Genomic DNA, 144,179 nt, shown 5'->3' on the forward strand with positions numbered 1-144,179 from the left:
GAAATTTTTCCCGATATCCAATCTAAACCTCCCCTGGTGCAACTTGAGGCCATTTCTTCTTGTCCTATCACTTGGTACTTTGGAGAAGAGACCAACCCCCTCCATGCTACAACCTCCTTTCAGGCAGTTGTAGACAGTGATAAGGTCTCCCCTCAGCCTCCTTTTCTCCAGGTTGAACAGCCCCAGTTCCCTCAGCTGCTCCCCATAAGACTTGTGCTCCAGACCCATCACCAGCTTCGTTGCCCTTCTCTGAACTTGCTCCAGCACCTCAAGGTCTTTATTGTAGCGAGGGTTCCAAAAATGTACGCAGTATTTGAGGTGAGGCCTGACCAGTGCCCAGTACAATGGAACGATCACTGCCCTGATCCTGCTGGCCACACTATTCCTGACACTAGCCAGGATGCTGGTGGCCTTTTTGGCCACCTGAGCACACACTGGCTCATGTTCAGCTGCTGTTGATCAACACACCCAGGTGCTTTTCTGCCAGGCAGGTTTCCAGCCACTCATTCCCAAGTTTGTAGTATTGCATTGTGTATTTCATTAACAAAATTTCACTGTTAACAGTAAATGAAACAAACAAAAAATAACAGCCAAATTAAATGTGGCTCCAAGGAGTGGTGGGAAACAGAGGTCTCTTTAAATACGTTCCAGCAAATTCAGGTGCAAAGCAGTTACTTTCTCTGTGCTGCAAACTGCACAATGTGGTCTCCTTCCTTCGGCGGTGACAGCGGTGCCTGTACAAAGGTTTGTGGCTGCAGAGGATACATGCTGAACAGTGACCAGCACCTTCATCCGACTCCAAACATCTTGTGTCAGCCTCTGAACTATTCTTTAAAATACAGTAGCTGATTCAAAAATCAGGTGTACAATACCACCACAATGAAATAAAACCGTCATGCATGAGAGGCAAGTAGCTCTGATACCACATTAAAAAAGTCCATGCAGGGACTTGCAGGAGATGCTAATGATGCTGAATAGGTTTAACAGAGACCATTCCAAGATACATGTAACTTATATTAAGGGGCAGAAAGGGATGGAAAGAAAAAACCCTCTAAGCACTTCAAGGAGAGAAAGAAGCTAAAGCACAGAAGATGCTGCTTGACACTAAGAAGCAGACCTTGGGGTAATGGTCTTTTTAAATTTATGTTACAGCAGAACACAAGCCCAATATTATCTTTACTTGATCAAAGCTCTCCAATGTGCAAATGCATTGTATGAAAGAAGCAGGGAAAGTCTCTTGTAACAAGACTACAGCCTATGAGAAAAGAAGACAAGAGAGGAAAACGTAAGGAAACAGCAGAGTCCTGGGGACGAGAACTGTCTGATGGCCCAGGGCAGAGCTGTACCCTCCGGAGCCCCAGCTTCTCCCCCTGAAACATCTGGTTGTGGGTTTTTCCACAGTACGTATCACATGCCCCACATCCTGCAGTTCATCTGCCAGGGCATTTTCATCCACCTCCAATAAAGAGGTGTCGATGACATTAAATAGTATTATTTTAATAAAACCTTATAAATTTTCATAGAACAGTAGAATCCTAAAATGGTTTATGTTGGAAGGTACCTTAAAGATCATCTATTTCCAACCCCATCCAACCTGGCCTTGAACATCTCCAATGATGGGGCATCCACAACTCCTCTGGGCAGCGTGTTCCAGTGTCTCAGCACCCTCATGGTGAAGAAATGTATGTGAAGCCACAATGCAATGAGCAATTTCTGACTACAGTAATTCCAGCTAATTTTAAAGGACATTTATCTACTCCTTTTGGTAGAGGGAGATAATGACCATTTATTAGAAACAATGATAAAATTTCAACTTTATTTCCATTTGAAAGCATCGATTTGTCCTGACAAGAGACAATAACATTTTTATCAAAGCTTTCATTAGAAAGGGCTTCTCAGACCAAGGACTGTTTTTCTAATGAACCCAGATACACCATCTCACACGGATGACCTGCTTCCTAGGTTAGCATGTTGCGTGAGACACAGATCTCCATCCTCCTGATTCAAGTCTGAAGCATATGCAAAGCTTGCCTTCCCATATCAGAAGAGGGAAGCTAATTATTTGCAGAGTGTTTCTTCTTCTTTATCTCTGTCATCATCTTGCAGAACTGGAAAAAGAATGAAAATCCTGTCCAGACAGACCAAACAAGGGCTTTGTACAGTTCTTCTGACAGACAAGAACTGAGGTGGAGTGAACAAGTGTTGAGATGAAGATGAAAGGAAGAAATGGAGTTACATTCTCCATCTGTCTGGGAGGACAGGTGAAAAGTATTAATACAGTGCCACCTGACAGAATTGCTTTTGAACAAGGATAGTCCAAACCAGCTAGATAATGCTCAACATTTGTATATCACATTAAAAATTAAATCATTTTAGAACAGCCTCACATGCTGTACTGTTCATTATTGCACTGACATGAGAAAGGAAAAAAAAGAAAAAAAAAAAAGAAGAAAAAAGAAAAAAAAAAGAAACTGAAGTGCTGAAATGGCAAACAAGGACAAACTGTCCTCACAGTAGTTTTCACAAGGTAAGAAACAACTTTCACATATCAGCACGCTTCCTCCAAGAGCTGCAGTAACACTGATGGTTTCCTGATCCCGACAGCAGGTTCAGGGTCTTTTCTCTTCTGGTTTTCACGACGCTTCCCATGGTAACGTTCTAAGACATTGCTGTCCATGCTCTGAGCTGCTCACCCACTTCAGCTTGTCTCAAACCAGGATTTCTGCGCAAGAAGTGCTCCTTTTCCTCTCACTGGTCAGATCCACTGAAGACAACTGTCCACTGCTAGGACTAGGAGAAAATAAATCAGCAGGTCAGATTACATACATCACCAATGTAGGTGGAGGTTCTATTTCAAACGGGAGGTGACTCAGTGTTCTTCTGCAAGAAACACTACCAGACAGTCATCTTAAAATCTGAGCCAGAAGAAGGGCTCTTATGTGTCTGGAGAAACTAGGAGACCTGAAGTAAGGGTCTGCAAAACCCTTCTAGATGTTTTATGTACTCACCATTAAACCCCCAGATACAAAGTCCCACTATGAAGCTTTCTAAAATAAGACTTTTAATTTTTTTTTTAAACAGTTGTTTCAGGTGTGACAAATTTTTCCAGCTCCCATGAGTTGAGTTCCACGTGTACACCCAAATTTACAAAAGTGGATGACTAATCTTTTCCCCCTCTCTGTTATGCAATGGTAAACTTCTACATGTGGTTTCTTCCACCCAGGTGACAACATTGACCCAAGTCCTTAGGCACAGGCAGCCATGGTTTCCACATCAAGTCGTGCCCAATGAGATCACTTAATACTCTTAGTAAATGTTGCTGACTTATGGCATTAGTGATATTTCCACCTGTTGTCTCCAGAATATTATGTTGGTTGTGACTTGAGAGCATTTTAACTTTAAAACATTCAATCCTGACCTATAGCCTGATCTTTTGTACCTTTACGTTATTTAGATCTCAGATCTGTAAAAGTGGGAACTATAATCCCCATTTATTAAATATGGAACAATCTCAAATCCTTCCCTTCTCTTTTTCCTCTATTATGTAGGAAATAGTTAATTTCAGCACAAGTTTTGAGGCTGGTCTTGTTACTAATGATTTATTTGTATGTTTTGTTTTGGGTTGTTTCGTTGTGGGAGGGGATTCGTTTGGTTTTAAGAGAGGACCTTCTGCACTGCATTTAAACTTAGCACATAACAGCAGTGCTGGATGCAACTGAAGACCGAATTGGAGAGGAAAGATGCTGAGGAACCCAAAGTTGCACAAACCCACAGCTTCTCTTGAATCAAGTGACTCAAAGCGCACCAGGCAATGCTAACAGCAGAAAGGAGGTATAGTTTCCATAACCCCTTTATTCTATCCCCATAAACCAAGTGCATTTGGACACACTATCGCTAAAAGACATTATGCAGCTCTCAATACTTGAGGCAGAACTGATTAACAAATAGGCTGTAGAAAAGCAAGGAAATAGCTTTATTTTTCCAAAGTCCAAACTGAACTGACGGTTTCTTTTGGTGGATAGCAGGAGCGCTGCAGGTGACTCCTGTGAGACAGATGAAGGGAACTCCTTTCCATAAACACATTGTGAAACCATTAAAGCCTTGGTACCAAAAGAAATCTAACAGCAGATGAAGTTTTTCCAGCAGAGATAGGAAACACTAACTCATTGTCAACACATCAATTCTGCCAGCATTTTCTTAGGAAGCAACTCAAACACAGTTGTTTCCTTAAGGTTTAAACATTTCCGTTTAATGATTTGCCCTGATATTCAAAAACACTCAAGTTCTTATGAGTATACAATATTATCACCAAACATACTGACTGGGATCTGAGTGATTTCCATCGTGAGCTGACATTCAGCTGGAATTGGAACAATCCTCTGATATCCTAGAGCAGCCCTGCTGTCATACAGATCCATGTGTTTGTGAGAGTGACAAACAGCTCATTACATTGGGATTTTGGACTCCTAATTCTGCTCCTTACTTAGGCAGTAACCTTTAAGTAGATCTAGTATGCAGATGGGAAAAAAAAGTCATGGGCATTCTCACCTACAGGTGAAGAGAGTAGGTTAAAATACCATTTTTCTTTTTGTAACTGCAGCAGGAGGTTATGTAGAGTTCATAAAAATCTATGGATTGTTACTTCTAATACTTAGAAGCTTGATAACCTCAACATATTTTGAAATACCTGTATTCCCTTCAGCAAGTACTTGCCTTAGAAAAATGTTAAACTAGGTATGTTTTAGTGCATAGTTCCACTCTCTCCATGTACAAATAAGAAGGTGCATAAGTTGGTATAAATTTTAAATTAAGCCATTAAAGAGGAAAAAAAGAATCCTCACCTTTGCTAGACTACACTTTCGCTTTGATGAAAGGCAGTTCCCTCGTAAGGCTTCTCTTGTCTGTAGATAAAAAAATATATGAAAAATAAGGGGAATAACTTATCCAAGTGTAGAAGATGTTCATATAATCCAGAATAAGTGCTGAAGTGATCCCAGTACCTTTCTGTCAAGAAGTGTCCCAAACAACAGGATGAAGAATCCCTAAAAAATTGCAAAAAATAGTTAACAAAACCAGAATAACCACATGATGTTTCTTAAATCTAGGTGCTATTTCCTTAAGGACAGATGAAATAATGTTTTTATGATTGTAATAGATCTCAGCACCTATAACTCAGGAAACAACAATGTGCAAAATTAGTCTATCCACCCAGGTAACGTGGGCTCCCTGGGCATGTCAGGAATGGGTCTATAACAGATGCTAATCCTCATTACTAACTGGACTGATGGGTTACATACCAGGACTTTCTCATCCCACTCAGTAACTGTATTAGCCAAGAAGAGCTTAGGCAGCCTGGGCATACAACGGGATGTCAGGCAACATTGGATGTTTATGCTGATGAGTTAAGCTAGAATTTTCTGTGTATAATTCAATCATAGAATAGTTTGTGTTGGAAGGGACCTTTAAAGCTCACCCAGTCCAACCCCTGCCATGAGCAGGGACATCTTCACCCAGATCAGGTTGCTCAGAGCCCCGTCCAGCCCGGCCTGGGATGTCTCCAGGGATGGGGCATCCACCACCTCTCTGGGAAACCTGGGCCAGGGTTTCACCACCCACATTGTCAAAAATTTCTTCCTCATGTTTGGCCTGAATCTCCCCTCCCTTATTTTAAAACCATCACCCCTTGTCCTATCTAACAGGCCCTGCTAAAAAGTCACACTTTACACTGACCAGTTTGTTCCAGTACCCATCTGCAATGTCAATGCAGGATGCCTAGTGCATGTACCATGTGAAGTAGTTGAGCTGAAAGGAAAGCTTATGTCCTGTTCGTCATCACAACACATGCTGCCAGCCCCTCTTTGATCTGCTGCCTTTGCCAGGGCTTGAAGTTCGAGCACGTGCTATTCCCAGTCTCTTTATTTTTACCTGGAAGGCGTTCAGTAGCGCGAACGTAATGTGGAATGGCAGAGAGTGACTGTCGACAATAGTTGCTAATCCAAACCCCCAGGTGAGACCGAGAAGAGGTGTCAGAAGGGCAACGTTTTTGCTAATTCGGATCATGTTGCTCAAATCTTGTGACTTGCAGCCTTCTCCAACAGAAGATCTCCCAGTCTTTGCCACAACCACCCCCACCACCACTACATTCACAACAATGATGCTCAGAGCAGGTACAATAAAGGCCAAAAGGGCTTTTGTCTCGTACCAATTGAGCCAGCAGGCTCCGCTCCTTAAATACCCATTTTTTGGTTCAGTAATAGCAACAGTGAGGATAGATATGACCAAGGGACATCCATATCCAATAGAGAATGCTGTAGCTATGAATACAGGTCTTGTTATCTTAAAAAAAACTAATAATAATCCATAGAGAATCAAAAGGCCCAGGGTAAACATCCAGAAAAACAAGGCAAGATAGAAAAAGTGCAGGAAAAAAGTGGCTGCTACACATAACGGGTAGTTTAGGGCTGTATTGTGCACGATAGCTGCCAAGATGAACAAAACATCAGCAATGAGAAGTGATGTTGCAATGTTGACCAAACAAAAATGACGCATGTAGGTTATTTCAGTTTTTGTGACATGCTGCCAGACGACGGCCTCGATGGTGAGGCAGAGAGCCAAGCTGAGGATGGAAAGACCCAACCCTATGCGTGTAATGTAATCCAGCACCGCGTTTCGCAGCACGGTGGGGGACATCAAAATGGAGAAGGATTTGTACGTCCGGTGGTGATGCTTGCAGACGCAAACAACAGTGCTGGTGTTGTCCAGCTTCATTGTGCACGCCCTGGTATCCCATCTCCTTTTGGTAGAGTGCCACCCAACACACTGAGCCTCGACATTCTCCAGTTTGTTCACCTTTTCAAAGGTGAGTAAAATATGCCGGAGCTCTTCTGGCAGAGACACCGATAACACCATTCCATTCACAAGACCAGGGTCCAACTGGCTGGTTTCTATAATGGCTCCAAGCGTTGGAAATGCAATGCTGATGGCTTTGGAAGTCTTGGGTAACTTCAAAAGCTCTTCTTCTGGAATGACCAGGTGCCCAGTGATGTTGGCTGTGCTATTGAACTCCATAGAAAAATCAAAGCTCTTCCCTGAGGTATTTTTATGGATGCTGTAGCCTTTGGTAGAGATGAAGTGTTCCTGTATACTTTCTGATCCATTCCTTAGAAGAAGTTTCCCAGCAAATGCATTCACCGAATCCAGTAATATTGAACCAGCATTTCTGTCCCTTACAAAAGCCCAGTTGGAAACAATGGAGCTGTTCAGAATATGGTTTGCTATCCTGCTGTAACTCTGAAACAAGAAAAAAACACATTATTTTTCATGTTAAAAGAAATCAACTATTATTCTACTGGCAGAGCCTTCAGAAAGGCTCATTTAATTTAAAAGTTAATTTTATGAAGGGAGTATTCTTTGACAATGAACAGGTTCTCATGATCCATGCTGGTCAAACCCGAATACCTCATTGACATGGTTACTACCAGAATTGTCGTGCCCTCTTCATATCATAGTTCAAAAGGCGCTTGGAGAAGCAAATAAAAGGCAAAAATCAGGACATTGAAGTTCTGTTCCAGATGCTGACCCACTAAGCAGGTCTGCCTACATCACCCTCCCTACATTTCTTTCCCCACATCTCTGATTTCTGAGTTCATCAGGGAAAGATTTCAGTTTCTATTGTGCAACACATACCAACGCAGCTGTGGGTCAGCTTCTCCAAGGCTGCCTTCCCTACGGTGTCACACTTTGAAGATTAATCCTTCCTTCTACTGCTCTCCCATGTCTATAATAGCAGTTCCTGAAAACTTTTGCTTTTAAAGAAAGTAAATTCACAGAGTATTTTCACCACATATGAGTAGGTCAAACAGTGTCTCTGACAAAACCTGGCCCTCTCTGGACACTCCTTCCAGGTGATCTCCATGTGACTTGCCGTCACCACTTCATTGGATAGTGGCTATAAGGACAAAACACTGTATGGATCCTCTGGCAAGCTCAGAAACACCTCTTGAAACCCATGAAAGTACATACCTGCATTTTTCCCCTATTGACATTCTCTGATAAGAGCTGGGAAATCTTCTTCAGCAATTCCACTATATCTGCAATGTTTCCTGGAATGGCTGGTGACGACAGGATATCTGGGATGATGCATGAAAAATCAGCTTGGCAGTTACTGTTCTCACGGTCATCAGCACCAAAATATTTTGCTCCATCTCCAGGCTTCCCAAGCACTGGCTTTCCACCCCCAACAAAAGGAAGGTGTCCTCCAGCAATACTAACATGTCCTCCAGAGCTTGGAACCAGTTTATGTTCAAAAATCCTCTGGAGAAGGGAAAATAAATTTGAGAAAATTAATTGAAGTGAAGCTACAGTTACAACCAGGCAAGAGGTACAGCGCTGGGATGTGCAATGAATGTGCCGAACGGTCTGAAGTCCAGGACCAAAGCTCACCTGAGAAGAACATCTTGCTTGTAAAACATGCATGAATGAAGAGGCCACAACTACATACAGTGCTTTATTCTTGAAATGACTTGAATAAGTTTCTTTATTTTGTAGCTGGGGGAGAATTTACCATGAATCATCTGATTGTTACAGGTATTTGTGTTGGTTCCTTCTCAGGTTCATAATAATGTATCTGTCTTTGTTTAGATCCACGTGAAGGACACTAACAAAGTGAACAAGGCAACTTAATTTCTAAATTGTATTTCCATACAGGAATTTCCCAAATTCATTTCCCATTACTTGATTTAAGATGAAGTCAAAGCCTCTTACCAAATTAATCTGTATTTTAGGATCCCACCTTCTTCCCTTTGCTCAGGATTTAAAAGGTATGGAGGAATGGGTTATCTTTGCAAGAAATTACAAGTGTAGGTCAAAGTAGATGCATAACAGTCACCTCACCTGAAAAAGGGACTGAACATCCAGGCTTGCACAGGCATCTGTGAACATTTTCCACTTTCTGTCTTTGCAGACAAAACTTGTCTCCCCATGGAAGGAGGGAGAACAAGGCTGAATACATATAGCTCCGTTATCTTTGCAGGGAATTAGATTTATACACTCATCTGGAAAACAAATCAAGCAGATACTATTACAAGATGTAAGACAGCATACTGTGGTCCATGAGGTGAGTATCAGAGGAGTAAAGTATTGATAACTGATAACATTTCATTAAATTAAAAAGACACATCATAGATATTCTCTGTACCTTGCTGATTACCACTCTTTGATTCCTTACTGAGAACCTGAAAAATAAGGAAAAGTGGAATGTAGATTGAATGTTAAAATAAACAAGTAAAAGATGACTTCTTGGCACAAAATAGAAAAGTGATTTCAAGGGCAAAATAGTCCCTTTGAAGTCCAGAAGTCTTCTCAAGGTCCAGAATGCAGAGCTGATGGCCCCTTGCTTGTACAGATCAATTAGAGAACTCTACTCGCGGTTTGTGTCTCTATATCAAGCCTTTGGTTGCATCCTTCGACTGAAGTGACAGGATCACACATGCCTCCAGCAGTTATTCCTCAGTCAAAAGGCCTGTATTAGGCTTAAGCTCTCCAGTATTTCTCATACTGATGAGAATATGTGACTTGTTGGTGAGGCTATATGATCTGCATGACTTCTGCCATAAGATAGAGCTGTAGCTACACAGAATTACAGTGTACAGAATTAGCCACTTTGTTCCTTCCCGACTGGGAAGCAACCCCCAGTCAGGCATACCAGCCTTCTGCAGGTAGGACCACTTGCTGGGACTGCATGTCCTACAGCAAGATGCAATTAGAACAGGTGGTCAGACCTGGTTGTCAATGCTTGGTTAACATTCTATCATCTACAACCACCCAAAGCTTTCAGTCTGGAAGCAAAGCTTGGCTACACAATGCCTTGGAAATCAGAGTTATTGCTGGAGAGAACAGGCCGAACAGGAGATGTCTAACACTCCAAGAGTTGTGCTGGAGGTTGCTTGGCATATTCAGCTTCTTGAATACTTCAAAGTATCCTCTCTTGTAGTAATAGGACAAGGGGCAATGGTTTTCAAACTGAAAAAGGGTAGGCTTAGATTGGACATAATGAAGAAATGTTTTATCATGAGGGTGGGGGGGCACTGGAAGAGGTTGCCTAGAGAAGCTGTGGATGTCCCATCCCCAGAAGTGTTCAAGGCCAGGTTGGATGGGACTTCAAGCAACCTGGTCTAGTGAAACTTACCCTGAGAGCTGTGTGTGGCACGGCTGGGAAGAAGTGCAGAGCCCAAAGGACGAGGCAGTGTGCTACCCTCACCTTCATCACTTCACATTTGCTGCTTTCCTCCTGGAAGAACAAGATGTTAATGAAGTTTAGACATATCTGTTTTCACCTGTGAACTTAGTCCAGATCCTAGTAAGAGGGCAGCTAAGCCTATCCCAAAGACTGTCTTTACTGGGTTTGCAAGGTGATTTTCAGATATTATCATTTATTAACTTTATTAATGAGAATTATTTGTGACCATTTTCTTAAAAATAATAATGAAAAACATCTGTTTAGCACCGTTACTGCATTAATAATTTATTGTAAACTGCAAGGTGGAGAGTTTATGAAAGCAGTTCAGCCTGTGGGTTCCTTTTGGAGCGATCTAAGGCAGCCTCATCTCCACTGGGTTCAGTGTTGATATCCTCTCTCCTCGGGCAGTTCCTGATGAGATCTGCCATGTGAGGTAGGAAACTTGGGCCCCTGGGGCTCGGTTATCCAAATCTGAGAAAAAAGGACCAGACTGAAGTGTTATTCGTTTGGCAGGAGGATTTGGGTCTCTGCTGCCTCCATGAAGTTTCCCATGGTCCTTGATAAAAGCTGAATATCCTGGGGTGCAACTTGTTACAGGTATATTTGCTGAACGAAAATAATGCAGTAAAGGGAATGAGAAGAAAATAATCTGTTGCCTCAAATCTGGTTATTAGATGCCAAGATTATTAGATATCCAAGGTAAAAGCAACAGCTGCTGGGGATTCAAAAGAATTGAGACACTGATCTTCCACCACTGGATGTATAAGGAGATTAACCCATGTACTAAAAATAAAATCCATAAAATGGATGCAAGGTGACAGGGAGGATGGTCAGTTTTCATAAGCTGCACACAGAAGGTTTGTCAAATCACCACACTCTGAGAAAAAACACTGAGATTTCTCCCTGATACATACTGATTAGGACAGAGGATGCTGAAACAGAAAGGGTCCTGCACTGATGGAGCGGAGAGGTGTTTTCCTACCCAGGACACCCCAAGTTCTGATGGCATCAAAGGGCCAGGCACACAACTGGCTCCTCCTTCCATCTGTGGCATTTGTTCGCCTCACTGTATTTGGAGATCCACAGGTTTATTACTTAGTTATGAAAAGATCACGAAGACCTAAACTGACGCACTGAATTTTTTAAGTTAGGTCTAAAAGAGAACCTTGTGCCAGCCTCTGGAACTCAGCTGATATTAGTAGAAGTATTTTCTGGCTTTAAAGATAGTTATCATTAACTCTTCTAAGGAACTAAAATAGATAAAAAGAAGTGAATCAGAAGACCTGGATCAATATTGCTGAAGAGCAGGAGGCAGCTGGGAAACACCTACAGGTTTGAGACAAAGGATTGTATTGAATTCTTTTCTGATTCCTGCAGTCGTTAAATGTTTGTTGTAGGCTCATAGCCCTAATTCCACTTCACAGCTGGGAATCATTGAACTCATCATGTTTCATCATTAATGAATTCATATTCATTTGGTATTTAATCACTGATGTAACTCCACCCAGGGGTGTTGTTGCCTTCAAGGGAGGTAGGAATCTGGGACAGCTCCAGGTATCTAAGGCTCATCGAGATACTGGCCCAAGTTGCCAGCTGAGCACTGATCTCGCTCAGTTGCTTTGCTTGACTCATCATGGAAACCACCCTGTCTCACCACTGCAAGGACTTGTCAAGGCAGCTACAGTGCAGCAATAGAAACTGAGCTAAACAAGTAATACGGCAGCAAGTCACTGTCACTTTAGGGAAAAAACATGGATATACTGACATAAGGCCATGTGGAAGCATATATATTCTTGTCCCACCCAGGCATCCAGTTATGGTACTTTAGATAGACACAATATGTATCTAATCAGAAACTGTCTATTGCCATTAATAGGAACATACAGTGTGAACTCAGGCAAAGCACTTTTTTTTTTGGAGAAAGGTTGAAAAAAGAGCAACTGAGCTGTTAATACAAGACAACACAATTAGAAACTGAGCACTTTTTGAAAATCATCCCCTGGATGAAGAACACCTTGCCCCTCCACGCACCCATCCTTGCTGGGATCCATTCACTTTGGAAAGGCAATGGCGGGAGCACTAGGCTATTGAGTCATTTTTAAGAAACTGTAAACATGTTACTTGTCTTTTCCAGATGTTTCTGCTCCATCAGGGCACACATATATGAGCAGCCAAGTTGTCAAAACCCTCTCACCCGGAAGGGACTTTACTAGAAAGAGGAGAATTCTGTACCCTCAGGTATCTCCCACCCAATGCAGGAGATTGCCACCAGCTGCTGAGCCTCCTTCTCCAGCTCATTTCATTTGGTCTCAGCACCTCAAGGGGAAAAAGCCCTCTACAAGAGGGAAAGAGTGAGAAGTGAGTGGCTAGATGGTAGTTACGAGAGAGAAAAGAACCTCTTAAAAAAGTAACCTGTGACAGAACCTTATCTATTATTTTTAGGGCTTGAATAGCCACATGGCTAGTTTAAAACCCAATAAACCACCAGAATGCACTTGCCATTGCTACCTAGCAAGTTGAAAAGTGTACAGTAGGAGACTTAAGTCTTTAACATGGTCATCCAAGGATAAAAGTTAAAACTCTTAATTATATAGAATGGTATTAGTTGTATTTTTTTAAAGGGATCACACTTGGAAAATGCAAATATAAGTAAAGCAAGTTCTGAAACTGATCTTTACAGTAACTTTAGTTCTAAGAAAATATCATATTTCCTTACAAGTGACAACACTGTGAGCAGAGACCAATTACAAAACTATGCACAAAAAGATCAGGGGATAAGTAAGGTAACTAATGATTACCACAGATGTAAGGAGAATATAGAACTGAGGAAATACGTGCCAAATAAATACAGTTAAGTGTATTTGAGTTTGCAAAAGAACCAAGTTCACAGACCACTGATAATTTTCAGGCAGTTCTGGAAAAAATGCTGTGTGTTAGTACTTACTGTTTTCAGAAGCCTGGGATGTGCTGTGAGCAAAATTAACACAGGCAGAGATGCTCGATACCACAGGCGAGTGTCCAACCATCCCTCTGCTGCCAGCGTGCTCCAGTCTCACGGTCTCACCCCGTGTTGCTTGGGCGCTCCGATGCATTCAGTTTTTCCATGAAGAAATAACCTTGGTCATCAGGATGTTTCTTTTCTTGCCCGACTGGATTAATGCTGGGGAACCTGCAGATGACGGTGAAGGTGTTGCACTGCAAAATGACAAAACAGGTTACGAACACACCCACAAAACTGCTGGGTTGCCGCCTTTGCCGGGAGTCCACAGGGATGAATCACACCTGCGTGGTTTGTACCCTTCCCCCTGGTGGATGAGGCATCTTCTGCTCTGTTCTTAACAGATCTTTTGGAGAAAAAAAGAAAAAGATAAAAAATACCTAAATCTGGCCAAGTTAATGCATTAGCCTTCATAAATCAAAGATGACACTACTGACAGTATCTGCACAGCTCAAGAGCTCAATGTGCAAGTAACAATCTCTTCTTTATGGGCTGCACCCATCGAAAGGGGTGAGATGTCTGCTGAACCTTGTGCCATGCTCAGTGTTTGCTCTCCTAATATCACCTCCAATAGCCAGATTTCCAACAGCCAGTAATTTGCAATGAGTAGCTATTCATAACAGAAGAGCAATTCTTAACATTCTTTCTACTCAGAGCTGCTTGGGAAGAGCTTGTCACTATTCTTTTCCCATAGTCCTGCAGTGTGTTCGCTATCAGCTTACAGGGTTTCCTGAAGTAACGTCTTTTTGTTTGCTACCACAACTTCAGTCAGTCCCCAGCCACAAGGTGGGTATGATCTACTGGTCTGTTTTGATACAGCCCACCTTGCATCTCACGTTGGTATCAAGTAGGAATTAAGCCAAGCACAATCACACTCAGTCAACACAACCTACTTTCTCAACCTACTTTCTCTTGATACAGTATCGAGATGAATTAAAAGGTGGCACCTTGGCAACCCTACATCAAAAGAAAAGGGAGAAAGACCAGATCACGTCAAGGTACGGATACACAAAGACTTTTTTCCCCAAGGCACCAGGAGCTGTGCTTCTACACATGCATACACACCCCAAACCTCTGCTGTGATAGCAAGACCAAACACCCCGTGATTCTCAAACACCTCCTCAACCTGAACATGAGCTAGTGATTTACTCAAGTGGTCAAAATGTCAACAGCATCCTGGTGTGCATCAGAAATAGCACGGCCAGCAGGAGCAGGGCAGTGACCATCCCCTTGTACTGGGCACTGGTGAGGCCCACCTTGAATCCTGTGTTCAGTTTTGGGACACTCCATGACAAGAAAGACCTTGGGGTGCTGGAGCGAGTTCAGAGAAAGGAAATTAAGCTCGTGAGGGGTCTGGAGCACAAGTGTGATGAGGAGCGGCTGAGGGAACTGGGGCTGTTCAACCTGGAGAACAGGAGGCTGAGATCTTATCACTGTCTACAACTGCCTGAAAGGAGGTTGTAGCGTGGAGGGCGTTGGTCCCTTCTCCCAAGTAGCAAGTGACAGGATGAGAGGAAATGGCCTCAAGTTGCACCAGGTAAGGCTCAGATCGGATATTAGGAAACATTTCTTCACAAAAAGGGTTGTGAAGCAGTACAACAGGCTGCCCAGGGAAGTGGTTGAGTCACCATCCCTGAAGGGTTTAAAAGATGCATAGATGAGGTTCTTAGGGACATGGTTTAGTGCCAGAGTTGGGTTATGGGTGGACTCAATGATCATGAAGGTCTCCTCCAAACAAAATGAGTCTGTGATTCTAACCTATGCAATGGTGTTCTGAAGGACACAAGGGCTTCAACACTCAGACGCAAGCACATGCTTCTCCCAGCAGGAAGAGGTGTGATCTCACCTCCTGGGGCCTAGGGAGATACTCAAACCATGACTTCCATCAAGCAAGGAGAATACTCTGAACCCAGGAGCATCATTCTCACACTTTACAAGTTGGTGGAAGCTGTTTGCATTGGGAGGGATGTGCCTGGGCAACCCGAAGGGAGTGGTTTGTCTTTTTAGCTCTTTCTCAATCCGGTTACCCAAGATGAGCAGCAGCTTCGACACTGCTCTGAGAAGGCAAACACTCCGTAATTACAAACATCTCAGACAACAGCAGCCAGAAGTAAGGCAGCTCTAAGAACCTGTTACTATCATTTCCTTTGGGAAGAGTTAACACTTCTGATTTATTACTTTGATGCATATAAAGTATTTATTTAAAAGTTCAACGGATACTTTGCTACGCAACTCAAAGTCAAACCTTGCAATATATTACAAATTTTCATCAGAAACTTAATTCCCCTGAAGCAACATTAATGAAAAATGTTGTCTTCATGGTGATTGTTTAAATTAAAAAGTAGACTTTTCATTATTATTTTGTTTAAAAAACTGTAGCTTGTATGCCAAGAAAAGCTATATAGAGGATGTTATGAAGACTGAATAAAAATGCTGCTATTTCAAAATCTGCTTCTGTTAGTTTCTGCCTTTTGTTTGATTTTCCCCTCATCCACACCCCTTTTAAACATGTCATACTCTCACTCATTAGTTCTTCACTATATATTTTAAAAGTGATTCAAACACGCATTTATCCACAAGGGCAACGGGGACCTGAAAAACGGCTCTGAAGATGCACAGCAAGGCCAGTTGGGTATGGACCAAGAGAGATACTGAGAAGTTAAAACTCCCTGCCGCACTTGCAAAGAACAACATTGAGTTTTCCAACTGTTTGGATCCTAAGTCATCCTGACAGTCGGGAACCAGAGCATCCCAGTGAGTAAATTAAAATCTGAAAGCCTCAAGGGGGGTTATGTAAATAGTAGTGCACTTTCCTCCCACCCTGCCCCCCCCGAACTCTGGCTGCAAAGAATTTAATGGCATACAAAACGCTCCTAAACAGAACCGAGAAGACATTCCAACGGGTTTTTAAACTTATTTTATTTGCAGTTTGGATAGCATGCATCATCTTACAGCACCGGTAAACAAGTCAGTCAAGCATACTGCTTTTAGGAACTTGAACTGTGGAATGTCTTCAAAACCATCACCCTCCTCCCTCCGCTCCAGCCCATAATACTCACTGAAGACAAGACAGACATCAGGGCAATTTCCTTATGGCTAAAACACTCATAGCAGCAACTTTTATAGGAGGGTTTTATTAAATCAAGTCATTGCACTTGGATAATTTATTGCTATAGCGAAACAAAGGACATTAAATAACGAACACTTTTTATTTGTGGCTTTAACTGATTGTCTCGTTCTGTTTGTCTGCTACAACCTGACGCACAGACACAATTTCTGTAGAGCGATCCACTCTGAGGATTGTTTCATGCTCTAATCACAGTGACAAGCCTGTGTAACAAAACTGGCTATTCCATTAGGCTCAATTCTTGCTTTTTGCCATCTGACCTAGAGGTACAAATTCTAAGTAAGAGTTTAGTGTCCGTCAAGAACTGTTACCGCCGCACGTTATTCCTCAGTATAAAGATCTGGCTCAAGTCTTCATTTGTGATGCATCTAGTCATTCAAAGTCAAAAGAATCTATCTTTAATCATCTTATAAGCAATGTGACTGGCAAATACTATACCTGCATAGTATATCAATCAAGTTTTATGAACAATTTAAATCAGTAACTGCGAACATCCTCCAATTGACTTTCTGATGTTTGTATTTTATGATGCATCAACTGTGAAATAAGTAGTATACTCTCAAGAAGTAACACTGCCACGTCACTTGCTCAAGTGACATACTAAATGATTTCTATATTTATGACTATTCCCACGAATGGAAACTTAATGACTTCTCTTACTGGTGAAGCTGACGAACTATGTGATATGTATTTGCAATTTCAATTCTAGTAAACCGAAAGGTGATAAGGCGGTTACTAACAGAAGTAACGCATTTGACTGGCTTTCTGAAGTTGTATGTTTTTTCATTCTTTAATCAAATTAATATTACTTTGCACATTATTGGTGTATTATTTTGGTGCACTGTGTTGAGCTTAGGGGTTAAAGATAATGGTAAACCGCAAGATTTTGACTGTATTCCATAAAATGGGAGAGATGCCGTCTTGGACAACAGCACAATGCTGTCAGAGCAATTGTTCCAATCACACAAGTGTTATTAAATTTGGAGGTACACAATATACGGAGAAAGTTTACGGCATAAACAGATAAATATTGAGACCTTTTGAGAGTATCAAAGTTCCAAAGGTATTTATTTGGAGACATATTATAAACAAAACCTGACTACTGTAAAAACAGATCAAAATGCATTCTTAACCACCCAAAAGACCGATGACTTCAGTTTAGATACACAGAAGCACAGACGGTGTGATTTAAGGTTTATTTCTTCACGCTGTACGCTGTAATATTTTAGGCACAACAGATTAAGACCGGATTCTAGCCTGGTTTTCGTATTTCTTGCATTTTATAGTTTTAAAAGTTAATTTCATCATCACTTCATGATTCAGTCCTAAATCCCTTTTTAATCCAATAGTGCAAGTGACAAAACGTTCTGCTACTCAGACTAGGACGTTCCTTCTTACTACAATGCACAGGAGTTTCACTTGCTTCATTGCATTAACAAATTCCTATCTCATGACTCAACTTATAAACAGCTTATTATTAACATTCTCACTGTAGACAGGCACGACAGCATAACCCTGGGTAAAATGGCCAAAATTAGACAAATATCATATATTCCCTTTTGCGTGTAGAGGAAAAGTAGTGATTACAATTACAATACCGGTAATTCCATCCCCCCAATAGACTATTTTACAGATTAGTTGTAAAGATAGATCACCCTATTTATAGTATAGATCTCTTTAAAAATTAAGCTACAGGTTTTCCATAAAAATCTATTCAGAATTCCCTCATCTTTCTATACAGATTCAGTAGTATTTTCAAGCAAACCAAAAAATAAGGTCTGCAATTCCAGCACAGTAAGAAATAAGGCCTCTTTTATATTGGCAAAAAAATTACACCATTATTCTTTTTTTGTTTTATCTCTCTGAATAAAAGACTATATTCCTTTTCTTTATTATAATTTTTTTCTTTAAGACTATAGAACACCAGCATCCGTTATTATGAAATAAGAGTCAGTTCTCCTTGTGTTCAGCTTTGAATTCCTGGCGAGTTAAAAACATTAAGTCCATAGTTGTCTCATGCAGACATCACTGTTTTCTTCAATTTTTCTATTTCAAGCTGGAAAATAGACATTTTGAAAAGAAAGTCAGTATTAAAGTAGCAATTATCTGAAGTCTTCAGAGCTTTCAACAAAATTATAACCTTAATATTTCAAAGATAGTTTAGTAAATAAAAATCATAACACAGAAGCATTTAACAGCTCAGCATTTACACCTGGTTTTAAACTATTATGTTGTTAAACAAACAAGAATTTAAAATAATCAAAAATGTGCCTATAGTTCTAGTACATCAAATCGGATAAACCACTCTGAATAAAGCAGTCAAAGTCAGGTTGTGGAATCACTTGACATGTCCCCTCCTAATGCTGCACCTTCACACCAGCCTCATTTCCTAAAGCAGACTTCACGCAAAATATCGTGTCATAATTAATCTGTATTTCTTGAAATGGACTCAGAGGATACACGGAAGTTACCTCCTCTTCATCCCCACTGCATATTTCAGGCAGCTTCACTGATTGCTTTAGAGATCCATTAAATAAAAGGACTTGAGAAGTTCTTCTCAAGTTTCAAAAGTAGCTTTGTAGTCAATAAGAAATACTATTTCACAAATAAAACACCCTTTTGTACCAGTCTACAATGATCTCATCCTATTAACTACTCAATGGAACCATAATGAATTTTTTCAGATGCTTTCTGTTCTCTCTGTAAATTATCCACTCAGTATTTAAACAGTATTAAAATTTTAGGAAAGTTTATGTAATCAAAAGAAAACACAAGGCAAAAGTAAAGTAACTTTGTTCTTCAAGTCTTACAAAAGCAAAGTATTAATCTCTTCTCCCTTGGAACGTGTCCAGTTGGACGCATCTCCAGAAAAGAACAGAATCTAGTAACGCTAAACTGAACTCACAACCCAACACCCAAACATATTGTTAAAAATAATTTTCCAGATAAAGAAAGCCGAACTAAAATGAACTGTGAATCTTCTACACACATCCAACTGCCTCGTGAGGCATTCACTCAACCACATAGTAACGCAGCGATAAATCAGAGTTTGAGTGGGTTTGTTAAGACCTTCCTGTGGCAACAAATTCAGAATACATGTTTCTAAACTTCTCTCTCCATTAATTGCTATTATTACCTCCAGATTACTTCTCAACAGCTTCTCTTCTTCCAAATCCTTCTTTAGTTGTTCCAGTTCTCTCCTAGTAGTAGTTAAGATAAGGGAAATACAAAAAAAATCACATTACCAAGAACCAGAAGCACAGACCTGGTCTGAATTTTACAAGAGGAATTCACATAATAACTGTCTGATGTTACATCTTATAAATAAAACTTACACAATAAGTACATGCCAAGTGGTGAACAGGTACTCAAATCTGGGGGAGCACAAGCTTCTACCCACTCTCAACACTTCTTGCTTATTACAGTGAAACTACCTCTAACTTATAATCACAATTTTAAGTAGGCTACTTAAAAATTTGTTCTCTTAATTTACTTGGAGAGTTGAATTTTAACCAAAATAACCTTGCAATTTCTATATACAGAAGAGAAACTCTTTATGATAGAAAGTTCCTAAGACATGTTTGGGTTTTTTTTCAGGCAAGAAAGTGCTAAGAATGATCATCAAGTTGCTGAAAAACTAGTTCATTAATCTCCAGAACTCATAATTTATTAGTTTGCTTGGGAGACCAACTGATCTTGACCCTTTATAACCTCTCAAGAGGGCGCTCTAAAAACCATTTTGGTTGGCAGTAGTCATCATTTAAATAGTACCAAAATGAATTTCTCCGCTGTAAAACTAAATACATAGAAAAGATAAATTTCCCACAGATCGGTCTTTACTAAAGGTACAAATTCAAAAAATAATCTGACATCAAATTTGTACATATTTAAGACATCTAGTTGGATCAACTTCTAAAGAAACAAGTCCTGATAAATATTAATATACTAATATGGGGGAAGATGTCTATTTATCCCTTTGAAGTTTGAGACAGAAAATATTTACCCGTGTTCTTTCTTTAGTGCATCTACTAAACTCATCAAATCATTAATCTGAGTCCTGAGCTCTTCCACGGAAATTTTTTCATCATCCGTGTCTCCTTTAAGCTGGTTGTCTCCAGGAAAAAAGTTGAGGATAACAGAACTTGGTCTCTGAGATGAAGATGGAATTGGTGGACTGAATGCAGATGGCTGAAAAAACACAGCAGTAGAAAGCTAAGAAATCAAAATCTTGATGAACTGACCACTTTCAGCATATGTGTTGTGCTGGTATGGGTGCTACATGTACACAGATTTCCTTCATTTTCTCCCCAAAAGGTAAAAAACAATATTCAGTTCAAATGGAGTATTGTAGTATATGAGATAGTTGTTCTATACAGCTCTTTATTAAGCATTTTGCTGAGGTTCCTGTAGTCACTAAAAAAAGCGCTCATGGCGCAGTTCTCTACAGTTAAAAAAAGAAGTGATTTATTGGAGCCCATTTGTTCATAACAAACAATATCTTGTGCATCTTTCTGATCTGCTCAGTTGTTCTGTCTGTCAGGAGGACTAAAGGCCGAGCAGACATGAAGTTTATTTGTCAAATGACACCAAAGTTTCACACTACCTGACACAACCGTTCTCATCAGAACGGATGAACTTTATACTAACATTTCTAATATGAACTCTACACCGAATGACATGGCACATTTGCATTTAAACACAATAATTTGTATTTAGGTGGTTGCATCAATCTAAAGAGGAAACATGAGCAAGAGGAACAAATGACCAAGACAAACAGAACACCCAGCTGCCTGCTACTTCTCTAGCTCCTTGGTATCCTACCTTTTTTGTTTCAACTTGCTTTGGTTTGGCACTTTCTTCTTCTTTCTGCACCTTCAAATTTTTTTCTGGACTCACATTTTGACTTGCCTGGTAAACCATTCATAAAACATGAAAAAGTATTCAGAATTTAAAAAAAAAAAAAAAGTAAATAAAAAAGAACGGTCATTTTTCTAAAGATGCGATAGATAAAAAAAGAAAAAAAAAAAGAAAAAACACAAACAACTCAAACTTAAATTGCTAGACCAACATGGTTTTCTTTTCCTGCCAGTCAGAACTTTCCTTCCCCACAATACTCTGAATTAATCTGAATTTAAATAATCTGAATCTAAACCAAACATAGGAACCTTGGGAAGGATTTTCAAGCATCTCTGCAGTACTTAACAAGTTCCTGATACTTTTGGGAGCCCATAGGTGCTTCTGTAGAACAACACTATTAACAGGTGGCAATTGCAGATGGTAACGGGTATGACTGAACTATACACCATCCAATGACAGAAATAGATTTCAAGGTCTCTGCACCACCTGGTTTTCCTGGTCTGAGAATCTCACATCTTAGCACATGAGATAAGAAGCCCTGCACAAATTTGTTGTGGCCACAGACTGTATATTGTTAGGCTCATAAGGCACTAAAGACACTTTCAGAGTTGTGTGTGTGCACACATATGTCTGTGTCCCCATAGACAAGGGGATCAAGTGCACCCTCAACAAGCTTGTGGATGACACCAAGCTGAGCAGTGTAGTTGACACACGTGAGGGACAGGATGCAATCCAGAGAGACCCAGGCAAGCTCGAGAAGTGGGCCCATGTGAACCTCAGGAGGTTCAACAAGGGCAAGTTGCTGGGTCAGGGCAACCCCTGGTATCAATCCAGCCTTGGGGGATGAAGGGATGGAGAGCAGCCATGACGAGAAGGACGTGGGGGTGCTGGGGGATGAAAGACTGGACATGAGTTGGCAATGTGCACTTGCAGCCCAGAAGGGCAATTGTATCCTGGGCTGCATCACCAGCAGCGTGTCCAGCAGGTGGAGGGAGGTGATTCTGCCCCTCTGCTCCGCTCTGGTGAGACCCCACCTGCAGTTCTGTGTCCAGCTCTGGAGCCCTCAGCACAGGACACACATGGACCTGTTGGAGAGGGGCCAGAGGAGCCACAGAAATGATCTGAGGCTGGAACAGCTCTGCTGGGAGGACAGGCTGAGAGAGTTGGGGTGTTCAGCCTGGAGAAGAGAAGGCTCTAGGGAGACATTATTGCAGCCTTTCAGTACTTAATAGGAGATCCAGGCCTGATGTGAGGAAGAAATTTTTTACACTGAGGGTGGTGAAACCCTGTCCCCAGGTTGCCCAGAGAGGTGGTGGATGCCCCATACCTGGAGACATCCCAGGCCAGGCTGGACGGGGCTCTGAGCAACTTGATCTGGGTGAAGATGTCCCTGCTCATGGCAGGGGTTGGACTGGATGAGCTTTGGAGGTCCCTTCCAACCCAAACTGTTCTATGATTCTGTGACAACACCTATTTCACCATCAGTGATGCTAGAAGAGGTGAATACTTACTGCAGTAATACCCCAGAGTACAGAAATAATCTTTCAGCTACAATGCAGTCACATTGTCTCTCTTATGTACACTTCCCTCCTGGGAACGGATATTCCTCTAGACAAGGTCTATAGGAACTGAACCTCTGCAGCATTTTGCATTTCCTTCTCATGTAAATAGTTACTTAGACTTTCCCAGTTCAAATGCGTTTCCTGGGAAGTTAGTGTTTAGTTCACTACAAGGAAAACACACCCAATGTACTCACAGGACTACTGCTATTGAAACGTGAAGGCAGCCTCCTACCAGGCATCTTGGGTCGGTTTGCAGTAGGGTGCGATAGGTTATCTGAGGTAGCTATTACGTCATCAAAGCTTAACAGATCTAGAAGAAGACGAAAACAAAGACCACCATCAAGACCAGTAAGTTTTGCTGCTTTCTCTTTTTTATCACTTCTTTACGCCATATGAAACAATGACATGACCCTGGCATATCTGGGAAACCACATTTTACTCCTTAAAAAAGAGGTGGCTCAACTAGCAATTTTATTCAAGTTCTCGACAGAAAATGTGCTGCAAAATATGGATCTGTCTCTGGAGAAAAATGTATTTCTGACTGTTTTTTGAGAGGTGTCATATCCAAATATTTAGGAGAGCACATTTTCTTGTTGCTAAACTTGCAGGAAAGGCATGAAAATCCAAGCTTAGTGACCGAGAGAAAAATAAAAGCAGTGTGGTAATGTCCACATGATCACTAATGTAAGTTAACAAGACATTAATTGCAAATATTTCTGTGTAGGGTATTTTTTTGATATGCAGTTATTTGCCTAAAGAAAATATATGACTTCATAAAGTCCGTAAAAAACATTCAAAAACGCTTTTCTCATACTTCACTAAATCATACAGATATCTCTGCTGATTAGTCCCTTTATGCTCACAGCTCTAGGTAAACTCTCTTAGATCAGTAGAAACTCTTTACACCCTACAGGATAAGGCAATTTTAGGAAATAAAAAAACCCCATAACTAATAGAAAGAACAGAACATATCTAATCTAATAATATAAGCAGTTCATCATGTTCACAACTGGACTTCATAACAATTTCTCCACAAAAATGACTACAATACTTACCTGCAAACAGATGTGCAATGAGGTAAGTTTTTTGATTTAAGCACTGACGTAAGATTTTGGATATTATGTACAATTTTACAACACAAATTCATTAGATTCATTTTAGAGACTCAGAATGTTTAAGTAAAATACCACACAACATTTCCTGTGGGCATCAAAAGTAACATTCAAGGTTTGGGTTTTATTGTTCTTTTTGGGGGACTTATTTTGTTGTGGTTTTGTTTGTTTCTTTTGCAGGGGGTGGGGGGAAGGAGGAGGATGGCACTGGGTTGGTTTTTTTGCAATCCCTGATTTTTACATGATTTACATTATGATTTATCAAGCAGAAGCTATGACACTTTCCTTATTTTTTCATTAATTTTGAAGCTACAGCAAGAAGTCAGATAAAAATAAACCAAACACCCTAAGGACACTGAGCCAAGACCATTCACGACACTTCGTGTTTGGATGACTTAGTCTGATAACTGCAAGTTCTAGTGAAGCCTAATCAAAACTAATAGATACCTATAGGAATTAATTTTTGCACCAACTGTTTTAAGTGATTTTTATGTCTTCTACTCTGCAAAACTATCCCTGAAGTCCTTAAAATATTAACATCCTTTGGACATCCCTGAACTTGTCTACTTCTTCACCTGCTTCGCCTGTTGCCTTGTTGAAATGCAAGCTCTTCTAACACCATCTGTTACAAATCAGGTTTGCTGCTTTTTAATGCTATTAAAGAGAATGTAAAGGCAGTGTTTTGTAAACATGTGATCATATTTGCAATGTAAAAAAGCAGGGAAGAAAAACAAAGTAGGAAGAAGCAGAACAGTGATGAATGGCAAGTAGCTGATGGAAAGGAGGATGAAAGATAAATAACTAACTGTGAAGGTATTCCTGTTGTAGTCTATGTCAATAAAATATTTAACTTACTAGAAGTCAAGCAACAGTGACCAAGGGGTGTATCTTCATGTTCTTCACTCAATTGTCAGTAATCCCAGAGCACTAACCCATGCCAAAATGTAAGTCAGGATTTATGTTAGCTAGGTATTATCGAAAAAGTAACAAGAAGACAGGAAAAAGTATATATACTTTTTTCCCCCATCTCAGAATTTTTGCCTTTAAATGATCCTTCTTTTGTCCTTCTGCAGAAATGAAAAACTCACTTGGCACTAAATTGAAATAAAAATTGTAAATTGCATTCCTATTAAGAATGCAATGCCAGCTCTGCTTCCATGAATAAAACAAACATCAGTGTGCTGGTTCTTCTGGTTAGTTTTCTTCATAGTAGTTAGAATCTTCTCTTTTTAGTAGCTAGCACGGTCTTCTGTTTTGGATTCAGTACATGAATAATGCGATAACACTGAACTTCCTATGCTCTTCTTTCCAGTCTCTAAGCTGTGTTTTGGAGTTGGTATGAAAAGAAAGTGAGAAGCCACGGATGCTTTGGTTGTTGCCAAGGAGACCGAGGCCTTTTTCAACTGTCCAGCTGCAGGGAGCAGCTGGGAGGGGGAACAGTGGGACAGCACCTAGATTGGCATCCAGGCTGGTCAATGAAATATTCCTTACCATTAGTGTCACGCTCTGTATAAATCTCACGCTGGCTTTTCCAGTTGGTTGGTTCATTACTTAGTTTTTGGCCTTTTGCTGTTCTGGCCTTTTTAGTGTTTTGCATTTTTTTGCTCTCTTGCTGGGATCGGCTGCTCAGGACCGGGGTGCTCTCTTTGTCAGGACTGGTGGTTCGGCATTAGCGTGTTTGAGCACAAACTGCTCTCCAAGTCTCCACTCCTCTGGGATCAGCTGCACGGGACTGGACTTTGTAAGCAACTGCTTTGTACATCAATTACTTTATATCTATCTATCTAGTTAGTAGCAATAATAGTATATTATTATTTTTCCCTTTTTGCTGTCTTATTAAACTGTTATCCCAACCCATGAGTTTCTCCCTTTTTGACTCTCCTCCCCATCCCACTACGGGAGCAGGGACGGTGAGTGAGCGGTTGCTGTGCTCCTAGTTTCTGGCTGGGGCTAAACTGCAACAATAAGGCATACTAAGAATATTAAACACATATTAAGAAAAATGTGGACTTCCAAAAAAAACAAAACAAAACAAACAACAACACAGTATTTGACAAAGCTTGAAGATGAAGACTGCTATAGTCTTGAACTGGATGCGATTTTAATATAGATGGTGGGATAACACTAAAGCCTGGGATTTTTTTTCCTCTTTGTAAGAGCTTCTAAAGAAAACTGCTCCGAGAGAACTGCTGAGCATTAAATTATTACAAGCACATTATGGTCAGAGGGAATTCTGACCGTACTTGCAGTGTCCTTTTTACCTTTCCATTTTCTTGCTTTGGTATAGGAAAGAAATGGAAACACAGGCTGGTAGGAATTAGGGTTTGTGGTTTTGGTGGTGGTGGTTTTGGTGTGGGTTTGGGGGGTTGTTTGTTTTTCTTTTCAAACAGCATTCTTGGTTATTTGAGGAGAAAGTTTGGCCCCACTGAAACCAATAAAGGTACTGATGAAACCCACTGAAGGTTCACAATTTACACCCATTTCAATCAATAAAGTAATTTATCAATTAACTTTTTTACAGACAGCTTAGGAGTTAAAGGAAATTCTATCATAGTGCCAAAAGAGCAATACTATACATCTAGGGATAAGTTAAGTAAAAAAATATTTTAAGGCAGAGAGAGAGCACCTTTTACTCTAAGAAGATGGGCTAAGATTAAACAGTTTCTTAGGACAGACTATCAGAAATGTCTCTTCTGCAAGCTTAACATGGATCCATACATCACAGAACTGTTAGGAGCTTTAATAGACACAATCAGGTGAGACCTTTTGTTACAATCTGTGAATGCTTCAAGAATATTCACAGCTCTTTGTCTTAAAAAGCCTTCACAAAAAGAAGCAAAGCTGAAAGGATGGCTAAAGAAATTACGGTTCCGACATCTCATGTGGCTGGGGTTTAGAAATCCATGACAGATGTGAAATGTATCCAATACTTTAGAAGAGTTCACGTTAATCTGCAGAGTAAGAGCAGATGGCAGTACTTTTTCCTGTTACTCATCTTCCTGAGATCACACCCCAAAAATTTGCAGGACAGATATAAGCTTTAGAATATTTAAATTTGCAGTGGAGCAATAGTTCGCTATTTGCTACAATTAAGCATGTGCCTAATACGTGACTTTCACAAATACTGTTTTACAAGACTCATAATACTAAACAAGCAACTATGTAACCTCTGGCTAATTTGTGCTACAGAAAGATAAGGCCATTTGACCTAAATACACCAGAAGTCCTACAGATATTGAACACATTTCACTACAAACACTATGTTGGGCTAATCAATACCTGGACTGTGAAGTTTTTCCTTTCATTTTTTAACCTCTACAAGTCCCTAATTTAAAAGTATACTTAAAATAATTCCTTGTTTAACAGCTAAGGAAAACAGGCATTCAAACAAACAAAAAAAGCATTTTAAATCGAAACCCAAAAGTTTTAGTATCAATAACTGCAACTGAAAATTATGCTTATGACGTTAAGAAAAGGCTATGTGTACGGCATAAAGCATTTGGATTTCCTTATAGATTGTTATCTTACCAAAATGGAGAAGGGTAGGGTAATTTCCTGACACGTAAGAAGGGAAACATGGCAAACAGGATAGGAAACAAAATCTGGAAAGAAAAGTCAAGGAGAGGAATGTCTAGAAAAAGATTCTGAACAAAAAAATTATTTTACAAAGCAGGAAAAAGAAACATTTGTAGAAGAAACAGAATCGCTTTACATGTTCAGCATGCTAGAATTACAGCTTTAGTCTTTTACAACACTTTCATTCTAATTGAACAGAGAAACATTTATGCAATTTTTCAAATAAATCTTCAAGAGGAGGTACTTCCACATGATCAATGTTTCTGAATGTTCTTGAGTACTTGTCCTTATCTGATGGCTGAGGGTCTGATTTTGTTATGGGGCAGGTTGGTTTTACCTACTGAAACAGAATATTTACAGCTTCTCCTTGGGATAAATCAGTGGCTCAACCTGCACCGCACATCACGGCCAAACTAAGTTGCAAAATAATATAAGGCCTGTACTTAAAGAAATTTGTTTTCTAAAAATTCATTCACTTCAGGATCTCAGTCTAAAGGGGGAAGGGTGGGAAGGGGAAAAAAAGACCAAAAAAAACCAAAAAAGACACTCTGGCAATGCAGTTGTCAACCCCAGCCATACATTTTCCCCAATGTTTAGTATCTATTCTAGTTCTCATAAGATTAAACACTCTTAAACTTCATATAAGGACCTAAAACCTTTGTGGTTTTATATAGTCTTAGCTGCTGCACAGAGTAGTATGTCTTTAGCAGCACAATTTATACAGAGACATAAACATGAGATTCGTTAATTTTAATGGCAGGAGTTTGGATTAGTCCCTTTTCACAAGAGTAGCAAAACTATTTGAACTATTTGTGACTAATGTGGTTAATTTTAAATAAGGGTAATTTCATGTAACAAAGGATTTTTTTTAAGCTTTCCTTCAAGAGCTGCATCCCCATGCAGATTTAAGGAGCCTCCACCACTTGCTCTGCACCAAACTGGGAACACTGAACACACCTCCCCACTTCCTTGTTATGCACCCCTGCCCCTGCCCCATCTAGGGATTAAAATCCCCAGTTTCCCCATGAGCCTGTAAAATCTCATGCTAGCAAATCAGAATACGTTTTTTCCAAAAAAAATCTCTATAAAATTAGGTTTTGTATATATATGAATACCGAATATCACAGCTACAACCCTGTTTCCCCAAAAATACAACCTACCCCAAAAATAAGGCCTAGCATGATTTTTGAGGATGCTCAAAATATAAGCCCTATCCAAAAAATAAGCCCTACTTACGGTTCATTTAAAAAAAAAAAAAGGCAATTTAAATAGTGTCCAGGCAGCTATACATGTGAAAAAGTAATAAGTTTTGGCACAAAAATTCATATAAGACCCCATCTTATTTTTGGGGAAACGGGGTATGTCGCCATTCTGGTTATCAAAGATGCCAAGATGATTGCAATGAAATTGCAATTGGGGCTAAAGGACATTACACTACACTATAACACATCTAGCATAATCCTAGAGATAAACACGTGAGTAGTAGGACAAGGCTCACATTTTTAACACTAGGTTGTGCATTGCTCTTTCGACTATCAGCTTACTTTGGTCTGAAAGTGTTTCTCCCGTACTCTCATTCAAACTCAACTTTAAATAGAGACAAGAGTTAAACTGTCAATTCAAAACCTCTAAAACAAGGCATATCACAGCACATGTATAGATTTTACTGGGGAATTAACATAAAAATAACTTATAAATACTTTAGAGTAACACTGAAAGTATTCATAATATTTCCAGGGTATTTTAATACCTGCTGAAGTCCAGCTTTCTGTAGCTCATAGAAACATAATTTCTGTATTAAAACATACATGAACCAACCCGTCCTCATACAGAGCATTTAAGCTTAGAAGCACTTCTAAAATGCTTAACAGAAAAGTCGGGAGTACTCTTTTCTACCCATAAACTGCTTCAGTTTTTAATGCATTATTTTTATCTCCCAGGTGATCTTATTACACTTTAGGACCAATTAGTCTACAACCTGAATATCCTAATCAGCCTAAAAAAAAATTAAGTTATACTATTTTAAAATGTATTATTACTAAAACCTTTTCTGAGATGGAAGTTTGCATTTGAAATATGCAAGACAAACACTGCAGGTACAATTCACTGAAGATTTTTCTGCAGTGTTCAGTCATATGATAAAAATAAAGGAGAGTTGAGGACCGGAATCAGTTGCACTGTCAGTATAGGACAAAAGTTACCTATATAATAGCTCAGAGAGCCTGATCAGTGTGGTTGCTTTAATCAATATCAAGGTTTTTACTGGACCACTTGAGATTTAAAGAGGTGCCAGGTTTGGCTCAAGACACATTGAGCAAAGCCATAAGCATGAAATTCAAGTGATATACCATGCTGGCCCAAATTTAAGGTAAAAGCACTACTAAAAATACACAAGTTAGCTAGAAGAGCAAAAGTTATCTGAAATGCAAGAGCAGAACAAACAGAACTGGTCAGTAAAAAAAACTATTTAAAAAAAATGCAAGATAAAAGTCACAGCAAAAAACCATGTTTTTGAGTTAGAAGAACAAACCATTACCTACATTCCTCCCTTCCCATCATCTGTTACAACACGGAGCTCATCAGCTGCCTCCAAACAGCCTCCTGACACCTGCTCATGGCGTGCTGACTCTTACCTCCAGCTTCCTACAGCAGTTCTACAGAAATGGAGATTTTCCTCCTGAACCAGAATAATTGCATTGCAGCATTTTGAGTAAATAACTTTAAAAGCTTATTTTAACCCTGTAAAACCCTTCAATCCAAACAGAAACATGTTTTATTCTTTTCTTACCTGATTCTTTAGAGCTCTTTACCACAAGCGAATCTACCTCTACTGATTTTGGTCTAAGTGGTAATGGTTCGAAGTCTAACTTTGGTTTTGCTACTGGCTCAAATTCAGATTTCGGTCGAAGAGAAACAACCTCCCCATTAGATCTGTATTAAGAAAAAAAAGAGACGACAAGACATACTTAAAATCAAGTATTTCGGAGAGCAATTCCAGTCCTAGAAAAGCCAATTCTTCTGTTCCAGTTCTTGCAGAGATGTCAAACATGTACAATCCCCTTGGAAAAAATATCCAAAACTTCTACTTCAAGGCACATTTTGGCACTTAAATCTAAAATATTACATTTCAGTACAACAGAGAACATGAGAGCTGAATAGCACCTGAGTAATATCTCTTGAAATATTCAGAAATAGACTTCCTGGCATCAAAATCTTATACAGAAAAAAAGCTGCCAAGAACAAGATATTTCTTTCTGAGTACAGAAGTACATTGTATATATGGTCTTTATTCAACCATGCATTCTTTGCATGTCTGGTCACAACATCCAGGGACAAAAAAAAACCACCTCCCAACCAAACCAATAAAAATAGAACGGATGACACTGTCATTTACCATTCTTGCCATCATTTATGTAAAGTACATAAATGGACGAGCTGCTGGCTTCATTGTGTCCCTGTCATTAACTCATCTCCCAAATCCTTTATTGGAAAGTTTTCTTGCAGTAGAGGAAAAGAGAGTAGCCTTATCTTTCTAGAGCAATGTTAAACTTTCAGATATTTAAACATACTTAAATGCCCCTAAGATCTAAAGTTTTCAATTATTAAAGGACCACAGTTTACTACAGACCTCTATTTACTGCACATGTGTAACCCTTTATAGACATAATTATTTTCTAAACTGAGGAAGGGGTAATTCTGCTCCTGGATTTGTACAAGGTAAAGTCCATCACGAGCTTACTTTCTCATGGTTCTTTCAAATCAAGTAAACATCCCAAAGGGACAGTTACCCATCAGTAGTTTATTTACAGTTTTGGGTAAGGATCTAGCTAATATTTTGATGGAGGCAGAAAAGGAAACTGCATGTGGGGCATTGTATCAACGCAAATTCATCTTAGTGAAACACTATAAATAATTGCTTCAAACTCACGTGAAAAGAAAAAAGAGTGAATCTAAAAGAAAAAATGAGCAATTATTTGCTATTATCTTCCCTATTCATCCCGTTACTCAACTGAGATTACTCGAGACAGATTATAGAGACTGGATGTGGTTCTGTAATAAGTGTTTTCACCCCCACAAGAGCACGTGAACTACAATGAGAACCTTTGGTACAGGTACTAACTGTGCTCAGCTCTTCCTTCCCATCTGTCTTACTCCATAGAAAGTGTTGGAACCCTGAATGTTGATGCAGCTCAAATCTTCGGCATTTTTTCCAATACAATAATAATTCTCAAGTGCCATATATATATATATATATATATATATATACACACACACACTTTTTTACATCATACTGCTACTGTAGCTATATTTTTTTCATTATGGAGCAGGCTTAAAGCAAATCAGCCCACAGATTTGTACCTTCATCTGCTGCATGGTTAGTTATGTTATTTGAGAACCAAGACACTGGTAGGTGTAGGATAAAACTGATCCTTTTCACTCTTAAAACACACGTTTCTTCCCACCTCATCCATAAAGGAAAACAGAACAACAAACCAAATAAGATATACGTGGTGTATATGAGCTAGGTTATACTAACTTGGATGTGGATGATGGCAAAACAGGTTTCTCTGGACGTTTAGGGTGCAGAATCCCTGCTCTCAATAAGCTGTTGGTCTTGCTTGGAGGAATAGGCTTCTTGGGTGGTACTTGAGGAGCCTGTGGCTTCAAAGGCTTCTGATCCAAAGCTCCTTTTTCATCTGACAAAATAATTCACAGTAACATTTTACAAACTCATGTTGTGTAGAGTTCTCACAGTGCTAATCCATTAGAAAGCAACTGCTGTCAGAAATACTTCCTTTGAAGATCAGATAAAAGAGAAAAATAGATATGCAAGTGCATAAGTGATAACTTATCAAAACACACAAACTACTTACCAAACTTAAAAACACATTATGTTGGAGTAAGCAAAAATGTCTTTCTACTGACATGAAACAGTAGTAAGAAATCATGGATTCACATTACTGCACTGTGTATAACAGCTCAGAACCAAGAATCTCTTTGTGCTGCTGCTACTGCTTTCCCTTTTCTATGAAATCCCCTTATTTCCTCTTAAGAAAGCTGTTGGGTTTTTTTTTATTTTGTCATAACTATACTTCTTCCACATACACAAAACACCATAATTTATCTAGGGGAAAAATGAATAGTTATCTGAATAACTGAATTTATTTTAGATGGAGTCTATCTTCCTACAAACTCAAGATACAAATGAAATGTGGGTAATCAAAAAAAAAAGAGTTATATTTATTGTTCTATGACTGCACAACCTAATTGAATATTGTCCAGAGAAGCTGAAAAGTTACTGCAAAAGTCCAGCTGCTTCACAAATGCTAGCTGAATAGTCTTCAATCTATGTTCCCTAATCAGTGGGATATCCAGTGCACATCTACTTTTCCTTGTACAACTATGATACAGCTCAGTCAGGCATGTATAAAGCACTGAGGATTTAAAGATCACTGTTAGGTTACAGTAGGAGTTACAGTCTTCTACAGTTAGGGCAGTAAATCAATTAACTGGGATGGAGAGAATGATCTTTACCTTTAGTTCTCCCCCATTCTCTCTTCCTACAACTTTGCTTTTAACCAAGCATAAAATGTGTACAGATGCTATCGGTTTGGAGGTAGGGTTCAAAAATTGGTTCGGCTCCATCTCAGCCAAGTGCTTTAATTGCCAGGTCTACAACTACAAATTAAGAGTTGGGGTTGTTCAGCCTGGAGAAGGGAAGGCTCCAGGGAGACCTTATTGCAGCATTTCAGTACTTAAAAGGGGCCCATAAGAAAAGATGGGGACAGACTTTTTAGCAGGGCCTGTTGTGAAAGGACAAGGGGTGATGGTTTTAAACTAAAGGAAGGGAGATTCAGGCCAGACATGAGGAAGGAATTTTTTTTTACACTGAGGGTGGTGAGACCCTGGCCCAGGTTGCCCAGAGAGGTGGTGGATGCCCCATCCCTGGAGACATCCCAGGCCAGGCTGGACGGGGCTCTGAGCAACCTGAGCTGGGTGAAGATGTCCCTGCTCATGGCAGGGGTTGGACTGGGTGAGCTTTGGAGGTCCTTTCCGATCCAAACTATTCTACAATTCTACGACTGACTCCCTTTGGACAAGTCCTGCAGCCATTGAGTGTCAGCTCTCCAGCCCTAAAATGGGAAAACACAAATTTTTTTTCCATAGGAATACTTGGAACTAAACAGATCATAGAGATTCCTCAGCAAAAAAGCATTGTCCAGGGCAGAACTGTCTTCCTGCTTTGGGATGTCTGAACCTTAGGAGGAAATATGAACACCAAAAAAACCCAACTTTAAGTGGTTTGTATCTCCTTCCAGTCAGTATTGAGTTAAAAAAACAAAACACTGAAAGTAGAGGAAGGTTTTTGCCACACGGTGGTGCTGACTGCCCTGTGTAAAAACAGCCCGTCAACAGGGCTAAGTCACTTTGGCCCACTGATATATATGCAAGATTTAAGTTTTAAATGCCCAACAGCAGTCGGTATTACTGAAGATCAGCTTGTTTTATTTTATCTATGCTGAGCACAAGTGGAAAATTATGCCTTTTGTTTCCAGAATAAGTGAGTTCCTAAACAGGGCAGAGAAAATGCTGTCGTCAAGTCGCATTCCTGAATCATCATGTGTCCGTCGTCCCTTCAATTACTCCCACTTAAAATCTGAATATAAAACCCAACCGCAACAAAGTAGAATAAGTTAATACCAAAAGTCAAGATTCACCATGAGCACAGAAATTGGACGATTCTCTTGGACAAAATGGCAAGCTGCTTTTTCAGCTTTTGCTCGGCAATGAAAAAGATCAGGGTTGGCTAAAAATGAGCAGTTTAGTAACAAAAATACAAATACTAATCTGAATACATCGACACAGGACAAAAACTCCTACATGATACCACTAAGTGTCCTTGACTATAAATACAGAAATACTTATAGGAGTACTGCTTTGAAGTTTTGATTGCAATTAAAGTCACACTTATTATCTCTCCCAAAAGGCATAAAATACTTACATGGTTTGGTGCTGTGTGATTAGAGCTGCTCAATTATATATTTTAACTAATTACAGTACAATTTCATACTTCATGGATTTAATCACTATATCAACATGGTTATTTTTCCACAAGTAAAACTGCACTGATAAATGGGCATTTCTTCTAGCAACACACTACTGCTATCTGAGTAATTAACTTTGAAGACTCGACCTTCAAGTGGATACAAGACAAAATTTTCCTCCATCATTTCCTGTACCACAGTAAAGGACAGTTCTCTACCTTACTTAATTTTTCAGAAGCTTTCATGTTCCTAAGCATTTTGGATATTGTCATTCAATATTCTTCTTCCTATATTTCTCCACAAATAGCTGAACTCAACTACGCAAAGGTTAACACCTTAGTACAAACAGAACCAGTCTAAAATTAAACTTACTTGAGTTTAATTAAACTTCTAAAGAGCTCAGTGATCAAAATTTCTAAAAAACATACAGTGGAAGATACTGTTCCAACAGATAAAAATAACTTGTTTGCTTGCATGTAGAGGTGACACAGCTGATTTTAACACATATTCTTCATATGGAACACCTGAAAACATGCTCTGTTTAATACATGGATTATAAAAACCACCCAGGGAAGACAAGGAACCCATCGATCAGGCTCACTGGTTGAAACGTTGCTTAGCCATGGTCAGCTGCAGTTCAGTATTCATAGAATAGAGTTTGGCTTTGTAATATGCTTTTGTCAGTAATACCAGAATTTCTTCTTTAAGACCCAACCAGTATGTTTGTTTAAGCTTCTGATGTTCAACACAGTCAAAACAGTTAAACAGTTCGACCTGGCAAGTTTTTCAAATATGGAAAACAAGTGTTTTAGAAATGTGTTTGGGTGATAACAGGAGCTTTTACTTCAGAGAAACAGGTGTCCTTTAAATTTGAGGAAAAAAGTGGTAAATATCTGCAAAGTCTGCAGAACTGGAAAACATTGCATATAGCAAGAGTTAACAGGACAAGAAATCTCAATTTCTGAGCATCGTGACAGTTAACATCTGTATAAGGACTGTTGTAACTGTTCTGTGTATTTCTTTCTTCTCTTTTTTTTTTCCCAACAGAGAATGATTTTGGCCAAAACATTAAGAAGCAGCAACAAATGTTTTCATTTCTAACAACTCACTATTCAGAACTGCAGTTACTATCATAAAATTATGGTTAAATGAATTAAGAAGTAACTATGTTATTATGCAGTGAGATAAACATGTTTCACAATTTAATGTAATAAGAAATACACATTTTGTAAAAGTGTAGTTGTTGTCCTAATCACTCCAAACACATTTCCATAACATCACAGACACAAGAATTGAGTAGACGGTATCAAGAGAATCTGTAATGATGTTTGTCAAACACACATCTATTGCACAGAACTCAAGCTCAAAACAACTCATTTACAAAAGCATAGTGTGAAATTCACTGTGAAGAAAACTGGTCTCACCTTTTTCTTCAGGCCTCAAAGAAGGGAATTTCTTCTCTCCAGTTGGCAATTCAGGCTTTGGAGCTGAAGAGCAAAACACAAACCATAGACATTTCTCAAAGAGCTTTCATTATCTTGGTCTAAAAATACGGCATACACCAATTTGTGTTTATACTTTCTCCTTTGCAAGGGGCACAATACCATTTTTAAACACCTGAGTCCAGTAAATTGTAGGCCTGGATTATAACATTCCCAAAGTGGGCTCCAGCATAATTTGGGGAAATATATAGCAGCAGCAAAATAAATAAAGCATAAATGTAACCTCAAATGGTGACTACAAGTAGCTGCATTGCTAGGAAATGCAAAGCTACTTCTGAATTTTCTTTTGAAGTCATGCACTGCTTCTGAAATTCAGTATTTCCTCATACAAGTACCAGCATACATGTACTACATACCTGGAGCTTTAACAGGAGGTGGAGGTTTCTTTGGCTTCTGCGAAATAAAAAATAAAGTCTAATAAATAAAGAGATATTCTCTATCGAAGACAGACTTATTTGTGTTTTGTTTTATATATATTTTGCAATGTCTAGCCTGTTTACTAGCTGATGACAAAGCATTTCACAAAGGATGCAATCAACTTACAGACAAGACACACAGAGAACTCCAGTAATTCCTCTGCTATCTCCCAGACAACCAGGTGCAAAACCAGAAACAAAATGTAGGTTTCTTCAAATCTCAGATCAGTGCTTCAGCAACGTGCATAAGCAGAGGTACAAAGAGCTGAAAATTAAGAACTTTATCTTTTCTAGTCCAAATAATTGTTCCAATTGCACCTATTTTAATTGTAAGCTAAATATCAGAACTTTTTTGATTGACTTTTAAATTACAATATTGTCAGACAAAAAGAAGAGTTATCAGTGTTTGCAACAAACACTGCAGTTGCATGAAAAACATTATTCTGAGCTTCTTTATTACCGTGTATTTAAGTGGGGAAAGGTGCACAAACTGCTCTAAGCTATTAAAAAAATTAAAATGTTACGGTGTCACAGTTTGTAGACTGAAAATAATTCTATTTTAAAAAGCAGTCACTTATCACTTATAACTGATAAAACTGATTTTAAATCTCCGTCCTGTTGAAGCAGTACTGGCAGCTCTCAGGACAGACACCTCAAGCCACTTCATCCTCAGAATCTGATTCATTAAAACACTCTAGAAGAGGCACCTTTGCAGTTGTACTCAGGAAAAACACACTGATAAACTGATCACAAAAGCCTACAAAAACCTCTATTCTTTATGAAAGCGCTGCTGAAGTTGTACAGCCCCTCCACAAATCCGTTGTAATGGGTATTTTGGAAACAGTTGCTATGGATGGATTTCACTTCTGTGCCCCTATTGCTATTCCGTAAGTTCTTAATGCAGGAAGATTGTGTTCTGGCAAATGAAATGTAATTAAGCAAGCATGAAAACCCATATTAAATTTCTTAGTCTAGGTTCAGAGAAGGAAGAAGCTTTGGAACTTAAGTAACAAGACCGTATTTTCTTTCATTTCTGAAGAAGTAAATACATTATCCAGCTGTGCAGCACTGCTGCCTGCATCAAAAACCGTACCACTAAGGGTTCAGCATCACTTACAGTTACATGATACTGATTTGTGTTTTTGTTAAGTTGATATCAAATAGCTGATTACAATTATCCGCCACTCAATGCCTTGAACTTCAAAGCTGCTCAGTACAAGGTGAATCCCTGTACTGAGACACACTACACAAAGCAGAAGAAAAGATCAAAGCAAGGTCTGACTATAGGAAACACTGTTTATGGTAAAAGAATATTTTATTTCCCTCTCAAGGGAGCAATTCTGTGTTGTGAAACAGCGGTACTTCCCACCCATCCCTCAAACCAAGTAAGATATTTGTTACAGCGTCTACACCATTCTTGCAAAGCTGAGAATAAAAATGAAAAGAAAATTATGACTTGGAGTAATTAAACTTGCTGGGTATGTAAAGCAACTGTGGTTAAATGCTAAATGAATAAGAATCTCTGTCAGCTCATATCTAGCAATCCCCATTTCCAGACCAAATGGCACTAAATCACTACAAAACTCTGAGATGCTGTTCTGCTGAGACACAGGTGTCTACACTCAGATGTTCTGATCTGGAGATGAATCCATCCCATCTGTGGGTGACATATGTTTGTGAATTAACACAACCACCTTTGCTACACAAACTTGTCAGAACCAAAATATCACACTAACCTCAACCAAAAACACCAAAGAACAAAAGTGACAACACCAAGGAGTATCACATGAAAACGTGGATTCTATAAGTTCACACATGAGATGGTGGAAAAAATATATATATATATTTCTAGACCTCCTGCAAAGATTATCCTCCACACACTGCAACCTACTGGCAAGTCTTAACATGGAAAAATCCCAGGTGCTCCCACAGGGTCATTCAACATCTTGCAATTATTGTTACTTAAAGAACTACGGATGGAAGAGACTGATTGCTTATCCCTTTCAAAGCAGTAACGGTCTAATTTAGTATTGAGTTACACACAACCCGTGTTATCAGAAGCATATCCTTTTCTATATGTATGGAGTGGAGCATCTCCCTTATGAGGAAAGGCTGAGGGTGCTGGGTCTCCTTAGTTTGGAGAAGAGGAGACTGAGGGGTGACCTCATTAATGTTTACAGATATATAAAGGGTAAGTGTCAGGAGGATGGAGCCAGGCTCTTCTCGGTGACAACCAATGGTAGGACAAGGGGTAATGGGTACAAACTGGAACACAAGAGGTTCCACTTAAATTTGAGAAGAAACTTCTTCTCAGTGAGGGTGACAGACACTGGCCCAGGCTGCCCAGGGGGGTTGTGGAGTCTCCTTCTCTGCAGACATTCAAACCCGCCTGGACACCTTCCTGTGTAACCTCATCTGGGCGTTCCTGCTCCGGCAGGGGGATTGGACTGGATGAGCTTTTGAGGTCCCTTCCAATCCCTGACATTCTGTGATTCTGTGATTCTATATGATCTAGTCACCCTCATTAATTACAGTTAATCTAGAAAAGCATGTCTCAGTTTAATTTTTAAGTAGTTTAATACAAGCATTAACCTTTAAATCATTCTTCTTAATCACTGCTAATTCTAGATAAAGTAATAAAATGCCATGATTGTATTAATATTTTAAGCGGCATAATATGCTGTGGAGTCTCCTATTCATTGCATTTCCATCAATACTTTTTTTGTGATACTACATAATACGCTTAAGAACTTACAGGGAAGTCTTTATCAGACTCTTGTATTTGAACAGCAAAATTATCTGGGAAGACTCCTTCTTTACCATTGAGTTCTCCTTTCCACCAGCCTGGCTCTCCAGTGTCCTAAAACAAATAACAGGACATTTCAATCAATATTGACTTCTTCCCCAGAACGGATACAGTTACAGGAATAAGATTTTTGCTTTTACCCATAATATAAAGTAATTGTTTGTCTGAAACACCACATTTATAAGAGAAACACTTTAGCCACCTTAGCAAGGGAAAACAGCTACAGGTTTGGTCACTTTATTTGTTTTCTAAAAAGCAGGATATGAAATTGTATTACATCATACGTAAGATAAGAGTATAAGGATAAGATCTGCAAGGGGAAGGAAAGTACACAAAACCAGCTATAACCCAGTGCACAGTATCCAACATTCTAAACTTCCTCAACCAGCAACTTTTTCAGTAAATACGTCAAGTGTCACTGCAGTTACACACAATTCTACTTAATAAAAGTGATTCTGATGTGATTGATCAGGTTCACTGGTCTGCAAAGGGTGAGGCAGCAAGAGGATACACCCTACTGAGGAAACAACAACCGCATTAAGACATAAGGAAAAAAGAATTACAGAGAATTAATTCAGTGGCACAGAAATCCATTAACAGGATCTTACTGGATCAAGGGCTCAGATTGTCTGTAACAGAAAGTATGAAGTTTTTAGAGTATTTTAGCAACATAAATACAGTTTTCCCCTGGGCCTTAGGTCCCAAACACTGTACATGTCACTCCTCCACACAAGTCCAAGTGGATTCCTGTCGATATGTGCCACTGTCTGCAGCACAAACTGTTCATCCCAAAGTTCTGTATACAACAAAACTCAACACTCAGTTCAGCTGACACAGTGAACAGGTAAAGGAGGCGGGGGGGGGAATAAAATATAAAATAACTTTAAAAAAATCCCACCTCATATTGAACTAAAGGAGGAACAAGAAGGAAAAAACGACCTGAAAAGTGATTAGCACTGAAAGTAAAAGTTTGCTGAAGTTTTCTTTCATTTCCGCCTCTGTCACCCTTTCAATTCAGTACCGCAGAGTCCAATTTCTGAACAGTGTGCACTGAAGAATGGAATAAGGCATCTATTGCTAAATTTCCTTTAGACATAAAGTCAGAGACAACTCCATGGAAAATGATCACATGGAGAACAAACAGAAAATAAATGGCCAATGGACAAGATTTACACAAAGAAAAATATCTTAACACTTGGCGAGATCAAAACCATGGCCTGAGTCACCACCTGACAGTTACATCAATAGACTCAGACTTTAAAAGATGGTTTTTTGGAAGTAGAGCTCTGCTCTGGATAACTCTTCCTTGCTCCAGTTTGGACCAGCATATGGCTTGGGTAAATTGGTTTAAAAAGGGCAAGAGATTCAGTGAAGATAATCCCCTGTGGCAAGGGTTGTGGCATTTTAAAAAGCACCTTCCATAACTGCTCTTTTCCACCGTGATCACAATCAATAATACTGACAATATCATTTTTCTTGTTAAGAAAATGGCCATCTTTTCCACAAACTTCTAATCCTCCTAAAGAAAAGCGTTGCTTTTCTTCTGCAACTATGTGAAAGCTGAAAACAAAAAGAAAGAGATCTTCCATTTTTTTTAGGGAAGTCATCATTCTTTAATATAGCAGCACCTAAATGAACAAAGGTTGCAGAGTACTGCAGGAAGCTTAAATATGGGTAGGTTCATTTCTTGTTTAAAACCCTTTCTGCAACAAGATGACCTTCCAAAAAAGTGTTTTCAATATTCAACACAAATAGGAACATTCAATTAAATAATCATGTTTCTCTGAATAGCCAGACAGGATCATTAACTTCTGTGTGGTTATTCTGAAACACCAAGTGTCTCTAACACCTGGACTTCATTTTCCTACTGAAACATTTTCCCAGTTTTCTCCACAATACCTACATCAAAATCAGTAAGTACAGGTCTTAATTTCTCACCTTTTGACGGAATAATACTTTCCAACCATCACCCGTAGGTCAGCCTGATATATCATCACAGCTTCCTCACTGTAAAGACATTTGGCACTGGGTACATACTGATCTGATGGCCTCTGAGGAATCTAAGGTAATTCCCCACTCTGGAATGATGTTTAAGGACATCTGTATCTCCATCAAGTGCAGGTCAAAGAGTTGACCCTCACATGAAAAAAAGCAGTCTATGGGAATATCTACTCCAACAGAGTCTCCTGCTTTCACATTTTACATATCACCTACCTGTACAAAACCCACAAAAGCTGATTACATGGTTAAAGCAGAGCGAACATCTTACCTTACTGATTATTTGAATGATTTCACCTTCTTTAAAGCTGAGTTCATCATTCGAGCCTTCATAGGAAAATATTGTCCTGCAATATTCCTTTGCTGAAACAAAGCAGCACAATTACCACACACTTGCATACTATGGGCAGTAACATACATAATTCCATGACAGGAGAGCTCAGAAATTGTCACTATAATCTTACTTTCCTTCTAGACCAGCCATCTGAGACTGCTTTACAAATGTTCACTGTGTCATGCATACCACAAGAAAAATAAGATTAGATATATTTACAGAGCGATAGCAATAAATCTTTGTGAAGTCAATAGTTTAAGCTCTAAAACATTTTTTTCCACAACAGCAACTTAATTCAGGTACTGTGACTTCAGAAGGAGAAGGGAGACGCCTACTCAATTAAAATCATAGCAGCCTATCTCTCCCCATAGCATTATATATTCAATGTTGAGCTGCTTTAGACGAAAATCGTTTCAAATTTTTATTGAGAGTTTATATATTTTCTCAAAATTGACCTAAATTTCAAATACGCAATCCTAATCAAATACATGCAACTGTTTCAGGGGGACACCCTATATTAACACATATCATTACAGAAACTTCAAATACCAAAGCAGCACATGTGCTGAAATTTTGCGGCGAAATCAAGTAACCCAAGCAAAGGAATTCCAATAGCACCTGAAAGCAGAGCCCATCTGAGTGACCAACTCAGACAGTCACAGCCTCTCCTTCCAAAAGCAGAAAGAATAATTTCTTTCTTTCCATTTGGTACAGTTCAATAACTAATCCATTTCAAATTGCACTAAAGATATCAGGTGAAAAAGCAGGAGGACTCGTTTTCCTTCCTTTCCCACATTAGAATAAAAACAACATCAGAAAGGCCAAAATATATCAATACACAATCTTAGCTGCAAAACAATTTTTGCATCTTTTTTTTTTAACCCCAGCACAATTTAAATTAATTAGCAGGTAAAAAGGCTGGATTTCTGTATCTAGCAGAATAAGGAGGAGGAAGCAAACGAAAAAGACTCTAATTCGCTGCCACAACCTATTGGGCATTTGGTACTGACAACACACACAAGTGAGCAGCTGGATCAGCCCCAGCGAGAGCAGCACAACATCAAATCAGAACTCATAAATGAGTTGCAGTTGAATCTTTTTGTTCTTATTGTATTTTTTTTCATAAGATAGAAATCTTTAGTTAAAAACTGCACCAATTGTATTCTTAAATAAAAACCTACCTTGGTCAGTGACAATGATTATGTTAAAATGCAAAAGTATACCAAGCTTAAGAGATACATAGAGAGATACCTGTATAGATATATATGTAGATATGTAACCACATGAGTAATCATAAGTACAAGAACATGTGTTATTCTACTGCCTTATCCAGTGATCAAAAACGTTCAACTCTAGACTGAGTATTTCTACACATCCTGTGTAAAAATACATGCATTTCCTTACTACCTGGGGATTTGGCCAGTACAGATGAACTGCCCAATCCCTTCCTTTCCCCTCCTCACATACACCAAGTCCCATAACAAATAGAAAACTGGGCCAGAGATGAAACGTTTCACCCTCCTCCAGGAGGCTGGAGATGAGAAGCCTTCCAGACCACTGAGTTTCCCAAATGTGTGACCCCAGCACTCAGCATCACCCCAGAAATCCAGCCACAAACGTTAAGAATATGTACAATTTTCCACTGCAGCATCTTATTTTCCTGCACTTAAATTTACGACAGTATTTACAAAACAGTAAATCGGAACTTCAGTAAATATTTTTAATAAAAGGTAGTTTAAAATTCAATCCTTTCCAAAGACTTGAGACTCGTAATACAGTAGCAGAAATCACAGATGTTGTAGTCTAACATAGTGGGGGTAAAGAGAGATCAAATTGTGATTATTTTATTCTTTAAACAAAATATTTTTACATACTTGCACCTGAGGCCAAAACAAGCTTTCCAGAAATAGCAGAGCCACAGCAAAATAAGCCACACTAGTCTAAACATTTTAGAGATCTCTGTTTATTTCACAGAATCACAGAATGTTAGGGATTGGAAGGGACCTCAAAAGCTCATCCAGTGCAATCCCCCCACCGGAGCAGGAACACCCAGATGAGGTTACACAGGAAGGTGTCCAGGCGGGTTTGAATGTCTGCAGAGAAGGGCAGCCTGGGCCAGTGTCTGTCACCCTCACCATAAGTTTCTTCTCAAATTTGAAGGGAACCTCTTGTTTTCCAATTTGAACCCATTACCCCTTGTCCTACCATTGGATGTCACTGAGAAGAGCCTGGCTCTGTCCTCCTGACACTCACCCTTTAGATATTTGTAAACATGAATGAGGTCACCCCTCAGTCTCCTCTTCTCCAAGCTAAAGAGCCCCAGCTCCCTCAGCCTTTCCTCACACAGGAGATGCTCCACTCCCTTCATCATCTTTGTTGCCCTGCGCTGGACTCTCTCCAGCAGTTCCCTGTCCTTCTGGAACTGAGGGGCCCAGAACTGGACACAATATTCCAGGTGTGGTCTCACCAGGGTGGAGTAGAGGGGAAGGAGAACCTCTCTCGAGGTTTTGCTATCATATTGAACACAATTTATTTTAAACTCACTCTCTCAAAACTGAGGATGGTATACATGAACTGTAACATGGTCTACACCAAAATTAAAACACTAAGAAAACCAAGCTTTCTTCCAAAGGCTGCAAGATGTTTTTAAATGGTGTCTGTAGGTATTATCTACTGTTGTGCTCCTATAGCATCTGTAACTACTTTACCTAAGTTCCTCTCTGATGTATTTGTTTCCCTGGGGAGCAGAGACTCAGCATGACTACTGGATTAGCCCAATTTCTATGCCATTACATCAAACACTTCTTGACACTAATCAGCTGTTTGTAAACATGGTTTTAAAAGCTATTTATAGCTATCCAGCTCCATAAAGTCAAAATATGGCTAAAAGTGTATGGATCTATATAGGATTTCCTATATAGTTCTATAGATACAAATAAACTAGGGCTCTAACAAATCTGCAATTTTAAGTATCCTGTTGAGTCAAATTATGCAACTCCTAAATACAGGCAAGAAGTCAATTGTTTGTTGCAGTTTTCTTATTACTGCAAATTATTCACTCCATGTAAAACAACCCACCGACACCAAAATAACGTATTTCCGTACAAAACAAAAATATACTTGAAACTACAATACAGAAGTCGGAAAAACGTCCGTTCTGGAACCAGGCAAAATGAGCTGTCTACATATGACATAATTGAAGTTAATTTTTATACGCGGTTGGCACTCCCACAAGATTATTTTGGGTTGGCTTAAAAATATCTCTCTAGAGAAAACTATGCAACTTGGTAATTAAATGAAGTCATAAATTCTCAGAGATAATAAAATAAAAGAAAAATAAAAAAGAAGTTCTTATAAACAGAACCACAATGGAACTGGATTATCTAGTGAACAGACTTCAATAGAACACAAACATCAACTTTCTGATGCAAGAAATTTAATATAGAGTTACGACAGCACATTGGCATCTCCACGGTAAATCCTGAGCCTTAACAGTCATTTCTATATCTTGGGGACAGCGACTGGGTCAGGGGAGTGCTCCCTAGCCATGGATTTCCAGCACCCCAGCTGAACACAAAAAACTGGGTAGAAATAAATCAGTTTGAGCATGTCATCAACAGCATATTAATAGAAAGGGGCTGCTGCAATAAAACTTCATACCTTAACCATATTTTGTTCTGGGAGACAACCCTACAAATGTTTTTGATTCACTTTTCACAGAAATGCAAGCAAAAACTCCTTCAGACTCTTTTGCATTTGCACAGCTCCTCAAAGGTACAGAACATTATACAAAAACCCAGTGTGAAGAAAAGTTTAAGATTTTAACACAAAAAAATTGACAACTAAATACTTCTCTGCAGAGGACTACCAAGGAATAGATGTGTATTTCCATTCAGCCTTACCTTTTGGTTTACTTTCAGCTTCTGATTTTACTGCTTCTGATGAGTTTTCAGGTTTTGTTGTGGCGGGAAGATGAATTAGCTTTGTTCCAGGGGGATGGTTAGGTGATGGCTGTATGAACAAAAGCAAACTTCGTTAAGAAAACAAAACAAACCTCATTACAAGTTTTATTTTTTATTGGGCTACAGAACATTCTCAGGTTTTCATTAGCTGAGATGATGTGAATGACCATCTCCAAGAGACTCAATGAGCCTTCCCATTAAGTACTTACAGTAGTTACTTCATTATGGCCACTGCAATTAGAATTTTGTCTATCAATTAAAGACACAGCACAGCTTTCAAACTCAAAGTCAGTCTCAGGATACTTCCAGATATACTTTCACTATTGTATCTGAGCGGTTCCAAGCATTACTGCTCCATTATCCTGAAAATTGCCTCCATGTAACAGCTCTGCAGAAAGTAACTTGCTGACCATGCACGCCTTGCACTGGAATAAGTCAGGAATATACAGTAGCCATACATCACCTCAGCTGAAGAGACAATCAGTTCTTAACTACTCAGACAACTATAAGAGCACATGAAAGCTCATTGCAGCTTCCATTCACGCTTAGCGATTTACAGAGAACAGAACCAGAACAAATGAGTTTTTTCCTGAACCAAAAAACCACAGAGGCATTGCATCTGGTAACAAGTTTCAGGATTAACAGCTAACCAAAATAATTATTCATATATACATATAAAATTTATTTTTTTCTCTCCAGGATACTTACTGAGCTGTCAGGAATATTTAGACAGCTTCAGTTCCATACACTTCTTCACAGTCCTATGAGCTACAAATATAGAATACGATCTTAGAGCCAGTACTTACCTGAACAGCCCTAATAGCGTTACTGATGCGAAAAATCCTATTGCCTTTAGTTACTCTGTTCATTTTCATTTACAGTTAAACTTTGCAGACTTCCTACTGTCAAAGAAACTAGATTTATTCTCCTTAAAACCAGATGATGCCCGTGGGCTGGGCTTTGGTACCTCTGACATACCATAGAGGAAGTCACCGTCACTCGGGATGTTCTTGGAGTACATATGCAATTTAACTCACTCCAGAACGCTGTATGAAGGAAGCACTAAAATAACCCACCTATGAGATTAAGCAAGTCCAACATGGAAACAGTTCTCTACATTTCACCCTTCCAAAATGAGACGCAATTAGAAGCGCCAGAGGAAGTTTAGGTAGACAGGGTATAAATAGCCTGAGCACAGGCTGGATGCTGGGACCAGCTGAAACCTCTCTCACCATCTCCTGTAGGAGCACCTAAACCCCTGAGAATTTCATATATAATACATCAGTGCTCAGCCTTCCTATGCTGAACATTCTCTGAATTCCCCAAGGAAAAAAAAGCACTCTCTGCTCCACAGTTTCCTGATGACAGCTTTTTCCTTCACTGGCTTAAAGACTGAGAATGCCCTTCCAGCATCCCTGCATCTAATTCCAAACCAAACTGAGCACAAATCCAAAGAATCCATTTTTGCAAGACCTTCATGAGAATTATCTCCCTAGGGCTCTCCGTGCTGTTCTGTAAGTCTGTCCACCTTCAGCATGAGTTTGGCAACCAGGTCAATGGAAAATTAAGCACTAAACTCAGCTGATTATTTCATTGTCTTTAAGCTATGCAAGAACATTTTCTCACTTCATCTCCCCTCTTGCTGAGAAACAGCCTACGACAACTTGCCAGACAAGCCAACAAAACAGAGTGCCAACGTATTTTACTGTTTATACACAGTCAAATAACACAATTCAACACTGAGCAGACTTCATACTTATTGAACTTATTTTAGATAGTGTCTTTATATGCCCAAGTTATAAGGTGGAAAATAGGGAAACACGCTTTTGAATGATTAATTTCAAGACAAGAAAGGAAACTGAAAGGTAGGTTCTGAAACTCCAGTCTAACAGCATTCACACAAAGATATAGCAAACGCGCAGACTCCTAATTTGAGGGACAATGCCTGGACAAAGCCTTCAGACTCCACACCTTTTAAATTATTTTTACAGGAAACCCAAAAATAACAATAGGAACTGCTACAAACCTTATCTGGCTTTTTATCTTCTGATTCAGTACTGGATGATCTTGTCTTAAGTTTCACTGAGCCTTCTTTAAAGATATCTCCAAAGCCAATCCCTCGGATTTTCTTTGGCTGTGCTGGTCCAGATGCAGGTTCACCCCCATTTCCTGGAGAGGTCACAGGTGAGGTAGGACCACTGAAAACAGACTCTGAAAGCAAATTTAAAAAATAATAGTAAAAAAAGGTTAATACCTGAAACTATTTATTTGGTCTTCTGAGAAAACAAGTGGAAGTAACATTGCTGTGTGCACTGCTCTTGTTAAAGAGCTTTTCTAGGAATGTTACTGTAGCTGTAATACCTCATATCTCTTCTAGTTGTATATTTAGCATAACACTGTATGAAATGACACCAAGATTGCATCGGACACTCTGGCGATTAAGTAATTACATCACTAACATTTCTTGCTATTTCAATTGTCACTCAGGCTCTACAGTCTGTCAACAATGTTGTGTTTTCCATCAGTTTTATGAAACATTGCTTACACATTCTCTGCAAATGTGTTTTTAGGCCAACATTTAAAAGCCTGTCACTGCACAGCTATAGCTGCTGAAAGCGATAATCAATAAAGGACAATAATGAGTTCTACCATATTTCAACAGGAAAAAATGGTTTCAGTAATAGAGCGATGCCTCACGAGGCACCAAAGTGAATTTTTCCTATTGCTCGAAACGTACTATCAAGACTCACAGAACGGTTTGGGTTGGAAGGGACCGTAAAGATCATCTAGTTCCACCCCCTGCCATGGGCAGGGACACCTTCCACTAGACCAGGCTGCTCAAAGCCCCGTCCAACCTGGCCTTGAACACTTCCAGGAACGGGGTTCCACAGCTTCTCTGGGCAGCTTGTTCAGTGTCTCACCACCTCACAGTGAATAATTTCTTCCTTATATCTAAATTAAATCTACTCTCACAGTTTAAAGCCATTACCCCATGTCCTATAAAGAACAGCTGAAAAAAGTGTCTTGCAAATTCATTTAAATAGCTTTCTAACCTGATAACACCTAGAACCTATTTTAAATGAGATAAGCATACACATGAGCTATAGTTGTTTAATCACCGGTAGATAAGAGAAGTACTTAAGATTCTTTTAATCTTTCAGGCTTAAGGGACAACATTTATTTCCCCCCTTAAAATTAAGTTCAGAAGAACCTAATTTAGGTGTTAGGAACTTATAAAACTTATTTTTAAAAAATTTTTTACATTATTGTTATATCTGTTAAAACCTATGAGCTAGTATTCAGAGGCAAAATATTTCCATGTGCAGAATTCTAGACGATAGTAATTTGAAAACACCCAACTTTTATAAACCAAATTCAAAATAGCCTCCACATCTTTCAGCCTTTAATTCTTGCCAGAACATGCACGCCTGAGAATTGCAATAAAGATTAAATACTCTTCCCTGAACCATAAATTTAAGGGGTTTTGATAATACTGTTGAGTTACGCAGCCTCTTGACTTCAGTTTCTCACCTTTTCTCAACCGAGTTAACTCTTTGTTTAGTTATAGCCCTCTAGATACATATAGATACACATAGGTATATATAGATATAGAAGTCCAGGTTTCACATTTAGAAGACTGTAGCTCAAGTGAATGAGGCATTTACTGTTACCCAGGAGTGAGGAGAGAACTGGCAGATCCTTGAGAAAATGACTGTGAAAGAACTGAGCTTTAAATACAACCCCTTGGGGGCTGAAAATCATGACTTGTTAGTTACTGACAGAAAATGCAATCACTTCAAATTACTGCTCAGTCCCACTGGTTTCAATATTCAGAAATTAGGCCCAACACATACCCATGTGTCAGTTCACCCCACCAGACACCACTAAACTCAGTGAACTTGACCTCCAAGGAGACTGAGCTATTTGGGACTGCTCAAACCAAAGTACTCTTGTCGTATAATACTGCAATTATTTCCACAATTTACTAAGTATATATATCTCCAGGTCAGACTTTTTTTCCTATGTCTGAGCAAACCCTTGTTAGAAATAATTCTTACAGAACGTATTATAAATGAAGGTGCACATTACTACAAGGAAAAAGGTATTTTTTTATTTTTTAAATAACTTTTTCCCTTGATTATTACAGAGCCACCTTTAAGTATCAATTAACTTGCTTTAAGATGCTGTTCCCAAAGCACACTCGCGTTCCAGCAGTATTTAAGTTGAGGATCACTATGCTGTTCTAATTCAAGTTTTAATTCTCAATTGACACAGTTAAACATTTAAGTTCTCCACGTTGGAGAATTCACGTCTATGAGAATAAGACTGAAAAAAAAAAGGTATTAAATGGAAGAATAATTTTATATCCAATACTAAAACAGCATAACATTCCTAGTGATAAAATTCAGAATAAACATCTGCAAGATCAAGACCTTCACTGTAAATTTATTTGCAGTGTATTGGTAGCAAGACAGGTATCTTCATACTTAGCATCAGTATTTTCTGGAATACAATTAAATACTTAGCGTTCTTCGGAAGACAGAATTCTTCACAACTTTCGTAGTACTACAACCATAATACTCCAAATTTTGCCCAAGATTTAAAATTACTTTGCTAAGGGTTTACAACAAACAGAAGAGCACCTGTGTCATCCAGAGTGTCCTGTGTTTCCCCATCCTCCGTTAGTTCCAATTCTTTCACAAAGTTTGAAGGAAACAACCCTGACTTCCCATTTAGTGTTCCACTCCACCAGCCTTCTTCTACCTGTAGAGAAATATTTTGCATATTAATGATAAAGCAAAAGGAAATGCCTATCATAGCATCTATAATTCTCTTATAAAACTGTACGAACAACTTTGGGAAAGTTCTTATGACTGCAATTTCTCTTTCAAGAGACACACCAAGATGTAGAAACAGGAGACAAAAAGAGCAAGAGAATAATTTACTGTCATTTCTACCGCTAGAGCAATGATCCTGAAACATGAGACCAGCCCTATGCCAATTAATTCAGAAGACCAGCAAAATGTTAATCAGCTTTCTCAAGATAAGAGAATAACAGGTACTACACATCTAATGAAAGAAGAAAATATTAAACTGTTTATGAAATAAAGAGTAAATTTTAGCCTGGTTTTCTAAGGAAATGTGTATGTAGTCTTGCTGTCCATCTGTCTTCTCTAGTTTCCACCAGTCCCGTTCCCACTAGCATCGTATCCATTGAACAGCTTCAACCAATTTTGATCAGAAGACCTAAGCTTCAAAGATACGATTCCTACAGATGATGTTGGGTAGAACAGAGAAAAGTCCTTAAGGATATCACAGAGTAATGGAAAACGAAGCCCAGCTCTAGTATGTCAGAAGACACAGATACTTTCCCACTCAACATGGCCAGATGACAATGGCAGCCAGGACACATGAGGATTTTGTGGTGGCACACAGCAGCCCTAAGGACAAAAGTCTGTTGGATGCCAAATTTTGTTGGGTTTGCTTTCAAAAAATAACTGATTTTTGTACTGGAAATAAACCTGTTCAGGAATTAGGGAAAATAATAGCTCTAATACTCAGTTATGTGCTTGGATACCTGGTGTGGTATTTATATTGCAATACTCCAAAATTTAATGGAACGTATATCAGGAATATCCTACAGGCCAAAGCAGAACAAGCAAAACTGGAGCATGAGTAGGTGATGGTGTAAAACCATAGCAGAAGACTGCTTAAGAATTGTGTTCTTAAAGAGGAACAGTTTTCAAAATGCCTTAAATAAAACAAATGTATTTGCCTAGTAAGCACTATTTTAAAATTAGAATTCAGAATAATTTTCAAAATACTTCATTTGAATTGTTCTGTTTCAGGGCTGGTAAGCTGCTTTTAGACGAGCAAGACAAGCGGCGGCCGCGGGGGGGGAAGCAGTTGTTCGCATTATCTTTTTTTAGCCCTGTTTTATAGGTCACCACGCCTGACACACAGGCACAGTTTTGAAAGGCCGGCCCAGCTCCAGGCAAGCAGAACGCACACAAAACCTGGCAGCTACGGAGACGGGCGGGCGCTGAAAAGAGCGCTGTTCTTTTTGAAGACATCCTGGTGCTCAAACGTAGCTTTGCTGTGGATGGTTCAAATTCAGAGCCTGGTCCTCTGAAATAGATTTTAAGCACAGATTACTGACAAGTGCTGCCCAGGCTCTGGCACCTCATGCTTTACACAATATACTACAGAACACTAAAATTCAAATGCTTTGACTCACCCAAGAGCCATGAGAAAGGGACTTTTAATGCGTATGATGCAGAAAGAGACTCGAGCATCCATTTATTCTTCTGCCAAGAAATAAGGTCAGCAAAGTACTTTACAGACTTGCAAGGCAAAGCGATGCCAGCTCACAGTCAGTGAACCAAAAGTGTATTGAGTGTATTTGCTCCAGCCTCCTCACCATGGTGCCTTTAAAAAACCTGACTATATACAAACCATATCACCAGAAAAACTACCCTTAATTGACATTAAAAAACAGGTAAAAAAGTTCTAAATGCTTTGATGGAGAGCACCTGTGCATCCCTGAGTGCTAGCAACAGAGATGATGATTTCACAACTCTCATTTTCCATTTAAATCTTACCACATGATACGATTTCCACAAGAGGGAGTTACAGCTCTGGTACACACAGCAGCATTTGAGTGGCAACTCCATCAACTTATTTCTACAAAATGATGAAAACTCAGACTTGTAAACAAAGGGTAGAAAAAAAGGCTGCAACAAGATGCTTTGCCAGTCAGATGATTATTTTTTTGAATAAAAACTCCATTAATAGAGTTCATATGAATCTCGACTATGCTTGATAACACCAGTATGCAAATACTACAAACACAATACAACAGAAATAAATCTGCTGTTTAGTGCTGCATCTGATGGGGGGAAGATACAAAGAAGAAGTTTTACAGCAATGACAGTGATCACGTGCACTTTGTACGTGTGTTTTGCATGCAAAACCCACAAGTTCTGTAAACAAAAAACCCTGCAGATTCAACCAGCATAAACTACAAGAGCTTTCCTCCCTAGAACCTATTTCTGATCCTTGTAGCTTTATCTCTTCAATATTAGACATTTAATTTCTGAACCCATCTGTCTCCACCTTTGATTTTACAATCAGTAGTGTCAGCTGTAACTACTCAATTTATGAAAACAATTGCAACTGGTAGAACTGATCCCCTTGTACAGCTGATTTTACCTTATTTTCCCCACGAAAAGGGTGATCAAATGATCTTTCCTTGAAGTAACAGTTATGAGTGATTTGCACATGTACATATAGCACCTTGTATATATAAATGGAAGTGAAGACTGTCTCACAGTAGTGAAAACAAGTTTCCTAAGACAACTTACTCCAGCATATTGCACAAACATCTCTGGTACATCAGCTTTGTGAAACAGACCCAGTCTACATCTGTCAGGTCTAGTCTAGACCATCACAAAACCAGTGCACAAACAGCTCTGTGCTAGTAGTTCACTGCAGTATCTTTCTACCTGGCAGCATTTGCCTAAAAACGTGACTGACAGTTTTTCTCAGAAGCAGCGAAGGTTGGGTACTACAAATATGCATTTTCAAATCATTAGGAAAAAAACATGGGGACTGACCAAGAAAAACTAAAGGAATAAAATAAAATCAAATCCATGTTTCCTTAAGGAACCAGATGAGGAAATGCTTTGATCTTTTTGTTTTGTTTGGCTACTTGGCCATCTCCGACACATCACATTGAACGCCTCTCTCAAAGTAATTCCAGATGTTGACACGTGTGACCTGAAATGACAGTTCTTCCCAACAGTTTACTGCACAAGCATGTTACATTGGACCATTTGAAGTCGTGACTGCTGTGTACAGGCACTATCCACAAATTAAATTAGTGAGGTTATCCCTTAAAACACCCCCACACAATGGTATTTACGAAACCGTGAATTTAGCGAGCAGGTTTGACAAGTCACTTGCTCTGTTTATTCAAAGAGAACAAATTCTACAAGTCATTGGTGCAAATGCATCTAGAAGTGTAACTTTTTCCTTGCTAGAAGAATGGAAAAGTCCTTCCTGGCAACTGCTGGGATCCCAGAGAGTGAGTACTCTCTTCAGAAGAGGTCATGCATGTGAAAACACATCCTCATAAAGCAACTTTAAAAGCATCACCAGACACACAGATGGCAAGAAAGGCTCAATTTTCTCCTTCCTCCAGCCATCAGGGAGGTGGTAAGAAGAGATGGCACCAGTGAAGGTCAGACCACACCACGCAGACTTCCACTACTTCTGGAAAGGTTCTGTCCATGATCGCTCTGGTCTTTTCTGCATTTTTTCTGACAGATTTCACTCTTGTAAGAGATGTTCTTCCCACATATTCAACCCTCCCACAACACAAGTTGCTATTGAATGGAACGGATACCAAGAAAGCACGTAGGTAGGAAAAGATAAGAAAATCCACCCCCGCCCCCAAACCCACACTCAAATATGTACTGGCCTTTGCCACCAAAGTATAAATGTCAAGACATATTTTAAACTGTATTTCTTATCTGGTGGAAAAAGAAACCAACAGAAATAATAACGTGTTGTTGAGTGCTTTTGTATGCTCTGTATTTTTGGTGCAAATGGGTTGCTGTATATTGGGTATATACTATGGGTACAGGATTCTGTGTTGAATAGTGTTACTATTAGTTCAAAGCTTCAGTAAGTTCACAAGAAAGCATGAAATCGGAAAATCAGGTCAAATCAGGTCAAATAACACTTTTTACCTAAACCAACTCTCAACTTAAAGGCAACTACTCAGCATCGTAGAAACAAGGATCACATAGACAGGGCCAAAGAACTGTAAAAGACTTTTGAAGAAGGAATCTGTTCAGAAGATCACAATTTATTGCTGCAGTGATCATACACTTCCCCTAAGTGTTTAGCATTCATTGATTTATGATTAGATCCTGAGAGAAAGAACTCCTAAACCATTAGCTTTAGCTTCAAAAACACTTCCTACGCTGTCTTACCAACATCCTTCTAATTCCAATAATCAGCTAAAAAAACAGGTTGACTTTTGGCCACGCAAAGAGACGATCAGCTCTGTAGAACAGCTCACCTCTTCAGTGATGTCAATCACATCCCCCAGCTTGAGTTCCAGCTCATCCTCATTCTGCGGGACGTATTCAAAGAGCACTTTGCACTGCCGCTTCTTGGACCCTGATTCAAGGGAAATGGCAAAAGTAAGAAGGCTTGCAAAGAAAAACTACTCCACTTGTCTCCCCAGGATAAAATGTGTCCAGAACACCCATAAATCAGCCCCAAGAGCTACGCAGCGTTTGCTGCTGGTTTTCCAGTTTGCTTGTGTCACTTTAGGCTGGCTCTGCATCTTAGAGCTTGAAAACCATTGAGCTTCACAGGCTGCTGATTGCAAACAAACACACACTACACTGCCAATTACCAACATGCCATAAAAAACATGTTGACACAAGCAGGTCAGATAAATCCCCAGCACAATAATTTTCAAGCTATTTCCTGACCAAAATCTGCAAGAATGACAAATGCTGCCAGTTGTGGTGTTAGCACTTGCTTGGAAGAAAATGTGCAAGTTTAAGCCTCCTTAAGGAACGCTGAAAGGAATAACAAATGTTTTGTTCTGCACAACACTGAAGTGCAAGTAGCCTTTCTGCCCTGTAACAAAGACCTTGCTAACTACAGGTCTGAGGTAATGTGGACATTAGTTTGGATTGTATTTCAAAATCCAAACTCATTTTTATCTGTGAATGCAAAAAACCCTCCCTTTTCTCAGTGTGGAGTCAAGAAATGAAACCGAAATTTCAATTAGCAGTGCCTGACAATGGCAAAGTTAAAACAAAGTGCAGTCTTTAGATGTTTGCCACGTATCATGAAAGCTTTGCAGGCATTAAAATGACAAAATGACATCCTGAGAGGGAAAAGCATTGACATGGCTTCCAACAACCCCTCGAGCCACAGTGGTGTAAACTTAAAATTGCCCAATTATTCTGCACATAACCTGGAGTGATGCTGCTCCTGAACCTGGAGAATTTAGGCTTTTTCTCTTCCAGAAAAGGCCACGCCAAACATGAGTTTAGGTGAAAATATGAATTAAAAGCTTGAACTTGTAAAGCTTAAGCTTGTAGGAGCTGTATAATTTCCATGCTCTCTCTTTTACTTTGCACTCCTTCCATAGTCAAGCCTCAGCCATTAGGATTAGCTGGGTAAAAACATTTCAAACGCAGATGCTACCTCCAAGATTGATCCTTGTTTTAATTAGAGCAGCACTGAAAGTCCAAAGATGGATGTTTAGAAGACAAACACACCCAGTGTTCTCTGTACAAAACATGCCAGTAGCTGAGTAATATTCAGCATGTAAAATTTCTAAGACAGTACTCAACAAATTAAAAATTTTCTACATGCTGGTATCCTGTCTGTGCTCTAAAGAGCTTAAAAGGGGCAGGAAACAAATAAAGCAAAAACATGAAGCTCAGTGGGTTATTTCTAATAATATGTAATCGCTCACTCAATACTCTCATCTTTTAACTCCACTGAAACTCACACATCAGCCAAGGGGGATTGTTACGCTAACAGTAATTACAATAAACGGTTCACTGGCCTTTACTACCTCCTTCAGCGCTTTCTTTGTAGGAGATTAACTGATAGGGAAAAAAAAGACAAATTAAAAAGTCATGGCCATTTAGTACAAATCTGATCTCAGCATCCCTTCTTATATTGTAATTCTATCTAAATGGGGAAGAGGGGGACAAAACAAACCCACGGACGCATTTCACATCCAGAATTCTCTCTCACTTATGCTCTGCTTCCATTAGTACCCCGTTTAGGAAGTACTGCCCTTCCAGTTTTGGAAATCCCTGGATTAATGCAGGAAGCCAACCAACCTGCTCAGAAAACAACACTCAGCTTCACATGGTGCAGCAGAACTGCTGGGCTGGCAGCCCCCTGGTAATTCCGTCTCTTTCCAAAAGAATTTGGTTTTGTTTTGTACAGGGTAACCCAAATTCAGCCCTTTGTTGCCATAATTTAGCACACCTCCTGTGTTTTCCTTTTCCTGAATAAAGGCAGCTGTCTAACTGATAGGAATACTGCCTGCAGCTCATAATCCACCTGGTATCAAACACCTGAATTCAGCAAGAGAACAGCACAAGGAACTTTGCAGATACAACCTACCTCACTGCACATTGAAAACTTGCTATTATAGCAGCTGAACTTTGTTTTTAACGTTGTTAACCTCATTTTACCAGATTAGGAACCAGAAACGGAAAGATGATTAAGCACTGGAAAGCTTTTGAAGGGAGTGAGCGATTGCCCAGGTGCAGAACAAACAGGATCTGCAGGCGCTGTGTAAACAGCCTTCCAGGAAAAAGGGAACAGCAAGTAAAATGGAAACGCAGAGATTGCCGGTGCGAAGTAAACAGTTGTGTGTGCTTAAAGGAAGGTGCTTCGAGACCATTTACTTCTACCCTGTTTCCCAAAAAATAAGACCGGGTCTTATACAATTTTTGCTCCATAAGATGCTTACTTTTGTATGTGTATAGCTGCCTGGGCACTGTTTAAATTGACTTTTTAATGAACTGTAACTAGGGCTTATTTTTGGAGTAGGGCTTATATTTTGAGCATCCTCAAAAATCCTGAAAAATCATGACAGGGGTTACTTCTGGGGCAGGTTTTATTTTAGGGGAAACACAGTAGGAGAATGAGACAAGCCAGAGCACTGAAGAGTTGAGACCAAATTGCACCTACTGTCCTGGTCACAGCCACCAGAGTGAGGACAAGACATCCTGAATATGGATCATTCTGGGGCTGAGGAGGTCAGAATGAGTAGCTGACACCCAAACTTTCATCAGATCACGTTCACAGAATCACAGAATCATAGAAAACTTTGAGCTGGAAGGACCCGTAAGGATCATATTGATTCCCTTTCAGAGCCTGATTGCACTAATTTAGGAACGGCGTTGATCTTTCAGACTAGATTTTCAAAAGCCTGCAGACGCAAATATCTAGCTGGCACATATGTGTTGTTGCCAAGACACTTATACAGATCAAATTCACTAAAAAGTGATTTTAAAGTTAACATCCTTAGTTGCCTGGAAGAAGTTTTCAGCAAATTTGTAAATCTGGTGGCCCCATTTCAGGGCTTTAAAAGAAAATCAGTGGCTTTTCTCCTTTTACAGGCAAAAAAAAAATCAAAGCATAAACATCCCAGAAACAGTAAGTTCTAAATGCCTTCTTTTTAAATAGCAAGTTTGAATCATAAATGATTGCAAGGTCTTAGAAAAGAATAGAAGCCAGAGTAATTTACAGCGACACCTCTTGTAATACTAAGGTGTCCAAATAAAATCACAAGCCCATTTCATGGATGCAGGGAACACTAAGCTTTCTGCTTTAAGTTTTAGTCCTCTTAATTTAAATACTGGCATTAAAACATAGAAACCACAGATACGAAGGCACCAAGTCTGCCCTCCCGACTATCCTGGAGGCTGCAGTTACAATCAAAGGAAGACAACTATTTTTTCTTAGATGCCATCAATTCCACCTTATTTCACACTAGAAGCAAGCCTACCGAACAAGAGGAACCTGAACTAGAACATCTTTCTTCATCAAAGCCCTGAATTGGAAGCAAATCTTACATGTTTACAAGAAATGACCACAGGAAGATTTTTGGTTGTTATGAACAGGTCTGCAGTTCTCATTCAGGTACATGACAATAAAAGCAGAGCTCATGTGAAGTTACAGAACAGCTCTCTGGAATCTGGAAGGGGTCTAAACCCTGTTCCCAGGAAAATTCATCCCTATTGCTGTCGTTAAAAATACATATAAGCTTCCTGCCCATGCATCCAGGAGCAGAATTTGGCTTAAAATCGAAGCTTTTTCTCCTATGTCTCTAGTTTTCCATACAACCTTAAAACTAAGTCAGACATTAAATAACTCATGTTTACTAAAAAAAAAAACGCACGTCAGCATCTTACACAATTGATGAAATTGGAAAGACTACATACTCTTCTTGAAGTTTTTGGATGGGGGATGAGGCTGAAATCCTCCTGCTGGAAGCCCATAGGTGCTCATGCGCTGCACAAGACTTGCTACATTGCCAGATTTCTCCTTCCTGAGTGGTACGGCATCATCCTTGGGCTCTGTATCCTTCTTAACCTCCTGAAACAAGAGATTGAAAAGACTGAGAGACTATTTAAATTACCCAAGAGGTCCGTGTTTTTAGACAGGCACTAAGAGATTTCAGGTAGTTACCATTTGGTATGTAATGACGTATTATATTCAAAAATTACAGCATCCTGCACCAAAACATACTAAAGGCTTTAACAAACTTGACCCTTCTGTACAATCATTTCAGTAAACAAGTAAGCTGATGTGCTGATAAAATTTAGGAATAGGGGCAGTACTTTAGCCATCTAGTCCAACCTTAAGAAAAGCAGCTTTGAGCCCAGAAATCCCATATTACAACTTGTAAATCACAGCTCTTAATTCATAGTAATTGAGTATTACTTTGATAGCAGACCCATAGGGTATGGAACTAAATAAAATATTTTAGTATATAAAACTGCATTACGTTATCACCTCTGCCTTGGAAAGCTCAAGGGCTGTTTACAGATAAGATTTAATCATGGTGCTGAAAGACGAGTGGAAAAGAAAGTGAGATACAAGAAATGAAGTGGGAGGAAGTGAGGTGAACGGTGGACGGTGGACGGTGGAAGTAACAGAGACATCATTTTTGTGATAACTGTCTCCTACCTTCCTGTCTTTCTAAATTAAGGTGCTAGCACTGGAATTGAACAGGCCAAACAAGACTAAGAAGCCTATAAACAAGACAGCATCAGTTCTTGATGGAAAAGGCTGTGTACTCAGCAGTTCCTCTACTGCATCAGCTCCTTAAATGAGGCTCCGGGGGAGAATAAATACTCTGAAAGAAGGAAATCATCACTTCACACAAGAAGAAACCCATTAAGTCAGATCAATGGCCCATCTAGGGTAGAACACAGTTCCCAGCAGGCACAATCCCAGGTGCTCTTTAGAGATCCAGCCTGCAACCCAGATCCTCTCACGCTCCCAGGGCACCCATAAGGGTTTCATTAGGGAAACACATCCCTTCTCCCTCTCATGTCTACAGATGAAACTGTCTAATTCCTCTTGCATCCATGGTCCTGCCTCCTTCCACAGCTTCCTTGGGGACACACACCCGATATTCACTCTCTGCTACATACAGAAGTTCCTCTCTCTCATCTGCTTTAAGCCAACAACCCTACTAATCCCAGTGTGTGCTCCCCACCACAGCATTGACTTTATCTCTACCTCCGCAGCTGCACAAACCTTAATTATTTTCCCCCTTGGCTTTATGCTCTCAACTGAAGAGTCCCAGCCTCGTCAGCCCCCATCTCACCAGGCAGCTGCTCCATCCCCTTAACCCTCTAACCACTCATCCCCAACCCAGTCACAACAGATCTCATGACACATAGAATCACTTCAGTTGAAAGAGACCCTCAAGGTCATCGAGTCCAACCATAACCTAACTCTGGCACTAAACCATGTCCAAAGAATCTCGTCTATGTGCCTTTAAAACCCCTCCAGGGAGGGTGACTCCACCACTGCCCTGGGCAGCCTGTTCCAATGCCTGACAACTTTTTCCATGAAGAATTTTTCCTAATATCCAATCTGAATCTTCCCTGGTGCAACTTGAGGCCATTTCCTCTTGTCCTATCACTTGCTACTTGGGAGAAATTATCCTGCCAATGTTTTGGGCTGTCACAGCACCCAGAGATGACGATTTCTGAAAACTGAAAGTGACAAAACCAGATATTCAGGAGCTGACACTCAGCTCACAACTGGCAGTTCCATGTAGGCATGGTATGGATTACCTTTTCTTCTACACATTACTTGACACTTACGTACCTCCAAGTTCCTCTGCCAGCTTTTCTGCCTGCTCAGCTCCTTGCCATCAGCATGGCATTGGAATACTGAAAAGTTTAACAGCACTCACAAAACAGGAGTTAATTCCCTCTCTGGAGATGCTGAACAAAGCTGGTACCACCAGCAGCTCCTGGGAGATCCTACCGCTGACTCTCCTATCTCCTGACAAGTCATCAATTAAGTCCTTTGTTCTTATTCTTTAAGCAGCTTTTTATCCATAAAAGAATTTTTTCCTCCAGTTTCAGAGCAACTTCATTCCTTCAATAACTTGATGGAAAGCTTCAAATATTTTTCTGAAAACCCAAGTGTGTTACATCCACTGGTTTGCATCCGTCTGTGTGCTCAGCAAGACCCTCAAAGACCAACAGCTTTCCCATCACCTCAGCATCACAACAACCTGTAAGTACTCCGCAGCTTTTTATGACCCACTTCAGAACAATTCTTGCATCCACCATCAGTAGCCCCTGGTTAACAACTCCATTAGTCAATGCAGCTGTAGCTGCAATAGACTATCTAATAATCTTCGAAAACAATACTGGTAATGCATACACACATATATATACACACACATGCTAATGTCATGTGAGGTCTTAAACATGAGTTTTAAGACAACAAAACCCATGTATTAACGAAACAAGGGATATGAGAAACTTATTCACCAGGACCTATCTGGTGCTTTCTGGAACGTTAAACCAAGGTTATTTACTCCACCTGCCCAGCTGGAAAGCTCAGCAGGTCTGCTGCTTTCAAACCTACCACAAAAACCTCAAGTCAAACAGTCCAAAGCATCTCCCAGTTTCCCAAAAGAGCAGAGCAAGTAGAATATGCAAGCCTACAGACAACACAATTTTTCCTCCTCCCCACCTACACTGCATGAAGAAGCTTCTCAGAAAACAAGCGAGTAGATTCCGCTGTTACCTTTCTTCACGTGCAGAGAATTCTGCCCTGGAGATCTGAGCTCTGCTGAGATCCCATCTTCCAAATTAAAAAAACAACCAACCAACCAACCAGAGCTCCAGAATAACACAGCACCACGTCTACTCCCTGTTTGTGTAGACATTTCACATTTCAAACACTCTGCTATTCTCAATCTTATAGTTGTTTTTTGGGCAGTTATGTGCAACTCTGACAAAGCATAAGGAATTAAATTTGGCTACCGGTGAAAAGGGTGCCACCTCCAAAACACCTTTCTAGCTCCCGTACTGACACAGCCATTCTGCTCAAAAGAAAAGCACTTGAAAGCTTGCCTAGAGTTAATCTTTTCCTGTTTGTTTTTTTTTTTTAATTATAATCTTTTGCTATGTATTCTATGCAGCCTCCAAAAGCTTCCAGCACCAGGAACTAATGCTTCCCAAGTTAACTGGTTTGTCAATTATAACACTGTCCAGTGAGGAGTCAGCTCCAGGCTTTGTACTTCACACAAGACTTCAGAAGTGGCTGCTGTAATAATTTTGTAAAAAGCAAAGGTGCAAAAGCAAACTATGGAAGACACACAAAGGCAGACTGGTCAAAACCATGACATATTTCTAATAAACTAAAACAAAACCAAACCGAACCAAAAAAACCCACAACCCACCACACCACAGCAAATCACACACACAAAAAGAAAACCACACACCCACACACAAATCACTTCCAAATGATAGAACAGGTTCTACGGTAAGCATCACCTTGACCAACAATTTGGAGTAAACACACATTATACTATTAATCAAAGGTAAAGTAATAGATAGGTTACAAACAACAGGAAATGATTTGAGACAAAGGAGCGACCACAACAAAAGACCAAAGACCCAAAAAAGGAAAGGATGAATGCTTGAGCATCGTCAGGCTTGAATCAGCAACTGAAGTGGTGGCAGGTAGGAAACACTCAAAAGTCTAACACGAGCCAAGCAATGGGAAATTTTAACAGAAAGCTTAGTGAGATTAGAAATTAAAATCTGAAATAATTATGTGATCATTACATGAAGAAAATCTTCCCGTCAGATTCGAGGCTGAAGATTTATTGATGAAGAATGATCGGACACTGGGAGAGATTGTTAACACCATACCTTCCTAATACAGCTACTATGTGAAAGCTGAATACTTCAATATGCAGTTAGGAATAACTATCCTAATCTAAGCCATACCAAAGGAGAGAGGATGCAAGGAAGAGATCAAGGTGACTACAGGATAAAAACAGGAGTAGGGAGCTGCACATGGATCAGATTTAGAATGAACAGACGTGGGTAATGGTCTGATACCAGCTGTGTTTGACTCAGTCAACAGTGACATTTTAGTTCATGTCTCAGAACGCACGCTGTGACCATCGCCACCACGTGAAGCTGCTTTGCAACATGAGGAAGGAAAATAACCACACGAGAGTCTACTGCTACATCAGCTAGTGATAAATACAGAAAAAGCAGTTGTTGGCTTATTCATGCACTGCTTACTAACCCCTTCTTCTGTAGTTCTTTGTCAAAACTAGGTTTAACTTACTACCCTTCAGAGCATCCTTGTAAAGTAAGCACTATTTTTTTTTTCTTCATGTTAAAGAAGAGCTGCAGCATTAATTATCCTTCCTCGGGGCATTAAGAAAAACAAATAAAAACCAAACAAAGTTGAAGTAAGGCAGGAATCCCCGGTCTCCACACCCACGTGTGGTCCACTACACCACAAACCTGCATTTCACATCAGTCCTGTCAGCAGGAAACTGCTCTAAGAGGCATTTTAAAAAGCACATGTGAGGATACTCTGACATTTGTACCCATCACCACTGAGAGCAACTTCATCCGAAGCATCATCATGATGACTCTCTGACCCTAGGACACGCTAAGGTTTTACAAAGGCAGTCACTTCTAAAGGAGACATGTATCAGTTTGGATCTCTGAAAATTGATGCTAATAGATAGAAATTTTAATACATGCCCTATTAATAATGCTAATAAGAGTCTGTAATTCTTACATCTCTGCCACAACAGCTGGCCTGAATTTCAGTGGTTGGAAAATGACTCTGCCCACAGGTCTCATCTCCCGGGTACCACTATAGCCAACCTAACACACCCAAGACTCCTATTTGTTGGCTTCACAACAAGTAGGGTATTTTTCGTTCTTTTTCTAAACCCAAACTAACAGAGAGAGCCTGTGCTGCAACAATCGCAACATAAAGCCTCCAGGGCCCTTCAGCTTGTTTTGAGATGAGGCCACCACCAGCTGCCCGCCAGAAAAAGTGACATGAAAATGTGACATTAACTGCAGCTAGAGATTTGAATATTTTTATTGTGCCAGTCCGCAGCAGCTCAAGGCTTGTCAGTGTTTCCATTAGCAACACAGATTTTATGCATTTATGACTTGGCAGTAGAAGGTCAATACAGACTGTCTCTTGGCATAAAACATTCTCAACGGGGAAGTAACCACCCTCTCCTCCTGTTGCAAACTGCAGCACTAGTTATAAAGGTTTGAAGTCATAATCCCCACTAAACACATACTTCATAACACTTACAAAATTTGCCTAAGTCACTACAAGTTGATACACAAAAATGCGTATAAATCTAACTCAAGAGCAAAAACAGACCGGGATGATCTTAAGGGGCTTTTGTTTTGATTGCACTTGTTTAACAGTTCCTCAGTGAAATGGATATGTTTATATATAAAAATCTCAAAATCATTTAGCTACAAAAATGTGTGAAATGAGAATTATTCTTTACACAGAGACAAAAATCTAATATATCTAAATTCACCTATAGCCTCATGAAGCCCATTAAAATAAAAAAATTAGCAAGTGGTTCATTAATGATTTGGACGAGGGAATTGAGTGTACTATCAGCAAGTTTGATGATGACACTAAGCTGGGAGGAGTGGCTGACACGCCAGAGGCTGTGCTGCCATCCAGAGACCTGGACAGGCTGGAGAGTTGGGCAGGGAATAACCTGATGAACTTTAACAAGGGAAAGTGTAGAGTCCTGCATCTGGGCAGGAACAACCCCAGGTTCCACTACAGATTGGGAAATTACATATTAGAGAGCAGTGTAGGGGAAAGGGACTTGGGGGTCCTGGTGGACAGCAGGATGACCATGAGCCAGCACTGGGCCCTTGTGGCCAGGAAGGCCAATGGTACCTGGGGTGGATTAGAAGGGGGGTGGTTAGTAGGTCGAGAGAGGTTCTCCTTCCCCTCTACTCCGCCCTGGTGAGACCACACCTGGAATATTGTGTCCAGTTCTGGGCCCCTCAGTTCCAGAAGGACAGGGAACTGATGGAGAGGGTTCAGCATAGGTCAACAAAGATGCTGAAGGGAGTGGAGCATCTCCCGTGTGAGGAAAGGCTGAGGGAGCTGGGGCTCTTTAGCTTGGAGAAGAGGAGACTGAGGGGTGACCTCATTAATGTTTACAAATATATAAAGGGTGAGTGTCAGGAGGATGGAGCCAGGCTCTTCTCGGTGGCAAACAAAGATAGGACAAGGGGTAATGGGATCAAGCTGCAACACCAGAGGTTCCACTCAAATTTGAGAAGAAACTTCTTCTCAGTGAGGGTGACAGACACTGGACCAGGCTGCCCAGGGGGGTTGTGGAGTCTCCTTCCCTGGAGACATTCAAAACCCACCTGGACATGTTCCTGTGCGACCTCACCTAGGCGTTCCTGCTCCAGCAGGGGGATTGGACTAGGTGATCTTTTGAGGTCCCTTCCAATCCCAAACATACTGTGATACTTTAAGTAAGGAAGCAAGAGGCCTTTCTACCACCAGCCACTTGCCCAAGCATTGCTCCCGGGGGGTCAGCAGGATCCTCCCCGCTTCCCTCACCAGAAGCAAAGGGCATTAAAATCAGTGGGGCACTGGAGACAGAAAAAGGAGGTCAGACCATCCAAAAGGGCACGAGGAATTGAAGGTTATAAATATGAAGTCTATTCCTGAATTATGGGGCACAGAGAAGTTCATTACCCAGCAAACCTAAATCCTTAGCTAGATTTGCCAAGCATAAATATTAAGATTTCAACTGCCTATCTCTTTCTATATATGTCATTATGTTAATACCAAGAAAAATAATCTTTAGACTTTTTACATTATTACCACTGTGAACTATGAAACATCAGCTTGTATGCCTCCTGATATAATTATCTCATCTCTTTCCTTATCCTTTGCTCATCTCTTATCTTTTGCTCATCTCTTTTCTTATCTTTTGCTCATTTCTTTTCCATTAGAACAGCAACAAGGAACCCATGGACTGGCACATTCAGTACCTAATTCATATTTTACTGGGCAGAAAATAACGAAGTCAGAATTGAACTCATCACTTACTTTAGGGCAGAAGGAGGAATTGGAAGCTTATGTAAGGTCCTCCACCTGAGTCGGGGCAACCCCCGGTATCAATCCAGACTGGGGATGAAGGGATTGAGAGCAGCTCTACCAAGAAGGATGTGGGGGTGCTGGTGGATGAAAGATTGGACATGAGGCAGCAATGTGCACTTGCAGCTGAGAAAGGGCAATTGTATCCTGGGCTGCATCACCAGCAGCGTGTCCAGCAGGTGGAGGGAGGTGATTCTGCCCCTCTGCTCCGCTCTGGTGAGACCCCATCTGCAGTTCCGTGTTCAGCTCTGGAGCCCTCAGCACAGGACACACATGGACCTGTTGGAGAGGGGCCAGAGGAGCCACAGAAATGATCTGAGGTTTGAACAGCTCTGCTGGGAGGACAGGCTGAGAGAGTTGGGGTTGTTCAGCCTGGAGAAGAGAAGGCTTCAGGGAGACCTTATTGCAGCATTTCAGTACTTAAAAGGGGCCCATAAGAAAAGATGGGGACAGACTTTTTTAGCAGGGCCAGTTACAACAGGACAAGGGGCGATGGTTTTAAACTAAAAGAGAGGAGATTCAGGCCAGACATAAGAAATTTTTTACAGTGAGGGTGGTGAGACCCTGGCCCATGTTGCCCAGAGAGGTGGTGGATGCCGCATCCCTGGAGACATCCCAGGCCAGGCTGGACGGGGCTCTGAGCAACCTGATCTGGGTGAAGATGTCCCTGCTCATGGCAGGGGTTGGACTGGGTGAGCTTTGATGGTCCCTTCCAACACAAACTGTTCTGTGATAAATCTACATTATAAAAGTTTGTCTCTTCTCACAACCTGCAAAACCCCATCACTGAAAAATAACACATACATATATGTGTGACTATATAAAGATATCCAAAAATCTGTACAGCTGCATACAGAGCAGATACTGCGAGCCACAATCTGTTTTAAGTTGAATGAAATATCATGGTTCCTGGAACACAAACATTTCACATAGCTAGTTATTTAAGCAACCACTACCTCTTGTATGTACAGTCTTAGTTACAGCAGCAGACAGGCAGGCACAGCAGCTTTAACATCTCCAGTCTCTTAAATGTAAGATATCCCACATCCTTTCATTTTCCCAGTGTCTCCTTCTTGACTAGAAAACATTTTCTTGTCCTCAATGCAGGCACCCAAAGAGGTGAAGTATTTAGTAAAGGCAAAGAAAGAAAGATTACAATTTGCTATTCCTAATCTGCCTCATTCCTTTGCCACACTTGCCACAAAATAAAGGGACAGATCAAGTGAATTTATGAGCCAAAACAGCTGAGCAGCTCCCGAGCTCTTTCCCTGGAGCACTCAGGTCAGAGCAGGTTCCACCTCACACCAGAAGAGCTCGGCCCCCAACTCCCCAGAGAATTTAATGTTATTCTTGAAAACAGAAACAAATCACTTTGAAGATGAAAGTAGTTCCCATCTGAAGAATGGATAAACTTGATAACCTTTGTTTTGCAAGACAAATTACCTCCTGGGCACTTCAACATGTGCCATGGGTTGGTTTTTTTGGTTGTTTTTTTGGCCTAATTTATGGCTGAAGTAGGAACTGTTAAACAGTAAATCACTGGCTTTATTTTTCAGGTGCTGACCCACGATCGGGCTGAACCAACAGTAAGGCAGCATCACTCTCTTCATCTTTGCTTCTTCCAAAACTGAACTTGCTTCATATTCTGACTTCTGTATATCCCAGTCAAAGGCATTTCTGTTCAAGACTAAGGTTAGAAATAAGTTTCCAGCTGACACGAATCCTCAGCAGCTTTCACAGGAGCTACAGACACTGCTGGGGAAGCGGCTCTTGCTGTAGTTCCTCAGCACAGCACAACACTCGCTCAAACGCCAAATGCCACGGCTTTGGAAATTCCCCTAAAAGCTTCTTATAAGAGTTTTACGCAGAGCTATCCATTTACAGCTGGAGTTTTCGCACGCTTCAAACATTACAGTGTGCAAGGATGCAAAGTCCTGGTAGATAAACATCTCCACCATCAAGCAATGCTAGAAAACATCTGTGGCCTCTCTGTGCATAGCAGCTTCATAAATGATTGAAAAAATATTTGCAGAAAGTTGAATTATTAATATCTGTGCCTGCTGAGGATTCAAATCACAATTTCCAACGTTCTCACCCAAAAATAAGATATAATTACTTACAGAAGTGACTCAAGCCAGGCTCACACGTCTCCAGTTTGCAGACAGAACCCCAATGTTTCCTTCTATTAAATCACACCCACATCACATCATTCAGCATGAAGTTTAACCAGTCACCAATATTTTTATATCTGTTATAATCTATGCTAAATACAGATCAGATAATCACACTGCCTCCCTGTTACTAAGAAAGGCATCAATCAAACAAGGTATCACTTCTTTCTCACAATATATAACACATGAAATAAAAAGGATCTCTTGGAAGCATAAAAGAATTACTGAGTCACTTCAGACTTCCAGACCAAAACTTGAGCCACTGAATACATTTAATATTTGAAGGTGAACAACAGGCAAACAACTGGACTTTCCTAAATAAGGAAAATTCCTCTCTACATAAGGAATGTAGAAGCAGGCTTGGAATTTCAGATCTTGATACAGATTATATATATATATTATTATTTCACATGTATCTATTTTAGTTATATATATATACACAAACAATTAATGTTTATTGTTGAGAACTGTGTAACTATAAAGCCTGTGCCAGCAGTGTCAGAACAGATTCTAATCTGAAGTCTTGCTAATATCTGCAAGATACAAAAGACCTAAAATAGTGTAATATCTTATAATCCTAAGAAGCTTTTGCCCAAGTTCAAAGGACTCTTTCCATCTGCATTCAACAAGGACCAAAACCCAGATGCAGAAAAGCACAGCAGTCAGATCACCAGGCCGACCAACAATGGAGCAGAGAATCCCAAATTAACAGGAGTAACTAAAGGAAGCACAGATGTTTACCTCAATGTTTTACAATTACCTCATTAAGAAAAAAAGTTACCCTTAAAAGATCTCTAAAAATAATACCTAAATCATATTTTATGGTGCCGCCACATTCACAGCCAGATAAAAACATCTTAAAATGTTAATCGCATTTCTCTTCCATTCTACTTGCTTATACCTATGGAAATTTAATTATATTTCTTGTAATTGTTTTATAGACTAACATTTAATGTCCTGACAACCACCAGCCACAAAACAGTACTGTAGATCAATGAAACAAAGAATCACACATGGCAGAGGGTGAGACACAGACCCGGCTTCCACAGCACGTGGTGTTTCATCAAACTTCCCATGCAAGGGAAGGCACACGACACATTTATTCCCCTTCTCCCAGTTAAGTGCCTCTAAGAAGCCCAAAAGGCTGTGCTGCCATCCAGCAAGACCTGGACAGGCTGGAGGGCTGGGCAGAGAAGAACCTGATGAAGTTCAACAAGGGCAAGCGCAGGGTCCTGCACCTGGAGAGGAACAACCCCAGGCACCACTACAGGTTGGGGATGGACCTGCTGGAAAGCAGCTCTGCAGAGAAGGACCTGGGAGTTCTGGTTGACAACAGGTTGACCATGAGCCAGCAATGTGCCCTTGTGGCCACGAAGGTCAATGGTACCTGGGGTGCATTAGGAAAAGTGTGACCAGCAGGTCGAGGGAGGTTGTTCCTCCCCCTCTACTCTGATCTGGTGAGGCTGCATCTGCAGTTCTGTCTCCAGTTCTGGGCTCCCCAGTTTAAGAAGGACAAGGAATTACTGGAGGGAGTCCAGTGAGGGCTATGAAGATGATGAGGGGCCTGGAGCATTTTCTCATGAGGATACACTGAGAGAGCTGGGTCTGTTCAGCCTGGAGAAGAGAAGCTGAGAGGGGATCTCATCAATGCTTACAAATACCTCAAGGTGGGTGTCAAGAGGATGGACCAGACTCTTTTCAGTGGTGCCCAATGACAGATGAGTGGTAACCGGCACAGACCAAAGCACAGGAGGTTCAATTTAAACGTGAGGAGAAATTTCTTTACTCTGAGGTACAAGAGCCCTGGAACAGGCTGCCCAGAGGGGTTGTTGAGTCTCCTTCTCTGGAGACATTCAAACCCACCTGGACACATTCCTGTGTGATCTGCTCTGGTGAACCTGCTTTAGCAGGTGGGTTGGACTGGATGATCTCCAGAGGTCCCTTCCAACCCCAACCAGTCTGTGATTCTGGGATTGCTGGTCCAGAGAAATGTGTGAGCCATTAACTTCTACACCATCCATCATCCTGGCTTCCCACTGATGTATTTGGATTTCTTCTTCCTTGTCTCCCTTTTCCAGAGCACCCATCTCTTTCCATTCCCTATAAAACCTCCAGCACTTCAATCACGGCCACCTCTGCACAAGGGTTAAAGTTAAAACATTTCCACATCTACATCCCATCACAACTCTTGCCTAAGACACAAAATGCTTAAGACATTTGACAAATAAGAGCTAAAAATATACATCTCAAAATTGCCATGGAGATTAAAAGAGGTTCAAAGGTTACATTTTATCAAAGATTCGCACAATAACATTTTCAACTGAAAACGGCCAGGTGACAGGGTAGCTGCTGTCATCATCAGTTTCTAACTGTTTGAAAGCTTATTACACTAAGTTCAAAGCTAACAAACTCACATACATACACAAAAATATTATTTTTAAGAAGTGAAAAGTATTCAAAAAACTTGTTAAGCCTGGAAAACATTTACAACATCTAATTTTGAGATCAGCTCATAATATTAGATAGAACTTCGTGTTTAAGGATGGAAAACATACAAAAATAAATTCAGTACTGAAAATACTGCGGTAGAGGAAAGCTCACTTCCCCCTTCCAAAATGATAACCATACAAAAATATCTGCACAAGTGGTATAAACATTACAAGACAACAGGCCTGATGAGCTCACCTCACACAAGTTTAAAGGTTCACAAGTCGATTACTTCATTCAACCTCATTTGAAAAAAAAGGCAGAGAAGAGATTTAATATTAACTGTGTTGGGTGTACACACATTGATTTATTAGACATATTATAAAGTACTAAAAATACAGGGCCGGAATGCACACCCAAAGCCTCCCAGGATGTAACAAACACGACATATTACATTGCCTGGAAAACTGACCTTTTTGCTACTATGTATGTTAATTCCAGAGTATGTACTTGGTCATATTTTAGACTTTTGCATATGGTTTAGGTCCAAACTTAGAAGTAAATTTTTTGCATGTGTCCAGCCAGTTATTGCTGATCAAGATGCTGGCAATGCTTTATGGAGTTGACTTAACAATGGTAACAATAGCAAACACCATCTGATGTAAAGCGCCCTGTTTGCTTCCAGCTAGAGAATAGCAGAGGAAGTTATAAAATTGCACACAAATCAAGTGTAAAACTAAATAACCAAGGGCAAAAGAGCAGACTGTTTCATGTGGTTAAAGGAATAACTACCTGTATATATACCTGTGCCTCCTTCCTGACTCACTTGTGCAACAAACCATTACACTCAAACTGAGCAGCACTACCAGACAGAATAACATCACAAGCCGATACGCCACTTAAAAGTAAGAAGCATGTATACAATCAAGAATCTTGGATAACTCAAATCAGAGAGAATTATTAGTATATTAAGCAGGATTCACATGAGTCATTAATCACATTTTATCCTGCTGTTCTTCAGAACAGTACCTCAAGTTTCCTCCTATACTGGTACCAGCACTGCAGCAAAATTCAGCTCTTTCCATTTCTCCTATGGTCTTGACAACACAGTATTTCGAAATACAGAATAAATATATTTTAAATATTAAATAGTAAAAGAAGCACAAGTGTTTTCTTCCTTCTGTGTTCGCATTCAGCCACGGAAGACTTCACAATGCTACAGATTTTTACTCTTACACTGAAACAACAATTTTCAAATGCAAACTGAAAACTTTTTGACACGTGATTTTTTTTTCTAAACATTTTAAACCACATGTGCTCATCCAGAACAGGGAAGTGCCACATCATTTCACCACATCTTCCATACTTAAAGCTTCTGAGGAAAGCATCTGTGACCTTTCAGATCTAACAGTCCATCAAGAAAAATTATTTATATAGCTACATAACTTTCTCATATCTTTACAATCAACATACCTGTACTGCCTTGGAATATGAAATGATTCACACATCCTCAACCAAAACGGCAATAAAATCCAAGTGCAGACATAGTGATTGAACAGAGACAACCTGGCACACAGGCTGTGTCCGCAACAGCAACTCTGTGGTGCAAAGTCTCGGACCATCCGCAAACTCAAACCAACCTCAAGACTTCGCTTTTTCCCCTTTCTCGTCAGACACAATCAGTTTGCAGAGGGAACTCAGAGTCAGGGCCCAACTGATACAAACACAAACAGTCAATCTAGTGATTTGACCGAGAGAAAACAAAATAAAATCACAAGAATATAAATAATGCATGAGGAGCTCTGAATCCCAGCAAAACCTCTTATATATGACTATATGCCTATATATCAGGGCCACTGTCTATATCTGCCAATGCTTCCTGCTGTTTGGGGTTTTTTTGTTTGTTTCCTTTCTCATTTGGTTGGTTTTAATCTTAATGGTTTCCCCAATGGCTCACCCAAACCATTTATCCTGACATTCTGGTTGAAATAAACCTGTTTTCTTGTTTATTCAGGCCAAAATGGCTGGTCAGTAGACATCCGGCTCTCACCCCACAAGCACAAGAGTAATTATCCCCACTCTCGCAAATCCCAGACCTGCCGATGGATGGGATTGACGGGAGCAGCTCAGGCAAACCCACGTGGCACCCCTGATAACACATGTTCCAGTGGCACCATTTTCTCCAGAAGCCAGAAGAAAAAGAAAATCAGCAGGAACAACAGACAGCACCTTCCTATCAGCAGCTGTATGATGATCAGCAGTTGTATAAACCACAAAATCACTTGACTGATGCGATTGATAAATTATTGGGTATCTAATTTTGCATCCAAGTAAGGCTTGGAGAAAGAATTCGGACAGAACAGGTGTCTGGTTTAAAACTCAGCAAAGGAACAAACCCCACAATTGTGGAAATAGGTATGTGTTTTATTCCATTCCATAAAGACACCCTTATTACTTCAAACTAAATGCACATGTCTTATTGTATATACATTATTTTAAAGCTTACAGTTATTAATCTGCTGGGGTTTTTTTAATTAAGGTTATACTACCTAACTGTGTTTGGGTTAAGGAACGACCCAGAAGAGAGAAGCCCGTGATACCTCCTGACTCCATGATTCCTGTTTAAAGGTCTGGTCAAGGCCAATTTCTATTTTTGACAAGGAATTACAGAAGACGCTGCACCTGAAGGAGTTTTTCACCGGTTCACAGCACCAGTGAGAACACGGCAAACTGGTAGCAGAGACACAACCTTAGGAAGGTAGGTCAGCTGTGCTAATACTCTTAAATTTTGGTCTATGGGGATTTTAAAGGAAGGATAGGGATGTGGGTTTGGTTTTGCATGGAAAAACACATAGACCAGGAAGTTGCACACAAAAGTAACCCTAAAAAAAAACAAACAAAAAAAACCCCAAATCACCCTTTTTAAAATAAATTCTTCATATTGCACCATAGTTGTTCACAGTTCTTAGGTTTCTCTGTATGCTACAGAAGGACAGATAAGCTAAACCAAAACGAAGTAATTTTATTACAAAAACAACTCTAAGGCCAAGAATTCACACTATATATTAAATACAATTGAAAAATTGTATTACAATCACAACTTTAAAACTTGTGCTGCTGTTCATGTTCGTGACCCCAAAACACAAAGTCTGCTTACAACATATTTGCTATTAAGAACATATGGAAAATAAAGCAAGCTTACCGCTTCCAAGGACATATTTGCTCGAACACACCCAGTGTTGTAGTTTTGCTTTTTTTTTATTTAGGGGGAGGAAGAAAAAAATGTCACAGCGAGCAAAGTTCATGTGTTAACCTGAGAAAGATCCAGGCTTGGCACAAAGTGGGGGCGGCCGCACACACCTGCGCAGGCAAAACCTTTTCTCTGGTCCAACTCTATCGCAGACCTGACCTGTGCTGAGCAGTGGCCGAGGTGGTGACAATCCCAAACACACTGGTAGAAGGGTCCAGCTTGCTCACCAGAATGTCCCCGGTGCCTACCGGCAAACTTTTTCTACCTTAACCAATGAAAGGTACTAATTAATCTATTCGCTGCTCCTCCCTCCTGTGAGTTATTGCCTTGCGCTTATGATCAAACTGGTTTTACTAGCATGAAAAGATGTATTACTCAATAGAGCTGGTTATATAACTAAGATGACAATAAACGAAATAAAACAAGGAACTTAGGTTCTTAAAAACCTTCTCAGCTAGGTATGGACAAAAAAACTTCAAAAATGAGTAGAAGTGCGAATGCCAAATCATCACTTCCAGCTTATCGACTGTTTTTTTGGCTAGAGAGACGATAAAGCTACTCAAAATAAACAAACAACAAAATACAAACGAACAACCTGGGGTAGAAATAACCCCAGGTTCCAATATAAGTTGGGGAATGATCTATTAGAGAGCAGCATAGGGGAAAGGGACCTGGGGGTCCTGGTGGACAGCAGGATGACCATGAGCCAGCACTGGGCCCTTGTGGCCAGGAAGGCCAATGGTACCTGGGGGGGATTAGAAGGGGGGTGGTTAGTAGGGCGAGAGAGGTTCTCCTTTCCCTCTACTCTGCCCTGGTGAGACCACATATTGTGTCTAGTTTGGGGCCCCTCAGTTCCAGAAGGACAGGGAAGTGCTGGAGAGAGTCCAGTGCAGGGCAACAAAGATGCTGAAGGGAGTGGAGCATCTCCCTTATGAGGAAAGGCTGAGGGAGCTGGGTCTCTTTAGCTTGGAGAAGAGGAGACTGAGGGGTGACCTCATTAATGTTTATAAATATCTAAAGGGTGAGTGTCATGAGGATGGAGCCAGGCTCTTCTCAGTGACAACCAATGATAGGACAAGGGGCACTGGGTACAAACTGGAACACAAGAGGTTCCACTTAAATTTGAGAAGAAACTTCTTCCCAGCGAGGGACAGACACTGGATCAGGCTGCTCAGGGGGGTTGTGGAGTCTCCTAATCTGCAGACATTCAAACCCACCTGGACACCTTCCTGTGTAACCTCATCTGGGTGTTCCTGCTCCGGCAGGGCGATTGGACTGAATGAGCTTTCAAGGTCCCTTCCAATTCCTAACATTCTGTGATTCAGTGAAAAAAACCCAACCCTAAATGAAAAAAGCTTTCCACATCTCACACATTTTAACATCCCCCAAATCCTCACACATTCAATCTAACAGTGTTAGCGCGCTGCTCTGACCCACACTGGAGATGAATGACCACGTGCGTGTTTTGCACCGTGACGAAATTTAGAAAGGAAAAGCCACTCTGATAGACAACAATAAAAGTCTGCTGTGTTTCCATGGCTAATTTCTTTCAGGAATTTATTAAGTTGTTTATTTGAAATTGCCCATACAGGAAGAGGGAAAAAAATGGCAATAACAATGTCAGGAACAAGAACTCTAATTCAAATATTTCAATACCACTAAAAGCATATCTGCACATAGTCCGAATGGGCATTTCAAAATGGGTTTTGCTAATAAAACTGGAAATCTATTCACTGCAAAATCCAACAAAACAATACAGGCAAAAAGTCTCTACAAAGACCTGTCACTGAAAAGTGAATTAAGTGAAGTTAGCTTCACTAGTGGGCAGTGTAATTGCTTGTACTTTACCTTCTTGTTTTCAACTACACAGTCACCGCAAGCTTCTTCACCGCCCCTGAGCTCTGGTTTCAAGATTCCTTTGGACATCCCACCCGCTGACTTCCCTCCCAACCTCTACAACACCTCCCACTCTTCATCCAACGCAGTGACACTGTCACATGAATATCTGAGGATGTTTTGGAGGCTTTGTGGGGTTCCCCTTAACTGAGTCTACCTGTTCTATTTCTTTTAATTCAAACCAAAGCAGGTGAAAGCACCAAGAACTGCACCTTTTGGCACAGATCATCTCAGACTGTTGGTCAACCTGACAACTGACAGGTCCACAGTAAATGCCCAGTCCCAGCTGGCACGAGGAACAAGGCAGCACCAAGCACGATCCTTCTTCAGGATGTCACCATGAATGGGCAAAAAGTTGGGGTAGAAGCTAGAAAAACCCAACCAAAAAATCACCGAAAGATACTACAATATACCAAGCATCAGCATCCCAGCAGTAATCACAGGAAGCTTCCATACAATCCCTTCTGCATAGGAGAACTCCAAAGCCATATAGTGCTTAGCTCACCTACTTGTCCATACAACAGATTAACCCATTTGAAAACACAACGTCAAATTCCTTTGCTGAAATTCTGACAGCAAAGACCCAATCGCTACTACTACACAAAACATAAACCCACTACCACTACATAACACTATTTCACAATATCTCGAAGACTTGAGGAAGAGAAAAAAAAAGGGGAGACATAATCACAAAGCTATTTCCTGCACAACTTCAACAACTCAAAATGAAGTTGACAGCACTTGGTCGCACTTCAAACAGAAAAGATGCATTTGTCAAAGCACGTAAAAGTCAAAGTATGAGGAGCAGTGTAAAAAAATCAGTAAATCCTATGTATTAGCAGAGCCCAGAAGGAGGGAACAGAAGGGGATTGATGTGCTTTAGCAGCAAAAACACAGTCTGAATCTGGGGCACCCAACAGGTCCAGGCAGCACGCAGCTATAATCCTTCCGTCCACATTCTGGTTGTCCTTCAAACGGGCAAAAAACAGCAGCTTGGCAACCAAGGAGAGCTTGCAGGTGCCACCAAAGCAACACGCTCTTTTCCTGCCCTGGGATGGGATGAAGCAGAGACAAACTAACAAAACGGGCAAAAACCAAATTAGCTGGAATTAGCACCTCCCCCCACGTTTTCCTGCAGTTGTCTTATGAAAACAAAGGGCTTCTTCTAAAGAACTCACTTATCTTCTCAATAAATATCTAACACTTGGAAAAGAAAACATGCCCATCTTCACCCAGCTTAATTTGTCATATATCACTATGTTTTTAAATGTTTTATACATGAAGAGGCTAAGCAAATCTAGTGAATAACACATGCATTTTCAGCTTCAAATGCTAGTCCTTTTCAGATCAGCACAGATTATAATTTATCATCCAAATTCTGCATGGACAGATTATACCCTTGCCTCAGTTCAATTCTTAACAAACCACCAAACAGATTTTCTCCATATAATGAGTTCAGGTCAGATCTCCACATAACACACAAAATTACACTCGCAACAAGAGAATAAGAAGGTCACAGAATCACAGAATCAACTGGGTTGGAAAAGACCTCAGAGATCATCCTTTCAGAAAGGAATAATTATTCAAGTACAGTCCCAGAATCTCACATCCAAATGTGTAAACCAGAGGAACCCTTGGTCCTGCCCACATGAACTGATTCTCATCACACTTCTACTGACCTGACCTGAGAGGTCCATCCCATGCACCTGAGCTCCCCCCAGTACAATGTCCTTCCAGCTGTTTCCTCCTCACTGAATCCTTCAGACCTTCAGCCTCCTTTCCCTTTCATGTGGGTCAAAAGAACTTGGCAGTATCTGTCCCTCTTCAGCTTCCTTCTTGTCATTACCCCTCCCAATCAACTTGCTACGCTTCTCTACTCTCAACCCTACACCCCCTTGCAGGAGCCATAAGGAGTCTCCTGCTCAGAACAGCAAGACACAGAATCACAGACTGGTTGGGGTTGAAAGGGACCTCTGGAGATCATCCAGTCCAAGCCACCTGCTGAAGCAGGTTCACCAGAGCAGATCGCACAGGAATGTGTCCAGGTGGGTTTGAATGTCTCCAGAGAAGGAGACTCCACAGCCTCTCTGGGCAGCTTTCCTATAGGAAGCCCAGAGGAGACACAGTCCACCACCACCTCACCAAGCTACTGGGTGAGGTAGCGAATCAGTAAATCCATTTCTCAAGGGACCTTCCTTGTTCACGAGGCCAAAGTACAACCCTGCTTCAGTTTGTTTCCACCTCCCTCCTGCAGTTCGCCCACACCTCGTGGGTGTTCGCATTGCATCAGGCCAAGCTGGAGCATTTGAGCTTAGCTGTTGAGGTTTGGTATTTGCAGCACTTCAGTCACAGAATCATAGAATCATTTTGATTGGAAGAGACCCTTAATATCATCAAGTCCAACCACAACCTAAATCTAGCACTAAACCATGTCCTTAAGAACCTCATCTACACGTTCTTTAAACACCTCCAGGGACAGTGACTCCATCACTTCCCTGGGCAGCCTGTGCCACTGCTTTGCAACCTTTTTCATGAATAAATTTTTCTTAATATCCAATCCGAAACTTCCCTGGCACAACTTGAGGTCATTTCCTCTCATCCTATCACTTGCTACGTGGGAGAAGAGACCAACACACTCCATGCTACAACCTCCTGTCAGGTAGTTACAGCAGAATTTCATAGACCCTGCACTATCAACAACCTACTACAGGGGGACAAAGGCAGAAAAACCCCACATTTCTGCAACAGCTTTCCTAGAAATAGTTTCTCAAACTATCAGTACCTGTAAATTAACTTCTAAGCAGAAACTACAATCACATTGGCCATGAAGAAAACCATCGTCTTCACTTCCCTAACAATTAATACTTTCTCATCACTGAACAAGTCTTCCAGCCTATGCATACCATCATAAAAGTTTCCAAGATCACCCTCATAACCGTGTTCAACTCCAGCATCAAGAAGGCAAGATATACCCTGTTGTCATGAAACCAAAGAGATAACTTTCTTCTACACAGCTGGCTTTTTACTTCTCCAGATCCCCCCACCTTTTGGAAAACTTTACGTCCACTGTAACTCAGGATACACACCCATGCCATGCACATAATGAATAGCTGTACAGCTAAAAACACCTGGAGCTGAGATGCAAAAAGATTTTTCAGGATGAAAATAATTCAAAATCAAGTTTAGAAAAGCCACAGCTGCAGAAGGGCAAGAAAACACCCAACAAATTTAGTACTTAACATGGAAACAAGCTACATCCAACACCCCCTTTGCTGTTCAGCAGAAAGATGGTCTTGACACAAGAACCAGAGAAGAGCTGTGACTGATGTTTTCTTCCTATATGCCACTTAAGTGCCAATTAAGTGCATCATCAACACAGTAATCATTAAAACATCACTTAAGGTGAAATTAAGTTACTATTTATACAGGACTCAAATCCCAAAATCGTTTTTGAACTGAACAACAAACAGCTTCAAATATTAGACCTAAGTGAAAGGCATCCATACAAACTCTTCCTTAGTAAAAGACCCTCTCTGAAAACAACTGTATTATTCACATCAATTTTAAAAGGTAGACTCCTAAATCCCTCTGCAGTAAATCAAAAATTACTGCCTTCAAGTGGAAGAGGAGAGTTTATAGATCATGGAAGGAAGGGTTGGCCACTTGGTGAGAATATAAGGCTGTTGTCAGAGGGTGTAGGGAGGCAACTAGGAAAGCTAAAGCTTCCTTAGAATTAAACCTGGTGAGAGTGGTTAAGGACAACAGAAAGAGCTTTTTCAAATACATAGTAGATAAAACCAACACCAGAGGCAATGTAGGCCCACTGATGAACGAGGTGGGTGCCCTGGTGACAGAAGATACAGAGAAGGTAGAGCTACCGAATGCCTTCTTTGTCTCTGTCTACTCTGCCGGAGGCTGTCCTGGGGAGCCCTGTACCCCTGAGGCCCCAGAGGAAGTCAGGACAATGGAGGAGTTTGCCTCGGTTGATGAGGACTGGGTTAGGGAGCAGTTAGGCAATCTGGACATCCATAAATCCGTGGGTCTGGACAGGATGCACCCACAGGTGCTGAGGGAGCTGGCTGAGGTCATTGCTGGACCGCTCTCCATCATCTTTGCCAAGTCTTGGGAAACAGGAGAGGTGCCTGAGGACTTGAGGAAAGCAAATGTCCCTCCAGTCTTCAAAAAGGGCAAGAAGGAGGACCCAGGTAACTATAGACTGGTCAGCCTCACCTCCATCCCTGGGACACTGATGGAGCGACTTACCCTTGGTGCCACCTCAAGGCATATCAGAGATAAGAGGGTCATTAGGGGCAGTCAGCGTGGCTTCACCAAGGGGAAGTCGTGCTTGACCAACCTCATAGCCTTTTATGAGAATGTAACAAGGTGGATGGATGATGGCAGAGTGGAGGATGTGGTCTACCTTGACTTGAGCAAGGCATTTGACACAGTTTCCCACAGCATCCTTACAGCTAAAATGAGGGAGTGCGGTCTGGACAACCGAGTAGTGAGGTGGACTGCAAACTGGCTGAAGGGAAGAAGCCAGAGAGTCATGGTCAATGGGGCAGAGTCCAGCTGGAGGCCTGGATCTAGTGCAGTGCCTCAAGGGTCAGTACTGGGGCCAGTATTATTCAATATTTTCATCAACTATTTGGATGAGGGAATAGAGTGTACTATCAGCAAGTTTGCTGATGACACCAAGCTGGGAGGAGTGGCTGACACAACAGAAGGCTGTGCTGCCATCCATCGAGACCTGAGTTTTGAAGGCCCCTTCCAAACCAAACCATTCTATGACTCTATGATTCCCTGCCCTGTCTCTTTGCATGGCCACAGAAGAGTCAGTGGCAGCAGCTGGGAGTCCAGGGTAGGGTAGAATTGCTCCTTCAAACAAAGGAGCTTCATCCAGGCTGAAGCGCCCACACAACCACAGCCCAAGGACACAGGTTTTCATTACAGCTCAGCTGACTGAGCTGTAATCATGTCTCTCAAGACCTGATGCCTTCTGTAGGGGTAGGTTTGGGGTTTTTTTTCTGTTTTTTTTTTCCATCAGTTCACCTCACTAAAGCGGGTCACCATGGCTACAGACAACTGTGAGTGCACTGTACAAGTAGGAAGGAGACAACACACAGCACAAGGGCACAGAGCAAAAGAAATGCTGAAGCGAATAAGAAGAGACAGCAGAACTTACTCAAAAAAAGGCCTTCAAAAGCATAAGAAAATGTAATAATCTAAAAGGTCTTCCAGCTTAAAAAAATATAATCTTATTACAAATACAACTGATGTGTATTCTAACCATTTCAATATTAACTAGCCTGCTGTACGATCACAGCAAAATCAAGTCAATGCAGAAAACTCACCTTCACAAAGTTGTCGGGGAACATGCCCCTTTTGCCATTCAGCTCCCCTTCTAACCATCCTTCTTCTTCCAGCCTTTTCACATTCCTGATGATTTCCCCAACTCTGATTGTCAACTCATCATCGTGCACTGCGTCATAGTCATATTCCACAATATAGTCCACTACAAAATAAAAACCAACACACACAGTGAATGCAACTTCAGGGCCACGCATGTACAAAAAGGCAGGTCTAGTGACAAGTGTTTCCCCCGCAGTAACAGTCATTTGTGAACTCTAGTGTTCCCAACCGTTTTGGAGAGGGGGGAAAAACTGGACAGTCACCTATTAGAATAAAGTAAATGTAGGAATATGATGCTAGATCATATTTTGGTGGTGGTGAGTAGGTTTTTGTGCACATGTGGTGGAAGGGATTGCTGGCAGTGTTGGTTTATTGGTTTTTGGTTTAGGTTGGGTTATTTATTGTTTGGTTTTTTCCACTGCCCTGCCAAGTCCCAGCCCAAGATCTACCAATTATGAATCACTGCCCAGAGGGGAAGCGTTTGTTACTCATTTCGTGGCCAAGGAGGGAAAAAGGTTCAAATTGTGCACATTAACAGTAGGTACACAAAAAGCTTTGTTAATTCCCATACTTGCATCTGCTACTACATCTGCAAAAAAACTGCTTGCTGCATACACAGTATTTTAGCAGGTTTGATCCAAGAAACGTAGTATGGCCAGAAGGTGTACAATTGACAATAGAAAACAACTTAATTTGCACAGACATGTAAAAGGTACCCTCCTTCAGATTCATCTGGTTTTGTATCATGAAGAATAAGCAAGCAGGCTTTAATTTTGATATGATTAAATTTACTCAGAGGAGCGTAGCAACGTATTATATACTTGTCCATCTGTTGTACAAGATCCAGGAGAGCTGCTTACTGACAGCTTAAGGTTTGTTTAGCAATAGAAACTCATTTGTTCATCAACAAATTATTTATACCAGAGATTTTCACAAATCTGCAGCAATCAAATAACTTTCCCACTCAGTCAAATCTAGTCAGGACACCCAGACACTACCAAATTTAACACTGTTCTCACCAAAACACCCCTCTCCTCTGCAGATCACAACCAACATGCACAAAGAGTACAACAGGCTTAAATGACAGATATTCTGAATGGTTGTAAAAGATTTTCCCCAGGTTACTCCTTATTCTATCCAACTGTTAATTCACAGGTTAAGGAAGCAAATAGGAGAAAGTATTTCTTCCTGGTATTGAACTTCCAGCTTCATTAAATCAATGCATCATTCTGATCTGTGGACAGTTTTGATAAAAAGTGCCACTGAATGCATGTTGCAATGCAGCCTGTATCCCTCTGCTGCCTATAGATGAAGTCAGAAAACCCTTATTATTAATAAAACACAGAACAACATGATTGTGCCACAAATACAAGAGAAGCTGGAATGATCTGTCTGGCAAACTATTTTCTAAATACACCCATTAACAAAGGAGCCAGTCAAATATAAACATGAAGACTTAGTTTTGCTTTTTCTTTTTTCCTTTAAGAAAGAAAATTTGTTTTCTTCATTATAAACAGAAGTCATCACCAGAGTTACGTGCTCATGACACACACCCTGGAACTCTTAGATACGCTTTTTTTATTGTATACATTTACTTTTGCCAAATATATTCTCTAAGTTTGCTTCAAAGCATCAGATTTCCCCATTACTGCCTGCAGCAGACATAGCAGTTCTGTCTTGCTCCTGCACTGAATTTATTTGAGTGGCTGACATGAAATATTGCCCAACAGGTAGGAAATTCTGGCAGCCACGGATCATAACGACAACTGCCATTCATCACCTACAGTCTGGAAATAGAAGTGTCATCTTCCAACCAACTCAACCCAATCGCTTTGGAAACCTACAAATGCATAAAAAATGTACTAAATATCCATGTTGCAGATTTCTCTCATGATAAAATCTGGATTTAAGTACAGCAGTAGGTATTATATTTCACCATATACACTACAGGACAGTGGAAAATGGATCAGAATACAACAACAGTCATGGTAAACGTTCTAACAGCATCGCAGGGTACAACTCCAACTGCCAACCACCTGGTCCTTTTTCCACAGAAGTAGTAGGTACTCACAGCCACGCTGTGTCAACATCAACTAATTATTTAAAAAGCCTCTTTATTTCCTTGGGGGAACATTTCTATATTTGTGCTTGAAATGCACATGTTCACTTCGGTCACCTTTCCAGGCTGTAAAACGTGGTCAGGTCAACAACCAAAGGAGGATCTTGAGACCTTCCCAGCCATCATCCATGAGTCTGTGTCCCAAAAATAAACAGCAGCAAATGAATATCACCTTTTTATTTTTGAGATTTAGGTGCTGAATTTCCTCTTGTATTTGTCAGGACACTCAATACCACCCTCATTCCCATGGATACATATACAAAACAGATCTAAACTCTCACCTGAAAAGTGAGAGGGGTCATGGGGAATGTCAAGATGGTTTCGTCCCATACATTTTAACAGAGAAACATCAAGATCCTAAACATCTCTCTACTATTTGGTCCTCAGTCTTGCTTTTCAACATTAGCAAGTAACACTAGACGAACGTCCAGGTGATTAGGACTGCGGTGTGATAGACAAACACCAATTCTACTGCCAAAACACTCCAGACTAAATAAGCCCCTGAAAGGTCCTCAAGTATAATATCTACCCAAGCAAAAACAGTGTTCAGTGGTGACAGATGTTTTTAAGGAATCACAACTCCTTACAGTAAAAATAATTACAAATCGTGTCAGCCCACAGATTATACTTCTGAATGCTAGAAGTAGTTCTGAATGTTTCTGAATTATACTTCCGAAGGCTTCAAACACTCACCTAAAAGATCCACACGAGAACAGACACGATACTACAATCAGTCAGCAATAAGTTGAACTGCAGTAACAGAAACTGACCAAAACTTTCAAAAAACAGAAAGTCTCAACTGATAGAAAGTGCAGCAGAACACTCCAGCAACACAAACTACCAGAAATAGTACTTGACAGTGAGAGGTTAATAGTTCGACTCGATCTTAAAGGCCTTTTCCAACCAAAATGGCTCTATGAAACACCTATCTTACCTTCCCTCTGCTTTTTACACAAGCTTTCTCAGTTTCAAACCCAACCCAAATCAGTTATCTAGAGATTAAAAGTCCATAATGACCAAGTTTTGGATGAAAAATAGTATTCTCAAGCTTGAGCATGAACACTGGGAAGGCAACCATGCTTTTCTTGCACATCCAGTAGGACAAGAGCTCATGTGAGAGGGAGACAACGCTTTCCTGAGTTTTCACAAGCAGCGTGAGCCATCACAAATCACCTCCCATGCTGTGTGCAAAGAAGATGTCTTTATCCTAGATCTCTAACAAACAAGGTGCAATCATGTTTTGGCAAGAACTCAAATATAAACATAAGACATCACCTGGCACACGCTTCCAACCAAGGAATGAGGGAAGGAAACAAAACAAAAAAGTCAAATCACAAGTCAGGTTGATTATGGTATTATAAAAATAAATTATAACAGACTATAAGAACTATAAGAACCGATAGAACAGATTTAGAAACACAGGAATACGTTCAGAGCCCTGGCAGCAGTTGTGGGGTTGGAAGTTCTTGTTCCATGAAGCATGAGAGGTAGTTGAGCCTGTGCCACCTAAAAGCACCAGGGTGGTGACAGTGGGAATCAGCAAAGATGTATGAAGAGAAAAAAAATCACACTTGACCAACCTGACGGGCTTCTGCAATGAAATGAGGAGCTCACTGGATGATAGGAAAGCAGTGGACAGTGCCTCCCATAATATCCTCACACACAAACTGGTGGAGTATAGGCCAGATGAGTGTACAGTGAAATGGACTAAAAATTGTCCAAAACATTAAAGCACTGTTATTGACGACACATAGACCAGCTGGAGAAGAGTCACCAGTGGCATGCCACGGGAGTCAACACTGAGTAATTCAATATCTTCATTAATGCCTTGGATGACAGGACTGAACTCACACCTGGCAAGTCTGCAGATGATACAAAACGGTGAGGAGTGGCTGACAGATCAGATGGGAGAGCTGCTGCTCAGGAAGGACCTCAACAGGCTGAGGAAACAGGACAACAGGAAGCTCATGAAGTTCAAAGGGAAATGTCACATTCTGCCCCTGGGGAGGAACAACCCCATGTACCAGTGCAGGCTGTGAACTGCTTGGCTGGAAAGCAGCTTGGACACCAAGTTGACATGAACCAGCTACACACCCTTGAAGCAAAGGCAGCCATCAGCATCCTGGGCTGCGTTTGGAGACGTATTGCCAGCACGTGGAGGATGGCGACCTTCCTGCTCTGCTCAGCTCTGGTGAGACCCATCTGGAGTGCTGGTCCATTCTGGGCTCCCCAATACAAGACAAATGTGGACATACTAAAGTGAGCCCAACAAAGGGCCACGAAGATGACTAAGGGACTGGAATATCTTCACGTGAGGAAAGGCTGAGAGTTGGGACTGTTCAGCTAAAAGGGAAGGCTCAGGGAGATCTTATTGGTGAGGGTGTGGAGAAGACTGGGCAGTGTCCAGTGGAAGAACTGGAGGCAGAGGGCAGAAACGGAAACAAAACAAATTCCACTTAAACATATACATACACACACCCCCAACCACTTTGAAGGTGATCAAACACTGGAACTGTTTGTCCTGAGGAGCCGTGTAGTCTCCATGAAGATGCTCAAAACCCAACTGGACATGGTTGAAGCTGACCCTGACCTGAGCAGGAGAGCCAGACGAGATGATCTCCATAGGTGCCTTCCAGCCTCAATGGTTCTGTGACTGATTCCAGCCAGAGATACACTTTAGGTGGCAGCTTTCTGTCAACCAGCCATGACAGCTTTCCAGCATAACTGCAGAACTTCCCAGATGTTGCTTTTTGAGGGGTTCAACCCATTTTCAGGGGCAGGGTGATTAAATCAACAGCACTAAGTAAAAAAATACTGTCTGTGTTCGGTAGAAAGGGAGTTACAGTAAGTTTTATGGGAGGGGTCTATTCAGCTCTTCGTTTCAAGTTAAGATGACAGCCTGACTAATGAAGCAGTAAAGCAGACCAAACACGTCAAAACCAGTCAGCCACATCAACAACCACAGACTATGTTGTTCCCCATGGCAAAGACAAAATGTGTCCTATCTCACAAGAGCCACTTTGACAAAATAGCTCACACTGTCAGCAAACACAGCAACAATGCCCGCACAAGACATTTGGTCACCGCTGGCACAGGTAGACTCGCCATTTCTCCAGAACTCACAAAACTGGCTGTTCTGCCAACCACAGACAAGTGTTGATGCAGAAGACAAGCCTCCTGGTAAGCATGGCCACAAAACATCCATCTTAACTGTTTTTAAACAAAGGATGGGCTATGAAGATGATGAGGGGCCTGGAGCACCTTTCTTACGAGGAGACACTGAGAGAGCTGGGTCTGTTCAGCCTGGAGAAGAGAAGCTGACAGGGGATCTCATCAATGCTTACAAATACCTCAAGGTGGGTGTCAAGAGGATGCACCAGACTCTTTTCAGTGGTGCCTGACAGGATGAGGGGCAACGGGCAGCGACTGAAGCACAGCAGGTTCCATTTAAACATGAGGAGAAACTTCTTTCCTTTGAGGTGCCAGAGCCCTGGAACAGGCTGCCCAGAAAGGTTGTGGAGTCTCCTTCTCTGGAGACATTCAAACCCACCTGGACACATTCCCGTGTGGTCTGCTCTGGTGAACCTGCTTTAGCAGGTGGGTTGGACTGGATGATCTCCAGAGGTCCCTTCCAACCTCAACCACTCTGTGATTCTGTGACATCTTCAACTAACCAAACTCCTTCTGAAGTTGGCTGTTATAGGTAACTAAGGCTCTCTGGGAGCCCTACAAAATACACATAATAAAAGAAAAAAGGGGAAAATATACCATAATTCTAGCATGCCTGGGTCTTCAACAGAAATAACCAAGTGTCAGACACTCATCCAGTAAAGAGCACAATTTCATGTTCTTGGTACTTTGTTTAGGATATTACAATACTGTCAGAATTCAGTGACCTTTCTATAGTAGCCAGAAAAAAAGACACAAACCAGATATAAAACAAATCCCACAAAAAACACATTTAATCACTTATAAAATGAAAAACATCATTCAGGGGATAACTGAAATCCTTAGATATCACTCTCAAGGTGTTCAGGAAGCCTTGCTGAAACTTGCAGTAGACCTGGAGGGACAAAGTCCAACATCAAGCAGCAAGGGGAGCTTGAGTTGCATGCCCTGCTTCATAAAGCAGGTTTTAGGTCAGCTCAGATTAAAAGCTGTTTATTGGAATGTGAACCCTGGAAAGTTGTGTGGACTCCAAAAGCATCTTGCCAGCAGAACTTCAGTTATGCAAGAAACTGATTTTGCTTTTCCAATTTATCATTACAGACAGTTGCTAGATGACCAAAACAAACTTTATTAGTACCATTATTTCCACTTGTACATCTATTGTAAAAAAATGTTTAGTCTCCGATAAAACCAAGCTAATGTTTTTGTCATTATGTATGAACACATACACAAAACTACAAAAGTATTTAGTTTTATAGCAGACAGCAAGCTCACACTAGAGACAGAAGACAATCTCCTTTTAACTATCACACTTTCTTTCACAACTATCTCAAAATCAGGTGTTGGACTGAAGGAGAAAGCTCCTTCCAATTTCTTCCACCCAGAAAAAATCCTATAGTTGTGAGATGTAAGAGTTCCAGCTGTTTTAATTGTAATACCATAGTATATGTTTGGTCACTGAAAACAGATCTTAACACTGAAAAAGTAATTCAGGTGTTTAAATGCTAAACAATGAAAACACCTCCATAGGTCTTAAACATGCATAGTGGTTATAAGAATGTTTTTTTCCACTTCAACACCACGTAATTTTCTGCTACTCTGACCTGAGTCACTGATGACACCCATATGTTCAAATAAAGAGACCTAGTGGACTCCCCATTGCCCTTAAAATTCTAGCCCCTGCTTCCAGAACTGGTTTTTGTCCTACAAAGACCTCCTGGCAAGAGAAATGCACAAAGCGAGCACCAGGGTTTCAAAAACAAAGAAAAACACCTCCTGGCCAAGACCCTCCGTCGCTCTGCAGTCAGGCTCCTTCTTCTGCACCCTGCACCTGCTCCCATGATTCACACAATGACCCACAATGACCATAATAACCAGTTCCCCAAAGATCAAAGGATTCTTTTGGAGCAGAGATGTGGGTTTGGTAGAGAAGTACCTCACATTTCCCACTATTGGGAAATCCACTTTGACCACTGCTCTTGTACGAAAAGGTGCTTCATGTCACACCCCAATAGTCATCAGCACGAGAAGCAGCCCAGGGGCTGAATCTTGAACAGGTGGAAACATTAAGTATTTCCTTCTTTCCATCTCCTGGTGCCCAAGACAGCTACAGCACTAATGGGAAGCTGGAAAACTGCAAAGCTTTACTTCCACGATATTTAACCCAGGGATGCTGTGATCCTGTCCTCTCTTTTGGGTGCATTCCCTCTGCTCTGCACTTAAATTAGGAGTTATTTATACCACTGGTGAATCACAAGAAGAGAAAACAGCCCAAGAGAAGACTATTTAGTGTCAACTTTCTGCTCACAGCAGGGTCAGAGGAGCAGGATCAACATCAAATTCAACTTAGATCAACATCTACATCATTGCAACTGTGCCCAGATCAGGAGTACAGTTCTTTTCCGGAGTTGGACTTGATGAACCTCACAGGTCCCTTCCAACTCAGGACATTCTATGATTCTATGATACTCAGAGAAGCTCCAAACCATCCTCATTTATCGTTCTTCAGTTCACAACGCGGAGCAGTCTCACAGCAAGTAATCTGAATATCTTTTCACTGAAAGTAAATCAGAAATACGCAGCCGAGGAGCACTCTTAATGCATGCTAATCTTTAATAGGCATTAAGTCCATGGAACAAGACTAGTGCTAGGATGATATAAAAACGTCCAAAACATGCAATATGAACATCAGGTGCCTAACACCAGCAGATTCCCTCTACGGATCCACTCGTCTTGCCCTTCACCACATCCTGCTTTGCCCGTAGCCAAAATCTGACATGAAACCACACCTCAATGTAATGCATTAATGATGCGAGGCCACTGGATTCCTGTCAGCTCTGATGGTAGGGACGCGGTTCTAAGCTATTAAGAAATTAAACAAGGAAAGAGTACATTTAACTATCAGAGATCATGTAGTCTACATATATTTCCACTGTACTTGGCACTGGTGAGGCCCCACCTTGAATACTGTGTTCAGTTTTGGGCCCCTCACTACAGGAAAGACCTTGAGGTGCTGGAACAAGTTCAGAGAAGGACAATGGAGCTGGTGAAGGGTCTGGAGCACAAGTGTGATGGGGACCAGTTGAGAGAACTGGGGCTGTTCAGCCTGGAGAAAAGGAGGCTGAGGGGAGACCTTATCACTTCCTACGACTGCCTGAAAGGAGGTTGTAGCATGGAGGGGGTTGGTCTCTTCTTCCTAGTAACAAGTGACAGACAAGAGGAAATGGCCTAAGATCACACCAGAGGAGCTCCAGATTGGATATTAGGAAAAAGTTCTTCATGGAAAGGGTTGTGAAGCATTGGAACAGGCTGCCCAGGGAAGTGGTGGAGTCACCATCCCTGGAGGGGTTTAAAAGGCACATAAATTAGGTTCTTAGGGACATGGTTTAGTGCCAGTTAAGTTATAGTTGGACTTGATGATCTTGAGGGTCTCTTCCAATCAAGATGATTCTATGATTTCACAGTACAGTTCACCACAGCCTTCAATAAGGCAATAGGTTTAAGTCATATTATACAGAACAATAAACACTTAACCAAGCTGAGCCATGTGGAGCCACCACATTCCTGCTTCATGTGGAGAACCTGCAAAACATTTGCATCATGAGCACTACTGACAGGGTTGAGCATCACGAGGAAGATTTTCCATCTTCACAGGATCTCAAAAGGAGGTCGGGCGCCTCCCACACAGCCTCGGAAATACCAGTGACACATGGCAGAGCCATTTCTACCTGTGCCTACTCCCAGGTGAGCCACACCAGTCGTGCCAGCTCCAGCCCTAATAGCCAGCTCTCTACTAGAGCAGCCAGGCTGCTGCCAAAGCTTTGATCCACAGTACACCATCCAAGCAAACTGCTGCTGCCACAAGGAAGGGATGGAGCAGAGGAGACATTCCATAGTTTAAGATAATGCCGACCCTGTATGTTCAAATACTGACTTAAAGTCTTGTTTTAAGCCAAGTGCCCTGAGCCATCAGGATTCTTTCATTAGTTCATAATAAAACAACATAAAGCCAATGGAACTGATAGATTTTCATGCCATTCTGCTTATGTTTTCTTTTAAGCATATATATATATATATAATGAGCATATATTTTATATATTTTAAGCATGAGAATTGAGTACACCCTGCAGCATCTGCTATTTTTTTCTTACTCCTTTTATAATTTGCTCTATGTTGCATCACTCTGTTCCAGCACAAACAATTTCTGCTTAGAGCAACAATCCTTCTACAGCAACAGCTTTCCTAAAAAAGGAAAATAAAAACAAAAATAGCAGCCTACCCATGAGACAGTCAAAAGTCAGGAGCCCTGGTATGGTCAGCAGAGAACTGGTCCATCTGGAAGCCACCCTGGATCTACTTGACATTTTTAGATTAGGCAAGTCAATGTGCGTTGTCCAAGAAATGACTTGCCACACAATTTTAATAAAAGATTATGTCTAATTTTACAGCTCAGTAAGAACGGCTGAAATAACCAGGAAAACAAACAATTCAAAACTGTAAATAAAACTATTTCAAGTAATGAGAAACTCATTGTATTCTAACTGTAACCATCTCAACAGCAACTTCTCGAGCTCGCTCTGGTACAATTAGCAAGATACTTTGTGAAGGAAATTAAACAGCAGAGCAGAAATCCTGCCCAGCAAACTGTCCTGAAGCATTAAAGATGCAAACCACACATGCCTCATTTTCCTACTCCAGGCTCCCATAATCCAAATGCTTACCACTGTGTATAATAGAACATACTTAAAAACCTAAAAGTTTGTCAATTCTCACTTCCTTAAAGCAAATCATTCCCATAATTCTAAAACTGCATCCTGTAGATAAGTCATCATTTCCAGCCAGCTGGGAAAAAGCATTTCAGTGATTCATTGTTCACCACAGGTACATGAAGCTGAGTCTAAATGAAGCAACTGATCATGTCTTCTCCAATATTATCAGAAATACTTGTCTTAAACTCAGTCATAAACTTAATAGATATTAGAATTGTGGATTTGATTTACCCTCTTGTTTCTATGTGCTGGAATTGTCAGACTCCTCCCTTCACAGCAGAAGGCACGAAATGGGAAGTATTAGAGCAAAATCTGTGCCACCTACAGGTATTTGATGCTACCTTGCAAGGACAGAAAGGTCCAAATGTTTCACCTGGGAAGTTACATTAAGCAGACAGTGATGGTTTGTTCTGCTTGTTATTTCCTTCAGTCCAAGCACAGGTCACTGCAAGAAACCACCCTGGAAATGAGAGGAAATATAGAAAATGTCTTCACAAGCAAAGGAGAGAAACTGCTATTAATTTAATATGCAGAGAAAACCAAACCAGGGATCTTAGAGGACACAAAGGATGGTACTCTAAAAAAGCACACCACAATTTAAGTCATGACTCAAACGCTGTTCTATATATAGATTTACACCTCTTCCTTAAGTTAATTTTATAATACCTATTTGGCAAAACATTCAAGGTGAGTCAGAAAACACCAAATTACAAAAGCTGCTAAAATGAAGTCATGTCAAAAAGCTCTGAAGAACAAATATACCACACCTCATTTAGATCTAGTTCAAATCCAAAGCAGCAAATATGCAGTAAAAGTACGACAGGGTCAGGATCGTATTTACAGGTTTTTCCCTTAGAAACCCCACTAGATAGTTATTTCACAAAAATACACTTGAAGCTGAAGATTCTGTTGCTTATGCTTGCTAGAATTCTTTTTACAAAGTCACCCCGCTCTCCAATCCTCACCCCCCATGTCTCCCCCCAAAAAAGAAATAACAAGAAAACACACAACTGTATTTCAATTATATAAAAGATTCCTTCCATCAATATAAGGATCCCACATTACTACAAAAGCTTCAGCTCCTCCTGCAGATCATTTTCAGGACTGTTCTCGCCAAAAATGACAGTGTGATCGTAGCTCCAGGTTATGAATTCATGAGTTACAAAAACAATAATGTCTCAGAAAGCCTTTTGGGTTTAAACCAAAAGACAACTCCCTTCACGCTCTACAAAAAAAAAAGCACTAATGCTGTGATGGACGCCCTACAATTTGGCACATACATAATTCAGAATGACAATTTATATTTCTGCAAACAAGGCAAGAATCTGGCTTTGAAATAAATCTATGCAAATTTAAAAGCATCGTTCGAAGCACACACAAAGTGTTCCCTTCATCTTTAAAAACAGGCATGATGCAATAGGTTGAATGGGCCCAGATTGGGATATTGCAAAAACCACAGAACATGTTCCTATCCGACTTCATGCTGTCTGGACACTCCATACTAATTATGGCATCAATAAAGTTAATTTAGATTTTAGTGTGGACATTTTAGTCAATACAAAAAAACTGAACTGTTGATAGGAAAGCACAGAAATTCTTCTGCAACAGATTTTTAGAAAAGCCAGTCGAAACCACAAATGCTCAAGGGCACCCTACAATCTCAACCTGATAGTTTTAGAGGAGATAAAATTGCTTTCATTACCTCAATTATGTTCTAAAAGTTAGGAGATCGAGTCCTTTAAGCACCCGTTTGTAACTTGAATTTAGAAAGATTTAAGCATATCTTATTAAGATCATGATTTAAACCTGCATGGCTTGCAATACCTCCCATCACAGAAAAACACAGTTTGACAGGACCTCTGGAGGTCACATACCACAAACTGGTCAGAGCAAATATAACCGCAAAGTCAGACCAGGTCACTCAAGGCACTGTCCAGCTAAGTTTTGAAAGTCTGTAAAGGATGGAGATAAAATAGCCATGTTGGGCACCTTTGCTTTATTCAATTCTCATGGTAATTTTCCCCATTATATTCAGTAGGAATTACCCTTAACTTGCAGCCATCAATTTACATTTTTTCACTGTGCCTCCAAGGAGGGCACAGCTTTCTCTTCTCCAGGCTAGACCAGCTTCTTTCACACTATATGCATCAGCCTCTTAAACACACTCTACTCTTCGGTTTGTCAGCATCTCCCTTGCATTTGAGGAGCAAAACTAAACGTGGTATTTTAGAGACAGCCTCATGACTGCCAGGTAGTGGGGAACAACCGCTCCCCATGACCTGCAAGCTCCTGTCCTGCTAATGCCACCTGGCAGACCGCAAGGTTGTTCCATTCTAGATGCTGGATTATGCATTTATCTTTCCAAAACACAGGAGGTTCCTGCTGGCTCACTCCCCCAGTACCACTGCAGTGCATCAACCATCCCTCCTTCATTTACTGTGGGTTTTTTTAGGGACTTCAACATAATCTTGAGCACTGTAAGAAATCAGGCTTGCATGTTTGGAGAGGAAGCTGTATGAGGGGCAGCTGAAGTCACTTGGTTTGTTCAACCTGGAGAAGAGAGGACTGAGGGGAGAGCTCATGGCAGCCACAGCTTCCTCACAAGGGGAGGAGGAGGGGCAGAGCTGAGCTCTTCTCTCTGGTGATCAGTGACAGAACCTGAGGAAATGTCAGGAAGATGTGCCAGGGGAGGTTCAGGTTGGACATTAGGAAAAAAGGTTCTTCACCCAGAAGGTGCTGGACACTGGAACAGGGTCCCCAGTGAGGTGTCACGGCCCCAAGCCTGACAGTGTTCAAGAAGAGACTGGACAACGTCCTCAGACACACGGTGTGAACTGTGGGGTTGTCCTGTGCAGGGACAGGAGTTGGACTCCATGATCCTTGTGGGTCCTTCCAACTCAGGCCATTCTGTGATTCTATGAGTGTCCGTGTCAGCCTGTCCTCCTGCTTCACTCCCAATAATTCTTTCCCTGTACACTCATTTGGTTGGAACATGCCAGAAGAGTAGTGTCTCAAAAATAACAGCTGTACTTTTTTGTTGTTGTTGCAGAGTCAGCACTGAAGCACCTAAATCACAGTCCTCCCTGAGAAACAGACTTCAGGATTCCCCCAGCACTCCTGCTCTTTTAACCTGATGGTTGGCTGATCACCAAATATGCAGCTTGGAAGCAGCTACAGCATGTGCTGTGTCTTGCACAGCTAATTGATAGTAACACACAACGATCGGCATTTTAAGAATTCAGGGAGGGAGCAGAGGCATTACGGGAGGTTATGAAAAGCTGTCTGGGGCAAGGGATACTGGTGGCTGTGGTCAGAAGATAAAGCACCCAAACACACGTTCATAGAAAGCTAATCCTCACCTCTGCCATTCTCAACATATTAGCTTGAAGTAGTAGTTTGGGTTCCACAATCAAAGGAAATACTTTTGACTGTCCTCACATATTTCACAACTACCAGGCACAACCCCAGTGACCCAACTACACACAGGAAAAAAAAATTAAATCAAAATGAGAAAAAAAAAATAAGATCGGCAATATAATCTCAGCTTTTTTAAAAACACAAGTCAGGATTTACCACTCCAATCGGTGCTCAGAACTGCAAAAGCACGATACAGCAGCGTACAGCAAGATCCAGCAATTCCGTCTTGATGGGAAACCAGAATTGCTGCATGGAGCTGGCAGGTTGTGTCTAACTCCACTGACAGCGCATCTTGTGTTTCACAAACAGCTTTATTTCATCTGCTATTTCATCATGCCAGAGGCTTTCTGGCACTGGTTATCTACCAGGGCGGGTTTTCTTCTACTACCTACACATTAGAAGCCATCTACATTACAATCCATATATATATTTAATGATTCTCTCTCAGTAAGGATGCAGCAATAAGATTGAAAGAGCAAACCCTCTCCCCACAACATAAGCACCTACTAAAAAGATGAACACATAAGAACTGGAGGAAACAATTTCATGCGCTCTCAATTGTGCTTCTCCTTGAGAACAACCACAGTGTGAATTCACATACAGCCCTGTAGCCCACACAGCTACAAGCAACGCCTTCCAGCCCTCCTCAAGCTGCAAAGGGCTTCATCTGAGAACGGTTTCCAATTTCCCCGCTTTCCTGCACCATATCATTGCACGGATACTGGGATGCAGTAAAAACAGATTCTGTTATACTTGGGCTTCTCATAAACAAACTACATTAGTATGTTGATATTAACTACCATCTTCCAATTCACAAATTCTCCATCCCTCAACTAAAAGACAAGGTCTATTTTTGGTACCACGCATAGTCTAAGGTAGGCAAACAAAGTACCGTATTTGATTTTCAAGTGCAAAACAGAGCGGTTTATAATAGTTGATGCTTAATAAAAAGATTTTATTCTGCTGTTTGCACTTTTCTGAAAGATCTGCTGGCTCCTGATCTACCATAGCTGTGATACTATGGGATTAACATGTCTACAAAAGACCCACCCCCCTCAGTACTTCCACTGCCCCCATTTCAGAACAGCATCTCACTTCACCTGGCTACAGCACTCACTCAGACGAACACAAAAAGAAGTGTTGTTTGGGACACTGAGGTTTCATACAAACAGCCCATGGGTCGCTCTTCAGACAGCCATCTGAAACTGCCGACACTCCCAGGCAGCTTGCAAATCCAGCTAAATTTGTGAAGTCTTACATTAAAAATTCTGAACAAAATAATATCCTTCACTTAACCACTTAGGAAAACAAACAGACGGCCTCTGCTATTCAGAAATAGTTGCTTTAGTTGTCTACAGAGAATACAGTTTCCAACACCTGTTCCAACAATCTGAGGATGAAGGAGCGACCCTGCATCCCCCTCTCTGCTCATTCCCATTCCGCTGCCTGTTCCCTTGTACTGGGCTCCCAGTTTGCTCCTCCAGGGTGTGCCGGGTTCATCTGCTGCCAAATCAGCCCACTGATTCCCTTCCAGCTGCATTTAACTCTGGCCAGTGTCTTGGACTGGATCATCCCAGGGACACATGATCACAAAATCTGCCAAAAGGGAAGATTAAAGAACGCACTGATATGGGCATCATCCAAGGAACCGATCATATCAAGAAATGCTGGATCAAGTGCTTCCCTTGGCAATTTGTTCTAGTAGTTAATAACTTCCCCAACAGAAACATTCAGACATTAAAATGAGCACAAACACCAGTACAATTTACCTTAAGTTTTAGGCAGGTTTATTCTAGTTAACCTTGCATTTATTGATTTATGACAATACTAAATAAGCCCATCTCCATAAAAGCATTTAAGTGATGGGAACATTAAAGTCGAGCCTAACTGCGGAAAATCGGGATACAGAAGGACAGAGGTATATTTTTAAATATGGTGCTCAGTGTCCTTCTCAAAACATATACATTAATGAAGACAACCAAAACCCAAAATCTACAGAAATACAAAAAGCCCCTCAATAACAAGTTCTAGCTGTTTAGAAACTATCTTCTCTTCAAAGGTGTTACTAAACAAATGGAAAAAAAGGATGCACATTAGAGGCACAGTTTAAAAAGGGCACTTGGCTGGCTTAAAATGGATGGGGGAGAACGACAAGAAGTTTACAAAAAAGGCATTTTAAAGATAATTAACAGAAAAAGTTGTGAAATCAGTTTGCTGGATTATGAACACTTAAGGAGAGGAATTAATATAGACACTTAGAAGAAGATTATGAAATTTCAGCTTGGATCTAGCGCATAGTAACTACAGGCTGAGACAGAAAAGGAGAAACACTCTCCCTTCCCTGGCTCCCAAAATACAGCCCCATCCATCTTTTTGCAGTCACGACTGTGCAGAGTAAGGCCATTCAACCTGCTGACATGATGGCAAACCCAGCACAAGAGTTTTCTCCACACCAGCCAGTTTATCAGCTCACACCGCGGACTCACAACCACTTGCCGCAACCACAAGAGGCATCGCAAAGCTCTGGTCCTTTTTGGCAGCAGCCTGTAAGTTATCTCTGCTGAAGCACAGCGGGAAACTGCACCCACAGGCTCACTTCAGGACAAGAGAGATTACATGCTAAGCAGCCTTAAAACAAATCCTTTCATAATTTAAACTACAATTTCAGAGTTAAGTGATGTGATTCTCCCTTACTAGAGAGTGAAAACTTCATGAAAATGGCAGTTCCATTTCTTCAGTCAGAAAAGATGAAGACTTTTCTCCCCTTAGTCTCAAAGACGCATTGAGTGGAAATGACTTGAACCATCTCGATAAGTTTGCTTATTGTTCTGCTCTTGTACTTTTCCTGAAAACTGAAGAAACAAGGTAGCTCAGAAAAACAAAACCCCAAAACCCCCACAAACAAAAAACAACCACACAGACCACAAATCTAAGCAGAATTACAGTAAACAGATCTCCGGAGGTCCCTTCCAACCCCAGCCATTCTGTGATTCTGTTCCAAATAAATCCGTAATTGAACTGAAGAACTAAAACTGGAAGACAATAATTTCTGTCAGGCACAACTTTCACAGCTGCTGTAAACGTGCTTCCGTCGATACCGCTGTAAGCAGCATCCTCACCCTCCTCTTGCTTTCATTCACTCTTTTGTGATCATAGACTTAGTCTCGGTTTCTGGAGAGCCAGCCTGGTTCAAAGTTTACCCAGGAAGATAAGGAAGTTTTGGAAAATTCAGCTCGTAAAAGCAAGGGAGGAGGACAGTTCTCGCTAGCCAGAGGTAAGTGAACAGTGAGACTTTATTTCCGCGCCAGCTTAAAAAGATCAAGACACAAGCACAGTCAAAAACACTTGACTAAGACTGACCACTTCGTAATTTTATCCAAGAGGTAGAAATTGATGACTTCAGAGTCTTCTTTAAATGGTAAGTCGGGCGAGTTTCCAGGAACTTGGGTAAAACTGCCTTCTTAATTTAAAACTAAAATAAAAAGCATTAATAACTCCAATCCACAAAAATCTAGTAGTTCTAGTACTTTTTAATTGCTTAACTCCAAAACCATTTACATATCCTCTACTGTCAAAATGTCTCATGTCCATGGCAACTTAGGTGCGGTTAAGAAAACAGCATGAGCTTAAGCCATTTAAAATAATTTAAAATACTACTTTATCTGGCTAAAGCAATAAAGGTGATAAAATGAATTTTTAGTTTCTTAAGCAAGAATGTTGAATTTAAACTCAAGGTTTACAATCACAAAGCTCTTTGGCACTATAGCACAAGAGCAAACGGATCCTCGCTTCATTCTCCAGAGTTCAGCAAACCTCTCCTGTAACATCACAAGTCAGCACTCTCCAAACTGTTGAACAAAAATGTTTTTTTTTTTTAATAATTCAAAATATTAGATTCTAATTTATTTCACTGAAAGCAATCCTGCATAATAGCATGAGCACGTTACAGGCAATACATATTCCCTTAAGAGAAGTTAAATTAATATTCTAAATGACCTCACGTTATATTCTCTGCAGTGTACATCACCCCCAAAGCGGAAAGATTTAACTCATTTGGCAGGCAGACACATACTGTGACTTCTCCTTCGGTATGATTTAGGGCTCTAGCAGTGGTAGGTCTTAAATCTTTCAGAAAATACAAATAAACTCTTCAAAATATCTGCAATGCTTCATTTTCTTCATTCAAGACTTCTGAAAAAGCAACTTTTCATATCGATTTTATACAAAGAAAGTCAATTCTGCATATAGCTAGAGTGATAAGACACAATCCCACCCAAAAATACGTGTTGATATTAGTCACAGAAAGTAAATACCTGTGCTGGCGTCACAATATTATTCAAATCAATTAAGGTTATGTTAAGAAACACAGAACAATTTAGGGTGAGAGGAGTCGACAGAGGCCACTCATGCAAACCTCCTGCTCAAAGCAAGGCTCCTGTCAAAATTAATTCTTCAGTACATTTTTATTTAACATAGCAAGGGATCGCTCCAGAAAAGAGGCAACTGAACAGGCAGTTTTAGTACTTGAGTTGTGCTGACAACCAGCGCGACAGGACAGCGGAGGGCAATGCACAAGCGGGGTTATGCTTGCACCATTGCAGCGACAAAGTTTGGTAAAACTATTTCGCATCACTGTACATCCAAGCAGAGAAGGGACAGCAAAGGCACAGACATCACCCTCACAGGGAGCAGGGCACCTTTTAGATCATTAACAAATCCACACTTCAGAGTAGAAGAGAAAATAAATGTTTATGGAAGGGAAGAGTGTCAGGGAAGAAAAAGTTGAACATAATTTACTTGCATTACTATAAAGTAAGCCAGTTTAAAAAGCAAACAAACAACAAAAAAACCTTTATAAGGAACAAAATAAAAGTGCTAAACCCCTGCAGTGAACCAGAGATGTGTTCTAAGTGCCCAGGTTGTAAGCACAGGTAGGGCCAGCTGTGAGAACTCACTACACCCCAGATCCACTAGCGACTAATTTCACTTGGTGGACTCACCCACTATTGTTCAAAATCACCCAAGTCACTTTAGGCGCTTTCATCGCTTCTCTCTCATAACCAAATCATTTTTACGAAGCCAGGTTAGGAGCATACCAGAACAGCAGTCACATGTGACAGCATTTATGAGGAAGCAAAATAGATGGGAAGAGCAGAGCGATGACAGCCAGGGCAGGACAGGGCAGCCGCCTCATGTGGCCCCAGACAGCACGGCGTTCCCAACCACGTATTTCCTGTGTTTATGCAGCAAAAAACCACTAAGGGACAAAAAAGCCAACAGGGGTAGAGTCAGAGAGGCCAGGGAAGGTGAAAAGACTTCAAAGAGAAGATCCTACCTAGCTGAAAGAAAAACTCTAAGAACTATTACGGAAACAAACCAAGACAGCAAATATAATTAAACTCCCGCATGACGTTAAGTCTTGAATAACAGATACACAGTCCTGAACTGCTCTCCACAATAAAAGTGCTCTCAAAATTAAATAACCAGCCAGTGAAGATGACCAGTGTCTGGAACAGCCAGCACATGAGGAAAGTAGATGTAGAGAGACTTCTGCATCTGAAGCCACCAACCATTTCTCAAAAATACAAAGCAGTCAGGTGGAAGAAGCAGCAGATTTAGGAAACAAAACCTTCACGCTGAAAGGACATAATTCCCTAACATATCCCTATTTGTGCTAAACAGGGACTCTCACTGTCACAGGTAGTTCGGGAAGGCAAGAGCCACGTTCCTCTTTGACCCCCTGTGTACAAGTCCCTTATAATTCTCCACATCTTTGAGCAAGTTCATAAACTATTAATTGCCAGATTGTGTGTTTTTATTAAAAAAAAAGTAAAGAACTTGCCACAACAAGGCTACTTTCCATATCCTTCTCCTTCCTATGTGCCCCACAGACAGGACTCTCAGCACAGCAGCTTTCACATTCTTGGAAAAACAAAAAGTCAAGAGCTGAGCTGACAGAATCTCTAGCACCTTTTTGTGGGATTTCTCCCCTACCTTGACCCAAACCCAGTATCCATCAGCTCTTCCCAGTTACTGTAATTTGCTTTCCCAGTATCTTAGGCACCTCTCTTCCAGAGGTCAATTTGCCATCATCTTCCCTTATGGCTTTGTTTAGAAAAAATAAAATTATAGTAAGAAAGCACTTTGCTCAACATTGACAGCACAAGCACAGTGGGGCTGCCACAATGAGGCTCATGGAGCACCCTGGTCCAGACAGGTTGCAGTAACTTGTACTTCTGATTAAATCATCTTATTCTCCACTAGTTTACTGTGAATAAAGTTCATTGCATCTTACACATTTCTTGATGAAAATACTAGCTGAAGGACTCTTGATCTAGCCTACTCCTTTGTTGTTTTCTAGTTGGTCGGTTGTTTTTAAAATTAGAGAACAAACCCTGAAGTGATGTTTTAGTTGGTTGTTGTAATACTACTGGTGACTACTGAAACCATCTGTCACTGCCCCTATGACAATGCTAAAAGTACTCAGTCTGCTTACGAAAACCTACTAGATTTTTTTTTTTCTGTTGCCAAGACAAAGTTGGAAAAAGCAAAAGGCTTCACACAAGTTTAATGTTTGATGAACTTACTAAAAAGTTCTGTAGAACAACTATATTTGTGTATATCTGTACTCATTCTGTTAGCAATGACGATGTCTAGCTTCTTGAAGTATTTTCAAAATAAAAGTTTTCTAAAGATTATATGCAGCAAATTCAAATCTACTAACTCATAGGACCCACAAATCAAAGTTTGCACACATTTTTTGAGATAAAAAAAAGTGTGGGGGAAATGCTACGAAGATACTGACAGAAGCCCAGCAGATTTCAGCATACCACTGTGCAATTTATCAGCTGTTGCTGGATTATTGCATTCTTAGTTCTGATCCCATTAAAAAAATTGATTAAACACTGCAAATAGAGCTAAACCTTCTTGTTAATGTGCAAGTTGTATAGTCAAATGACTTCCTGAATAAAATTAGGAAAATTATCTGTTATTGAGCCATAGAAGTAAACTGGACAGATGTTCCAATGCATGGACGCATGGAACTCTACCTTCCCTCAACCCAGTGCAGCAACAAGATAGTGGACTCAAAGTTTTTTCCCCGGAACCTTTGCACACATTTTTATCTACCTGTTTGTAGAGCCATATATGGAATCCCCATTATTAATCTAGTAGAGAAGTCAAAGAATTATAATGACAGAGCTTAAGGATGTTACTTTATACAGTCTAGTGTTTGTCACCTCTGACAACATCCTCCCCTCCAGCTTCCAACCATGTGAATGACACATCCTTTTGCAACATTCATTTCCAGCTATTACAAGAGCGTAAAATAACCTGTTCCAAGGCATTTAGTATTTCTGACCTCCTTTTTTGGTTCCTCCAGAGTCGCACTGTACTGTTCTTACTTCTCTAGAAATCTCTGAAATCCTTGACCTAATTTGTCAAGCAGATGCCTCGATGGCACCTCTTACACATAAAACCTCCATCATAAGCTGACATACAAGACAAACAATCTCTTATCAAGAGCCAGCTCTACCATCATGTCATTAATAAAACAATCAAATAATCACTTTTCAAGGTAAACAGAGGCCATCACTAAATATAGTGAGTGCAGTGCAAACTACTGTTAGGTTTTTTCCCACTCTTATTTTTAGAGATGTTTTACTGTACATTCCCTCCCACTTTCGATCACAAGAGAGTAACACTTGAAAATCTGAATAAAGGACCACACCTTCATAGAAAATCTATTTTAAAGGCTCTGGAATCATTCTGCAATCATTAGTAGAGGTCTGTCAGCATTCTGGCAGAAGCAGTTCTATAATTGCCCACGCACACAAAATGTTATGGTTATAGCAACCCATGCAATAACAATATTTGACACTGAGTGTATGCACCCACTCGATTCAGTCGCCTCTGAAGAAACAATAATACGCTCACCACTGTAATCAGAAGAGCCAGAGAAAGAAGAAACACTTAAGGAAAGGAAAACATACATAAAACATCATACAGTAATTATTAGTCATAAACTGGACTCAGTCCTTTGTTAAAAGTCTTGTGCAGTATTCCTAACTGCATACTAACAATTTTAATAACTCTGACCTACCATATCTAAATCCTCAAGTATTTCACATTTCACCATTACACAGTCTGAGTTTTAACTGTTTAATTTGCATACTAAACTTTGACGCTCCAGGAACTACCATCACAGGCCACTGCAATAACCTTGTCACTTGCAAGTACGGTGATGCAGCCCAAAAAGAAACAGTAGTTCTAACCTATTCTGAACAATCAGAAGGAACCTCAAAAAGTCAGTTCTTTAGAGTTTGGTTTGTATCAGAACCTAGAACACCTATTTCACTTTATATTTTCAGACTTTAAGCATGCTTTGACCATGTAAGACAACTTCCCTTAAAATTAAACACTGAAATAATATATTTGTAATCAGAAGGAACACAAGGCAGAAGGAACATTTATCACTTCACCAAGCGCACATTGGATCACTTCTCCCCTTCTTTTTATGCACAAAGAGGGAGTAAGCAAAGCTATGCAAAACTCAGGTATGCTTCCACTTAAAAAGCTTAAATCACACCCGAACATAGCACTGGAAGGACACACGCTCGAAAGTCACTGCCCCCCACACGCCCCCCTCCAGAAGCACATGAAGCAGCTGATGTTGCACGGGACGGAGGAGCAGGGGTACAATATGAACAGAGATAACCAAGACGGACAAAACGGTCAATGGACCATTTGGACCCCAGTGGGGGAATTTTGAATAAGGAAGGAAAGCTCTTCAGAGTGAGGTTTAAGTCGCACTTTCACACTTCCCTATGCAGACGCTCTTACATTAAAAATTGGACCCAGCAAAACTGATTGAGTGTAAACCTGAACTGGCACATTATGAAAATAGGAATATTTGAGTGGTTGTATGCTTTTTAAGTCAATACCTCGGTGGAGCAACGGGTGAAGGCACAGCTCAAACTGAAGCAGAGGAAAAGCCAGAAGGGCTGGATTAAATCAGGATAACTTTTGGTCTTCGCTAACCTACTGCAGCCAGGTTCCCTCCAGGATCAGTGCTCACCAGACGGCTTCAAACCGCGCTCATCCCACCGAAAACCATGTATCCCCCGCCGCTGCCCCCGCCTCCTCCCGCCCCGGGCCCCGCGGCTGCCCCCCGGACCAGGACGGAGCGGCCCCGGCCTCTTCCAGCCCCGCCGAGGAAGCAGCGCTGACCCCAACACCTGCAGCACCTGCCGGTTCCCGCCGAGACCGGGCGGCTCCTTCGGCCCCCGCCTTGTGCAAAGGCACCGGGGACCAGCAACACTCCTTTCCCGGGAAAACCAGGGTCTAACCTGAAGCGGCGACGCTTCCCGGGACCCCATGGCCGCGCCCTCCCCCTCAGACAAAGGGCGGCGCAGGGGACGAGGAGCCGGTCCCACCGCCCCCCGTCACACTCACCCATGCTGCGCCCGCCCGCCCGGGCTCGGCGGAGCGGCTCCGGATCCCGCCGACGCGCTCAAGCCGCGCACGGTGGCTTCATCTGTGCCACCCCGAGGGCGTGAAAGAGGTTGCTCCGAGCCGCCGGCGGCCCGGGGCGGAAGGAACCGCGTACCCCTCCCGTCGCTCACCCGCCGCCGCGCCTCAGGCTCGGGCACCGGCGGCACCGCCCCGCCCCGCCCGCGCCGGGGGTCGCCAAATCCCGCGAGAGCCGCGCGCCACCACCCCCACGCTGCAGCGCAGTTGCCAGGCGGGATGACGTCACAGCGCGTTCCCCGCCCCGCGGGGCCGCGTCCCGGCGCGCACAGGGCGCCCGTGCGGGGGAGGAGCGGGCGGGCCCGTGGCTGCTTCGTTTACCGGGTCTGTCTCCCTGTGACCCAGGCGGGTGTTCGGCCGCGTCCGCCTCGCAGTTGTACAGTCATAGAATCACAGAATAGTCCGGGTTGGAACAGACCCTCAAGATCATCAAGTGCAACCATAACCTCATACTGATACTAAACCGTGTCCCTAGTAACCACGTCTATGCACCTTTTGAACCCCTCCAGGGATGGTGACTCCACCACTTCCCTGGGCAACCTGTTCCAATGCCTGACAACCCTTTTTAGGAATAAGTTTTTCCTAAATAAGCTTTTCGTAATATCCAAAGTAAACCTTCCCTGCTGTAGCTTGAGGCTGTTTCTTTTCATCTTGACGCTTGTTACTTGGGACAAAAGACCAACCCCCTCCATGCTACAACCTCCTTTCAGGTGGATATAGACAGTGATAAGATCTCCCCTCAGCCTCCTGTTCTCCAGGCTGAACAGCCCCAGTTCCTCAGCCGTTCCTCATCACACTTGTGCTCCAGCCCCTGCCCCCAGCACCCTGGGGCTTCCCCACCTCCTCCGCCAGCAGCCCTTACCCCAAAACTCCCACCCTGGCATCATTTTGGGAAAGCCCCTTTTTAACAAGTGTTGAGATTTGAGGTCAGTTCTGATTGTGTTGTCCCAAAAATCAGGATTCTGGGCTTTTTCCCTCCTGCCTCAAGTAAGGTGACAAGGGTGTGTTTAGGGAGACCAGGGAGGGAAAACTGGCCTGTCCCCCCAGTGTCCTGTGCATGTTTGTGGGCTTGTGCGTTGCTTTTGGAGAGTTTATAGGGCAGAGGTATTTTTTGTTGGTTTGTTTTGTTTTACTTAGAGAGTTTTCAAAGCTATATCAGGCTGCCACTGTTTAGGTTTTTGTGGGAAACTCAGGAACAAGTGAAAACGACTACTTAGAACTAAACCAATTTACAGAAAAAACAGCGTCCCCGAGGCCAAAAGGACAAGTAAAGATAAACATGGTCTGGTTTTGATGAAAATCAAGGAATATAACACAGCAGGGCTCTCTGAAATGAAAATATTCTGTCTTCCCTGCTGCAGACATCCTTTTATGAGTGGTTTAAAATGAGGCATCTCAGCCAAGCTCAGGACAAAATTAGCCTAAGAAGAATGTCAAGTATTTCCAGGAGTCAGCTTTTGCTTAGCATCTTTCTCATGGAACATAAACAGAAAAATAAGTCAGATGAGTTCTGAAGACAAAATGTGAAGCCTGAGGGTGTAAACAAGCACATACCATATTGTAGTATAATATTTTATCTCCTTTGCTGTACTTTGAGGCAAACTGTGCTTCTGTTACTTCTGACAGCAGAACTGGAAACATGCAAGTGATAGTGAGAATTTCTTTGAAGTAGATATAGCATTTAACTCTGATAAATGGTCGCATGATACTCCCCTTAAGACAATAATCCGGTTTTTTGTAAAAATACAACCTCTCCCTGCCCCAGATTTACAGTAGTTAACAGCGAGAGGAGATTTGGGACAGAGAAGAAACATCCTCCTTAGAGTTTGAAGCCACTCCCAACAAAAATTCAGAAAATAACTTCCATGAGGATGAATTATCCTCAGCTGTCTTCTCTGTAGTTTTTTTCCACTTCCTCTGAAGAGCTACGTGCTAAAAAAAGGATGATGGATTAGAAGAATTATACATTTGATCTGATGTAGCAATTTCTTTTCCTTTTTAAGCCCTGCCACAAGGTTAATTATGCACGTATGAGAGGTGAGAAAATACTAAATGCTAAAATACTCTTTTACAGAGGGTTCAAGGAGCTCCATGTCGCCTTCTTTCAGGAAGCTGTTCTGAAACTGGGGAAAACTTCATTGCAATTTATTTAAGCATCATTACTACATTTGGTTCAGACCTGGGTGACTGATCCTCACACGAAGCCACCTTTGCTTTTCACTACAGTGAAGATGCAAACTGCAGGGGTCCACTCATGTGTAACTCAAAGCAGCACAGGGACACGTATTTAGCATTCTGGTATGAATTGGCAATTAAAATACAAATAAGGAAAAGACATCTGTGCTAGGCTATTAACTATTATGGCTCAACCGTTAAGCCATGTGACTGCTTCATTCTTTTCTATATGCTCAATGTCTGGTATAAATGCTTTTTTACCAATAATTACCTTCTAAACCACCTACAATGAGTTGCTTCCTCACTTCCCACTGTAATAAAAGCTGGAAACATTTAATTAGCCATTTTCACTTGGATATTATGCAATGATTGGTGTTTATGCAGTCCTTTGAAAATATAGCCTTGCTGTTATAGTGACAGATGTACAGGGAGCAATGGATCTTGCTTTTTATTCAATCATTTTTTTTCAGTTCAAGCAGAATGTAGGGCACAAATATTCTGATAAAAGTGCATATTTGTTGCAGAGTGCTTTCAAATCCCAAAAATAGCTGTGATTATTGTCTCCCAAGGTGTAATTTGTTCAACAGAACGTTTAAAAATGAAAGATTAGCTTTTTAAATGTTTTAGGGTTGAGCTTAATGGAATATCTGAATTTGTTACTTGCTTTTGAGAGAGGAAGTTGTGACATGTCCACAGATCAAGAGAATACTCACTGTTAACATCAGTAACTGCTATAATTTTATTATACAAGAGAGCTCATTGTATAGAGCCTGCTGTGTAGGTTTATAACATAAAATAAAGATCATACTGTTTGTCACCACTGGAGATGCTTTTTCTTCTCTCACAAAAAACCCTGTGAATAATGATAGACTCTTTTCCTAGTAGCACTGCAGTGAACGTTTCACTTGAACTTTTTTGCCACTGAGGTAATCTTAAAATTACTCCATTGCTTCCAAATAAAGAAACCTAAATGTGGAACTTGCAAAACTTCTCCCTAGAGCAAAAAAAAAGAAAGGAACTGTCTTTTTTTTCAAACAAAAATCCTATGTCAGCTGTTACCAAGTTATGGTTTCACGCACATTTGAGTAGCACATGTACTACAATAATTCTGCATTCCCCTTTAAGCAAATATTATGCTCCTAAACATTCCAGCTGACTTCATTTTTCATGCTTTTAATACACTTTTGCATTTCTCATGACAGCAGCTTCTCGCACAATAATACCCATAAAAATTGACTGGAACCATACAGCCTCTAGCACTAAGGAGTTAAACAGCCTTAATTGTAAAATTTCACCTTTTATTTTCAGTAGCACTTCCTACTAGGTAACATAACAGTACTGAAAAAGAAAAAAGATAGGTTTGTGTTTCAGAAGTTAAAAGATTATTTAGATGAGAAAACTCCCTCTGCTGGTTTGAAGATGCAGCAGATATATTTCAATTAAAAAACACAAACTGTGGGAAAATACTCATTCAGTACTCAAAGTATTTTTCCCTTCACTGCATACTCAGTGGAGGCTGAATCTACATATTCCACAGAATGAGCCGGACCCTTAAAAAAACAATGAATAAACAAAACCACACCACAGAGCAGTCGTTTTGTAAATAAAAATGTAGATTTTCAAGGAGGGCACAAATTAAGCTTTCACACAAACATTTAATCCTATTATTTATTTTAACTGTTCAGGGGGTGCATTATTTTAAGAAGCAAAACCAAGTCTTTTCTTTCTTTTCTTCCTGCCCCTTACAGACACTCCAGTATGCGGCATCTCAACAGCTCTTAGAAAGGCTGGACCCTTTGCAACTACTGCACAACTCCATCCATCCAGATAAGGAGCAACTAGTTGTAGCCTTTCTTGGAGATTATTGCTAAAGGAGAATGAAATACTGTGATATTAAGCAATTTGGGGTGCCAGTTTTCAGGCTATCAAAAGAATCATGAGCTAGTGCCGTATTTTTCAAACCGTGGACTATGAATCAGTGATGATCTATGAGAACTCAGGAGCTGGTCTGCAAAATAATGGAAAATGGCTTTGTAAACCATCTACACTTGCATTGTCACACCTCGAACAAACAAGCAACCAAAATGGATGAAATAACATGGACACTGAAAGTTTATTTTATTTATGTTTAACTGGAAGTTGCTGTGGCGACATCACACAAATGGTTTGGTGTTTATTGGCTGAGTTCTTGGTTGAAAAGTTTGAGGAACATCAGTCAGCGGAAACAAATTCCTCTGTCTTTTGTTCCCAATTTAACCACCCTTGACCTCTTTCCTCTGTTATTATCAACTTCTTCAGTCAATCCCCTTCTCTTCTCCATAACCAGTTCTAACCTTGACTAGCAAGTACATTTTTTTTCCTCTCATTCCTTTGCGTCATGGCAAAAACTCTTATGCTTTAGTCCATTTTCCTTGACTGAGCCCGAGACAGGGAATCAGGACAAGTTTCAGTTTTGTGGCCTCATTTTGTTGTATAAAAATAATTCCCTCAAACAGGATCCAGTGTTGATTAAAACATTCTTGTAGATGTTCTTGTAGCTTGTCCAGTACTAAATATTTTTTAAATCCTGAATTAAGTCTTGGAAGTGTCACTTCTGCTGCACAGATATGAAATAAAGGACTTGTAACAGTTGAATCTTGAAATAAAATAATTGGGGTTGTATGATATCTAAAATTCAGGCTAGGTATAGGCAGCAATTAGTCATGTTTCTGCCATGTGGCTATTATAACAGTAATCTGAAAGAGCAGCTATCCTAATGGCAGCTATTACGTTTTTTGTTTGACATCACTTCTGAGGATACAATTCATTTATTCTGGGCTATTACAACTAATTAAAACAAAGCTGCAAACAGCAGGCAGTTTGTGGAGAAGTTCTGCCTGCATCATGCTGATAAAATCCATTTTGTGTGGACGTGTAGTCATTAACGGTATAACCATATGTGTAACCATACGTGTAGTTTCAAAGATACTCTGATTTAAATACAGTTATGTCTCCAGTTTGGCTGTAGTACATCACCCTGTACTTGTATCAAAAAGAAAACTGCTTTTCACTGGCAAATTCACTTTTTCTCTAAAAAGCAACCACCTTCCTCCTTCCATTTTAGGTACATTTGGCATTTTGCATCTGTATTAAGGCCCTTTGGCAGCCACTGACTGAGATTTCCTTATATTAACATCTAGCACAAAGAAATCTCATCTTCAGGGTCCAATGGGCTGATGGTTTCCTTCGGCATCTGAATAAATCAACAGCTGTGGCTTTCGGCCTTTTTTCTCTTACCAAAATAAAAGTAACTGAAAAACTGCTTGTTTTTGTAACAGTTCTCACATGTGGGGATAAAAAGCCTTTTCTCTACAGAGACAACTTCACAGAAAATGTACATTTTTAGCAACGTAATTTTTCCCTCGCTCCATCAATAACAGTAGTGTAGTCCTAATTGCAGTGATCTAAAGATATAAAGTTTGCTCAAAAAGTAACAAGTTTTATTAAAACACTTGTTACACCATCATGAATACGTTTAACACTGTAATACATGCACATTTCTCCTATGAGGACAGGCTGAGAAAGTTGAGGTTGTTCAGCCTGGAGAAGAGAAGGCTCCAGGGACACCTTATTGTGCCATTTCAGTGCTTAAAAGGGGCCTGTGAGAAAGATGGGGACAGACTTTTTAGAAGGGCCTGCTGTGACAGGACAAGGGGTGATGGTTTTAAACTAAAGGAGGGGAGATTCAGGCCAGACATGAGGAAGAAATTGTTGCCCCTGAGGGTGGTAAGAGCCTGGCCCAGGGTGGCCAGAGAGGTGGTGGATGAACCATCCCTGGAGACATCCCAGGCCAGGCTGGACGGGGCTCTGAGCAACCTGATCTGGGTGAAGATGTCCCTGCTCATGGCAGGGGTTGGACTGGATGAGTTTTGGAGGTTCCTTCAACCCAAACCTTTCTGATACCTTAGGATGCATTTCTATGCCACAGGTAAGATGATGGTGACAACTGCAAGTGCTGTTATGTTCAAATGGCCACAACTGGTACCTGAACTGTCCCTTTGTGCTCTCAGTGTGGTGCCAACAGCAGCTGAGTCACTGCAGCCATCATTGGAAAGTGTCACTGACACCCAGCTTCTGTTCCTGTCTCTCCGCTCTTGTGCTTGTTCCACTGCTCATCTGATGGTTTTGCTCAGTGAGTTCAGCTTCCAAACCCAGCAGGAAACTTTCAAAGCAAGGAATTGTTAACTCATCAGAGCAGTTTGGACTTGCAGTTAAACTGTGTTCAACTGTAATTTTAAAAATTCCAAATCAAACCAGTTTATCACCAAAAAGACTGTTCCAGTGCAGAAACTCTATACATGTAACTTGCACTGAGGGAAGTATTTTGAGGTTTATTGTCTTGGGGATTTTTTGTGGCTTTGTTGTGTGTGTGGTTTTGCTTTTTTAATGGTAGTAGAGCAAAGCCACACTCTGCAAACTCCAGGCCATGAAGGCATAATATTCTGTACAGTGATCTGCTAAAGGGGACTCTCTGGAGCCTTTTGGAGAAAGGGATGGCGTATTACCTGTGTGTTTGCATTTTCCTATACTGATTTTTCTAAGCTGACAATGCAAAAGTAGGGCATTTTCATCAATACCACAGTCTTCGATAGAGAGATCAAGACAAAAGAGTACAAACATACGTGTCTATCGCTTCGTGCTTTAAGCTTAACACAATGCCTCTTCTCTCTTCATTCTCAAACAATGGAAGATTGTCATTAATTTGCTTGAAAGTGGCAGCCTTTTTGTGAGTGCTGTTCAGCTGCGTCTCAGTTTATAAATAGCATTCCCAAGGGGCGCTCTGTACATCTGTGGAATCGCCAGAGTTGACCAAATACCCACTGTTTAGAAAATTCTGTAATAAAATACTATTCCCCTGACAATTAGACACCTTCACCTTCAGTTATACTAACTGAACTGGAGGATGTGTTGCTATAATCAGTAGATGCTTCTGTAAGGGGTATAACTATTTCCAGCGAGCTACTTAAATTCTACAAAAAAAAGCTGGTTGCTTGCTTTTTCGGTTCCGAAAGTTGTCAAGTAGATTACAACTGACGAAACCATTAGGCATTACTGCAGAGAAAACATTGCCCAGATCAAGACAGGACACACATTTCTCCTTCCCCATCCCCCAGACAAACCAAACTCTATCAATTTGGTTTGTTAAAAAAAAAATCAGAATTGTGATTGGATCTAATTATTATTATTTTCAATTAGAAGGGTTAGCTCTCCTCTTACTAAGGTCCTTGTGACTGTGAAGAAGGGCCCCTTGGCAGAGCTTTGGAGACTTTCACTGATTATTTTGTTGTTGTTACACGCAGAGCAAGAACTCAGATATTTATCTACATTCCTGCAGGCTTGTATATCCCCTCCCTCGGGGCATTGATGCCTGCAGCCAACAAAGCACATCAGGTTTTCCAGAGACAAGCTCAGCCTAACAACAGACTGAGCTCTTCAGAAGCACCTGATTGCTTTATATTTTCCCTCCTAAGAAGTTAAAGTGCTGGGGATTATTCATATTCCCACAAAAACAGCAAAAGATGAGTTTTCTGTTTCGCTCACTGGCTATAAGTGGAAATTTGGACTCTGTGTTTCCACTGTAGCATCTCAACCTGAAGGAGTAAAAGCAGCTCCTGTTCTGCTTTCAGAGACAATGGAGTTAAAGAGACAAACAGAAGGTTGGATTCATATCTTGACAAGTCAAATGTGTTTTTCGCTTCCCATTTTAGGTGTGACAGTGAACTGAGATCATTTCTGCTTTTCCTGATTAAGGTCAAAGCATTGTAGCGTTTTTGTGTGCAGTCAGAGAAAAACACCACAAAGAAATGGATTATATGGAATAGTTTGTTGCATTACTTGGACTTGCATTTGCCCACCATAAGTGCATGTGTGACAGAAAAGGGGAATGTGCTCCAGCAACAGTATCTGCATCACCAAAAGCGTACAACAAAATATACTCACAAACCTCAGTGTTTTTCTAAGGAAGCAACATCTAACTGATCAGCTGCTATGTGAGCTGATTAACCACAGATATGAGCATATATAATTCGTACTTTTCCTACCAAAAGTTGAATCCTTTAGCTGGCACCTTCCCAAAAACACCCACTGAGACACCAGTTTGCAGACACGTTTTCTATTCTTTTTCACTTCTCCATTTGTGTTATTTCCAGCCCAGACTACTTGAAAGTCAGCATCCCTTCTTGAACCTAATTAATCCTTATGACTTGGCCCTTCACATCAAATTCCTTCCTTTATAGAAATTCCAGTTTATAATTGTTCCAGAGCTCCTGCTGTACTCAGGAACTCCCAGTGTCTCTTCATGACCTTTTGTCACAAACAAGAGTGAAAACAATAGGTTTTTTTTAAACACACCAGTCTGCTAAATGACCGTATTTTTCTCAGAGTGAGCTCTTAGAAAACAGGATCGGTTTGATATAAGGACAGACGGTAAAATAGGATTGGTCAGAGGTAATTTCCCATCTCAGCCATTTTCTACTCCAATTAATCAGAGCTCTCTAGTGGGAAATCAGAATTACCAAGCTCATTCTTTTTCCAATTTAAAATTACAGCAATTCTTGCAATAAACATTCCATAAAGCACTTGTTTCTGGGGAAAAAAAAATAAATCTCAAAAATCCTGTTTTTCTTTCAGTGTTTGTCTCACGACATGTTAGTAATGAGTGGATTTAGGGAGTTTAGTCCTTTTAAGCAGTTTTCTGACACCCCAGCTAACGGCTCCATGGTCCATTTTCTTCTCAGTGCGTCAAAAATCAAAGTGCCAAAGCCTCAGCATCTTCCATTCTTGCTGATGAGCCCCACTCCTGTGTTACACTGGAACATTTAGTTGTTCTAGAGCTTGTGGTACAAAGGGACACAGGAGCACCCATGTATGAAATCCACCTTTCTTATAATGTTCACAAAAGTGCTAATGTCCACCCGTAGTTTTACTGCAGCATGGTGTAATTCAGCTACCCAGCCATTTCAGTCACTGACTGGAATATTCTTTTGAATTTTAAGATGAACTATGAAGAGTGGGTCATTTCACCTGTTTTTAACTGCGTGCTTCAGCTGCTCTGCCGGTGCAGATTCATTTGACAATCTGTGGAAAGGAAGAAGCAGGTACTGATAGGAAACAGTTCATCGGATCCCAAAATAAGTGCCTAAGACATGGGTGATACAAACCCTGGTGAGGTGCCAGCATCTTTCTGGTGGTTGTAAAGGGAAACCACACAACTAACTTAGACTTTGATGACTGAAGTTTAATGAAGCGAACACCATCATTACAGTAGATGGAGACATACTCCCCTTGCAGCATCTCTGTATTATTTTTGCCTTTACATTCTGCTATTAAAATGTTTCCCTGGCAAACAAAACCAACAGTGCATTTTGGACAATCTAGAGTTAGATTTAGTTTGTGTTGCTGCATATTGCTTCACATACCCGAAAGGGCGACAAGACCTGGACAAGGCTGCTTAAAGGGGAAGTCTTGAAGTGGAAAGTAAGAAAATACTAAATGCTTCCTCTATCTTTAAGCCGTTCAGTGTGGAAGATGGTAGTTCAAAGTGCAAGTCTGGCACTGGTCCTGCGTTTAAGCTAATGGGGACAAGTTACTTGTGTGAAAGGCTAAATGTGGAGAAGAAAAATCAGAGTAGTAATTGGCTGTACCCACTAACACGTTGCAGCCACAAAAAATGACAACTATGGTTCTTCAGTTTATCAGGAGAGGTGTTTCCATTATAGAAGGAAATGCTGATACCATCATTTAACTAGTAGGACCTGCGATTGAAAAATGAATGCAAAGACCACATTCAAGAAGAGGAAATTCAGCTTGGAATAGGGACAGAACTTTTGAACTACATTGGTGTGAGCAGTCTAAAAGAGGTGGTTTAGTCTCACAAAGCAAAGATTAAGAAGGCAGGGATTCTCTCCCTGTAAATACATCTGTGGGCAGATCTGAGGAAGAAGAACTGACTAAAGTTTACAGGCAGAACTGCTCAGAATCAATGGACACAGTATGGTGGCGGATGTGCTTAGACTAGAAATTAGAAAGGAAATATTACTGCAGAGCACAGCCATGGTATTCTGGAACAACATTCACACAGGAGTTTGGAGAGAAGCGACATCACGGAATCACAGAATCACAGAAAGGTTGGGGTTGGAAAGGACCTCTGGAGATCATCCAGTCCAACCCACCTGCTAAAGCAGGTTCACCAGAGCAGATCACACAGGAATGTGCCCAGGTGGGTTTGAATGTCTCCAGAGAAGGAGACTCCACAGCCTCTCTGGGCAGCCTGGTCCAGGGCTCTGGCACCTCAAAGGAAAGAAGTTTCTTCTCATATTCAGATGGAACCTCCTGTGCTTCAGTCGCTGCCCGTTGCCCCTCATCCTGTTGTTGGGCACCACTGAAAAGAGTCTGGTGCATCCTCTTGACACCCACCTTGAGGTATTTGTAAGCATTGATTAGATCCCCTCTCAGCTTCTCTTCTCCAGGCTGAACAGACCCAGCCCTCTCAGTCTCAGTTCTCAGGATGAATCTTGCTCATTTTATGTAAGGGATTATTATTATGTGATTTGCTTTACTAGCAGGAAAAAGGACTGGATTACATTATTTCCCAAGTGCATGTATATACCCCCACACATATATATAATGCATGTTTGTGTGCATGCAAGCATGTACTGTATGTATAGACGTACATGTTTATTTTTGAGAAGTTCTATGTACAAGGGTCAAGTTCTTACCATTCCATGAGAAACAGAGGGCATAGGCACCTATGTACATTTATAGGGTGATACAGTATTTGTATGGCATGGACTTCACTTCTACTGTTTTGCCTTTGACATCCAAATATTCAGGAGTGGTTGCAGTATAGTACACAGATGCCAGAGCAAGCTTAGCATCACCAAACCTGAGTACTGGTGACTGTAGTCAGTATAAAGGTCACAACAAGTGGAGTTAACAGGTTGCCCAGAGAGGTGGTGGATGCCCCATCCCTGGAGACATCCCAGGCCAGGCTGGACGGGGCTCTGAGCAACCTGATCTGGGTGAAGATGTCCCTGCTCATGGCAGGGGTTGGACTGGATGAGCTTTGGAGGTCCCTCCAACACAAACCATTCTATGATTTTATGATAAGTAGCTCTGCTGTTTCCAGTGAGTTATCATGGTCCCACTTTCACCCTGTTTCTCTCATTTTCAGGAAGGACAATCCTCAGACTGTCAGAAGGGCAACCCTAAAGGGGCAGGTAGAGGCACAAACCTGCAGTAGTAAGAAATACAACTCTTTCTTCTTCTCTAAAAGAAAAAAAATAAAAGAAAAAAAAAGAGACTGAAATAAGGAACTGAAATCTTGTCTCAGCTTTGGCTGTGCTCACATGGCATTAACCAGGTGAGTTATCACCATGGCCTAGAAGAATTGTGCTATTTCACAGCTGCTGATTGACCTGTGTGGTCTCACAGCAAAGTGATAGGTGCCATACAGAAGCCAGATAGTTGAACTATCACCGCTTGTGCAAGCTGGGGGCCTGGAGTATCCGTTTCTGTGGGGCCACCAATCCAGCATCTGTCACTAGCATCTAGTTCATAGTGAGGAAACAAAGGGAGGTCCCAGTAGCACATCTTCCAGCTGCAATCAGTGTCATAGGAGGACAGCAGAATGCCTCTTCTGCGGTGAAAGAGTGGGTATGATTACAAGGCACATAAAATATGCACAGGGTTGAGTTTCACCTTTACACAAGACAGCAAACAGACGCAGGGTGTGTTTAACTGAAGGAAGCTCTGGAGTTTTGCTGTACAAGGTCCCTCAAGAAGGCTGTAGTAGGATAAGTGCCATAGTGCCATAAGTGCCATAGCTCTATGCGATAACAGCATTCTAACTGCCATTAGAAACGATGATGTATGTGATGGGGTAACCCCATTCTGCTGTGCTCCCAGGCTGTGTTTGCAGGGAGTTAGATAGAAAAAAACAAAAGCCATGATGTCATTTTTATATGGTAACTTTTTGGTTTAGAACAGAAGATCCTTCTGCCTTCAATTTACTCGTTTTTGTAAGCACAGCAGCATTGCCCTATGCAGCCCCCATCTCCTGTTCCTCTAATTTGTCTCCTTTCATGTGTTTTCTTTTCACTGTTTTCTTTTTAAATGGAGATTTTTCTTCTTTGGCCCATAACACTTTTTCTCCTCCTCCTCACCTCCACATCTGCTATTTTTGTTTAAACTGTGTATCCATTTTATTAAATTATGTAAAACCATTTCCAAAAGACATGGTATTTAATCCACAGCTTTGTTCTGTGTATCTTGCATATTTGTAGCGGATGCTGATAATCTTCTTTGTAGGTAGGCTTTAAATAGTACTTGTTTTTGGAGCACTAACTATATACCTGTTGCCTTAAAAACTCGCTCATTTCCCAAAGAGGTTATAAAAGTCACAAATATATCTTAGTTGCTTCTATTTTTGGCTGGTTGCTTCATAAATCGCCTGTTTTTCATATACTAACTTCCATAGCTGATTGCAGATAGTCTGGACATCAGAGCCCAGTTTAAACAAGGCAGCAGAAGGGCAGCACCAGAGCAGAATAGGATCTCCGTGGCCTGGGAAGGCAAAGGAGCTCCAGGCACAGAGATAAACCTGAAACAAGATGAAAAGCCCAGAGCCTGTGGTCAGAGGGAGGAGAAGGCTGATAAGGAGTTGTAACTAATACAGCAAACACAGGCCAGGCAAATAAATGTCTTTTCCAGGAAATAAGCACAAGAGGAAACTTCCCTCAGATATAGGCTTTGTAGCAGATAGACCTGACCTAAGGCTCTGAGTCTCAAGCCTGATGGTTGAGGTCTAAAGGAGAAGGGTAAGCCCATCCAGAAAGCTCTGAAAGGATGGAACCTGGAAGGAGGGAACCAACAGCTGGAATCTGGCAGCAGGGAAGGCATCTAGGGAAATGGATTAACAGGCATGTTTCAGGCAGGCATCTGAAAGATGCTGCGTTTTCATCTAAGTTTTTCATATTTACAGCATATCTGATTAACAAACAAATAACAAGTAAAGAAAAACAAAACAAACACACAAAACAGGCATGTGAAAGTGGAGGAAATTTCACAGTTATTGTAACACAAAAGACCTGAGCTAATCAGCCAAGCCAAAAGGGGCCTGGAGCAACTGGTCTGTCTGATCTTTCACAAAGATTGTAGCTTTAGGGTATGAAAGTATCTGATTAAAAAACCAAAATAACGATAGTTAAAAGCATCCTTTGGGGAAATTTGGTCTTGTGGTAGAAGTCACTGAAGTAGAGGAAGAATAATGGTCAAAAAGGGACAGACAGCTTTCTAGAGGATCCAAAGGGAGAAGCAGCTCAGGTTTGCTGCAGAGCAGTTCTGACTTCAGGCATCAGCTTTTTTTATCCTGGGAGGACAGATGGGGCTCACAGGCGACCAGTGGGGTGTTAGTACTGGAGACAGAAACCAGCCTGCAGTTTGCTTGCAATGAAGTTATAGAGGAAGACTTCAAATTGTTTTACTTTGTTTATTGTTTGACTCATTACAAGCTATTCTGTTTATCTTTTCTTCCCCACCTTTAATAAACTACTATCATTTTAAATACTGTGATTCATTATTGTGATGGGAAAGGAAATTTTCCCAGGTGTCTGGGCTGGGGCTCAAACCAACCTTCACAACAGACCTTCAGAGATAATTAAAGCCAGGCCTAATGTCTGCCAACCAGGGCCTTCCAGAAGTATTGCAGAAAGGCTGATAGAACTTCTATGAATTACTTGGCTGTTGGACAAAGGTTGCAGTTGCAATAGGCACTGTGAGAGCAACACCTGTCCCCAAAAACCTTTGAGTCCAAATAGTAGGAAATTACATGGGGCCACAGTTCTGCCCAGGACCAAACTTTATTCCAAGAAGTACAAGAAAACAGTGCTAATTCAGTCCAGGTAGAGAATTGACAGGATTTAATGAAACAAGGGTTCCAGCCACAGACAGATTTTGGAAAAGCAGAGGAGTTTAGCCCAGTAAGATCTGGGGGCTGTAGGTTCCTCCTTCAAAATAAAACCAACAGCCTCAGTGTAGTTCTTGCGAAGTCTAGTAACACTATTTCCCTACGAGAGGGTGTATCGTTGTTATTCTGACAAAGCTTCCTCTGTGTCCCTGTGTTTTTCTACAACAGATATTTATAGAAATCGTAGTCACAAAGCTGCCAAAAGCACTTCCTGTAAATTACATAATGCGTCTGTCTCCCTTCCAGTGTCACGGGGACCTATTCACCAGGTTTCCATTGCTTTTGAGACCTTTCTTTTACAAGATAGAAGAGCTCTGGCTGTTACCATATGCTATACATGTGCTCAAAGAAAACACTGCTGATAGGAGAGGACTGAGGCAGGGAGTAACATACAGAGAATAACTGGAATAGTGACTATGAGTGATTCACGTTGTCAAGGATGTTTTTGTTGTTTTTTCCAGATTTTTAAAATGTTTTCTTGAGCAAATTTTTCTTGTGAAGATGTTTAATCAGATTTCCCAGCATGTTGTGCTGTTGATTTCATAGAAACATAGATTCATAGAATAGTTTGGGTTGGAAGGGACCTTCAAAGCTCATCCAGTCCAACCCCTGCCATGAGCAGGGACATCTTCACCCAGATCAGGTTGCTCAGAGCCCCGTCCAGCCTGGCCTGGGATGTCTCCAGGGATGGGGCATCCACCACCTCTCTGGGCAACCTGGGCCAGGGTCTCATCACCCTCAGGGGCAACAATTTCTTCCTCATGTCTGGCCTGAATCTCCCCTTTTCTAGTTTAAAACCATCACCTCTTGTCCTATCATAATAGGCCCTGCAAAAAGTCTGTCCCCATCTTTCCTATAGGCCCCTTTTAAGTACAGAAAGGCCGCAATGAGGTCTCCCTGGAGTCTTCTCCAGGCTGAACAACCCCAACTCACTCAGACACTCTGTCCCAGGGCAGAAGTGCCTCTCACTGTAGCCTCTCTTTAGTACCTATTAAAATGGTCCATGCTTCCACCTCACCCAATGTATTCACAGTAAAGTACTTGTGCAGTTTTCCTATCTAGATCTGGGCTATGTTCACCTTTATGGATGAGAAGGCCCTGGTATATTCCCAGCAAAATTAGGTAGTTTAGAATACGCAACATTCTAAAATAAAGTTAATCTGCCTGGGTTGATTTTATATCCAACCAAGCACAAAATTGTTGATTATAGTGTTCAAGAGGAAAACATGAGTCTAAAGAATAGATCTAATCTGTGTTGTAGTTAGTAAGAAAACATCCACTCATTTTAGTGGGAATGGGTTTTGGCCTAAATGTTCACGTTGTTTGGAGTTCAAAGGAAAATGAGGTCCAAGCAAAAGGTATAAAAAATGTGGAGAGCATGTTACATAGCAAACAATCCCATGAACTCATGCTGGGCTCTTTCTTTGCCTGCCTTTGATGTTGCAGCTCCCATTTTATTCGCACAGACTTGATCCTGCTGCCTTAGAATTTAGCGGGAAGACCTCTCATTGACTTTGTGCAAAAACTGGCTTTATATTGTTACACAGCTTTTTGGAGAAACTAAACAGTTTTGTACTTTCGTTGTGTGGTGGGATCCCAAGAGTAGAGGAACAAAACAGAACCAGGGTTGTATTCTTTGTGCTGGCTTTCTGGTCCAGGCAGGCCCAGGGACTGGAGGGGAGCTGCACTCCCATTTTCCACCTGCTGTCCTTTTTCCTCTCTTCACCAAAATGCCAAATTGGACAATGGTGCGAGAAGGGACCAGTGGGGGTCAAAGCAGGGAAAGGAGCAAAGGAAAGATGGAGAGAAAGGGCTGTACTGGGTTGATAAAGAATCATACAATAGTTTGGGTTGGAAGGGACCTTCAAAACTCATCTAGTCCAACCCCCTGCCATGAGCAGGGACATCTTCAGCTAGATCAGGATGCTCAAAGCCACATCCAGCCCAACTCTGAATGTTCAGTGTTGGTGGCAGAGTGGAGGTGGCTCTAACATGCCCCACGCTCTGCTGACCTGAAGCCTCCTCTGGTCCTGCATCCCCCTCAGGGACTGGATCACCTGCAGAGGGTTAATGAAAGAGAGAGAAACCCCACATGGGCTGATGCACAGATTTAACAGTGTCACCGTGCAAAGTAATAGCAGAATATTTTTGAGGGGGAAGGAGATACAACTTGACAAAATTCAAACAATATCATCCATTGTGGATATAAGACAGCATCCTGCCTCTTCTCAAAGGTGTGATATTACTTCTTGTACAGATAGCCATGAACACAAGATGTGTGACACAATACATACGTTTAATAAGTGCTAGAGAAGGAATTTGACTCCATGTTGCTGCAGGAAAGGAAGGAAAAATAACTGTAGCCTGGAAAAAAAAATGGAAATAACTTACCTTGTCCAGCTTGCGTGTTTCTCAGTTCTCTCAGATTCAGAAAAGAACAACTTCCCTTGAATTTGACTCTGCCTGTGACTCAGACTTCTGCCAGCAGCCACATACAGTGGTGACCTCCACCAAAAGAACAATCACTGCCATAAGGGCCTGGGGCTATGAGGACAAAATCCTGCTGAGGCCACTCACAGAAGCAGACTAAGTGAGATCAGCCCTAGTCTGTACAGCTCAGTTTTGATTAAGATTTACAGCACTATGGTAAGGATTAGGAAGTGCTGGTGGAGGCCACTGTGTCCCAGTCCCAGCCCTGGTCCTGCCATCATTGTCCCACAGGAGACAAAAGCTCCTGGCTGTGAGAGCAGGAGCAGGGCAGGATGGAGATGGGTGGGAGAGCAGCAGGGGGGCTGTGAGCATTACACAGCTCACTAGGGCTTGGGGAATTTCTGGCAACATCACACACTTCTAATTCAATTTGGAATCGAGGTGATTTCCCAACACTGTTTGTTTGTTTGTTTTTCTTGAAACCTCTCCCTTAACTCCCCTTTTGTTAATTCATTAACAAATTAGGGTGTTTTCTCTAGAAGATGAAGCAACTTGCATTCGCAACTGCACAACACTGGTTTAAAAATAGTAATGAGAAATTTGATAGCTCAAATACAGGGTGTCTTCTTGGAGAATAAACATGTCCCCAGTGTTAGCTCAGCTTTTAAAACAAATTAATAATTGCTTCCAGAGATAAAATATTTGCAAGCTATTATTACAGCACTGTTTCATTAAAGGGAAGGAAACACAGCTGTCTCTTTGGAGCAAGCAGACGGCAACAGAAAAAGTTGTGCTCTGTAATTAGGCTTCAAGAACTGTCAGGTACCTGTACCTCTGACAACCCAACATTAAAACCATATCAGCAAAGCATTCATCCGTGCTGCTGTTTCCCAAGCCACCCACAGGAGGTTGTGAATTTGTTAATTAATTTCTGAGAAACACTATTGTTCAGTCTCCGAAAGCAAGTAGCCCAGGGAGATGTAAAATGTCTTGAAGAGAGGACACAAGCCTGCAAGTGATTTAAGGGTTTGAATATTGTGTATGCTTCAAAAGCAATGGAAGAGGGACTGTTTCTACAAGCTCATGTCCTGAAACAGAGACACGGTTTTTTTCTTGAAAGTGGCTGTTTCACATCAAAGCATCTGATCCTGCAGCTGCTAAAACTGACAAACAGCGGATCTGCTTTTTCACGGTGTGGGGGGTTGGACTGGGGGCTGTCTGAAGATAACAGAGGTAGCACATTGCTTTCTAGAGATTTCTTAAGGTTTATGCAAAAGAACATACCACTGGCTCTTGTTGACTACAGACACATCCCTCATACACAGCAGCACTTCCGATCACAGTTTTACTTCACCTTCTCCTGTTCTCGATATAATTTGGAACAATTTTGCACTATAAATAACCCGGTAGGAAAAAATAACCAAAACAAAGAGCTCAAGCATGTCATAAATCTACATTGTTTCCCTCGCAGGGGATAATAATATTGTGATATGGCAATAAGCCACAGTAGTAAATTGGCCCATATCTACACTGCACACATGCCGCATCAAAATGGCACATTTCTGCTCAGTGGCACAATCTAAAATTAACTACCAGGACCTCAGTTAAAATGATGATGTTTAAAAGATGAAGAGCCTCACTAGCACTGAGGACATCTCAAGCACACAGCCTTCTTCTGAGCTTTTAGCATTTTCAGTGGGAACCTGGTACGTGTGAATCCCATTATTACGCACATGTTTTACAGTAAACACTTGTCTGGATTAAACCTCTGTGCACCTAATTTTTGGCCAAGAGCTACTTAGAATTTAGAAATTAGGCAACCCTTGGCAGAGTTGATTCTCTCTGGCTGTATAACATACACTCCGGTGTTGCGTTACCCAAAGGCAGCCAAAGGCAATGCCTGACTTTTGTATGCCTTAATTTTTGCTCCAAAAGATGCCTTTTTTCACATGTATAGCTGCCTGGACACTAATTTAAATTGACTTTTTTATGAACTGTAATTACAGCTTATTTTTGGAGTAGGACTTCTATTTTCAGCATCCTCAAAAATCCTGTAAAATCATGCTAGGGCTTATTTTTGGGGTAGATCTTATTTTTGGGAAAACTGCATAATTAAGTAGATCATCTCAACAGAGACTCCTCCACCACCTCTGTTACATGCCCATAAACATACATGGCATGCAACCAAAAGGCTTTTTCTGACTGAAGGGTCTTTATTTGGGACTGGGGAGTCATCAGGAACTGCCTGCTATTTTTTTTATGTCAATCCATAAAGCCACCAGTTGGTAAAGAGCAAAGAGAGTCTTTCAGGTAGTCCTGATGGGGGTCACCATCCTGGCATGGATCTGGAAACTTCCTAGATTTCGCACACAGACAATCTGAGCATTGTGAGTTCTGCTCCTAAAGCATCAGTTGCCACCACCAGCCTTTCCAGATCTGTCTTTGAAATGTAGTGTGGAAAGCAAGCGAAGTTCTTTAGATTACCAAACTACTACTTTACGCTTATTTCTGCCATCTACCTTCTTGTGCACAGATGCAAAGAAAAGATCTCTCCCACAGATGATGGAGAACTTGTACGAAGATATTCTTCCACCAGGAGCAATAATACAGTATGGTTACCCTGGTTCTGTACCGCTCTTTATTATCACAGAATCACAGAATCACAGAATCCCAGAATGCCAGGGACTGGAAGGGACCTCGAAAGCTCATCCAGTCCAATCCCCCTGCCGGAGCAGGAACACCCAGATGAGGTTCCACAGGAAGGTGTCCAGGCGGGTTTGAATGTCTGCAGAGAAGGAGACTCCACAACCCCCCTGGGCAGCCTGGTCCAGTGTCTGTCACCATCACTGAGAAGAAGTTTCTTCTCAAATTTAAGTGGAACCTCCTGTGTTCCAGTTTGTACCCATTACCCCTTGTCCTACCATTGGTTGTCACTGAGAAGAGCCTGGCTCCACCCTCGTGACACTCACCGTTTATATATTTGTAAACATTAATGAGGTCACCCCTCAGTCTCCTCTTCTCCAAGCTAAAGAGCCCCAGCTCCCTCAGCCTTTCCTCACACGGGAGATGCTCCACTCCCTCCATCATCTTTGTTGCCCCACGCTGGACTCTCTCCAGCAGTTCCCTGTCCTTCTGGAACTGAGGGGCCCAGAACTGGACACAATATTCCAGGTGTGGTCTCACCAGGGCAGAGTAGAGGGGCAGGAGAACCTCTCTGACCTACTGACCACCCCCCTTCTTATACACCCTAGATACCATTGGCCTTCCTGGCTACAAGGGCCCAGTGCTGGCTCATGGTCACCCTGCTGTCCACCAGGACCCCCAGGTCCCTTTCCCCTACACTACTCTCTAATAGGTCTTTCCCCAATTTATACTGGAACCTGTGGAAGAAGCCTCTGTACAGAGGAAGGAAGTTTTAAAATGATTGTCTGCAAGGAATTCCAGCAATCAGAACTCAGGATCTGCAGGGATTATTTGTAGTTTATTGTGGCCCTGATCTCATTTGTCCTCATAAAGAGGAAGCTCAGTGACTCATTGTTTGAGGTATAACATGATGATTTTTGCCAGATCGACTTCCAACAAAAGAGAGCATTTAGTGTAAACAAATCAGTTATTGTAGAACAGGTCTTTGAGTAGCTTGCAGTGAGAAAAAGGACAGAATTTATTATACTGGATACCAGCTGGAACTGTTCAGTCACTTGGGACTTGAAAACGTTAGCGCAACTGTAATTTCTGTAATTTAAGCTGATTATTTTGTGTCCCTTCACAGTACATGGGAAGAACAGTTGTTACAATCTTCTCCACCCATTCTCTTTTCTAAAATTGTCTAGTCGTTTCTAGAAATGGATGAATTGTCTACATCTTTACTGAAATGTTTTTCCCATACCGAGCACACTTATTCCATCTGCAGCCTGAGCAGTGCTATCTAGACTTGAAAGATTATTTCAGCATCCTACATGCCATACACAGACCGGTTGAACAAATTGATTCTTTACGATTCTGCCTTGGCTATTATTAATGGGATGTTTTCTGCACTTAACAAACACTAATTTTGATACTTTTCCAGAAAATGCAGTCAGACTGATTAGTGCCAATTCTTATTTACCTCCCTTTCTTCTTGTTCAAATACATTCACCATGTTTGGTCTTCTCTGGTGGCCTGGAACCCCATGTGTCCTCACCACTTTCTCAAGTTGATCACACCTCATCCTGCTTACACCAGCTACTTAGACATTTTAAATAAAATTCCTTTTTCTTAAGTGACTGCTGAAGGAAAAAAGGTATTAAACCTCTCACCCATTATTATTTCTCCCTTCCTATCACATGTTGGACTAACTCTTTCATATGCCATATCTTTAGGGAATGTCCTAATGTTATTCTTCATTCAGTTTCCTTGTATCTTACTTTGCTCTTCATTTTTGTCCCTATGATTCTACTAGTCATAGGAATTCAACCACTATCTCCATTGCGCCAAAATCCATTTGATACAGGACTGCAGTCACATAGTGCAGCAGCTTGGCTTTTGTCTTTTAGATAACAGTGAACAAATACCATTTAAGCAAAATACCACAGATTTTTGCAATGATATCACTTCTATATTCTTGTTCTAGGGGGCAACTACTCCTGTTCCCTTTGAACTCCTGAGGAAACTCCTCCTTACATACAGGGAGGTAAATATGTTGTCCTGAGCCTCAAACAAAATAAGACTTGAGCTTTTCTCTCTCCCACAGTAAAATCACTGACTATTTTCAATGTGCCCAAAGTCAGCAGGACGATGCCAAGTTAAAGCAGTAAAAGGAGAAGGAATACTGCATCTCCTGAGATGTGGGGGCATCTTAGTTGTTGAAAGAAAATGTAAGTCTCTAGGTTAATTGCCAGTGTTGAAAATAGTCCTTTGCTCCAGGATTATTAATAAACATATGAGAGGGGTTCCAGTATAAATTGGGGAATGACCTATTAGAGAGCAGCGTAGGGGAAAGGGACCCGGGGGTCCTGGGGACAGCAGGGTGACCATGAGCCAGCACTGGGCCCTTGTGGCCAGGAAGGCCAATGGTACCTGGGGTGGATTAGAAGGGGGGTGGTCAGTAGGTCAGAGAGGTTCTCCTGCCCCTCTACTCAGCCCTGGTGAGACCACATCTGGAATATTGTGTCCAGTTCTGGGCCCCTCAGTTCCAGAAGGACAGGGAACTGCTGGAGAGAGTCCAGCGTGGGGCAACAAAGATGCTGAAGGGAGTGGAGCATCTCCCGTGTGAGGAAAGGCTGAAAGAGCTGGGGCTCTGGAGCTTGGAGGAGACTGAGGGGTGACCTCATTCATGTTTACAGATATATAAAGGGTGAGCGTCATGAGGATGGAGCCAGGCTCTTCTCAGTGACAACCAAGACAGGTTGTAGGACAAGGGGTAATGGGTTCAAACTGGAACACAAGAGGTTCCAGTTAAATTTGAGAAGAAGCTTCTTCCCAGTGAGGGTGACAGAGTCTGGACCAGGCTGCCCAGGGAGGTTGTGGAGTCTCCTGCTCTGCAGACATTCAAACCCGCCTGGACACCTTCCTGTGTAACCTCATCTGGGTGTTCCTGCTCCGACAGGGGGATTGGACTGGATGAGCTTTCGAGGTCCCTTCCAATCCCTGACATTCTGTGATTCTGTGATTTTGACCATTTAAAGCATATTTTTACTCTATCTGAAAACCTGAAATCTAAACAGGTGTTCTGGTTAAGGCTGAATAAACCCAAACCCCAATATTTTCTGCATTTTGGCCTGTTTCCCACACAAACCGGGAAACAGCATTTTGACAGTTCTAAATTATTTCCTTAATACTGTTTTTCTCTGTTATTTTTCATTCATATGGTTTAAAATGTTTTTGTTTAAACAGAACTCAGAGTTTTAACAGCAGTTTTTGTAACATTTCTCTAAGCACGATTCAAAACACAAAGCGAGCCTGTTCTTAAATGTTTTTACTAATGAGCAAAAGTGTAAAAAACCCAGATGCTTGGCTGCTAACGTGAACCAAGGGCGAAGTCTGAGCCACCTGGTATTTACTCATGACCAATTTTCTTGCTGCACACTTCCCATCTTCAAAATCCTCTTCAATCATTAACTGCTTTCTCGCAGTTCAGCAAGGCGGGTATATTTCTTTCTTCCTGTCTCGCAGACAATAAACCGAGACAAAGTGATACAGTGAGTTGAAGAACCGCAGAGGGAGTCGCTGTCAGCGCCCCCGTTGAGAACATGATTTAATTAATCGTTACACGCTGGTAAAAATGGCTGCGCCTTCCCTTTCACTCAACGTCTCATCCATCTCTTTGACATTTTCTCATCTATATTACACATCTGTCTCCCCTTGCTTTTTTACAAAAGGAGTTATTTCTTATTTCCATCTGCTTGGTCTCTTCTTTCCCCGTGAAAGCTCTGGCCCAGGGGAAAAGATCCTGTGTCTTGATTTTGGATAATCTTTTCATTTCTTGGCAGACAGTCAGGTAGAAAGCAAAGCAAAGAGCTTTGGCACAAAACAGAGGCTGAGTGTTTGCCTGTTTGGGAATTTTTTTTATTGTTTCTAAGGTATTTTTTTCCCCCATCTCTTCTTGGGAATGTTTCACTTTAGGCTGCCGTTTAGTCCAGGGAGAAAACAGGAGCCCATTATATTAAAGGCTGAGGGTTGATGTTACAGCTATTCACAGGAAAGTGGGGCTTTCCTTTTATTGTTCACAACAAACATTTTCCTTTATAAGAAGCATAATAGAAAGGCAGGTCTGAAGTTAGGGAAAAATGATGTTTTGCCCAACTTTAATCAGATATGAACTGCTTGTGAAGTTTTACAAGAAGTTTATTGTTTGAGCTAAAGAGTACCAGCTGATACTTCCTTTTCTTTTTGGATGCATCATTGCAAGATGAATAGGGGAAAAGATAAAGTGTATCTGTTCTAATGTTTCATTTTAAAAAATAAAGAGGGAAAAAAACCTCTGTTAAGAAATAACTAGAAATAAGTTGTGGTGCTGGGTCTGTGCATACGAGTATATGGGCTCTGGGTGAGCTGGTCTGATCCCAAATCTGTAGCACCTCCGCGTGGGCTGAGCCAAGACAAGTGGTTCCTCCTCTTTCATCACAGGATTCACAGCTACCCAGGAATCATTTCCCACCTGCTTGGCAGCTCTGGCATGAAACATTTTCGAGGTGCCCGCTCTTTAGCTACCAGATTTCCATAATTTGATGCAAATAAAATCCCCGTGCCTTTTGGAATCAAAATACAACCCAGAACGTTCACATTTTAGCATTTTCCAAGCCTTGAGTGCTGTTAATCACAGACAAAGCTTATTTACCTCATGAGTCCCCATCCATTGCCACCACGCAGCCCATCCTCACATTCACCACATAGAAGAAGAGCTGCTACCTCATCCTGATGAAGCCAACCTTGGCTGACACTGAAGACCTCCTGAGACAGAGAATTGGTGCAGAAGGAGCAGGAAAATCTTGGGCTTAATTCCCTCCTTCGTTCTGTAACTCGTCTTTGCCCAGCATGGCACATGAGAATAGCTGAGCTTTATTTTCTAACTACAGCTGCTCAGTGGGGATCAGGATGACAAAGCCAATGTCTCCAGCCAGGTGCAGTCCGGTCTCAGAGTAGAGAGGTGGGATGCTCGCTGATGTGGCTATTTTTCTGTCTTATGGCTCGTTGATGGTGTTAACAGTTGTATTCATGGAGGGAAAAGGACTATTCAGTCACACTAGCAATTGGTCTTACATGTCCAGGTATTTAAGCACACAGAGACTAAGGGTGTTATATGGAACTGTTCTTCCTTTCTGCTAGAGGCTCATAGGAACTGGGGAGAGTTCAGAGAAGGGCAACAAAGCTGGTGAAGGGTCTGGAACATACGTCTGATGGGGAGTGGTTGAGAGAACTGGGGGTGTTTATCTTGGAGAAAAGGAGGCTGAGAGGAGATCTACTCGCTGTCTACAACTGCCTGACAGGAGGTTGTAGCATGGAGGGGGTTGATCTCTTCTCCCAGGTAACAAGTGACGGGATGAGAGGAAATGGCTTCAAGTCGCACCAGGGGAGGTTTAGATTGGATATCAGGAGAAATTTCTTCACAGAAAGTGTTGTCAGGCATTGGAACAGGCTGCCCAGGGAAGTGGTGGAGTCACCATCCCTGGAGGGTTTAAAAGATGTTTAGATGAGGTTCTTAGGGACATGGTTTAGTGCCAGAGTTAGGTTATGGTTGGACTTGATGATCTTGAGGGTCTCTTCCAACCAAAATAATTCTATGATTCTCAGCTGTATCCGCGCATGGTGCTCATACAGGATGTGCAACAGTTGGAATTTACGGGATTGTTGAGCTTCAGCTGACCAATGCTGAGTCCCTTGGAAACACCTCTAACCTGAATAGCCTTTAAATTCTTAACTACTCAATCACCATTTCTGTAAAGTAGGCATTTCCTAAATTATACAAGGTAGGTGTGCTTTCTTTTCCTAATGCCCCATGTCTGTATAATACGTTCATGAAGCACAGGGCGTACATTTCAGCAAATCTTGGGGTTTGCCTGCATACAAGGTTACTCTGAAATAATTACATCAGTATTCTTACACGTTCCTCATTACTCCAGGCAAAGTCCATGAATGAATATATTCTTTCACAGTAAACTGACTTGTCAACAAACAAAAGGAATAGCCTATATGGGAAGAATGCTAGAGAAGAACAAAGCTTATCTAATTGTAGGAGATACAGAAAGTTAAAATTTAGAGGGGTGAACAGCCATACTAGAGTCTACATTTCTGTATTGGAGCAAAATTCATGGAGAATTATACAATTAATGAACAAATGATGTGCTGCAGAGGGCAGAACTAATAAAGGGTGAATTGACTCTGTGTGTGCACAGGTTAAAAAACCGGTCAGTGTTCAGATTAAACCAGTTTTAAGCCATGCTCACTTCAGCCCCCCGTGTTTTGGCAGGAGATGCTGGCAGGTGTGTATTGTGATTCATTTCAGCAGCGTGGTTGAAATCACGAGTTTATTGCATAATTGCAAAAGGAGAGAAAGTAATTTAAAAAAAAAATACGTTCCGTCAAACCTTGGCCTTGTTTTTTCCCCACTAAATGCCAAAGTGAAATTTCATGAGTTTCATTATTCATTTGAAATTTTTAACAAAATATCTGTGTCATATTTTGGAAGAAGTCTGCTTAGATTGTTCCATATATATTCAATATTCCTGCCGCAAGGGATAACAGACTAGTCAAATCTCTGATTTAGTGATTAAATGATATGAAAAATGAACTTCTGGCATTCACACCATCTACATGTGCCAGTGGTGCTGACAGCTAATGGTAAAGTTTGCATCATACATATTTTTAGTGTAAATGCTGGCACATACACGTGCACTTCTAGAAATTCAATTTTACAAGTTCATGTCACTTTGAAATCTTCTTTCTAATATATATATGTTCTGGTATAAGTCAGTCAGGAAAACTGGAAGACTGAATCTCAAAAAAGCATGAAAAACAGTAAGGCTGTGGTGTGTGTGTTTGGTTCTTTTTTTTCATTTTAATGATCAAAATATTTTTCCTTTTCAGAATGATTTAATAAAGTGGTACCAAAGACTAAAGTGCATGAAGAGCATCACTTATGAAATGAAGCCTTTTTAGCTATTGTCTAACACAAAATAGCTAATGCTGATGTGCACAACCCTTAATTAATCATAGCGTTTTTACAGAACCTGATGTTTTTTCCATGGGAAATTTCTAGTTGGAACATTGAAGTTACTCTGATATATGAAAGATCCTGTATTAAGGAAATGCATGAATAATTCACTTGCCAGCATGGCTCTCTAGAGACATGTTTATCTCTGTGCATCCTTTCCTCTGTGTAAATATTGGGAAAACTCTCCAAGCAAAACTGGATGCATTGAGTTACCCTTATGCCAAAATTTCTTTCCATGTGATCACAACCCTTATTACCAAGACGCTTACCCATATTTGCACATCCATCACACTGAGTAGGAAGGTCGGCCCACAAAGCTCAGTCTGGTCACTGTCTGAGGTGGTGTAACATTATTTCAAAAAACACATTGAGAACCAGTCCGAACTTAAGATCTCACAAGGACTACAGGCTGGGCACAAGTGCTACAGGCTGGGCACAGAGTGGCTGGAGAGCAGTCAGGCAGAAAGGGACCTGGGGGGACTAATGGACAGGAAGCTCAACATGAGCCAACAGTGTGCCCAGGTGGCCAAGAAGGCCAATGGTCTCCTGTCCTGTATCCAAACCAGCGTGGTCAGCAGGACAAGGGCAGTGATCCTTCCCCTGTACTCTGCATTGGGGAGGCCACACCTGGAGTATTGTGTTCTGTTCTGGGCCCCTCAGGTCAGGAAAGAGATTGAAGTGCTGGAGCGGGTCCAGAGAAGAGCAACGAGACTGGGGAAGGGACTTGAGCACAAGACCTATGGGGAGAGGCTGAGGGAGCTGGGCTTGTTCAGTCTGGAGAAGAGGAGGCTTAGAGGTGAGCTCAGCACTCTCTAGAACGACCTGAAGGGCAGTTCTAGCCAGGTGGGGATTGGGCTCTTCTCCCAGGCAGTCAGCAATAGGACAAGGGGGCATGGGCTTCAACTCTGCCAGGGGAAATTGAGGCTGGAGATTCGAAAGCAATTCTGTGCAGAGAGAGTGGTCAGGCATTGGAATGGCTGCCCAGGGAGGTGCTGGACTCACCGGCCCTGGAGGTTTTTAAACTGAGATTGGACATGGCACTTAGTGCCATGATCTGGTCAATGGACTGGAGTTGGACCAAGGGTTGGACTTGATGATCTCTGAGATCTCTTCCAACCCAGTCAATTCTGTGATTCTGTGATTCTGTGACTCCCCTGAGGAAGGGAGCATTTGGCAAAAAATCCCCCATATTTGTCCTTGGTTTCTTGGACATGGCACTCATCCAGAAAGGATTTTAGATGGGGAAGCTGTTTGGAATAAGACCTGTGAAAAATCAAAGGAGTTGTATTTATAACACTAAAGTTCACCCTTAGTTCATGCATTTTAGTGTGGTAGAAATTAATATTTCTAGACTGCTCTAAGGTCAGCTTTCTGTGAAACTCTGCAAACCTAAGAATCAGAGCATCGGTTTATAGTTTTAAAGAAAGGGTATGTTTTTACCCCAAAGTCTTTGGAGCACTTTGAAAATGGGAATCATACCCATTCTAAAGCCTGCTGTCCACACACAAACAAAATAAGTTGGTATTGTCATGGAATAAACAGTCTGGTTTTTTAGACTTGGGTCAGGTAGAAGAGGTTTGTTTCTACAGCTATCAGAGAGCCAGCAGAGCAGCAGAGGTCCAGCCCGCTGTCCCTACGAACGCTGATGTAAACCAAAAGCGCTTGGGCTTATATACATTTCAAACAATTTAAAAACTGCCCTGAGAAGGGGTATCTGCATGGATTGGAGCAGAGGCACCCCTGCCTTCCCAGTAACTCAGGGTTCACAGCCCTGTGGCCTCAGCATACCTCTGTTCACCTTGTCCCTCTCACTCCTGATGCTTAGAATCATAGAATCATAGAATAGTTTGAGTTGGAAGGGACCCTCAAAGCCCATCCAGTCCAACCCCTGCCATGAGCAGGGACATCTTCACCAGATCAGGTTGCTCAGAGCCCCGTCCAGCCTGGCCTGGGATGTCTCCAGGGATGGGGCATCCACCACCTCTCTGGGAAACCTGGGCCAGGGTTTCATTACCCTCACTGTAAAAAACTTCTTCCTCAGGTCTTATCTGAATCTCTTCTCTTTTAGTTTAAAACCATCACCCTTTGTCGTATCATGACATGGCTTTCTAAAAAGTCTGTCCCCGTCTTTCTTATGGGACCCTCTTACGCACTGAAAGGCCGCAATAAGGTGTCCCTCGAGCCTTCTCTTCTCCAGGCTGAACAACCCCAACTCTCCCAGCCTGATGTGTCCTTGAACGATTTACAGACCTGTGTCCACATTATGTATTATTTTACAGTATTGTGACTTTCAAGCAGAGCTCCTGTCTGGGCAGGGAAAGGTCCATCTCCTAATTTCCAAGGATACATCACAATAACTTTCATTTCTCCCTTCTTTGTCTCGCAACACAGATCCATATCTGAAGATGAAGCAACAGTTCAACATTTCTTAGAATCATAGAATAGCTGGGTTGGAAGGGACCTTAAAAGGTCACCTAGTCCAACTCCTAAGACAAAGGAGCAGGGACGAAGGACATTTCTTATTGGGAAGAGCACATATCAGACTGGCGGAGTTGAGTTGTGTGCAGCAGCCAGACTATACTGGCTGTACTGCCCATGGGGTGTACTTCCAGAAACCTCTCAACTGCATGGACGATGTTGAAAAAAAAATACACATTAGCAGAAAATAAATAATTCCATGTCCTACATCCCTCTGTCAGTAGATGGCTCTGCAAGCCTTAGTGTTGCCTGGTTAACCATTGTGCTGTGGATCCAGCTGGGGCTGAAGATGGATGAGAGCCTGGCTGTGTGCTCTTCTGCAGTCCTTGCTTTCTGCCTGGGGAAATTTGAGGTGCCCCAAAACCTGGGGGTAAAACTCTGGGTTTTATCTAACCCTTGTTCTTTCTGACATCTTTGCCGCTCTGACATGGTTGTTTTCTGAGGGACATCCAGCCTATCCTGTCCTCTCTGGAGACCCCACCTGCAGTTCTGTGTCCAGCTCTGGAGCCCTCAGCACAGGACACACATGGACCTGTTGGAGAGGGGCCAGAGGAGTCACAGAAATGATCCGAGGCTGGAACAGCTCTGCTGGGAGGACAGGATGAGAGAGTTGGGGTGTTCAGCCTGGAGAAGAGAAGGCTCCGGGGAGACCTTATTGTGGCCTTACCATACTTAAAAGGGGCCGATAAGAAAGACGGGGACGGACTTTTACCAGGGTCTGTTAAAATAGGACAAAGGGAAATGGTTTTACAGTAAAGAAAGGGAGATTCTGGCCAGATATGAAGAAGAAGTTTTTTACAGTGAGGGTGGTGAAACCCTGTCCCAGATTGCCCAGAGAGGTGGTGGATGCCCCATCCCTGGAGACATCCCAGGCCAGGCTGGACGGGGCTCTGAGCAACCTGATCTGGGTGAAGATGTCCCTGCTCATGGCAGGGGTTGGACTGGGTGAGCTTTGAGGGTCCCTTCCAACCCAAACCTTTCCATGATTCTATGATCTAGCTCACAATGAGCATACAGTTGCCTGATCACACCCCATTTCAGCTGTGCTTTCATGTCTGTAGCTGAACGCTGACGACATTAGCTGGGTGAGGACATCAGGACAGCATCTCCTGCAGCCCCAGAGTTGCAGCCCTGCCCTCCTGTCCGCAGCATCCAAACCGCCTCACATTCATCGGCTCATGCTGTGTCACATCTCTGCCTGCCGTGGAGATGCAGCTGTTGGCTGTGCTGTACTGTCAGGCACTGAACAGGTTAAGTCAGCAGCTGCCATCTAATATACTGCAGAAAATACAACTCAGAACAGAGTGTTTTATCATCTCTTTTCCACGCCTGGTGCTGGAAGCCTCTAGAGATCCAATCTGCTTGACTTTTTTTTCCCTATGTGGCAACTCGATTTTACTGGCATTTCTCTCCTATGACTGTGCACAGTCACAAATTGCATTTTATAGGTAATATGTTCAGGTTGGGGATGCAAGCCAATTTAAAATGCACTCTTATGGAAATTTGAACAGCACACGCTTGAAACAGCCAGGGAAAAAGTGCATCCTTTCCAGCTAGAGCCCTTTGCAGCAGATTGCTATGGAGATATCAAGATTTGTCATGGGTGGCAAGTCTGAGGAACCTGGGGAGTTTAAATCATGTAAACAGATCATTACATACGCAGTAACATCCAGGCTGGGCAAAAGGGGCTGCAGCTTTACCTGATATTTAAAAAGATGGGCTTGTTCTCTAAAATTCTTGTATCTGTAACAGTGTTTTGTGTCCCCTCCCTTACCACACAGGGGATGATTGAAAAAGGTCTCCGAACTTGCTCAGGCAGTGGATGGCACCACTTCTACACTGTCAGGTACTGAAGAGGCACTGAGGTGTTTTTTTTTGTCAGGGGCTTGCAACATGTAGAACTGACTCGAAGGAGATTACCTCTGAATGGGGAACATGGTCATGTCATCAGATCTGGGCTGAAAGGACCACATGTCCCACACCGAGCTCCTTCAGAGCCCTTCCCTCCCCAAGGGGCACATGTTGTTCTGTCTCTGTGGGGCATTTTCACAGCTGGGACCTCACCTTAAACTGATACTACATGACTGTCATCAATATTTTGCTTGTGCCTGGTACCAAAGAGGGACACAAGGTGCACCTCTGTACAAGTGCAGTGTGGACACCGGTGCTCAGCTGTCTGCAGGCTCATCTTGGTTGGACATTCCAGGCACACGTTTGGCCCCAGCTCTGCCCAAGCAACTCCCGAGGTGGTTTCAGGACTTACCCTGACACAGGGACCATCGCTGGCCACAAATTGGGTGCGTGCACTTCTTGAAAGGGTAAAAATTTAATAATATGGAGGTGGCGTTATCACACCAGGCAATCTCAAGGTCAGAGAAAAGTCAAAGAAGAGTTTTGTAAGAGAAAAAATGAAAGTCATGTTTTGAAATGGAAATCAAAATGTTCTCTTGCAGCAAAGCTGAGTTTTGGCTCCCTTGACAAATTCCAGGTGAATCAAGGCAAGAGTGTGCTCATTTGGACAGACAGTGCTTTCCCGGCTGAAAGCCATTCCTTCAGGGGAGTTGGCACAGCCTGCCCAGCACACACAATAAACCACAATTTGCTTGTTCCCACCTGCCCAACACAGCCCAGCATTTGTCAGGGTCACCTTCTCAAAGGGGGATCTCACAGGCATGGCATAGCATAATTTGGAAAGGAAATGGAAAGAGCTTCAGCTCACACACATTTAAAAAATAGATGCATCAATCTACAGTCTTTGCCCTGCTTTTTATTTCAGTCCTGTGTCCTCACTGGAGGCTACAGCTCCTGAAACAGATCTGGCCCTGCAGAACCCACATCCACACCTTTTAGAATCATAGAATAGTTTGTGTTGGAAGGGACCTTCAAAGCTCATCCAGTCCAACCCCTGCCATGAGCAGGGACATCTTCACCCAGATCAGGTTGCTCAGAGCCCCGTCCAGCCTGGCCTGGGATGTCTCCAGGGATGGGGCATCCACCACCTCTCTGGGCAACATGGGCCAGTTGCAGAAAATTCCTTCCTCATGTGTGGCCTGAAACCTTGGCTTGGCTGGACTGCAGTACAGGCATCTCAGTGCCAACCCACCTTCACGGACCAGATTGATGGAAATGTGAAGCTGTGACCTGAAGCAGGAAAAGTACCAGGTGTCTTCCCTTCTATCCCACCTGCTCTGCTTTTGCAGGAGACATGGTCACAGTGGGGTGGCACAAGAGCAGCATCAGGTACCACCGCTGGATTGGGCATAGCTTGTGTGTCACAAAAGAGCAGATTGCTGGAGACATCCCAGGATGTCCAACCCCTTACTGTAGTCCATTATTTCAGCAAGTCACCTATATCAGCAACCACCAGGGAACTTCAAGGCTGCTCAGATCTCTAGGTTTTACCACACAATTTTCAAAAGGCCCCAACATCTTTAATTTCTTGAGGAGCCACATAGCTCTGAAAGGGCTGTCCAAGCCATGTGCAACCTGCTGCTGCAGGAGCTGCCTGAGGCTGTCGGCATCCTGCAGTCCTCCACCTTTTCATGCCTCACTTCTTCCTCCATAAGCACAGGGAAGGCGACATCCTTGCACAATTCGATATGGCTGTGTAAGAGGAATCATAGAATCATAGAATCATAGAATCATTTTGGTTGGAAGAGACCCTCAAGATCATAAAGTCCAACCCTAACCTAATTCTGGCACTAAACCATGTCCCTAAGAACCTTGTCTATGCACCTTTTAAACCCCTCCAGGGATGGTGACTCCACCACTGCCCTGCCCAGCCTGTTCCAATGCCTGACAACCCTTTCTGGGAAGAAATTTTTCCTAATATCCAATCTAAAACTTCTGTGGCACAACTTGAGGCCATTTCCTGTTGTCCTATTGCTTGCTACTTGGGAGGAATAAGGCAGGGCTCAGCAACCCTGTGTTTCAAACCAGGACAGCATAGGGCTGGGGCAGTGCTTGCATGGACAGGAGCCTTAGGGAAGAACAGCAGTTCTTCTTTCCTGTCCATCTCAGCTGTCCCTCTGCATGTCCTCCAGTCACTCCTTTCCTCTTTCTCTGGTCCCTGTCTCCTTCTCCCTGAGCGGATCTGCAAGCTGCTGCTCTGCCCTTGCCTTTGCAGGCTCCAAACTGGACAAAACCTGTGCTGGAGTCCTTCTCCCCAGGCTGTTAATTGAAAATAAAAGCAAGCGTGAACTGGCCTCCTTGCTGGGTTTTATCATTACTCATCCAGCTTCAGCAGGATGGCACAGGGTGGCAGTTGCACAAGAAGATGCTTGATGCCATGTAAAGGGCTAGCCTGAAAGGAGACTAAAATCCTGGAAGGATTTATTGCCTAAGGATGCCTTCACAGCTCTTGGCAACAACAAGGAGTCTTGTTCTCAGTGTTGAGGCCTGAGGGTGGCATACAAAGGCATCTCAGAAGTATCCTAGGCTGGGCTGACTTGTAAAAGACAAAGCTTCTCGGGCATCTTTGAATGGAAGGTGTGTTTGATGACTAGGCTTTAATGTATTACTGCCTGCTTTACTCTGCTGTGCAACGGATTCCAGCATTTTAGAATTATGACCTTTATTAGCCCCCAAGAGGTGTTTCAAAGCAGCCCAAATGGATAACAGCCTGTATCTGAAAACATGGTGATTTGTCTCAGGACCCTGGCTGTGTTATCGCTTAAGGGCTGAAATCTTCTGTAATCAAAAGCTCAGCTGAGCTTCCACTTTCCTTAAAACATGTCCCTCCCTGAGCATCATCTTCACATCCGCCTGCTGGTTCATGGCAGCAGGGAGTACGGCAGCTCCTTCATCTCTAAGCAGTCCTGGTGTAGCTACACACACTGTGATTTTAAGTTCTGATATGCAGAAGAAAAAGGCCTTTGAAAGGGCCCTATAAGAAAGATGGGGACAGACTTTTTAGCAGGGCCTGTTGCAATAGGACAAGTGACGATGGTTTTAAACAAAAAGATGAGAGATTCAGGCTGGATGTGAGGAAGAAATTGTTGCCCCTGAGGGTGGTGAGACCCTGGCCCAGGTTGCTCAGAGAGGTGGTGGATGCCCCATCCCTGGAGACATCCCAGGCCAGGCTGGACGGGGCTCTGAGCAACCTGATCTGGGTGAAGATGTCCCTGCTCACGGCAGGGGTTGGACCGGATGAGCTGTTAAGGTCTGTTTCAACCCAAACTATTCTATGAGTCTATGAAGCTGATTCTCTAGCAGTAAAACACCTGTCCATATTTCCCCTGTCCCTATTTATCCAGTGGTATTTATTGGTGGTGGTAGCCCCCAGCCTCAAATTAGCATCAGGATACCCTGAGCTCGTGCCCAACGAGGGCCCACAGGTGGAGGGGTAGAGGTGGGGTGTCTGTGTGTGGCATGGAGCTGGATTCAGGGTCTATGCTCACGGGTTGGGTGGTTGGAACAAGACACATCTTGGAGGGACCCTCAGGAACAAGGGGAGCGATGTGGGGGGTGGATTTCTGGCTGCATGACCATGCAAGCTGGAATGAAATAGAAAAGCCGCATAAGAAAGGTTTGTTCATGCTTTCAAGTCTCATTCCCAGCCTTGTCTGCACCTATGTGCTCTGCCAGCTACAGGATAATTTGAGGTGGGCCTGGATAAGTCCCCCTGAAGGGTATGAAATTGGATATTTCCTTTCCTGCTAGTCCTCCTTCCCTTCTCCATGACCTCCATCATTGACCTTCTTCAAAATCTGATGTCAAATTCAGGGGCTTTCTATAATAAAACAACAAAACACAGCGGTCATTAACAATTCTCCATGTACCTACTGTATGGAGTGGAGGCATCTGCCATGGTCTGTCCTGGCAGCTCCCCCTCGCCTGAGCAGCCCTGAAATCACCAGGAATCCAAATGCTGCCAGGTATCTTGGAAGCCACATTCATCCTCAAAAATTTCTGTGTTTTCAAAACAAAGCTCTGCAGGATTTTGGTTCTGTTAATGTTGTTTGAGATTTCCTTCCAATGCAGCATGAAAATAACTTTGCAAATCCCAGTGAAATATCAAGGAAATAGGGCCTCGTGGTCTGTTCTGGCACTGTCACCCCTCTTACCCCTCCTCTGTCATGTCTCTGATTGCTGAGATATGGAGGGGCCACCGTGACAGTTTTAGGAAACACTGTGCACGTTTTCCAGAAGTGCAAGAAGCAAAGTCAGAATAGAGGACAGCCAGGTCTTACACTAAGCCAAAGCACAAGACCTTCCATATACTTCTATGGCTTTGCTCCCCACAGCTTCCTTCCCTTCTTTTGTAAAATAAAAGCCAGGCTCTTGTTGAGACCTTCCCATGGCATCAGAGAAACGCTCACTGTATTGTAGCAGTGGACACACACCCAGGTGAATGAATGATGGTCACCACTTCAGAAGGTCCCCAGGAGGGCTCTAGAGGGAGAGCTGCTAATTCCAGCACTATTCAACTTTGCCACTAGTTTGAGAGCAAAATAAATATCATTACTGGTAAAAGCTGGGGATTGCAGAAGGATTGGTGGGATGACCAGTAACGGCAGTGACAGAGCAGTTGGAATGTGGTCTTCCTCTCTTCCAACAGCATAGAGTGAATATCACTCAGTGCAGTGGGATATACCAGGGAACATGGGACACAGGCAGTGCCTATAGTATGGGGACTCAGTGTATCTAGAAAAGGATTTGATGGATTTAAGGGGATCATCTGTACCAGCTCTCAGTGCGACGTTGCAGCAAAAAGGACTGAGGCTGAAGAACAGATGGGAAATCTGTGCGTTAGTCAAACACAAGCTGTTGAACTCAACAGGAGGAGCTGGTTACATGTTATAATTCAGTGTCATACAAGAAATCAAACTAGATGTTCCAACAGAATGTAAGTTTATGATTTGCCAAGGGTCACACAAGATGTTTATCGTAAAGAAGAAAACTGAAGACATGTCTTTGAAGCCCCATGGCCAATGCCCATCCTCTGGATCTCTCTCCATTATATGAGAAGTAGCAAACAGTTTTAATTCCCTTTCCCTTCCTTGCCCTACCCTCTGATAAGGAGCGTGCTGCCTGGGAAAGCTGCGGTTGTGTAAGGCTGCACCCGGTGCTGTTACTGGGAAAGCTGCTTTTGAGCAGAAATTCTGATTACAGCACAACCTTTTTGTCCCGCTGCACCTCATGCTCAAGCCTACCTGGATCCCACAGCACCAATCTCTGCAAACCCCACTGCTGTAGGCACCCAGATGTGAAACATGGGTCCAAGAACTTGCTCCAAATGTCTCCTGGTCTCTACTATAATTGTCCTGGGTCTCACACAATTTGCTCTACCTCACTGCTCTACAGTAATGGTGGGTCACCAGCTCGAAGGGGGTCAGACCCAGGATTTGGTTTGGAAAACCATCCAAAAGGGTGAATGCTCCTGGTATGCTGGCAGCACTTGTTAACTTGATGTCAGAGCTGCTACTCTGGAGACGTGGGAAGTGACATGTCGTTCATCTGGGAGGCTTGGCAGTACTTTCGCTGCAAATGGCTCAGCTGTACTCCTCAGGGAGAGAGTGGGAAGTGTCCTCATTTCCCTGGGAGCACGAGGCACAGTGTACTTTTAGCATGTGTGCATGAGAACCATACCTTCACCTGGGCACTGGGACCAAAGGACACTTCCTTCCCTCTCACAGAACCACGTCGCAAGGGAGCTGTAATGGTAATACACAAGAGATCAAAGATGGTTTTCGCGAAAGAGCTGGGAAGAGAAGGGTTATAAGGTCCTTTCCCATCCAAGCCTTTGAGAAATCTGCTGGAATTGCAGAGAGAGCCTCTCTGTCCCAGCTGGCCAAGAGCTGAGCTGCCTGCGAGGGACAGGAGGAGCTCCATGGAGAAGTGCCCTGGACAGGGTTGCTAACAGGTTTCCTGTACTGTGAGATCATAGAATCATAGAATCATTTCAGTTGGAAGAGACACTCAGGATCATCAAGTCCAATCATAACCTAACCTAACTCTAGCATTAACCTGTGTCCCTAAGAACCTCATCTAAACACCTTTTAAATACCTCCAGGGCTGGTGACTCCACCACTTCCCTGGGCAGCCTGCTCCAATGCCTGGCAACATTTTCCAGGCATAAGCTTTTCCTAATATCCAATCTAAACCTCCCCTGGTGCAACTTGAGGCCATTTCCTCTCATCCTATCACTTGTAACTTGGGAGAAGAGACCAACCCCCTCCATGCTACAACCTCCTTTCAGGCAGTTGCAGAGACTGATAAGGTCTCCCCTCAGCCTCCTTTTCTCCAGGCTGAACCCCCCAGGTCCCTCAGCTGCTCCCATCACACTTGTGCTCCAGGCCTCTCACCAGCTTCGTTGCCTCCTCTGCACTCTCTCTGGTATCGCAATGTCTTCCTTATGATGAGGGGCCCAAAACTGAACACAGTATTCAAGGTGGGGCCTCGCCAGTGCTGAGTACAGTGGCACTATCACTGCCCTGGTCCTGCTGGCCACACTATTCCTGATACAAGCCAGTATGGTGTTGGCCTTTTTGGCCACCTGAGCACACTGCTGGCTCATGTTCAGCCGTCTGTCAATCAACACCGTGAAGAGCAGCAGGGAAACCATGTGAGTCAGTGGGTTTGCAGTCATGGCTGCATTCAGGCTCTCAGCTGTAGGAAACATCCTCCTTTCTATGTCTTTTCACACCCAGCTCTTCATGGCAAAGCCTGGGCTAACACCGCCACAAACACAATGAAAGCCCAGAGGGCTGTGGCTCCCTGTGGTGAGGTCTCCATGCTGACCTTCTCTGGTAGACAAGGAAGGTGCATCCTCCTGGTTTGTACCAAGGTTGATATTTGGTCTTAGGAGAAGTCAGAGGAGGAATGAGAGAGGCTTCATGGGGCTGTTTCTTGTATGGGACCTGCTGACTACTCAGTAATTTTGTTCCAGACCGTGTATAAGAAAATCTTCTTGTTCAACCTGACAGGTAGAGGCTTGTGTTCCCATTTCAAGGTGGGAGAGCCTGTAAAGCTATGAGTGTGAAGCAGCATCAGATGTCAGGGAAAGCTACAATGGGCAGCATTTAAGGGGCAACAGGTGGGGAGTAGCCAGGGTGATAAGGCATATCCCATACTCTGCTAGTTTCCATCAGAAGTTCCTAGGCACAAAGACACAGTCATCACAAAACAGTTGACCAGGTGCTGGTCATCTCTTCCTGAGGGAAACCCAGTGCCACAGACTGTGGGTGAGTCCTCTGGGATCAGCTGAAGGACCAGTGTTCCAGGTAACCTGACAAAGGCCTCCTTCAGGCTCAGTCCCTTGAGGCTGTTACAGATCCAAGGCCAAGCTCATATCTACAATGATGGTGAACAAAAGTCACCTGACCTTCTCCTCTACCATCTCCATTTAAGCCTGTTGTGAACCTGCCCCATTGCTCCCGTCTGACCATGTCCTCCTGGGCACGGCAGAGGCTCAGCCCCAGGACAGGAGCCCTGCAGGCTGGGGGAGCCTGGAGGTGTCAGACTGGGCAGCGGTGGGGAGGGAAGCATGAGATGTTTGCTGGACCACCCATTTCTCAGGGGAAGCGAGAAGGGAGGTGTCTTCAGCCCAACAAGACCCAGGACTGGGACGAGGGGATGGTTAGAGGACAGTGGTACTGGCACATCTCCTGCTTGCCAGTCCCCAGAAGGATGATGAGAGATTTCCACTGCTCTGTGTGCCAAGGAAAGGTGGGACAAGCCAGTTGGGCCACTGGTCCCCAAAGGACACTGTGCCACGGCCAAAGCTACAGCCATGCCCTGCGGCTGGGCACTAGCAAAGCTTTTGCTCTGTCTGGGCCCCAAATGCTCTTTGGTCCCTGAGCATTTTGTCCTCCGATATCATCTTTCTCTCCCTATCACACACATTTTTAGCATTACTGATGCTCATTCATTTTTAACACTGAATACACTTCTCCTGCTCAAAGCCTTTTCCTAAACACCCGCTAATGAAGCCTCTGCACTCCCCTCAGAGACTGGCATCGGGCATGATTATCCCCGTGGCAAGGATTTGCCCAAGAGCATGAAACAGGTCATCTCCAGAGCTGGACTTGAGCCTGAAGCCAGAGAGCCCTGGGGCTGTGTTTGGGCCAAATGTGTGGTTCTGGAGCATCCCACTCCTTCCCCTGGGAAGGGCAAACACAAGCGGTGGGTGAGGCCTCCAGCCAGGCTTAGGGTACAAAATGCCACATACGCTTTTGGGCTGATGTCCCCTATGGGCTGAACTTCACACCCAAACTGCCATCACAAGTCTAGAGCCATATGCAGATTAGTGGATAAGGAGGGCTGTCCTGTCTGTACCAAGCTTGTCAGCTACAATTGCAGAGAAGTTTGGTTCCCAGCAGAGACCACCAATCACCCAGTTTAAGCCTACAAACAGCAGTTCCTCAGTAAAGGATGTGTCATAGTAGCCCCAAAGCCTCTGTGTCTGAAGGGTAAACTTATTAATCACCCTGTCCAGGTTCTTGTTGCCCTTGTGTGCCTGGCCCTGGGAGCTTCCCAGAACCAGGAGCTGTCTGCATCCCAGCACTAACTGCCTTCAGTAATATTATTCTTATTATTTATTATTATTATTATTATTATGGTCTCCTCTATGTTTGCCTGCAGTTTCCTAGAAATGGCAAGCCACTAAAACGTTAGAGGAGCAGCGTGCAGAGCAAGCAGAGCCGGAGGGGGTGGGGGAGCACCTCCATGCAAAAATATTTCCTACTTTCCAGAGCTCAGCTTTGCTTGCAAGTGGCAGCCGGATCAAACTGAAGGGCAGGAGCCTCCGTGATCTGCAGTGCAGAGCTGCTGCATCTCACCACCACAGCCCAGAGGTTCCTGGGGACAGCTGGGCACAGAGGGACGCCTGTGCCTGCAGGCTGCCTTGCACATTCACAGCCAGCACCTCACTCTTTAAGTTGAGCTATTTCTTAATGTGTTTTCTTTCCAGGGTGGCATTTTGTGGAATATGGAAATGCCACTGGTGTATTAAATGAAAAACAGGCTGAAATCCAGTGAAAGGTCCATAAAAATGAAATGTGTGTATGCATCACACTTTCTACTCACACTTTTCCTTCTTTGCATCTGAAGCAAAACAGCTACGGTAAGAGGAAAAGAACAGCAAGGAAGGAACTGGGCAGAGAGCAGGCTGGGAATAGGACATGTCATTTGCCTAAGCCCCAAAAACCCATGAGTTAGGGTGGCAAAATGCTTATTTTTAATTATCAACAGCAGACCCAAACTGCTCTCTCCCCTCTGGGGCAGGGTGTCCAGGGGCACTTGCAAGTGCCTTGAGTCACACAACTTATTTGAAGCATCAATGAGAAGAAATAATACACATAGGGCCTTATTTGATGAGGCTGTTTTGGGGATTAAATGATACCTGTGTATAGGCACAGTGAGATGCTGTAATGGAGAAGTGCAGACCCACAGCCTTAGCTGGCTGTTATTTGAAAAACAAATGCACAGACAAAAAGCTGCATCAGATAATTTAGTGTTTAGGTGATAC

General features: G+C 41.8%; 2 protein-coding genes across 4 annotated transcripts; both read right to left on the bottom strand.

Annotated features, from left to right (window-relative positions):
* Positions 1-1,895: 1,895 nt before the first annotated feature.
* ADGRF4 (adhesion G protein-coupled receptor F4) lies at positions 1,896-10,297 on the bottom strand. Its single transcript, XM_071807309.1, has 8 exons — positions 10,187-10,297; positions 9,197-9,233; positions 8,893-9,053; positions 8,023-8,313; positions 5,926-7,290; positions 5,001-5,042; positions 4,842-4,901; positions 1,896-2,790 (listed from the first exon to the last, which is right to left on the bottom strand). The coding sequence occupies exons 1-8, from the start codon at positions 10,262-10,264 to the stop codon at positions 2,785-2,787; spliced, it is 2,040 nt and encodes a 679-aa protein (XP_071663410.1). The 5' UTR covers positions 10,265-10,297; the 3' UTR covers positions 1,896-2,784.
* Positions 10,298-16,137: 5,840 nt separating this feature from the next.
* Positions 16,138-104,073, bottom strand: CD2AP (CD2 associated protein). Of its 3 annotated transcripts, XM_065835112.2 has the most exons (18): positions 103,860-104,073; positions 80,876-81,036; positions 58,538-58,691; positions 54,622-54,722; positions 50,177-50,297; positions 47,560-47,744; positions 45,474-45,582; positions 41,509-41,600; positions 39,189-39,293; positions 36,374-36,410; positions 35,940-36,002; positions 32,007-32,166; positions 30,258-30,400; positions 22,976-23,091; positions 21,184-21,270; positions 20,366-20,550; positions 19,499-19,562; positions 16,138-18,418 (listed from the first exon to the last, which is right to left on the bottom strand). In XM_065835112.2, the coding sequence occupies exons 1-18, from the start codon at positions 103,861-103,863 to the stop codon at positions 18,377-18,379; spliced, it is 1,929 nt and encodes a 642-aa protein (XP_065691184.2). In that variant the 5' UTR covers positions 103,864-104,073; the 3' UTR covers positions 16,138-18,376. The 3 variants fall into 3 exon arrangements, with proteins under 3 accessions (XP_065691184.2, XP_071663222.1, XP_071663221.1); XM_071807121.1 differs by lacking the exon at positions 80,876-81,036; XM_071807120.1 differs by lacking the exon at positions 21,184-21,270.
* Positions 104,074-144,179: the final 40,106 nt, after the last annotated feature.

The sequence above is a fragment of the Patagioenas fasciata genome, chromosome 3, assembly GCF_037038585.1.
Source record: "Patagioenas fasciata isolate bPatFas1 chromosome 3, bPatFas1.hap1, whole genome shotgun sequence".
Lineage (NCBI taxonomy): Eukaryota > Metazoa > Chordata > Aves > Columbiformes > Columbidae > Patagioenas > Patagioenas fasciata.

Excerpts from the sequence above, each read along its gene's own strand:
- ADGRF4 (XM_071807309.1), bottom strand. The coding sequence starts at position 10,264 with ATGAAGGTGAGGGTAGCACACTGCCTCGTCCTTTGGGCTCTGCACTTC. Across the intron at positions 9,054-9,196 it reads AAAGAGTGGTAATCAGCAAG|ATGAGTGTATAAATCTAATT; the intron begins GTACAGAGAATA and ends TTTGTTTTCCAG. Across the intron at positions 7,291-8,022 it reads TCAATAGGGGAAAAATGCAG|AGTTACAGCAGGATAGCAAA; the intron begins GTATGTACTTTC and ends TTCTTGTTTCAG.
- CD2AP (XM_065835112.2), bottom strand. Across the intron at positions 47,745-50,176 it reads GGACACTCTGGATGACACAG|AGTCTGTTTTCAGTGGTCCT; the intron begins GTGCTCTTCTGT and ends ATTTGCTTTCAG. Across the intron at positions 36,411-39,188 it reads AGTCTGATAAAGACTTCCCT|AAGCCAAAGAAACCTCCACC; the intron begins GTAAGTTCTTAA and ends TTTATTTCGCAG.